Source organism: Dermacentor albipictus, chromosome 2 (genome assembly GCF_038994185.2).
Source record: "Dermacentor albipictus isolate Rhodes 1998 colony chromosome 2, USDA_Dalb.pri_finalv2, whole genome shotgun sequence".
In the NCBI taxonomy this organism is placed as follows: Eukaryota; Metazoa; Arthropoda; class Arachnida; order Ixodida; family Ixodidae; genus Dermacentor; species Dermacentor albipictus.
The window spans coordinates 58540989-58654412 of NC_091822.1; the positions used below are offsets into that span (position 1 = coordinate 58540989).

General features: G+C 44.8%; 2 protein-coding genes across 2 annotated transcripts; both read right to left on the bottom strand.

The window, feature by feature from the left end:
- Nucleotides 1-26699: 26699 nt before the first annotated feature.
- On the bottom strand, nucleotides 26700-61784 carry LOC139055419 (chymotrypsinogen A-like). Its single transcript, XM_070532877.1, has 6 exons — nucleotides 61682-61784; nucleotides 46143-46344; nucleotides 44641-44767; nucleotides 43339-43474; nucleotides 28859-28998; nucleotides 26700-26947 (listed from the first exon to the last, which is right to left on the bottom strand). Exons 1-6 carry the CDS (start codon nucleotides 61740-61742, stop codon nucleotides 26744-26746), a joined length of 870 nt encoding a protein of 289 aa, XP_070388978.1. The 5' UTR covers nucleotides 61743-61784; the 3' UTR covers nucleotides 26700-26743.
- Nucleotides 61785-73344: 11560 nt separating this feature from the next.
- On the bottom strand, nucleotides 73345-91783 carry LOC139055705 (chymotrypsin-like elastase family member 2A). Its single transcript, XM_070533240.1, has 5 exons — nucleotides 91599-91783; nucleotides 87219-87339; nucleotides 81349-81487; nucleotides 79024-79166; nucleotides 73345-73548 (listed from the first exon to the last, which is right to left on the bottom strand). Exons 1-5 carry the CDS (start codon nucleotides 91781-91783, stop codon nucleotides 73345-73347), a joined length of 792 nt encoding a protein of 263 aa, XP_070389341.1.
- Nucleotides 91784-113424: the final 21641 nt, after the last annotated feature.

Here is a 113424-nt window from a genome sequence, read left to right on the forward strand (position 1 = left end):
TCCTGAGCTTAGACGCGCCGATAGCATGAGGACGGACTCGGCGGATACGCTAGGCCTAAGCTTCGGTGGGGACCAATCTCGGAGCGGGCAGCTGGCGAAAGCTAAAATGTGCGTATTTGAGCCTCAGAACTTTTTTGAGTACAATAAGGAAGTGGAAGCGAACGAATCCCTTCAGCTTTGTTATCGGCGCGATAATATCAGTCAGCGATAGGCTTCCAACTCAGGGTCCATTCGCGCGCGTTTGAACGACTTCTGCATTTCATGTCCACACCACAACACTGCGACAACGGCGACAACTCCCAGTCATACCTTACGTGCGAACTACTGAAACGCTACGTCCTCTGCGTTTACGTGGTTTCGTTCAAGAATTTAGCTATCCGCCCAGTCAAAAGGGAAAATAAAAAAAACGAAAGTGATTTTCAGTTTCAAATGTGCATGAATAAACAGGGCAGCTCACGCACATTTATTCCAAGCTGTGACATGAAATAGGGTTTATAACCCCAAAATATAGCGTTATTTAGGACAAGAGACTAGTATCAAGCGATAAAATTGTATAAAACATTTAATATTCAGCAGCGCTCGTCCATGCGTACTGGAACCAGCGCGGCACAAACACAACCAGCGCAGTTTCCAGTGCGAACCAGCGAACTGCAGCGAGAACCAGCGCCTGTACAGCACAAACCAGTGCGCCCCAGCGTCATGGCAGTGGAACCAGCGTCTCTTCCAGTGTGACCCAGCTCTTATCCAGTGTTCTCACTGGTGTCCCAGTGAGTCCCAGCGAGTGCCAGCGTACCCAGTGCGACCCAGCGCCAAAAAGCACGCTGGTTTCACACTGGAAAACGCTGGGAGACGCTGGTTTTTGCAGTAGGGATAGTTTGGCTGCCCACCCAGTGACACATGCTCACTCACCCAAGTTGGCGATAGGTTCACCGAACAGTTGCACACGCCTAGTACAATAATGGCGCATAACGCTGCCATGGGAAGTGTGGGAAGGGGTCTGCCAAGAACCCTGCCTCAGTGGAGAACATTGTAAAGGTGGTGCTTAAAATTGCCTTGGCCAATAAAGACATTCAACTCCTAAACACTTAGAAGAAGCTTGCCAGCATAATCACATCTCTCATCGGAGGTCGTCAGACACCAGCAGCACCACTGGCAGAACCACGTTTAGAGGCTCTTGTTCCAGCCCTCGACAGCTTTCTTTGACATTCTGATTTAAGTATTCAGAAGACTTTTCGAAAGCTTCACCCAGTGTGAGGCAATGAAATTTCAGATAGCTGCGACCACGACATGCTTATACAGTTCGGCCCTTCGCAATAGGACCGCGCCTGACGTTACAGCGTTTCAATACACTCATATAATGAAAAATTCTGGCCTTCAGGCTGGAAGTTAGTGTCTCAGGTGTACACAACAACTCTCGATGCGCAGCATGAACCCGCGGTTTTTATCAGCCTGTGTACGCCTCGCATTAGGGCAATGTATTCGGAGGATGAATATATGTAGGCGCTGACTAACACTGTTATTGATAAAGGCAAAAAAAGCGACGAGGAATTGGAGTATAGACCTTTTACTGTAGATCTCAGGGTTGCAACGATGGCAGTAGCAAGCACATACAATCGACCTACACGTTCTTAAGGCATCACACTAGAGGAGGGCTTCGTCTCCTCGCGTAAGCCGTCGTTTGCGCCATCCGGAGACTTTAATGACCACCGTGCGCCCTGGTGTTCCTATCTACAAAACAGTCGTGCACATTACGTATTTATATACGTAATGTGCAAACACTTATTGACGAATCACCTACATTCGTTGACCGGAGAAAATTGTCGTCGTTCGTCCACCTTTCGATATCAGCTAGACATATGTGCCTGGCCTAGATATGCGAAGCGAATCCGTAGAGCTCAGATCATCTACTCATTTGGTTGGCGCATGAACATCGCCAGACTGCCGTCTATAGTGACATACTTGAGCAAGTCAGCGGATTGCAGAAGTGCCATCTCATGACGGTCTGTTCAAACTGGTGAGCGAGTGTCTACAACAAGGTATATGGTACGACAACGGCTGAGCATAAATAAACAAAGTCCTGATCTTGAGCTCTTGACGCTACGGGCCTGCCAGCGGCGTGCTTACTGGGGGGCGGAATGTTCTAAAAGACGAACCATCGAACCATTCTACTGGGGTGAATCAAAACGTCTTGGCCCCAAATTTTTGTCCAAATTACGGCCGTAAATTCGAAGTCAGCATATTCATTCCGAGCGGCGAAACATTCTTTGACTAACCCAGCCTTATCTACCGGTAGCTACGCGGCACAGCGCCGGTATCAGTTGTTGAAGATGGCGCTTGTGCTTCACATGTCCATGGCGTACGAGCAACGAAGAGTGATTCGTTTTCTATCGAGCACGGGACGAACGATCATCGAAATCCACACGAAAACGCAGCGCATGCATGTATAGGAAAAGCTGTCTCTCTTGGAGACGTATGATATGGTGGTGTTGTAGTTCCGCAAAAGGCCGTGAAGACTTGCATGACAACCGGACATGCATGACAGTCAGGCGAAAGAATTCTACCGCAGGGGCATTTCGACTTTAATGCTGTGATGGGACAAATGGTCCGAACCGATGTGGGCACTATGTAAGAAAATACTGTAAGGTGCGTAAAATAGAGCGCATATTTGCAATCGTCTGTATCCACCTTATTTTGGCTAATAAATATAGGCGCCGATACTTTCTGATTGGCCCTCGTATAACATTCTCTCCTCGATGAAGCAAATAATTTCGTCGCACTAACTACGAGCCCCACGTTTTATTTATTTTATTTTTTGTTTTGCAGGGTGCAAGTGGATACAAAGTGCATGGCACACAGTAAAGGTTATCCGCACTCAGGAAGTCTGTGAGCATTCAACAGCTCCATTGTGCACAGTGACCGGCCGGTCCCCGAGACTTCTGGCAGGAGCATTTGCAGGCACATTCTTCTGTCCTATGTCAAGTGGCATCACAAACGGCGACCTTTCTTCTCAGACAAGTTAGAGCGTCATAACTTCTCAGAGTACCATAACCTACCAGATTGACGACGTAGCCTTCATTCTCGAGAAGCTACGCCACGCTCTTTGCAACTTCATGCGCCGTACGGTCCCAGGTGAAGATGATATTATGCACCGAACCTTACAAGATATCGATCAGGTGTTTCATTAGTGTATAAAGGACAAATATATCGACGTGTGGGGAACTTGTCTGATCCATGTTCATTGGAAATCATTCGTTGTGATACCACTATAATGGCTCCCACCCTCTTTGAGATACCTAGGCCTGTATATACAGATGTAATTACGCGACAATTATTCGTAAGAAAAAAATTCCAGCCAATCCTGAAGCGAAGGCGGCCAACCAATAACAATGAGCACGCACAAACGTAAAGATTTGTGAATTCGGCCGCTTAAGTCTTACGGGCCAATATTATAAACTCCTTATGTCATGGAGGTGGTGAAATTCGCGATCATTCGTCTAGATGTCAGAACAGAGTAATTGCATTTCTTTTCTGGTGTGATAAGCGGCTTTCGTCGCAATCCTTCAGCCCTGAATAGCGGTGCAGACCTTGTGGGGCGGAACCGATTCAGGTGTAGGACCGATTGAATTTTCTCGAGAAAAGAAGCAGTCCACATATATGCCATTTCTTAACATACAGCAAGCTTTTCACTTGCTTCCACTTCGGACAAATATTTTCACTCTTTCGGCAGCTAGAATTTGTGGTCTTCTGCCTCAGTTTGTGCACTCACTGAAGAGCAGCATGCGACTATTGTGCTGGGAATCAAGGTTTCCCGCATGACCACGTTTTCTCTTCACTGCTTAACAGAGTTCTTGCTGGGGGTCGCAGCCTTTGTCAGCAATGCGCATTCTTGATAAAAATAGCTGTCTCTTCCGATGCGATCGCTCTGCGGATTGGAGACTCTTCAGACCTCAGTCCACACCTCGGTGTAAGCTTACATAGAGCCCAGAATATAATTTAAGGATACATTGTAGAAGTTTGCCTGTAGATTTCGCTTGCACAATTGGTTTTAATAGTATTAAACCTCAGACAATGCGCACTTCCAACCATTAATCCACTGTACCTCGTCGACACATCAATACAATGGGTGCAACAAAACCGTTCTCTGGTACTAGTTTTTGATGATCACCTTATCGTGGAGCCCCGTCGTTAAATATGTGCACGAAAAAATGGTACCTTCTAAAACATGTGGTGATCTTAACAGCTGGAGGTGCCGGCTACGACCAAACAGTAGCACTACACATGTATCATTCATCGGTACTATTTGGGTCGATTTATGCAATGACAGCCCATAATGTCTTACCAAGCTTGATGGCCCAACTCTAACGATACCATCGGTGTTGCTCCGATACAAAGAAGTAAGCCAATCATGTGATTGGCTTACATCTTGGGGCGCGATCTGTCCCATTACTTACTGAAGCATACCATTTGCTACTGAGGCTCCAACCAGATTAGGGAGCTCTACGTATTTTCGAATGACTGCATCACACGTCGGACGCCAAAGCACTTCTGATTCGGGTGGTTCCCCGCCAATCCTCTTTAATAGGGAAAATAGTGACGATGCAAATAACAATTGATGACAATGCTGAAAGTACTACTTCGGCTACACCCCCGGAATAATTAAACGAGCGTCTATTGCCTGTTTGATTTCAAATTCCTGAATTACACAAAAAGGTATAAACTATCGACTCTGGCGTTAGTGCCATTTACTCAGTCAAATTTATTCGAAATATGTTGTGAATATTTAGAAGTACCGACGATTGCATCTGGACACAACGGTGGCTAGGGCACCTCTGCAGCTTTCATCTGCGCTTGCACTGAAGTGCGACGCGTGTTTTGCATAGAGCATCCAACCTCATCAACAACTTCGGAGCTTTTGGTGACTGAAATCGCTCTGAATTACGTCCGAGAATAGATAAGCACATCGCAAATTGTCATTCTTACGTACTTCCGCGCTACCACTGTCGAATTAGAGAGAAGTGACGCTGATCGCCCAATTGTGTGTTGCATCATTTTAACCCAATAGTGTCCTACATCTGCTCCATCGTTGCCCAATGAATACCTTTGCACGTGCCTATCTTTAGAAGTGAAAATGTCGATCGGCTTGCTTACAATCGGGTCCACATCAAATGTGACTGCTCGAAAATTTTGTGTATGTTTGACGACGCACGTCTGTTGATTCCTCGATTATTCCTCAAGTGGCACCCGGACTGGCATGCAGCAAATGGATAATTTCCTCCCGGTGCTCGTGTTTTAGGCTTGCCTCATCGTGCTAGAGCACTAGTGCTTAAATTAGGAGTGGTTCTGTATTGGTGTCTGAACGCTAATGCTGAACGTGTACAGTCTGTCGAGTGCTTATTGTGGATCCTGCGAGACACTTGAGTGCCTTATATTGAAATGTCCTCCTTTCCTTGCACAGCGCACATCCTAACTCAGGGACTATAGTCCATTTGGACGGAGATGCATGGGTCTCAGTGATTGCCTCAATCCAAGCGGCAGCGCTTCTCTGCGCGACCAGTATCCATTGCGGCCTGCTTACTTTCCCTACGAGAAACTGACTTGACTTCGCCTTTGTAGAGCAGCGTTTTTTTTTGCGAGGAGCAAAACCATCTTGAGTTTTTTTTTTGTACTTTTAAAGTGGCTAATTTGTGCCACTTTACCGTGTCTGGAATGTCTGTTCTAATTTCTGCATATAGCCTCGACGATTCCGAAGATAGTGCAGCTTAAAAATGTGACAAAACTTAGGATAATGACTGCAGGTGGTGAACCGTTTTAGTTGTCCTGAATGCCACGCTGATGATAACTGGGATGATGATAAAGGTAATTATGATGAAGAATGCGCTAAGAATGGCAAATAAGAGGACAATTATGATGATAATGATTATTGCAATTAAAATTGTGACATTAGTGGTGATAAATGCTTATACCCAACTCGACCATCAAAACATTGTTTTTCATCTGTTGCAACTTTTAAAGTTAGTACAATCTAGGTGAGCTTTCTTCTTTTTTTCTGACGTCCCTACCTTCTAATTCATTTAATGCGAAAGCATTATATGCCCCATCACGGTAAAATTTCAGCGTCATCGTTGGCGGCGTGATAGAGCAATGCTACCGAAAATGGCCGAATGCGCAAGCAGTGAAGACACGTAAAAAATCCTCGGATTGAGATCAATATTATCAGGAAGCTTTCTGTAAACAAAGTAAATTATAGGCTTCGAACACCGAATTTGGTACATATCGGTCTGGGTGGGTATCGATCCCGGACCTCCTAGCTTCGAGACGAGCTCACTTCCCCAACGCCGCGGCACCTCCATGGTTCTGGCTGACCAAAGGTGTGTCTAGTGTGTGCCTCATTCAACGTCTCTTGTCAGAGCAATCGGGCTGACTAAAGGTGTGACGTCATGCATGCGGCATTGCGCACGTGACGGTGCAGCCAATAGGGAGGAGGCGGCGCTATGTCATGAGTCTATAAAACGAGTGTGGGAAATAAAAAGATTTCACCAAAGAAACTACTTAAGTGTCTCGGCTGAATTCTTTCTATTCCCTCCTTATAAATAGTGCGTGCACTTTTGCGCTTTTCTCGATGGAAGTGGCCAGTTAGCTTACTATTTCCTTTTCTGCCCATACCATACATATGCTTTCGTGGGCACTATAACGTAAAGCTATTACAAACATTTCTATGCCAATTCTGGAATCAGCCCTCCACGATTGGAAAAAAAATTTTCGGCCACCGCCATTTTGCCTGTCTCTCACGCGACGACATGAAATCCATGATATCACCTCATCTGATGTGATGTGTGCGCATTGGTTATACGTGATTAGACCGAACGAAAGAAAAATAATTATTTCTGATTCGACGCATGTTTCGCCATAATACTCCGTCATTCATTAAACGTCGTGGCGCTGCTGCCACTTCGCCTGTCTGTCACGAGACGTCACAAAACTGCGAAATCTCAACGCGTCAAAGACGCATCATTATGCCGAACAAAAGTGTTTTTTTTTTCTCAATAGACAGAGATTGCCCCGTTCCGAGAGGAATACAAGATGACTGCCTGCCGATTTCTCTGCCACTAGCTGCTCACAGCGGCCAGGGACCATGGACTTATTTGGATATATTAACATTTTTCCATGGCAGTATTGCGTTACCGAGCCCTTTCGGCGCGTATACGACGGTACTTTGCCAATAATTCTTCGCTGAGGATCCGTTCTGGCGGCATTTTTAGCGTTCCGTTACACGCTGCCGCGATTTTCAGGCAGTAAGTACGAGCTAACTAAGGGTAAGTGGACCAACCGCAGACGCCAGCACCGCCCTCCTCGTCCCGTTATCTATTGTTGATGCGCTTGCTCGGCCCCATCGATACGCTCTCCATTTGAGCGGGCTCCTCGCCTCTTCTCAGCCAATTGGATAAGAAAATCTGCTTATCGTAGGTAATGCTATTCGCTTTGAAAGCAAACAAGGTGAAGACCAGTAAACGAGGAGCGCATTTGATTGGCCTTTTCAACAACGTTTCGTGTTACCGCTCGATGCTTGTGTCGGTGGTTACGTAACTTTGACGTCAGGAGATTGGAATAAAAACAGTCTGGAACAGTTTTACGTAATATGGCCCAATTTGTGGCAGTATTGTTAAAAGCCCTTGAGATTCCACGTCGTTGACACCATTAGCCCTGAGTTATTGGCCAAAACATTTCGGGCCACGCCCTATTCGCCTGTCTGTCGAACGACGCCCAAGAGCACCGAGAACACGATCGATCCCGGACCTCCTAGCTTCGAGACGAGACGAGACGTGTGCCAAGTAAACATGCATTATTGAGCCGTAAAAAATAGATTTTTTTAATAGCCGCAAGCCTGCCCCATTCCGAAATGAATAGAAAGCAGCCCGGAAAGAGTTTTGGGGGTGGCTGCTTGGAGCCAAAGACAAGAAGACATTTCTTTGCATGTGAAAGAACGAAGTTTGAAGTAAACGATAAAACGACAACGAAAGTGCATTCTGATTGAAGCACCACGCGCACCTTCTTGCCTTATGCTTGCGTGTAATCGTTTTACATATAAGGGACATATTGCTGTTTGCTGTTTTGCTGTTTCGCGGCTTCATTTTTACATATAAGGGACATTTTGCTGTTTCATGGCTTCTCGCTGGATTGCAGCGAATACAGCATCACATCGATTGAAACAACACCTTGCTAGCCGCCATCTGAACTGATCTCGCCGTGATATAGACAAGAGCCGATCAGCTCGTTCCACGGCAGCTGCCCTCTGGCGGGCGCTGAACGCTGTAGATTAGATGAGTAATCAGTGCATGTGTTGCTGCTGCTTTAAGAATCAAAATCCTTGCGCTCATTTCGAGGTGTATTCGAACCACTTATGAATTGACATCCTGGCATTTAAAAAAATCAACAGCAGTTTTGTATGAACTAACTAGCAACAGTTCCACATGCATGAAGTCACGGCAAAAAATAGAACCGGGAACATCAATGGCATCAGAGCTGGCGCGACAATATTATGGCTCGCATGAATCGCATGAAGCTCGAGCGTACCTAATATTCAACATCATGCTATCGTACCGTCGTGCTCCCTAGGAAGTGCAACACGGTAATGAAGCGACAAACGGTAGAAGCTGCAAGCGGAATTCAGAACCTAAGCGAAGTGCATTTAACCCACATGCCGCACTGAGGACCAACTGAAGGAAAATGTAGGTATAGGCCGTGGTCAACTTGATACCTTACGCGCTTCAACATGATTGAGTGCAACGAACACCGAGATGAAAAGAGAGCGGGATAAGAAATTTCCAACGAACAGCGGCGATGCATTTCTACCCCCCCCCCCTCCCCACTCATAAGAGGCCTCGCGAGAATTAGAATCGTGTCACTGGCAATCGTCGTCAGGTATTTGAACATCTAAGCTCGTAACACTTTTTCTTCGACATGCCTTGAAGGTTTGGCTCCTACACACACGGACGCATGTCGCTTATTTCTCTCCGAAAACGTGAGTCAAAGAACGAAACACGACCAACGATGCAGAAACCTACGGCGGGTGGCTGCCTCCTTCCCGAGTACAGGAAGGTCGCTACAAGTGGCGCATCCTTTGGCGCCAGTTGTAGCCGCGTATAGCGTGTAGCCGGATCGCCACTACCGTTACTTTGCTTCTTCAGTTCGCAACCGTGGTAAAAGCAAGTCAGTGTATTAAAGAAATGACAGCGACACAACGATAAAGGTTGCTATATATGTTAACCAATACTAGTTACAATGACACGACGCCAACCGACAGTGAAGCCCGAAAGAGAAGAAGTTACCTGTTGCTTTAAAAAAAATCCGATATCATAAGAATGAGGGAGATGAAATGGTAGAAGGGACGAGCTACCCTCCGGGAGAACCGAACGCACATCTTTCTCATTACGTGCCCGATAATCTACGTTTGTGCTAGCGCATCAGCCATTCTCCCACTCTCTCATTGGTACTTAAGAGCTGAAAGAATGTTCTAGATGTGCCGCGATTACTGTCAGTGGCGGTAGCTAACAATCACAGGGCTACGTATTATTACGCGTAGCACGCTATTTCCGTATTTAATTGTGACCGTGCTACAGCGGATCTTCACTGATATTGGTTCTCGCTTGGTGAAAGGCGCGCCATTCCACCTCCGCGCCCGCTCAGACCATGTATCAGATTTCGGCTAGCCACAACTGGGCTCGCCGCCATCGTTTTCCTTCGAGTGCTGCCTAATGTTTTGAGCACTAGGTTGTCCAGTGAAAACTGAGAACCTTGACCCTTCGTTCTTCGCTTTAGCCCATTTCCAATGTGCCCACAGTATATTACATACACAAAGATACTCAAGAAAGTGCACGAGGCGACGGTTGCCACTGAAGCTCAGTGCGATATTGTCGAACGCACAGGCCGTAAAGTGCGGGTTTCACTCTCGCCCCCGGTAGCTTGTCTTTTATTCCACTTTCATGTCTTCTTTTCCTCATTGCTAAAATATTTCAATTCAAAAAACAATAAATTTCGCCTACGTTTCGCTGTCGGGGTTGTCTGCCGGCTTCATGTACCTGTAAAGTGCGAAGAATGGAGCCAAGTGATTCACCTTATTGTTCGTATTCAAATGAAATTAATGGGCGGCGCCGCACTATTTGACAATCGGATAAGAGATCCTAACCGGTAGGAACCTGATTATCGCGAGCCAGTGAGGGAGCAGAAGGTAAAAGAGAAAGAGTGACGCGAACGTGAAATTATAACTTCCGACCAGCGCAGGGCAAAATCAGAGAGCTCGAGAGCGTCTTTCCTCCTGTATCGACGCCCTAGTGACTACTACGCAGATTCATTCTAAATACCCGGCATAGAATAAAGGAAGCACATATTCCACATGCATTGTATTGCACGTATTCCTCAAGGTCAAAGGCGGTAATCAACGTCATGATTCACTCAAGTATGCCTAAAACCCCGACGCCTGCAATCCAAGCATGCCCTCTGTAACCGAGTTAAAGAAGCGGTCATTATACACAAATCAATATGCAATGTTATACTTCCATGATAACAGTCCAGAAAAACAGACGAGCAAAATTTGCAGAGCTATTCTGACAAGTTACAGATTTGGGCTATGTACACACTCTATCGTGTGCCCCAAAGCTAGAGTCAACCGATTATTGTCGACCGAACAAAAAAGTCGCATTTTCTGTGAACTCAAACAACGCTACAATCCGCAAAAGGGGGAAAATACTTCACGGTATTGCGAGAATACACAAGTTTTCTGCAGCAATCAAAACGCAAATATTTCCTCCAGGACCTTCTGAGCATTCTGCGTGATAACCCTCGAAAATTCTTTAACTCGTTATCCCTTAAACGCACTTCATGTCATAGTATTGCGTTGATCAACATGGATGGGTCTCCTGTCCCAGTGAATCAGCGTCCGGATGTCATCATCTTTTATTTGCGCTCGGTTTTCAATAGGGATCTTGCTACTAATATTCCTGCGTTGCCATGTACTCACTATTCAGCAATGCAGGCTTTTATTGTATCTACTCAAGGAATCTCCCATTTAATCGACAACTTTTTTTCCAGTGCGCCAGACCGACACGGCATAACGGCTAAACCTATAAAGGGCACTAAATCACAATCTAGCGGCTTCTTGCAATTGATTTTCACTTGATCTATTACCTCTTCCACTGCTCCGAATGATTGAAAAATTAGCAGTGTTGTATCCGTACACAATTCTGGTAGCCGTTCTAGTCCATTTAATTACCGCCCTATTTCCTTAACTCGCATACCCTGTAAATTTCTAGAGCCTATATTGTACGCCAGCACGCTGTACCTCATTTAGACAAGCACTCTTCTTTCTTTTCAATACAACATGGATTTGGACGATGCCGCTCATGTGAAACAGAACTATTCGAATTGAGTGAGCGCGGCTCTTCACAGTCTTAATGGTAGATCGACGGCTGGACCTGACGGAATAACTAACGAGATATTAAAAAATCTAGATAATGAATCAATCTCTTATCTAACTGGACACTTCAATCAATGTTGGAGAAAAGGGGTATACTCAGAAGAATGAAGGGTGGCCAATACTATCCTCATATCAAAGCCAGGCAAATAACTCACTCTAGACAACCTCCGTCCTATTTCCTTGACGTCATGTCTAGGCAAAGCGATGGAACATGCCATCCTAAATTGACTCACGAAATACGTTGAGCAGAACAACATCCTCCCATACAACTTGATCGGCTTTCGTCACGGGCTGTCAACTCAGGATGCTATGCTGCTGATCAAACATCAACTTATACAGGCCAGCCCAGCGCATACGAAAGCTCTTTTGGGATTGGATGTGGAAAAAGCTTTTGATCGTATAAAGCATACGGCAATACTTGACGTTCTCTCGGAGGTGCGTTTAGGTAAGAGACTTTTTAACATGATGTCAGGCCAGCTGAAAGGCTTGGCCTGACAGTGCCAACGTGGGAGCGGCCCGCCTTGGCTTGAGAAGTCGAGCCTCCGGACGTCATTACAATAAACGTTTTCACACGCACACAGATCTTCACCTTCACCTTGACTCGCGTTTTCAAACTAATGTTGTCTATTTTGTCTTTGCAAAGGCGTTTGATTGTGCCGCCCATCGTCGTCTTACCGCAAAACGTGCTTGCCTTAATCTTGACCCACTCGTATTGTCCTGGATTGAATGTTTTCTCACAAACGGCTCACAACAGACCGTCAGCGGTAACCTCAAATCGTGAAGTAGTCCAATCTTGTCAGGTGTACAACAGCGCTCTTTGATTGTGCCGCTTCTGTTTCTCATTTCTATAAATGAACTGCCTGACAGCATTATTTAATTAACCCGGTTATTCGCTGATGAGTGCGTCCGGTATCGGTGCATATCCTCCCATAATGACCAACTAATGCTCCAGGGAGATCTAAGCAAAAAAGTAAATTGGTGCTCTCTTGAAGGGGAAGAAGACGACGTTTTCGAACGCACATGTGCGAGCGCGTCGGCTCCCGTTTCTACAAACCTTTTGGACCAGATTTCTTGCCTCAACCCACAGGAACTGTGCATCAATCGACGCAGTTTACTGCACGGAACAGGCGGCTACGGAAATCTTACCGGTGGGTGGATTTTTCGGACTTTTCCGAGACTTTTCCACCGCACGCCACGTTGGCGCGCAGCTACGACTAACGAGCCAAACCATACGGGGCGGTCGGGCAGGCGTCGAGCCTAGGCCCAACGCGTCGTCGAGCTAGAAAATGGCCTCCAACCCCAATACCTCGGTTGTAGAAGGCATGGAAATCAATCCGGAGGAAGCGGAGTGCTCAGGCTGGATCGAGGTCGTGAGCAAGAAGAAGAAACTTGCCGAGCGGTGTGATCCTAACGCGCCCACGTCAGCGAAAGGAAGCGGTAATGGCGGCGCCCGCAATGCCGCACCGCAGAAGGTATTGAGACGGGTAGTGGAAGCTTCCAGAATCGCGAACCTTCCTAGGAATCACTTTAAGACCATTATAAGGCCTCGTGGGGGGCTGGATGTTAAGAAGACGGACCTTATTATTTTCAAGCGTGCGCTCGCCAAGGCGGCTTCCCTAACAGCGGAACAGGTGTTCGACGACACGTTGTGCACGAACCCCTTCCAGAACATTCTCGTGGTTGCCACGCCGTTCGAGGCGAACGCGCGCGCCTACGCCAAGGTTCAGCAGATTTGTATGGCAAGTGTCGTCATAGAAGTGGCGGCCTACGTGGCTGCGTCGGACGACACATGTAAAGGAGTGATCCGCGGAATCAACGTGGACATCAGTGACGCAGAACTGACGGAGATGATCGTCAACCGGAGAAACCCCGGCGCACTGGGGGTTCGAAGAATCAAGAAGACAACAACAGTGATCGTGTTGTTCGACGGACACAAGGTCCCCCTAAACGTCGTATGTGATGGTGTTCGCTACCCCTGTTCCTTGTATCGAAGACAAGTAGACGTTTGTTATGCGTGTGGAGAACTGGGCCACAGGTCCGACGTTTGCCCGAAGGGCGAAGACCAGAAAAATTGCCGCGGATGTGGCATGCTCACACCATCAGAGGGTCATCAATGTGATCCCAAGTGCGCCATCTGTGGTGGGGCACACCAAACGGCAGACCGCAAGTGCAAACAGCGCTTCCAGGTGCCATACATCGTGCGCCAAAGACGGCGGCGCCGCAGGCGCGCACAGCACGCGCAGCGGGCGGCAGGACCGCGTGGCTTCGACACAGCTAGCGGCGGAGAAGCAATGGCGGGAGAGAAACCCTTCTACTCCCCCCATCGCAACATATCGGCATCGAGAGGACGCTCCCGCTCCCGATCCAGAGGGCGATCCAGCAGATCGCGCTCTCGCTCCAGAGGGCGCGACAATAGCAGCAGACGCTCCCTTTCGAGAGGATGATCGGGTTCCAGGGTCCGAATCCAGGAACCAATGTCCTGGGCAGACAAGGCCAGGATGAGCATCTCAAGCGGCAAACAGGTAACACAGGGCATCTCGCCGGAGCATAAAAGAGAGCAATCTGAGATTTTAATGCTTAAGAAGGAAAATGCAGAGCTAAAAGAGGCACTACGAACGCTGAGGGCTGAGTTCGAGCTCTTCCGTAACTCGCGTGAACCCCGCGAAGTAGCCTTACCCATCCCAGTACAAGCAGAAGGGTCGAATAAGCGCAAAGCTATTTCCCCCCCTGCGACCACGGAAAGAGAGCCAATGCAAACTGACGAGTCCCCCGCTCAGGACCCTAAGCCAGAACCAAACATACTCGCGTCTTTGAAGGTAATTGAGGAATCGCTCACGCAGATGAGAGAGGCCTTAGCTATTCAATCTAGCACTGTCGGGCATACGGACAGTAACATCTCCCACCTAACACGTAAAGTTGGCATCCTCGAGTCTAAAATGAAGATGATAGACGCTAGCAAAATCAAAAGCATCTCCACTGGCACCACTGCAAAAGCCAAGAAAGTACAGCAGGATCCCGATAACACGAGTCCCCTGCAGGCACTGCTAGCTCAATAGAAATCAAAATGGCGGGACAAACCGGAAACCTAATTATCTGGCAGTGGAATTGCGCCAGCTTCTTAAGGCGCAAGGCTGCTCTATTGCAGCTCATCAAAGCACAAGCGATAATGCCGCACGTCCTGCTCTTGCAAGAAACACTTAGTGAGAAGGTAAATTTATCGGGCTACCGTTCGGTTAGCCAAAAAGGAGAAAATGGCAGAGGTATTGCCACATTCGTCAGGAAAGACACCTCTTTTCAGGAGCACGAAGTCAAAATTTGTAACTCGGATAAGAAATCCGGTCTCGAGGCACAGTTAATTGAAATCATCCCCCACGGAAAATTTCGACGAAACATCTTCATTCTCAACCTGTACAGCTCTCCTTCCGCTCATAAGCATAATCTCCGCTCACTACTAAATAGGGTCGCAACCGCTGCGAAATCGCAGCCGTTAATAGTCGCAGGAGATTTCAACGCTCCCCACCCGGCTTGGGGTTATATAACACGAACAAAGAAAGGGGCCAACCTAGTTGCAGCGAGTACAGACCTAAACCTGACGCTGGTCTCGGACCCACGTTTCCCCACGAGGCTGGGAAACTCGGTCGCCAGAGACACGACCCCTGATCTCAGCTTCACTAGAAATGCTGTGGCCACGTGGTCCAACTTACAGGAGAACTTGGGGAGCGACTACTACATAATAGAACTCAGGATGGAAATAATAGCAGCTCCTCCCAAAACCTATAAGTACACAGACTGGGACCTCTTTAGGAAAATAAGAGGTGAAGATGAGGCAGTATACGACACGTTCAGTGAACTGCTTGTACAGATACAAATGGATGTCGAGAAGGCCACGAAGGAAATAGTTACGGATTTTGATGCCCCAGGGATGGATGCAAGGTTAGCGCATCTCCTGGAAGCCAAGCGCTCTCTCCTCGAGAGATGGAAGACACAAAGACTCAATCGCAGGCTACGGAAAAAGATCGCGGAGCTGAATAAACTCATTGAGGAGCATTGCTCAGAACTTAATAAACAGCAATGGGGAGACGCCTGCTCGGCAGCGGATGGAAAAATGCGCAAAGGAGGCAAATGGACCCTCTTCAAACATCTCTTAGACGATGGACAATCCAAATGTAATCAGAGACTAGTGATAGACCAATTAATTATTAAGGAAAAAATGGAAGGCATCTCAGAGGCCTCCATATTTCGGAAACTAGTGAACAAATACCTTCCCATTGGCCAAAGCCCAGGTTCTCCCCTCCCTCAGTATGAGGGCGCGCCTGCCCCAGAGCTGGACGTCCCCTTCTCAGAAGCTGAGATCAGGGAAGTGCTGCACAATTTAAACGGAAGGTCTGCCCCAGGCCCCGACGGAGTTACAAACCGGCTCTTAAGAAATTTGGACGACAAAGCAATTCAAGCTTTAGTGAAGGAGATAAATGAGGTATGGGAGGAAGGCCTTGTACCGGAGAGTTGGAAGAAGGCCACAGTGGTCTTAATCCCCAAGCCAGGTAAATCACCCAGCTTGGAGAACCTCCGTCCTATCTCCCTTACTTCTTGCATTAGCAAAGTAGCGGAACATGCAGTGCATAACAGGATATCGAGACATATTGAGTGCAACGAACTATTCCCGTACAATATGGTTGGTTTCAGGCCCTTGCTTTCAACGCAGGATGTCATGCTCCTGCTCAAAACACAGATAATCGACTCTCAAAGCAAAGATGTAAAAGGCGTCCTCGCACTGGATCTATCCAAGGCATTCGATACAATTGCACATGACTATATCCTTCAGGAGATATCGGCCTTGAACTTAGGAGTTAAATTCTTCTCCTTCGTTGCATCCTTCCTCAAGAGCAGGACGGCGGCCATAAAGTTGAGGCAATCAGTCTCGGAATACTTCACACTCGGAAACAGGGGTACTCCTCAAGGGGCAGTTATCTCACCCCTTCTGTTTAATATAGCAATGCGCAAGTTGTCGGAAAGCCTTGCAGCAATTCCTTACGTAGGTCATGCATTATATGCTGACGATATTACAATCTGGTGTCCTGGAGGATCGGAGGCTACGGTCGAACAAGCTCTACAGGAGGCTCTGGATGTTACAGAGTCTTTCTTGAAAGGTACGGGACTGGCACTCTCGCCTGGAAAGTCGGAACTCCTGCTGTACAGACAGGCTAGACGAGGTGCTAGGGGACTCACCCCACTCGATCAGGTGCCAATTAGCGTTCGTACCAGAGATGGGCACACCATCCCGAGAGTAGACTCTATCAAAATACTAGGGCTTTCAATAAACTCAAAGGGATGCAACGCTAAGACTATAGCCCAACTTACCACGAAAACTGAAAACATTATTAGATTAATCATGAGAGTGTCCAACAAGAAAGGTGGCATAGGCGAGGATATACTCCTTAGGGCTCACCATGCTTTCCTCATCAGCCATGTCATTTACATAGTCGCAGCCCTCAATTGGACGAAAACAGAAATGGATAAATTAGACACGCTTATGCGCAAAAGTATCAAAAAGGTGATCGGCGTGCCAATCACGGCTAGCACAGAGAAACTCATGACATTGGGAGTACACAACACAACTTCGGAATTAATAGAACCACAAAGATCAGCACAAATTATTAGATTATCAAACTCCAAAGCAGGCAGAAGACTTCTGGATGCGGCCGGCCTCCGTCCTAGCTTCAATGAGGAAAATATCACGCAACTTGATATTCAGACAAGGAACTCCTTTATTGTAGACCCTTTTCCAAGAAATGTCCACCCCCAACACAATAAAGGTCGAAGGTTAGCGAGGGCTAGAGCTTTCTTAAAGAACATATCCGGAACGGAGACCTTTGTTGACGCGGCGCGACACGCCAGTGCCAACAAGTTCTCCGTAGCCGTAGTCAATGACAGGGGAGAACTCCTCTCGGCAGCCTCGCTGAAAACCTCCTCGGTCGATGTGGCGGAACAGGCTGCTATAGCTCTCGCATTACTTGACTCAAAACGCACTACGGTGTACACGGACTCCCGAGCAGCTGTTAGAGCATTCGCATCGGGATTGATAGCCAAAGAAGCAGCCAGGATTCTAAACGGCAAACACCCCTCTGACACTGTTCACCACATAGTCTGGTTCCCAGCTCACATGGGACCAGACGTATTACCGGGTAGCCCACGACCGTGCGCGAGGTTTCGTATGCCGCGACGGGATGGTGTCTCGGGTGAGTTCGGGAGAGCTCGTCCACAGTGATCCACTGGTTACCTTTCAGGAAATCACCTCTCATTACAGAGGGAATAGGCAGAGTTTTCCTTTCCCCCATCATAAGCTCAACAGGCCACAAGCTAGCACGCTTCGCATGCTCCAGACGGGGTCCTACCCCTCTAGGGGCTTTTTGAACAAGCTCCACCCGGACATCGATCCACTCTGCCCAGATTGCGGCACTGAATTTAGCTCACTAAACCACATGCTCTGGCAGTGCCCTGTGTTACAGGATTTTAATACAGAAGAAGACTGGACGAAGGCCATCACAGACCCGAGACAGGACGTCCAGCTCCTGGCTGTCCAGAGGGCCCGTGAACGAGCGGAGAGGCATGGCCTCTCTGTTCCGACATGGGACTAGCCAGCGGCTGGGTAGGGACCTGCAGGTCCCCGCTTAGCTCCTCAGGACCACAATAAAGTCGTTTGCTGCTGCTGCTGCTGGTGCTCTCTTTGGCTCATGTGGCCCAACGTTTCCAAATGCAAGTACATGTGTGGAACTCGGAAGCGGGAAATCATTAACCACCAGTACTCTCTTAATTCTACAGCCATCACTCAACTTGACTCTTACCGCTATGTCCGCGTTACTTTTACCTATCAGTTTACGTGGTCTGTACACATAACGCAACTAATAAACGACTGTCCCAAATTCCTCGGCCTCCTTAAAAGATCGATTTTTCGATTTCCTGTTTCCAAACGCGAGCTCGCCTATGAAATGCTCATTCGGTCTAAACTTGAGTATGCCTCAGCAATTTGGAACCCTCACCAAACTTTCCTTATTAACACGCTTGAAGCAGTGCAAAATCGCACGGCCCGTTTTGCCCCTTCGAACTACGCCTTTCATACAAGTATAAGTAGCATTAAATCATACCTCAGCATACCTAGCCTAACTCTTCGTAGGAAGATTTCCAAAGTTTCACTTTTCCACAAACTATTGTATTTCCAACACCTCAGGAACACTATTTTACTTCCAACCAACCGCAGGTCTCACCATCTGTTTATCAACCTGAGTCTATACGGTCTGTATGGTTCCTCTAAGGAGTTCAACAAACCTTCCTTACCTACTGCCATTGAATTGTGAAACGCGCTACCCGACAGTATAGTAAACGAATGCCATTCAGATAAATTTAGGCACCTATTAGGCGGCCATTTCTACTGCCCGTTTGTACTTTGCACCTTACTTTTTTTCTTGTTTTTCTCGTCCATCGCCTTCTAGCATGTATACTAAGTTTTGTTTACCGTTGTATAAAAAAAGTTAACCATTGTATAACAATGACCATAGTGTTTATTGTTGCATTTGCCCACCCCCTCTGTTTAATAGGTCCTTCAGCAACAATAAATGATGATGATGATCATGATGATGATGATGAAACTGCTTGTGGTAATGCGGATGTGGGAGGACTCACATGTCACGCTCAGCGGAGCCACTCTGGCTGGCACGAACCTTGTCATGAGCCCATTTTATCGCTCTTTTCAAGCATTTGGTGTGCTATATACTTTTCACCATCTCAGTAATATTGTAAAGGTAAGCTTCCAATATCGCATGTAAGCCTGCACAATTTCTTTCAGTAGAAGTGGAAGGAACGGGGAGAGGGCGGTCACTGACGATTTCAATATTTACTTCCTGCCCTTATTCTCGTCACGGTCTTCTTCCTCTCATGGTAAATAAAAATTAGTGCATGCCAATCACGGTAAACTATTAGTACGAGAGTGTTCCTTGTACGGTACTTGTATTACCGATACTGCAGCCGCGCGCGTGAAGTCGCCTTATAGCCGTCGCGCGTGTATCTAATCTCGTTTATAAAATTTGCCACATCCGGAAGCCTGTACTCGCAGGCCCCAGGCTTCGTTCGTCTGATTGTTGACGTGTTGGAAATGGAGCACCTGTGTCTTCGGCATACCGGTTCAGTTTGGTTCGCCTCTACTGTCGGGAACTAATTCACAAGGCGATGCGCTTCGCTATTTGTTTCACTAGTTCGACGTGGCGGCATCTGCACATCGTCACTCGCTTCACTCATTGCAGGTTATTCCCTGAACTAATCAGAATTCACTGTGCGAAGTTCGTACAGGAGATGCCATGCCGGTTCCGCACCAGCAAGAACTGACACTGCATTAGTGGATACCAGTTGGGAAAGAGCAGGGTGAATCGATTGGACCTATCATTTGTGGCGCGTCGATTGCGCTTGCGGCGTCATCGGCCGCCTTAAGGTGGTTCGAAACGCGTAAAGCTTTCTTTGGCGTATTGTTCTGTTTTCGCGGTGGTCGGCGAGGGTGGAACTTTCACCGCCAATACAAATACGCCAGTGCAAGGCTACGTGCTCACACGCAAGCCACATTTCGCCAAATATCTTTGTTCGTTGAGACGCGCTTGCTGTCGTGCGGGTACTTTGTGCGAGTGCACCCTTCTTCGACGGGGCACGACAGAGCATGTAATTGGGCTTTCAATCATAGCGGGAAGCTAGGTGGACAGGTCCGAGCTCTACCATTGGGTTGCCTACGCGTACGAATGTCAAGTTTCTAGATTTTACGTTAAGGTTAAAGATGCGCAACATATTTCGACGGGTAGTTTGAACGTTGACGAAGAAGACAACGGTTTTGGCTGGCGCTCTGCTCGTGCTGACCTTGGCCTTGACGGCAGGGCTGTGCTATCTCCCCAGTTTGTTCTACTAAATATTATCTCCTGATGATATTTTGGGTGGATGTTTTGGGTTCAGCTCACGAGTGCACGGTACTGGATTTTCGCCACGAACGTCACCTTGGTTTCGACACCATGTGCGACGGCGACCACCAATCCAATCCTGGTCCGTCGGTTGTGACTACTTCGGGTCCATGAGTCGGTGTCCTCGCCCATCCACGGGACCCAAGGACGTTCACCGGCAGCAATGTCGTGGATGTCGAAGACTATGTGGCTGGCAACGTACGAGCGTGTCAGCGACACTAATTCGTGGGATGCGATGATTATCCTCGCTATTGTCATTTTTCATTTGGGAGGCACGGTGCGTGTGTTCATTGAAACGCATGAAGAGGACGTGTGCAGTTGGGAGATTTATCAGCATATTGGCATTGCCACCCTCGAAACTTCCGAAGTGATTTCAAATTGCTCGGTGGCGTGCTCAAAATTGGTAAAATCAAGTATCGCTGCTTCGTGTCTAGATTATACGTTATAAAAGTCCTGCCAATGCCTTGCTAACTGGAGTTTTCCGCGACATCTAAGTCCTATCTAAGAGGCTGCTTTTTCCAAATCCGCTGTTGTCTGAGTCTTTAAAAGTCTACTACAGAAATACATAAAAAGGTGGGACAGCAAAACAGAAAAAGATGAAAATTTTTTGCGATTATTGCGTAGGTTTATCGTATCAAGGATGGAATAAATAAAGCTTCTGAGAAATTTGGCGCTCGGCTGGGCTTCTCTGCGAAGAATCAGTTACGCAAGATATGTCCTCTTGTTGACCGTCCAACGTCGGTATCCGAGGTCACGTGTCGCATTGAGCATGCGCGGCAGTTTCTTTGCTGTCCCATGGAGGTGGCATACCCCGCAGCGTTATTCTACGGGAAAATGTGCGATGAGTAAACCGGACGCTGGTCCAAATGTTCCCCGCAGAGAACAATACGCAGATGTCAAACATTTAACATGCTAAAAGTCGGACGCGATATAATTGCGGTGCCGCGTTTCCGGCAACCAAGGTCCACTTTCAGAATGAGAACTCTATGCTCATAATGGCACCCTTCAAAAAAGACAGGGACGTGACAGAGAGACGGGACAGCGCTGACTTTCAGCTGATGTTTATTCAAACACACAGGCACGGATATAGCGAAGCAGGTATGAAGGTTACAAAAATACGGAATATAAATCGCCCTCTACGCATGCGCACGTCATTACCATCCAGGAACGCGATTTCCTTCTCATAAAGATTAACTGACCGTGTACTGACACGGCTTGCTCCCTTTTTTTCGAATCAGCCGGGCTTCAATTATTTTACGCATGCAGCGGTCTTTGCTCCTGGCCTCCGCTGTGCATGCGCCTAACATTGGTTTTCACGTTTTGCTGGGACAATCATGGCAATGTGCAGAAAGGTTTCGGTCCTTTGCCACATTTCACTTGTGTTCTCTATGAACCGCCAACTCTAGGAACCGACAACTATATGAACCATACTATACGCAGGAGGACCCTACCTCATGTATAAACCAAACGGCTATGACCTACCACAACAGATAAGTACACTTAATCAGTCGCATGATGTCCTTATGCGACTTCTACAATTAGTCACCAGGTTTCTTTTTATCTGTGTACATGATCTCGTCAATGATAAATCATTTAGTCGCGAGTCAGCACCGACGTTGGCTTACTTTGTTCTTGGTACATTTCGCGCTGTTTGGTTTCGTAGTTGTAGCTGTCTCCCATTTCTTACTCACTAATAGGAAGCGCGTAGCATTCAGGCCTTAATGATATACAGTTCCAGCATCCAGTGTCCCTGAGAGATATGTTGTCAGTCCGCTGTTATTCCTAGTTTTGATTTACTATATCATGGACGACTTCGACTTTCAAATGAAAATATTTGCACATGACTGTGTTTTGTGCCTGGAAACCATTAGTCTTTATTTATTTATTTATTTATTTATTTATTTATTTATTTATTTATTTATTTATCATACCCTCAAGGTACGGTTGTACATTGCAGAGGGGAGGGGCAAAGTAAGTAAATACAGAGGCAAATCACAAAATAAGAAAGGAAGGCAAACAACATGGCAAAAAAACATCGTATACAAAATAATAATGGTAAAAAGAAACTTGTGAGCGTGGCAAAAATACATGGCATAACAAAATAAAGAAAGGAAAGAACATACGATATAAAAATACAAGCCAAAATGTAAAAACAATGACATAAAAGCAGTTATTATACAGAACAAGCAAACGCAACAATAATTTATAACATGAAGCTTTGAAGTGTGCTTTTAAAGTTATTGGTGTCAATAATGCTTGTAAGTAATGCGGGTAAGTTATTCCAATCTTTGCTCGTTTGGGGAAGAAATGAATATGAAAAGCCGATGGTGTTGCAGTGCGGAATGTTTACCTTTTGGCGGTGGTCTAAGCGAGATGAAATGTATGGTGGGGGTTGGACAAAGATAGAACGTAAATATGTGTTATGGTAGTAGATTTTATGGAAAAGACATATGCGAGATATTTTTCTACGGGTTGATAACAGCGGGAGGTGAAGGAGAGCTTTCATGTTAGTGACACTCGCAGTTCTTTGGTAGTTGGTGAGAATGAAACGGGCTGATCGATTCTGTATTGCCTCTAGAGACTGTATGAGGGTGTCATGACCGGGGTCCCATACTGATGACGCGTACTCTAGTTGTGGGCGAATGTAAGTTGTGTACAGTAAGAGTTTTAGTGATGATGGTGCTTGAGAAAATTTTCGACGAAAGTATCCTAGTGTGCGAGTGGCCTTAGATGTTATGTGATCAATGTGAGTTTTCCAGGATAGATTGCTGGCAATGTGAACCCCCAAGTATCGATATGACGTTACACATTCTAGTGGGATGTTATTTAGCGTATAGGTGGGGCAGATGACGTTAGTACGAGAAATCCTCATTGTCTTACACTTTCTAATGTTTAATTCCATGCGCCACGTACGACACCACTCATTTATGTTATTGAGATCCTCCTGAATTAGTAGAATATCTGAAGAATTAGTTATTTTACGATACAAGACGCAGTCATCCGCAAAAAGACAAATGTTCGAGGAAACGTGAGTGGGCAAGTCGTTAATATAAATTAGGAATAATAAAGGACCGAGCACAGACCCTTGCGGGACGCCGGAGTCAACAGGGGCTAAAGGTGAGTTAGCGTCATTAGTGGTTACAAATTGAACACGTGATGTCAGAAACGCGCGAATCCAATTAATTATGGAGGGGTCTATGTTTAGAACGCCTAATTTATGAAGAAGCAATGCATGGTTCACTTTGTCAAATGCTTTAGAGAAGTCGAGAAATATACAATCTGTTAAAAAACCAGAATCTAAATTGGCATGTAGGGTATTAGTGAAGAGGATTAGCTGAGTGTCACAAGAGAAGTTCTTACGGAATCCATGCTGCATAACTGTGAAGAAGTTGTTATTTTCAAGAAAATTAACCAGATGCGTGTATATTATATGCTCCATAACTTTGCATGGTACAGATGTAAGTGAAATAGGTCTATAGTTGAGTGGATCATGGGTTGGTCCGGTTTTGTGAATGGGGATTACTTTGCCAATTTTCCAATCGTACGGTAAGGTGCCAGAGTTGTAAGATTGTGAGTAAATGCATTCTAGTAGGATTGAACAGTATTCCGCTGTGTTTTGTAGGAATATAGTGTTAATTTTATCTACCCCACATGATGCTTTAGGTTTTAAGTTTTGTATTATGGCTTTGATAATACAAAACTGATAACCGAATTCTTAACAAATCTACGATCACTACAACTGACTGGTGAGTAAAGTTTTAAATCAAAATGAACGTAGACATGTCCGTAGTACTAAGCGTAAGAAGAAGGAATGTTTACTCTGATTTCGTATGCGCTGGGAATGGGAGCCCGCTCTGCAATGTTGCTGCTTATAAATACCATGGTATAACCACGAACTCTGGACTCTCTTCGGACACTCACATATGTAAGATTTCTGAAACTGCATTACGGAAGGTCTTCTTTCTTAAAAGATGCCTCCGACATGCCCTTGCGTCTCTTTAGCTTCTGGTTTACAAATAGTTGGTTAGACCAATGTTAGAATATGGAAACAGATTATGGTTTCCTCAACCATCAACTAATATACCAAATCTAGAATATGTGAAAAAAAATTTGTATATGAATAGTGCGGATCTACTGATTCACCTTTCGCTTTCCTAACTTTCCACCTTTCCACATTGAGGACTAGAGCAAAGCACTGCGGACTTGAGTTAATGTTTCAGCTAATGCGCTGCCACTACAAGCTCGATACATCAAGTTACATCTCTTTCGCGCTAACAAGAGAGCTACAAAACGCAAACATAAAATTACGCTGACAGAATACTACTGCAATGACGCATTTGAGCACTCCTTCTCTCCACTTGCATTGAGGAAATGGAATGAAATCGATCCCTGCATTACTAGTGCTGATTAATTGTCATAGTTTACCAAGAAAATAGATTTCATAAGAAAATGTGGTGTGGATAATTGCACGGAAATGGCAATGGCAATCACTCCTCCCGAAATCGATAGAATATTTTTTGAACTATATCGACGTTATTTACCCTCCTATTGCTGACGGCAAATGGTTATGTCAGGTACCTTACTATTGCCTATCTAATGTGTAGCATAGTACACGGTATGATTAGCATATTGACAATTTCATTTTCCCTTTCTCAAAGGCCATATTCTTTAATAGTTAGTGTGCACGTGCATGTTTTTGATGTAGTGCCTGTACATATTTATATTTGTATTTTAAATCATCTTTATCCCATTTGTGCAATGCTTGTTTCTTGTTCAATTTTTTTTGTTGACCTGTATGGTAGCACCCGTATATGCACTTTATGTTGTGTATTCATTTTCTGTCTGTATTTAACCCGCCTGCTTGACTCTTATTTAGAGAGCTGCAGTATTGTAAACAAATAAACAAAATATAAGCAGCGATTTGTAACGCAATGTTTCGTAACCAGATACTCTAGTTCCTACTACCACAGGCAAGTCTTTCGAATTTTATTTATCTCGTTGTGATCTGCCATGTCCTTATTCGGTCTTTTCTTCGTATATTAGAGTTGTACGCTTCTGTCCTTTCCTTCCGGAAGATAAAGCAGGATCATGCGCGCATGCGCGTCCCTGCGACAGCTGACAGCCATGTCTTCCCCTTTTGCCGTCTCTGTCACCGCGTCTATATATATATATATATATATATATATATATATATATATATATATACAGTGAAAGCTCGTTAATTCGAACTTCAATAATTCGGATTTATGGATAATTCGAACTGTACGATTTGGTCCGGCCAAGCTCCACAGAAGTCTATGTATTAAAAAGTCCGTTAATTCGAACGCGAGAAGGTTCCCTCACGGATAATTTGAACTACGCTCGCCTGGCACACTGCCAGAGAAACGCGCCTACTGCCTACACACAAGGCTGTATTGCCTCCGAAACGGAGAGAACGGTGTGAGAAGGCAAAATCGGAAAAAAATCTAACCGACGCGGGGTCAGCCAGAAGGCAGCGGCGGCTGCCGCCTCTCCGTTCTACGTAACCTCCGAGGCTTCTTGCCCGTTTCGAATCTCGGAGGCTTTGCAAATCTTGTACAGCTGCTAATGTTGTGCGGAGATGGCACTGCAAGCACCAAAACACAGCGAACCAAGTACGTCGCAGCTGCGCTTGCAATCAAGAACCAACGAATCGGGGCCTTCGCCACCTTCACATGTTCAGGGTCTTTGTCTCGGCAGTATTCATCGGTTGTGCACCTCTGTTTTCAGCTTAGGAGGTATCGGCCGTCGCGATTCATTGTGATGGTGTTAAGCCTCGGCTAACGTTCGTTTTGGTGGACATCGGTGGTGTGGCACAGTCGGACCCAGAGCTTCGACTTGAAGATGGCGTGTGCCCGCGGCACACGCCATCACTTTCTGACACGCCAAATTTCTGACATGCCCTACTGCTTTCAAATCGTAGTGTACTGTTGCTCTCCATCACTTTCGTTAGTTCGAACTGAAGCAGCTTCCCCTTGCGGTTCGAATTAACGAGCTTTTACTATATATATATATATATATATATATATATATATATATATATATATATATATATATATATATATATATATATATATACATCAAATGGGTATTGTGATAGAGATGCTGCACTGGGAACCTTATCACACCTATCTTTTCTTTCGTCAGGCCAGCAGTTAATACAGTAGCTTGTAATAGTGATTGTAGATTTCACTCTGCAGTAAACGCGCAAACACTTGTGGTAGTGATGATCTTGGAGTATTTATTGTGAATGTGACACGAAGTGCTAGAGTATCTTGCAAACTCTATATTTCTGCGCGTCGTTCTTGGCTGCAATGTAGGGCAAGATAAATGTGTCGACCTGGTGCGACAGTTTTGTGAACAGCAGTGGGTCATCTGGATTGGCGCACTTCACCGGGCCACCAGAAACAACTCCTTCCAAAAACCACGCACTTCCTGAATTCCACACCAGGGGGCCTCCGCTGTCACCCTGAAAGAAAAAAGAACAATCGTACCAATTTACTGGCTTGACACAGACGTTCGTTTCCAGTGGGCTCCTAGATGCTGCGGTATACGTACAAAACTGCTTTGTTGGTCGAGTTCTATGAAAGCCCATATGTTGACACAATCGTTCTCTTGCCATCATTCAGGACTGGTGGCAGCTCACGCGTCACCGCCACAATACTATACGAGACAAAAGAACGCTAGTCCCAACCGGGCAATAGCATTGGCGCCATTCACTGCCCGTCAGGTTAACCCAGTCCCTATGGTGTTGCACTGCCTAGCTCGATGTCATGGGTTTGATCCCAACATGGTGGCCGCATTAGGAGCCCAAAAACTCGTGTACCTCGCACTGGGTGCACGTTAATTAAACCCCCACAGGACAGAATTATTTCGCCTGATAACCATATCGTGGTTTTGGTTCGTAAAACCCCGGTGGAGGCTTCACCCTAATAAGCCTTTATTGAAAGACGCATGAACTCAAGCGAATCATTGTGTGCGCTCTTCATAGATTTCGATTAAGCGTATCCGTTACCAAATGACGTCCGCATCTATTTCAGTGGGCCTTCTCTCTCAACTTCAATAGTTGTCATATGCACCAAGACCCTTCAATTTACCTTCAGTACTAGCGCGAATGGCAGGCGTTGCTGGATTTCTTGTCCAAACTCGTCTATCGGCCCGTGTAGTCGGAATAAAAAATAAGTATCTACAATAGCGGGTGCACATTAACCTGATTCAACATTCATGTGACGGGAAAAAAACTGCCATTTAGCATAGTGCTGTTTTTTGCATTGAGAATGTTAGTGTTTGATAAACTCTTGTAACTCTGTAGATGTCATCACGTACCCCAGCGGTAAGCATATCTGAAATTTCCAAAGCCTTCCAAAGTCGTAATATTCAAGAGCAGGGCCTGTACGTAGAAAAAGTTCTTGGTTTACATTTGTTCGTAAGAACAAGCAAGAGCCGATTGTGACTATGGACATGGCATTAACCAAAGCATCCTGTCAATTAAAAATAGAACTGAAGAACGAAAAGCTTTTTTTTGCATTCCATTTCCACTTTTTTTTGCATTCCACTGCCAGGCAAAGGCAGAAGCAGTCCACCAATAGCAAACATCTGTTATAATACAAAAAGTTTATTATGTGAATGAAAGTTTGCAATAAGGAGTTATAACTGGTTAGATGCCTTAGTAAATGTGCTCGCTATGATCGTAGCTTTGCACCTGATCCTATGAATATATATAAATCATCACTTATTTCCTGAAAACGGTGAGGCTATGCACGAAATTTAGGTCTAGGTTTGTGTACGGGTACTCTACGCTATTTGAGGATTTCACAGCGTAGTGCATACTGGATATTAAGCTGCAGCAAATGAAAACAGGTGCTTGGAAAAACACCTGTTTCTGCCGTAACGCAACGTCAAAATAGCTTGGAAGAGCGCATGAAATATGCTCCGATGGGAAGCTGAACAGCTGGGCGACAGTGAGAAGGCTCGCAGGCGCGTTCTAGTGTTGCGGTACGGCTTCGTACAGCAAGGTGGCATCAGGCAGACAGGGCAAGCATTGAGCTACCTCCACCCACAGATATACCTTGACCCCTCCGCTGAGAAAAGTCGTGTTCGCCGCGTTTTTCGCAGCACGGCTACTAAATATACACGAGCTCGTGCATGCTAGATATTCCCCAACCATGTCCACGTGTTCGGTAAAGCGCTGGTTTACCTTGCAACAAGCTTAGTGGAAGACTTTGAACGGTTCAGAGAATCCATCAGATTTCACAAGTCCCTGCAATCCTATGCTAATATTTTGAGGGGCTTTCCGCATGCTGTTCTCGGATTTTTTTTTTGACAATTGTTTTTCTAAAATAATTTGCAAGGATGCTGTTTGTTTTTTCCGCAGGCTCACCTTGCAGGAGGACCCATAGTCGTGACCAGTACACAGGACGCTATCGGGCAGGCCAGAATCGTAGTCCTCGACGCATGTCTTGTGCGACATCGTTTTTGTGCGGAGCTGCTTTAGCTTAGGTGATAATTCCTCGCTGTCAGCTGAAATGAAAAAAAAATTAAAATGCAAATTGTGCGCTATTAGCTGTGTTAAGGGTGTATAGGGCCCTTAAGAGCCTTAATCATAATGTAATACTTTTACTGGCAGATCAAAATTACATTCTGGCACAGTGTTTTTGTCGACGGCTCCATTGGGCAATGGTTATGTCAGCGCACTTGACCACTGTACTACAAAAACATGACATACTCAAGCTACGTCGTTGTTTTATTCTCGTCCAACCGACTAAGCCAATAAGCTTGTATTGATAGTGGTATCTAAGAAACACATAACATTGAGACTTCAGGCTCCATATTGCAAAGCCCAAGAAGCACGAGTTGTCCGCAGTCAACTGTCGTGTAGAACTCGATGGTCCTGTGTTTTGGGTCGGGGCGTTATTAAGAACCACGCTGCGTTTCGAGCTATCGTTATTAAAGTCTCAAGGCAATAAGAATCGAAAAATTCTGCACAGGGCAACTTGTCAGTAAAATTGGCGTCATAGTCCTATACCGTGTGTCCCAGCTAACTTTATGTTGGCTGTTCAATTAAAAGAAAATATTTACAGAAGGCGATGCAAGACACAATTGTAAAACCTGCGTTGTTTGGTATTTAGACCTATGACATACAAACAGCCTAATTCGTGTACTTGTATCTTGCACCGCACTACTCAATTTATTTTTATTGTATCGTTCAGCTAAGTTCGCGTTGACATCCTATGTACAGGTCCTATCGGTAAGCGTCGTGTCACAGTTCCCAATGAAATGCGAATCTAATGTTAACGTCTATCGCCGTGAGCAGAGAGGACTACACATAACGAAGTTCAACCTTTATAACTTCCCGCGCACTCCTGTTTGTGCCTGATGAGGCTGATAGAAAGAAATCAGTAAAGAATGAATAATAAACAAGTGTGCGTTAGCCAGCCGAGATGTGCGAAGTCAGCATTAATTCAAACGCGAACAATTCTGGCACTACTGCAATGCGCTGATCTTTCCCAGGTACACCTCCATTTATAACAGTGGCCTTAGATTCTAGAAACTTGCACTTATCGCTGCCTACACTAAGAGTGCACGTCACACTTCCACACACACAATTATACGCAACAAGCTTTCTTATGAGTTATTTCTTGTTTGCGTTTCAATTTATGATGGTGGAACATCTTGTTAGCATACGCACCTGTGCCTTTCACTGTTCCTCACTTCGCATCAAGGTTGCCCGCCTGTTCGGTAAACGTTATGCACTTGCTCCGTCTTTCATCACAATAATAAAGAATAGAAACGAAAACTTCACCAATTTCGCTATTCTCTGTTAAGGCAAGTGCAAAGTATGATGGGAATACCTACACACCATTCACTTAGCGTGTACTGCACCTGTCATGCTGAATCCGCCCGTTTTGATTAGACCACCAAACGAGAGAGAAAACTGAAAGTTGAAAGGCAAAGAGGTGAAGCAGGAACTGTTCGGTTGGCCACTCTACACTAGCGGAAGCCCAAAGGATAACAAACAGCATTGGCTATGATATGTGTGCGGCGGTGGGGGGGTGGGGGGTAGTGTAGAGAGAGCGGGGCAGAGCACCTTCGACTGGCACAGTGCTACTGTATCCTTTTTTGGAGTTGCACAGTGCGGCCCTTTTCGTTTGAATAATTCATTTTCTCGAGATAATTTTGTACAATGATAAGCTGCAGCCTATTTCGCAATCACATCATGACCATGTCCTTTACCAGCCATCTCCAATTACTCCAGGCTTCCGCCCAGCGACACCACCTTATGCCTGCGAATTTGCTATCATTGTCACGCAGTCTAGTTCTCTGCCGTCCCCGAATACGCTTGCCATCCCTTGGCTCCAATTCTGTAACTTTAACCCTTTTGTTCCGAATGTGAGTGAATATCAGGAAAAAATTACTTCCTTTTTATGACGCTATGCTTGGTTAAATAGCTTGAATATGTCAACCAGACACTTCACAGTTCATCGGCATAATTTTGTCGAATGCTTCCAATTGAAATTACTCGTAGATGGTGGTAGCTTACGGAGCACGTAGTTGTACCCGAATGGACGGGGATAAATGGCCAGACCGGAAGTTCGTCGTCCCTGGGACGCTTAGCCCATGGTGCTTTACTTTTGCTAAAGGAGACCGCTCAAGAGCCTCTAGAGTACATGCTTTTACCTATACGCAGAAAACAGTGCCAATATTCGGCATATCATCAGTATGCCGAAAATGATTATATTTTTGTTATTTAAGTACCGTTATTTTGTTTCTGTAATTATCTTACTTTCTCGTTTTCATATACTTTCATTCGTATTTATTTCGTATGTGGTGCCAATAAAATGCAAGTTTGCAGTTTTCACATCCTTCCACTGCTCCAAAACGTTTATTGCTGCCGTCGATGGCCTGGTTCACGGACAATTGACTACAATTTAAGAAACACCACTTTGAAGGAATAAAATCGCCAAACCGATGCTTCAAGTTTCTGAAAGTACTCACTCACGCCTGACGCAAGGCGAAGTGCTTTAGGAATTTAAAGGAATGCTGCAAGTAGATGCAATATGATTCCAAAAAAGTTGATTTTCGCCCGAAAGCCGAAGCATCGATTGCGATAGCAAATTCATGGACAGCTATACGAAGGAGGGATAGTAGTTTTATCGGCCGTATAAACACACGCATACTAAATTAACAAGCATGGTGTCGCGCGCGGCCAAACATGGACTCATCCCTCTCGATCGCCGCAGACATTCACTGTAAAAACAATGGAGGGACGAAGCCTGGCAGCAGTAGCGAGTGAATCGACCTTCGTGCAGCCTCTCGCATCATCGCGAACTGAGCTGCGAAAAGACAGCGGAAAACGGACTCTTCTTTCCGCCGCAGATATCTTTCAAGATTCAGCGGCCCGGGAGGCCGCGTGCGCCCGCCCGGGCCGCCCGAAATAGAACGCACCCCTCCTCCGTACCCTACTCACGGAGCTTTGCACGCTATAGAAGGCAGCGCGCGTACGCGATATTGAGCCGCGATCACCGGCTTGCCCTCGCACGTTTTCACTTGCACATAGAACGCACGGCGAGCGGTGATGATTTTGTCACCCTGTGACTTTGTACGGAAATGCGACGTCCGCGGCCACGGCAGCAGAGCGCCTGGAGTGTCCATATAATCCCTATTGCAATAAAATGTTCGCTCGCCATCCATGCCCTGTGAAAGTGGATGGCCAGCGAAGCTGTTGAAAACCGCCACTACAACTGTTGAGGGGGTATGCTATGCTCTATTGCTCAATTCCTCCTCCGACGCTTTATTCAGCCAATGGAAAATGCGGACGTGCTTACTTCCCTTGTGCTGGAATTCCACGGTAATACGACCAGCGGTAGCAAGCCGCCGCTGGTCCTACTGCCGTTTCTTTTCCTTTTGCCGGTTCTTGTAATCACGCTGCTCCTCGGGACTCCTAAGTATGCTTTGCTTACCCATAGCGGTGTTGCAACAGCAATGAAATCAGTTGCTAGGCTGGCGCTATTGTATATGAAAAGCTTGTGAGGTCACTTCCAACTCCCCATGCTCCCATCGCGGTGGCACATTGAGCAACAGTAGTCTTTAGCGGGAAACGTGTGCGAGGAGCGCGCCGTGAATCGAATTTTTAGCAGGAGCGCCTTGTCATTACTTATGTGGCTTGAATGCATTTTTGGTGCTTGTTCTTTATTGAAACAAATGTTGTGTTTTATGATGCGTGCGTGACACCAAGGAATGTATGCTATTCTCGCTTCCATCGCTGAATGCTTTTTTTCCTGTGAGGACGACGTCGCGAGAAATCCCGACCAACTAGAAGCTAACAGCTTCGGTGTAAGAACAAGATGGCAGTAAGCCAGCGCACCTAGGTCCCTTACTATTTCACTCTAGGATTGCCGTAATTTCTCACATGACTTATAAAGAAAAAATTCGAAATATTCCTTTAAGGCGTTGCGGCAGGAGCCGAACTCCACCGCACCTTACGGGAACCGGTCCTTTGCCTCCTGTTACTCGCAGGTAAATTGAGAGAAGGTTGGTTCCTGTTGGTAGCAAGTTGTTTCCTTAAAGCAGTTTCCGTAGAAACATAATGCCACAGATAACGCAATCTTTTCCTTGCGTTATTATGTGACAAGAAGCATATGAAGTGGCTGTTTACGTTAGTACATTAAGCGTCCGGACATGCGGGTGTATATTAAGAAAGCGAGGTCTTAAGACTTGGGGTGGTTCCCAGGCATGCAAGAAACGCTGGCTACGAGCGGGCCCACGAGCAGGTGGACGATAGAGGACTCAATCACCCGTGGGATCATCAGGATGTTCTACAGCATGGCCCTAAAGAGGGACGGCGCTGCCTCGAAAAACGCTCCAGAGAAAACTTCATGGCTGCGATCCGTGATGCCGAAACCCACTCCAAATAACGCTACCCCAAAGGGCATCCACCATGGTTGCTCAGTGGCTATAGTGTTGGGCTGCTGAGCACGAGGTCGCGGGATAGAATCACGGCCACGACGGCCGCATTTCGATGGGGGCGAAATGTGAAAACGCTTGTTTACTTAGATTTAGGTGCACGTTTAAGAACCCCAGGTGGTCAAAATTTCCGGAGTCCTCCACTATGGCGTGCCTTATAATCAGAAAGTGGTTTTGGCACGTAAAACCCCATAGTTTTACCCTGAAGGGCACGATTGCTTCTAACAAAGACAATCACAGAGTAAGCTTTAAAACACAACATAATTACCTTATGGCAGTGGCGAAGGCAACGCCATCACTTAGACCACCGAAATCCCAACGCAAATGAAGAACTGCGTTCTTAAGCTAAATAGCTCTGTGTTCATACACTTAGACCGCTTAACGTCGGGATTCTTAGGTGAGCGCTGATAATGAATATCAAAATGCAATTGTTGAGGTGGCATTTTTTAGCAATACGCTACCAGTTCTATTACAAGATAACCCTAGTGAATTTTAGAGTGCTGTCCGTAGCAACACATGCAAAAAAAAATCAGTAGTGCGATCCTACCGGTGATACCGTTTATACAGAAGACTCCTACGGCGTACTGAATGACGCATTCGCCTCGTGCTTTTCACCCGCTACAACCACAATAGTTCCGGTCATTCATTGTTTTGGTTTTCATTTTATGGACTTTATTGTGGACGACCACTTGGGTATTAAAGGTTAATATAAAGCTTGAATATTTCTTACTGTGCACGATCGGATAGCATTAATTCTAAGTTTTAAAAAAAGCATAATTGTGGTCGGAGTTTTTTCGCTGTCCTTGCAGTGTTACTCATTGCCGAACCACTGGAAGGTGCCGAGGATGGTTCCACTGCATAAATCATGTAACAGTCTAGAGGCCAATATCCTTAACAAGTGTCCATCCTTGTAAGCTTCTAGAGCACGCCATCTACTGTAATCTTGTCTTGTTCCTGGAATACAGAGCCTTCCTTGCTGGCTGCCTACACGGTTTTAGGAAGTTTTTCTCGTGTGAAACACGAGCTTTTTCCCGAATGTTCAAGGCCTTGATAAGAATTTATTTGTTGACTGCATTTTTCTTAACTGCTAAAGCTATGGACACCATTTCACTTAACTTGCTCCTTGTTAATTTAAGCAGTCTCAATACTGACCATTGCGTGCTTGGCTGGATTGAATGTTTCTCATCTCACCACTCACTATGTGTGCTTGCGAATGGCTTTGATTCGCCGAGAGTTTCTGTAACCTTTGGCGTGCCGCTTCTGTTTAGGCCCACTCCTGTTTTTTTACTAACATAAAAAATTTGCCTGCTTCGATTAACTCTTTTATGCGGCTTTTCGACAATTACTGTTGTTTATATAGAGTTTTTTTTTCTAACAACAACGATGTCATTACACTTCACTGCGATCTTGATAAAATTTCCTTCCGGGGCCAAACATGCTAATAAAAGTTATCGCTTCAAAATGCAAGTTAATGAGGACAGCGGCATTCTGCTAGCCCCAGGAACTATACTAATTAACACGAATAGAAAATTATTGGATTCATATAACTATCTCGGGATTAGTTCAATACGCAACCTCACATGGAACAAGCATGTTGACTTCATATCGAAAAATACTAACCGCGCACTCAAGAAAGGCGATGACAGATGGAATCGCACACTGTGGTGTAAAGTTTGTAAACAGGGATAAGGTGCCTCAGAAAGGCTGGCCAACGTTTCGATAAGAGGACCTATCTTAGTCGAAGGTGACCTCGTCATACTCGGCATGTTAGTTTTAAAGGGTTAGTACAGTGACGCCACGTGCGGGTGTTGTCGCTGGCGGCTGGTTATGAAGGGAAAGATTTCAGAGGTAATGAGCGCTGTCGTCCGTCGTCTGTGACCTTCGTTCCCAAGAAAAGGGGCTGGATTGGGCTCTAAGTGGTGTTGTCCCGGTGTCTGGTGTGTGCGAAAAAGTGTCCGATACGCATTCGTAAGGAGAATTCTGAGATACCTTTGTGAAGCTCGAATTCATTTATTGTGTTGTTCGTGGAACGAAAGTTTAGGTCCTTGCTCTGTGCGCCTATTTCTTTTTACCTAATGTTTTTGAAATATCTACGACATTGGAGTGGTTTAGTTTTGTGGAAGTTTCCTTCACGTCTGGTACTTCTAAACTCGAGGCCCCTCTTGTCGGCGTTTGCTGGCTCTTTGGCTGGAAGGTTGTTTTTTAATTAAAGTTTGATTTTTTCCTTTGCTTTTGAACCAATTTTCTAGACTGTATTGCGTCGTAATGTTCTAAATCTCTCTTCTTATCTGGTGTCAGAGCTATGTTCTGAAGTCCGTGGCTAAAACTTTCAATTTGTTGTTCGCACTTCTCCTTGAGGATATTCAAAAGTGAAAGGGAGGCACTGTGCAATGTTGTTTGCCAGTTTGCAAGATGTTGCGGTGGCAGTGTTCCTATAGCTGGTACAGCCTTCAGTGTTAGACCCTTAGGGATAATACTTTTCTCTTTGCAGATTGTGTAGGTTTTCAGATGGGAGGTTTAGCTTGCATATTTCTTGAGTCTTCTAGCCTGTAGGAGTTCGGTGCTTCGTGGCAGTGAAGCGTTATTGATTTGCGATGTCTGTCATTTATTTGTCTTTTTGCGGGTAGATTCGTGTCGGGTGTTTTTCTGTTTGACCGGTTTATTACCACATGCCTGGCTTAATTCGAGCTCGGTTTCTGTTTGACTTTGTGCGTGTGCAGGCAGGCGTGTGGGGGTTTGTGTGAAAGCCTCGGTGGTGGGTTTTCGGTTGTCGGTTGCAGTTGTCTCTGTTTGCACTGTGGTTGAAGTCATTTTTGGTGTAGTGTGTGCCTTGTGGCTCTTTTCACATTCCGCTGTCTGTGTTCCAACTGTTCTTGAGGTGACTGTTGCACTTGTGCAGTGGCTTGTTTCACATTCCATTGTCTGTGTTCCCTGTGTTCTTGAGGTGACTGTCGCAGTTGTGTTGTTCACGGTAGCACGTAGAGTCCGTGGGGGTGGCATTTGAGGTGGATTTTAAGAGTGTTTTTCTGTACTTGTCCTTAAGAAAGGATTTGATGGGTTGGGAAGCTAGCTTTATTCCACTGCGGTTTAAGTGGAAGCCGTCCCAAGCTAGTTGATCTTGCGGTGCTTCGTGTATTCCTGCGTGGTGCTTCGTGTAAACATTCTTGTGGAAGCGTTTTAAGTAGAACATTCATCAGTTGAGCTTATTAATCTTCTCATTGTGCTTCATGAGTACATTAGCTTGGTGGATTAGTGGGCGGTGTTTGTTTCGTAGGTGGGGAGCGACAGTCGTTACGGTTATATTTGCATTTGGGCGAGCGGCTTGAACAGTTATTACGTCGTTAGTGGACTCGATCGTTTCCGCGGCGCTTTGTGTACTGAGGTGGTTTGTGCCTACATTGATAATAAAGTGTGTGGTGTCAACTAGCGTATCACAACCCAGCAGAAGAACATCTTATGTTTTCACCCCACTCAGGTGTATTATGTGTTGCGCGTGTGGGCCTGGTGGAAACTGTTCCTTCAGGTTCATCGTTATATTGCGCTCAGTTTTACACAGACGATATTAAGGAAGGACAGGACGTGGACGGACGTAACGTCCTTCCTTAATAACGTCTGTGTAAAACTGAGCGCAATATAACCATGAACGTTCACCAACTAGCCCCCTTCATTGCTTTACTAAAAAGCTCCTTCAGGTATCTGTGCTGACTGTCTCCAAGGACTGCTACATGAGCAAAGGATAACAAGGGGACTTACCCTGTTCCGTCATCGTCAGCTGGCATGAAAGTCCAAGATCAAAAAAGGGCTGACAGATGGAATTGCACACAGTGGTATAAAGTTCGTAAGCAGGGATAAGGTGCCTCAGAAAGGCTGGTCAACGTTTCAATAGGACGACCTATCTTCGTCCAAGGCGGCCTCGTCATCCTCGGCATGTTAGTTTTAAAGGTTTCACTAGGCTGTCTGCGACTCCATTTTAAATGCGTGAGCATTTATGTGTCTACCCGACGACGAAACCTGTCTGTCACGTAAGACGAATCGGTATAAAGAAATTGCCGTATAAAGGAACAGTTTTTATAAAGGCTTTGTTGAGAGATTTGGTGTTGCTGAAATAACATCTATCTCTAGAACCTCATGTGGAGTCGACTTGGTGAATTGTAGACGTCAAGAAAATTCGGATTTTGCGAAAAATGAAAGCCAAGCACGCCAAATCCCCGTTGCCTTTCAGTGGTCGTGAGATGCGCCTTCTGTTGCGATGGTCCCTCACCGACGAAAATGCCACCGACCTGTGAGGTCGCATGCACTTCACGTCGAGCAACATAGAGAGATAAGCAGTCGATGACTTGACAAGGATAAGGAGTGGTGAGGGATCATATTGGTCTAATCATGGTTGATAATGGTTCGACGACAATGGATAAGGTACTAAAGAGCGATAAGGGCTTATAATTGTCGGATCAATTCTAGTAATGCTCATAAGCGCTGATAACAATTGATAATGACAATATCAGGTTTTATAAGAGCTACTAAGGGTAGGATTTTGTTCGATAGGTGCAATAAGGACAGATAAGGGTTGATAAGAATCTAATCGAGTCAGATAACGCTGATAGGAACTGATGAGGGCTTCTAAGCTTCAGATCTAGCCCGGTAATGTTGACAACGCCTGCTAAGGGTTGCTAAGCTTTAGACTGGCCGAATCAAGTTTCATACCATTGGCATAGGGTGCCACAGGGTGGCATAGATACAAGAAAGCGGCACAATGTTTACGCATAATTAGATAACTCGCTGAGCAGTTCCTCCGTGTACTTGTTCACCTGCTCCACCTCCTCCTAAACATACACTTTATAAACCTTTAGTTCGTCCTTACTTAAGTATGCATGCGCAATCTGGGATCCTCATGACAAGTTACTGACACAGGCTCTAGAAACTATCCAAAATCGTGCCATTTGTTTTACCTTGTCTAATAATTATCGTTACCCGAGCATTTCAGCCATTCCCTCAGATCTTGTCTTGGCTTCTCGCCACAAATGCCTTAAACTGTCTTTTACATATTTCCCACATTATTCCCAGTTTGAAACAGCAGTTATTCCACCCTCCATCATACATTTCAACACGTAATAATCGCGTGTTTGAATTACGTGTTACAAAACGTAGATTATGAAGTTTTACCTGCCAAAACTACTTTCTGATTATGAGGCATGCCACAGCAGGAGACTGCGGGAATTCGCACCAGCTGGGGCTCTTTAACGTTGACGTAAATCTGCGTACACGGGCGATTTAGCATTTCGCCTCCATCGAAATGCGGCAGCTGTGGCCGGGTTTGATCTCGCGACCTCGTGCTCAGCAGCCCTATATAAGAGCCACAAACCAATGACGGCGGTTTAAAGTAGGTATTACCTCATGTCGTACTACTCTAGTCCCGCCGCAGTGACGGAAACGAAAACAGCAGCAAACTGTGAATGACAAAAGTAGCTTTTTTCTAGAGAAAACGTGTGCCCCCAAAAGCTAGTGACGTTCGAAGCACAACGATAGCGGCGAAGACAGACTGAGACCGTTGAAATTGCTGGTCGAGCGCATCGGTTTTTACACAAGAGTCATCAAATATTCCAGATAATCGCTGGTGCCCGCATGTCTTCCAGAAAGTACTACACAATTTGCGTCGCGCATGAGATCAGATTACACATGGTTCGCTGACAACAAACAGCGGATCCAACGATCGATAACATTCGTGAAACTTCCGGTAGAAGCAGGGGCGTCCTGCGCTGAGCGATAACATTGGAAAGACGCTGAAACGCGGTCACCCGAGAAAGATAAACAAGTACAAGTGTCAATATGCAGTCGAATTCATTTCCGCCACAAGCAAGTAATATTTGTAATCAGTTCCTGCCTCCACTGTAGCCATCACCGATAACATCGACTTCAAGAACGCTGTCACTGGTTTGATTGTTAATAATTTTTTCTGTTCCCTCACACCTCTCTATTATGTCCTTGGTCGTTGAGAGCTTGCAAATAAATTGAAAAACCTCGTGTGGGAATAGGAAGCCTTTCTAACATTCTGGAGAAATTACGGGCCCAAGGAATGGACGTCGTATGAGAGTACTTCTCACCACGTAATAACGTCAGAGAGACATATACCTTACAAAGCAGCTTTGAGAGGAAAACATCGAAAGTGAGCCGCACTGCGGTCCCTTTCATATATTTTATGTACTTGATATAAGAAGTATGTATAAACATACAGGTCATCTCAGCTTATTTGGACCAACATTTTGAAAAAGCCTGTGCGCTTTCAGAGCAGAAATTGCGTGGATCTTAGCGTTTATCTAAACTTGCAGTACCATATTTTTCTCGTTTTTTTTTTAGTATTTAGCCGAAATGAATCACCTTTTTGAATATAGCTTGGAATGTTCAGGCGTCAATAGGAAAGTTGTGGATCTTCAACAAATAATGGCCAACCAAGTTACATCCAACAAAATAGACTTAGCGTGGCCCTTCTAATTCGGCAAAAAACGAAAGCCCGCAGAGTTTAAAAAATGCCACGTGACAGCGCGCTCTGTGCGCCCGAATTCGCCGCGATTACAGGGCTGCCACTAGTGATTTGTAAAAATCACCTGCAGCGCCACGCCTTTCCTTCACTTACAAGAAAGGGCTTCAACCTTTTCTCGGCTCTGACATTACCGGAAGGGGCTGGAAACGGCGCTCTGAAAAAGCGCTTCGTCAGCAGCCGCTCGCGCTTGTCGCAGGAAAGTGCGCCGTCATCACCCGTTCATTCCGATATGAAGAGAAGAGCATGTTTTAAGCGTTCAAGTCGATGCGGAATAGAAAAACACACAAAACATGCATCCTTAACATGCATCTGTTAGCATGCATAAATGATGCATCCTTAACATGCATCATTCATTACAACGCCGCTTTTCTTCCAAGCTGTGCCAGCGGCTGCATGCATGTGAGCTCGACTATTTATTACTCTCGTGCCGCGCAAGCGTTTCAAATAATTTGTTTGCAGTGCCTAAAGCTGTCAAGCGAGCAGAAGGCGTCTAAACAATGTGTTGAAACAAGTCGCCCTCTGCCATAATGCAGTATAGGCACCTTTTCAGCACGTCCGATGTAGCTTTTTTGATAACGCAAGACGGTATCTCGTTGCAAGCGTCAGCAATCTCTGCCTTTAGCGCTTCTGGTGTAGTTGTGGGTTTGCGGTACACTCGGTCTTTCACATGTTCCCACAAGAAGAAGTCAAGTGGTGTTAAGTCCGGTGGACTTTGCAGGCCATGCCACTGGTCCATGCCACCCGATCCAATGGCGTTTGAAGGCATCGTCAAGCCAGAACAGCCTTGGGAGAGCGCCACGGGCGACAAGAGGAAAGCTACCAAGGTATACCGAAATTGGCAATTTGGGGGAAGACCTAGTGCGAACAAAGTTATGAGGAGTTACTTAACGCTGAGAAAAACAGGTAGCTTCAAGAAGACGCGGAACAGAAAAGGGACCATTTGCAAAAATGCTGAAGGAAACATTTTGGCCTTCATGACTGCAAAGCCTCATTCCAGCGTGCGTGACATGAGTGGTGAGGTCGGCTTTTCAATGTCTTCAGTGTCAAGAGTTCTTAGGAATGCTGAAATGTATCCGTATCCCCTCCAGCAACATCAAAATCTGCAAGAAAGAGACTTTGATTGGCAGCTTGACTTCTATAATTGGATCCTTGTGAACAGTGACGAAATACCGGATTTTGTTGACAAAGTGCTGTGGACGGACGAGGCAGGCTTCTCCAGAATTTCTCAAGTCAACATCCATAATGCGCATTACTGGAGTGACACGAGCATATGAGGGCGCATATGGTGGCACAGACCAAACACCAGTACCAATAGTCATTCAATGTGAGGTGCTGTATCTTTGACGGAAGAATAATTGGGACCATTATTTTTTACCACATGCTCACTGCTCAGCGGAACGTGAACGACATCTTTGAAGGCCGAGTCGAAGATTTTCACTATGATCTTCCTCTTTGCTTTTTAAAGCGAACTTGTTATCAGCCCAACGGCGCACCCACTCACGATAGCAAGCCTTGCCCGAGCCTGGCTTGATGATGCCTTCAAACGCGATTGGGTCGGGCGGCATTGACCAGTGGCATGGCCTGCAAGGTCACCGGACTTGACACCTCTTGACTTCTTCTTGTGGAGTCATGTGAAAGGCCGAGTGTACCGCAAACCCTCAGCTACACCAGAAGCGCTAAAGGCAGAGATTGCTGATGCGTGCAACGAGATACCCTCTGGCGTCATCAAAAAATCTACATCGGACGCGCTGAAAAGGTGCCAATACTGCATTATGGCAGAGGGCGACTTGTTTCAATACATTGTTTAGACATACATTACAGCGAATAAATCTCTACAGCCATTATCCATGAAAAGAGCAATCTGTGTCAAACTTTTGTACCACGTGGAAAAGGCACGTAAGTAATATGAAATTTCAAATTCGCTGCCGACAAGGAATGGACAGGAAGCTAAATAACAACCTTCCGTGTCAGTTTACAATTCTTCCGTTTGTGACAACCAGCGCAACTCACACGACGTTATCAAGCTTGTTGTATTGCGTGTGTACTTTTTGGGGTCTTGCTACCAAATTCAAACTCATGAGCTCTTCATTTTTCCTCCGCATGCATTCTGCTAGCGTGATAGTGCAATTGTGGCCGCAGAAACAGGAGCCGTGCTGTATTTCAACTGCCGCGCGAACCCCTTCGCGTTTATCTCGGAACAAAGGACAACGCGAATCTCCGTCGTGGGCAACACTGAAGGCGCAAAGCGAACGGTGTTTTTTACAAAGCACTGTTGAGAGCGCTGTAATCATGGTATATTGTAAACGCCGCGGACTTTCGTTTTTTCCGAATAAAAACGGCCACGCTAAGTCTATCTCGTTGGAAGTGCCTGGGTTGGGCAATGTTTGTGAAGCTCCAAAACATTCCTATTGACGCCTGAACGTTTCAAGCTATATTTAAGAAGTTAATTATCTCGGTTAATTACTCAAAAAAGACGAGCGAAGAAATGGTACTCTAAGTTTAGATAAATGCTAACCACATCCACGCGACTTCTGTTCTGAAGAACACATAGGTTTTTTCAAAATCTTTGTCCAAGTTAGCTGGGACATCCCGTGCATATATATACACACTAGAAGAAAAGGAGTTAACCGAGGGCGACGATTTTTATTATTATATCATAAGAAGCCAACAAAGACAACTTGGGGTGAATTACTGTACTTACTAACTGAAATAAAGAAATTATAAATTAATTCAATTGAAAGTGGATGAAAGAACAACTTGCCGCAGATGGGGATCGATACCACGTCCACGAATTTGCGCGTGCGATGCTCTACCGATTGAGCTACCATGGCGCCGTCTTGCCATTCACTTTCTGGGGTATTTATATGTTACTACTTGAACTAACCCTCGGAGTTTAGCCAGCGCCACCACTGAAGAACATTGGCGGCAGATGTGCAACATCCTTTCTGGTGCAGGCGTCACGAGTACGGGATCTTTTTGGGTGAAAGCAACTGGTCAATAAATCGACACCTGCTACCTGAAGGCATCAACGCTGCCGGATTCAAGATACTCTTTACGTAATGAACTAGAAGAAAGGGGGTTAAGGTAGCACGTGTGGGTTTATTGACGAGTTGCCTTCACCCAAAATGATTGCGAAATCGCGAGGCCTGCGGCAAGTTGCTTTTTCATCCACTTTCAATTCCGTTCATTTATAATTTCTTTATTTCAAGTAGTAAGCACAATTTCCCCTATGTTGGCCTTTGTGTCTTTGCTGGCTTCTTATGATATATATTATATATTGCCCGTCAACCTTCATGCCAAACTGCAACTGGAAATGAGGGATAAGATTAAAACGCAAAAAAATAATAAACCTGACGACAAACCTGTGTACCGTCCCCAACCAGTCACGTAAGTGTCTGTGTTTTCAGGAAGTTCGTGCTTTGACTTCGGCAAGCACACTGGACCGATTGATTTAGTGAAGTTGACGGCTTCTTTCAGGGTAAGGATGGCAATGTCGTTCTGAAAAATCAGAAAATCTGTTTAAGGAATGCGTATGTTTGTATGTTTCTATGCATGCATGAATGTACGTATATATATATATATATATATATATATATATATATAGGGGTTTTCTTCAAAGTTCAGCACGCAGGACCCGACGTAGGACCCAGGACCCAGCACGCAGGACCCGAAGGCTGGTCCACCAGCCGAAAACGTTAAGTAAAAGAAGACTTCCAAAAAGTTCGTCGTCTCTTTCCTGCGTATATATATATATATATATATATATATATATATATATATATATATATATATATATGGGAAATGAAGGTACCTTTCCCGGTTTTTGCATTTGTGCACACAAATGCGCAGACCCCTTTCACATCCCACAGCAGTACTGAGGAGCTTTCCGTGAAACAGTGATTGAACTCGCATTCCATTTCGGCATAAATTTCTCAAGGTCCGTTTGGTGCAAACGTTCTTGTTAATTTCATTTCGCATAAGGTTTTCACGCTTCATACAACCACTCCACTGAATGTCGACCTGTAATTCTATGTTACGGATACAGGAATACACCTTACTACCTTTACTGAACCATGCAGCTTATTTAGTTTGTCTGCACCTATAACAAAATTAAGGGACAGGGTTCGAATGCACATCCAACAAACACACCATTTGCATAGTCAAAAACTACTAGTGGCAGCAATAAAAGCGAAAAGCACTAGGGAAGCAAGTTGGAATCAACGTTTTGTTGCTATTGTGTTTATCAGACTCTTATAGCTGCAAACATCTTAAACGACGAAGAACAGGGCACCTAGCCAGCGATACCTGCCATTTGATATGGCGATGTCAATATTGCGTGAATAAGCCTCATGTCATCGTCTATAGCTCCGGTGCAAAGAAGCCTTTTCTGAGTGCAATCCCTTGCGGCTGCGCTATGATTTCGTTGAGATAATCAGTGATGCAGTCATATCTTGAGAACTTTTATCTTTTTTTCTTCAGCCTTCGCAATCTTTACACGCGCAGTTTTTCCACCTCCGTTAACTGTGTAGAGAAATTACATTAGGTCTTCGCTTTCGTATTCTGTCTCTTCTTTAGTACTTCCTAGAAAATAATACACTTTAAACACATCCCCTTTAAGAAAAACATCATGCCACTTCCTTTCCACAACAATATCCTTCACTTACCATGTGGGGTGCCTTATATCCTTTGTGAAAGCATATTTCGGCCACTGCTAGAGACTTTGTGCCAGCTTCTATGTTACTTCGGTCGTGGATGCCGAGATGGACTAGTAACATCTTAGATGTCTTTCTTCTGCAAAATACATTCATGTACACGGCAATCGATGATTCAGATCCATTGCACAAAATTTATAGCGCGCAAGAAGCACAATAAGTTGTCATTTTATTACCATAGTTCCAACACCCCGGCACTGATTGGTAGGCGCAATCCTACAACATGTGCAAGACCATCAAGCGCGGTCGTATGAAATTTTGTACGAGTGAACAATGCTATAGCCCCTGGCGTCATATTTGTCGCCAAGTGATACTAGCCAGTAATGTAATGCTACTTCGTTGACTTTTCGTTGACATGACTTGCACAACTCCATTTCTTTGTCTGAATCTCAACAGAAATATCGGCTATGCCCGTTTACTCTCTCTTCCACACCACTGCCTGTCTGTGTCTCAGCGTTACGCCTAACATTCTTTGTGCCAACGCTGCCTTTCGTTGCGCCGACTTCAACTTCGTCTGCAGCTTCTAAACCTGCAAGTTGCTGTTTCATCATGTAAGTATGGGTAGATTACTACGATTTCACATTTTTACAGAATAGCGCCAAGCTACGGGTCATTAGCTAAAGCCTGTTGTACGCACTTGCGCCCGTTTATATCAATCTGCAGGTTTGCTCCTCATGGCCTGCGCACTCGGAAACTAAATCACCTATCGGTAAACGTGCCCTTTGCGAAATTTCAGGGCCTGACTGTTAATAGCGAATTATCGTTTGCTTGCCAGGCTTTGAAAGTTATCGGTGTTCTTCACCACATTATTCATTAAAGATATTCCTACGCTGCCTTACACATTGCCTGTTGCTCTTGGATTGCACTAAGGATTCCTTGAAGCTAATGCCGGATATACCAGCACTTTGGTTGACCGCATATAATTGGAATATGCAAAATTATTTTTAAACAGCCCAATACAAGACGTTGCACGTGTTGAATTCAGCGTCTCTACACGGGCACCTGCGCACCGTGATGCCTGCGTATATTTTTCAAACTCTGAGAAACGCTTCGAGCTCGAATGTTTCAGTAATTAAGACACAATTATCACAACTTTTTTTCAGCGTTTCTCATGAGTTTTATAGCCCTCTTTATTGTACCATCGTTTCGCTTATGCAGAAAATGTATCCTCGTGATCTAGTGAGCAATGTTTCGCACTTATGACGTCCCGGTCAACAAAACAATCAAATGTACAAAAACAGAATGCATTGATGACACTTTACACTTAAATGTACATTTTCCTCGTGAAGAACACGGCCACGAATAATTCTTCAGAAATATACGAAGCATTTCATACTTCACCCCTGCTTCCAAAAGTTAGGCCTGCTGTGCCTTTCTTTCTTTGTATGTAACCGCTAGCCATATTCATGTATGAGCTATTTTTTTATTGGGGCACCTTATCGCTGAATACTTACATGAGACAGTGAGCAGCAGTCAGAACGTGTCTGTCCGAGATGAGCGCGCCAGAACATATGTGCTTGGAGAAGACTTCATTTGTAAAAATACCAGCGTGCCAAGGCCAACTTCCGGGCACAGCCTCACTTCCTCCAAAGATGCGATCATCTTCGTCCAGCAGAGGTGGTATGGGCGTCTGCCCGCAGTTTTCACCATCGGTGCCTGAGTTCGACATAGGCGATATGAAAGAATAATCATGTGGTCTCACCTTCGCTGCTTCCCACTATAGCCAACACAAGATAACCTCAATGCAGAAGCACTATGTATATTGAGTGTTACTGTTGGCATTTGTCTACATTTGCATTCATGAGCACTTATTTATTTATTTTTCTCAACGAAGTCACCTTTGCGGTTGCCGTAATATAAAATATTTAAAGTCTGTAGTGTTCACTACGTACATATAGAAAAATTACATTTATACTGGTGTTTTAACTGGCCAAAAGACGATATGAGTATGAGGCACACCGCAGTCGATAACTTCAGATTAATTTTCACCATGTGGGATTCCCTGACGTGCACTCAGTGCACGGTATATGAGCTTCTTTTTTCCATTTGACCTCCATTGAAATGTGATCGCCGCAGCCGTAATTCAATCCCGCACCCATGGGCTTAGCAGCGCAACGCCGGAGCAACTCGATTACTATGGCAGGTGCACATTCTCACGGAGTCATACCTTCGATATATGGGGCTCCTAGGGTTCCTAGAATATTGCCCAAAAATAAAGTTTTTCTTAATAATGAATCTTGGTTGAACACTCGGGACATTTAATGAGAATGAAAGCAACCAAATCCCAATGTGAAGTTTACTTGGGCGCATTTAACTCTTCAACATAACCTAAATTTAAGACAATCTGATTCGGTAATGGCATTATCCTTGTCGCGACACTGAAGGTAAACGCTTGAGCACTGGTGCTTACAATGTTGAACATCTAACAGAATTTGCTTTCTGCTACAAAGCAACTTCCAGCAACATAATTTTGCCCGAGAAGCAGCTAATGATTTTGTTTTGGGGAAATGCGGTGGTTCCTCTTGACATAAGGCTCGCAAATTGAGCTAAAATATTTCTCAACGCGGGAACAACTCTCGTCTGTAATGCTCGTAGAATCTGTGTGTGCTGTAATGTGTTGTGACGTGTCTTGCTCCTCTCTATCTCCTTCATTTTTCTTCTCCTAGAGCAAGTGGCCGTGGTCTCTCCTTATGGGATATTTTCTAGCTTCTGCCTTTTCTCTCTGTTTAATATCTTTGTATTTTTCCATGAATAATATTATTTGCAAGAAATCTGCTGTGCACCTTGAAGTACCGCATGCGGGATGAGGGCTGCGGCAGTAGGCTTCGTGTTAATGCAGTTCTCGATGTCAAAGTTCCCGCAAAGTGAATCCAACACTGCCGGACAGCTGGAGCTCATTGACGAAGTTAGCATGCTAGAGATAAAGCTGCTCAGTTTCTGCGGACTTGAGTGTAAGGTGTAAGTAGAACAACTGCAAAACGCTGAATGTCCAGCCTCATCAAGCACGTAACCTTGAAAGAACGAACGAGTACTAGATCCGTCCCGTGAGTGGGGCGGCAGAAAGGCTCATCGACGCTGCCATTGCCAACAGCGGTGCGTCGCGCCTCTCGCCGCGGGCTTGGGCCTTCGAGCTCCCTTTAAGCGTAAAGGGATTCTGTGCATGCCGAACCTCTCCATATCATGAGGACAAAAATACGTCAATTTCTATGGACTTCAGGATTCCTGCCCTCTAGCTATTGTCCTGATAACAAGTTTACATATTCACGTGGTGGAAAGGCATTACAAAGTTTCGATGCTGACAAAAGTTGTTTATAAGTCGAGTCGTTCATATTAATCCCAACTACCGCTTTCTATACTGTCATGTATGTTTCAAAATCTTCTACGCGTACCTCTTTATGTTAACTATGTAATGTGTATGTGCTCTTTCGCACTTCTCCTGGCAAGTCTACGATTTGAATCCAAACATTTTTCGTATCTATCATGAGCGGACGAATTTCTGATTGGCGCTTGAAGATTGGGTACCCTGCTGCCCGTTTTGCTACTACGTTAATGTATTGAATTGCTGCCGCGAAATTCACCTGTCTTCGCGCTGTATTTCAAGTTATTCACACATAGAGTCTTAACTTGGCCCTGTTTACTGCTTAAAACCGGCTTTACAATGTACTCAATAACTTCGGCGTATATCTCTAGAACAACTGATGTACGGAATCATCAAACTTCGCCACAACGTGCATACTAAAAGGCCAAAAAATTTATTTGCAGCAGTGACGTGGTCATTGAAGAATGAGTATAAATGATCACGCAGACAAAGCTGCGCGACCGTGATATCAAGAACACCACACCACTTCCATTCCTCTTTGCAGGACATACGCTACAATGCTGCTTCGTCCCTTGCCACTCACACTCCCGTCAGCAGGGTGGAACATGCCAAATATAATGCGCACCCTACAACACGAGCTAAGCTCTTCGCTGCAGCTCCGACATCGACGTTAGGCAAGGTTTCTGAGACGGCCGTGTTTAGAAGCGGTCTTCGCGAACGCTTACGCCACATTGATTGGAATGAAAACCATGTGCCGCTTCAAAAAGTGCACCGGGCATTTATTGTGCCATGTGTTCTCGATTTCAGTCCCAAAAAGAAACACTCTTCAACGCATTGTGACGACTAGACGATCGGCCGCTGTACATGGATATGGCTCTGGATAAACGTCCCCACTGCTTGTCGGCCGAGAAGGATGCGAAGGAACTTTTGTGTTTCTTGAGGGTGACTGGCCCGTGTGGTCGCCTCCACGCGCCGGCTCCAATTCACCGGGTCTTTCCTTTCCCTCTAATTCTAAACAATGTCCTTTCCCATACCCCAGCTCTGGGTAGCCAACCAGTCGCTTTTCTGGTAAATATACCTGCCTTCACCCATTTCCTTCCTCCTACCCCACGTACCATTATCAGTACTTCAACCAACTTCGAGCAAAAAAAAAAATATAAAGTCATTTGATAACCCGCGCAGAAGAAAGTCGTTCGCTTGTCGTGAGAATGTCGTCAAATGTCATTATCTCCATTTTCTGCAGAAGCCAACGTAATGGTTTAGTGGCAATGGGGTTCAACTGCTGAGCACAATAAGTCCGCGGACACGATTCTCGGCCTCGACAGTTGCATTCAGATTGGGACAGAATGGAAAGACACTCCTGTGTCGTGCATTGCGGGCACGGTAAAGTATGTCATTACCTTTGAAAAAGCACTTTGACTAAGTCGGGAGCCAATAGTTTGATATTTCAGAATTTGCACTACTTCACCGCAAACATTGCTGCGCGCATGTATTGTTTAACTTAAGTGGAGGTTAAAATATCTAGGACAAATATAGGAATGTTTTGTTCTAATTAGTTATTTTGCCTCCGTTCAAATTTTCACTAGAGGGCTTCCTGGCGACTGGGATTTCTGGTTTGTTAACATTGCACACGCTGCGTTTTGCCAAAGGTCTGCTTTTTTATTACATTTTGGAAATTGGAATTCTTATTTATAAATTGCACGATGAACTTGAAGTGATATTTACTGATAGCAAAACTTTAGACAAATGGGAGGTTTCCCCCTTTAGCAACTACCAGCACCAAAGGGTGGTGGCGCATCAGTGTACTGACGACCAAAAAAGGTTAAAAATGAAGGTAAGTGGTATCCCATGCTAAGTGATACCTTGCAGCATGCGAGGACTCAAGCTATGAGCCTGGTAAATGTTATGCATATCAGTTATTGCTTTCATACCTCAACGCTGATTTCAACACTTCAACTACACGTATTTCTTTCAATTCGTTTTTGACGTTCTTTTGTTTTGAGAACAATCATAATTTTTCTTCTAAAGTCCAATCTTGTGTAAAAAGTTGTGCACTCTTGATCCGGTTCAATGAACCCTAATGGTTTAAAGCGTGGAGTAAAGTTCGAGAAAGTAGCGCTTAATGGAGCAATACTTGAACAAAAAAGTCTATTTTCGGAAATGTTACTTCGAATTGTTGGGGCTTCGGGCAGCTATGCTGCGCGAACAGGGTTAGAGACCTACCGTCGGCCCAACTGGGTCATTGAACTGGGGTCAACTGAGCTATGTATCTATGTGTCCCTCTTCAAACAATAACTTTGGGATGCTGTACTGGGCATGTAGCATGTATATACCGCTCTTAAATGAGCTCTTCCGCTCGAGCTTTGAGCACTTTGTCTCTTGATCGGCGCTTCTCGCCAATAAACCTCTATGATACGAACTTTGGTCATTGTGTAACAAAGCATCCTTCTAAGTTCTCGAATGCTGGACACAATGGAACTCACGCCAAGCAGCGACATTACGGCGGTGCCGATATACAGCGCCGTAAACATACAGCGAAACTAACCTCCAGTGCGAAGCATAACAGGGCCCTAGTTTGGAATATTACGAATAATGTTCAATCTAATCAATTTTTGGCAGGACTAAGGTGCATGTTGAAATTTGATTAACTATTATTGTGAAGTATGTCCTTCTAGGGCATTTCTTTTGATTTTTTACAATATTTATGTGCACCCTATGGTATGTTGCACAAATAAATAATATGCATTTGTTAAATGAACCTGCTACTTCCATGCCAACTTGGGTCACTGGGTATGGGCCACTAGGTGTGCGCGCGTCTATTGAATGAACGTCTTTGAAGCTAACTTGAGCAACTATGTGTCACTGGGAATGTGGCGCCCTCAAAGGATGAAAAATGTCCTTTAAACTTTTTTGAAGCTGAGCGGATTCAAACCCATGCCGAAAAGGTTACTCAAACACAGCAACCCAACGCCTCAGGAGGCTGTGCCACAAATGCACTGCGTATGTGCCGCTATTGAAAGGACGCCATTCAGACCAACGCTGTAGCGAGCTGCGCCGCGAATTCACTGGGAAACTGCCGCTCTTCAATGAACCTCTCGCCATCTTGGGTCTCTGATTATGTGCCACTGGGCGTGCAACCGAGCGATGTAACAATTCTCAGCGTCGGAAGACACCGGCGTGCCACGCTTCTCCTATCGGAGACCACGCGCCGACTTTGCGACAGTTCCATTAGATAGTGCAGCATGTCCGGAAGCGCAAGGGAGAAGACCCGTGGCCACATGACGCGTTAGCGTCCGCGCGCACCGGCGCCCCATGCACTTGGGAGGTGACGCACAGGCTTCGCGGCCGTGGCGCTAGATGCCGGCGAGTGTTCTTAAGGAAGCGCGAAAGATGAGTCCCGCTGCAGTACGCGCATCATATATACCTCGTTTGAACGGTCACAATAGGTTACGTAACTATATTATTTAAGCGCTAACCCATTACCGCACCCAATCATCCTATGACTAGGTCAGTCGCAATTTTTTGAAATTAAGCTGCATGTGGTGTAGCGTTCTTTACTAAAAGCTCAAACAGAGAATCAAGAGGTAAGTACAAATATATTTGCACATTCCAAACTCATCGGTGAGGGGGAATCATGGCGGATTCACTGGAAAATTCTGGCTCCTTGAGGGACACATAGCGGGCTCTACTACGATAACCTCATTTATTTTATGCTATGGCCACAAGCATGAAATTTATTGTGGAGTTGGCGATTTGCCTTATTCTAAAACTATTCCGAAAGTATTTGTATTCAAGAATAGTGGCTATTCGACTCAGATACTGAATCGTACCTGACAATATTTCATATCTTAATGCAACGTTTTACGTTTTTATTATTCATGCCCCCTTAGTAATTTGTGAACACAGGACAAATTAGCTTGATTTTTAGTGCATCTTTAGGTAATTCAGCGTGGCCATACCTAATGCGAACCCGCTCACTATGGCCTGTCTCATCATCTTTTATAAGGGTTCAGGACGTTAAATCTTATGAATGAACTGGCTATCCTGGGGCCGTGTTCTGAAACGTTCGCCTTCCGCGATAGTCACTGCTTACCCGTGACGTCAGCAGGGACTATCAACACGCGCTGTCGAACGCTTCACATCGCATGAGAAAGCGCACCGTGCGAGTGCAGAGCGGCTCGGGTCTGTTGTTTTCAAGTGTATTGGCCCCAGGATGGTTTCTGCGCGCTGACTAAGGTAAGTTTCGGCAATTTTAGGTAAAATAAATTGAATAAGGAAGTGTGAAATGTTTTACTTTCAACGAATCAACAAATATCGCCGCGAAACAACGCGTGTGAGAGGCCAACAAAAAGGCTACTATAAACTACCACCTATCTTATCTCTGCTACACTCCACCATCAACCGAAGGCCAAAAGACGAGTTCGTTTATTCAATATATGTTGAGAGCACCCATCGTCACCATGACCTTAAAATGAGGTAGCGCAGTTTATTTTCCGGTTTTGCTAAAACCGCCAATCAGCGCGCGCCATTGGCGGAGGCGTGGCCAAGGCAATAGTTTCGCGGAAGGCGAACGTTTCAGAATAGGGCCCTGTTATAGGCGCATTTTCGTGGTCGTTGCGATGGCTGGTTTTTCCCGTAGCGGGAACCTCAGAATTCGTTACTATACTTCTATAAGAAAAAAGTCTCAATTAAGACAAGGACATGATTTTATCTATGGATCCACTCGTTGTGAGCGAAATATTAAGGCGGAAGCTTTTAATGGTACATTGTCAAGGTCACCTCCCGTTAGCAGAAACTGTCCCAGCTTTCCGGCCTCCTCATTGGTCTCTTTCGTGTCTTGACGTCACTGTCGCTACGCACAGGTGTGCGCCTCCTGAATGGTTCGTGTGCGTTATGTCACTATCGTCATGTGCGGGTGTTGGGTGGTTCGGCGCAACGCGGGATGACTCATCACACCGGTACGCGTGGTGGCCGTGTGTTCGACGGTGCGCCCTGACGTCACTGTCGTCAGGCGCTTGAGGTGGCCTCCCGATTGGGCGCTGTGTGGCCTGACGTCACTGTCGCGAGGCGCGCGTTGCGACCGTCTGCTTGGGTGTGGCGGCGGAGGTGGCAGTAGTTTACGGTTTCGTGTGGGAAGGATACCCCGTCTCGCCAAACCAGTGTCGCCCATCATGCGACGTGCGGCAGCCGCTGAATGCAAGCGGCGCTCAAGAGAGGCTGAGCGTATACGTCGCAAGCATCACGGCGGCCAGGCGCGTCCGACACCACAGAGTGCAGGGACGCGACGCACCAATGCAAGAGAGGCAATGCCTTTGAAGCGACTCGATGCATCTCGGGGTAACAAGTCAAATGAAGCTCGGAAGCGCCATGACCGCCATCTGGCCGCGGCAAGCTGGGCCAGTACAAGTCAATCGAGCGAAGTGGATGACGAGGATGGCCAACTACACCCTGCCACCGCCATGGAAGATGCGTCTCTTCCTGATCCGCAAACTGCGCTGCAACAGTTCCAGGCGGCCACTAACTACTTTAACAGACACTTCGTCCAGAACGACGTTGCAGGCATTAATTAAACAAAAAAAAATTCACATAACAGTGTACGGGTTGTGTGCCTCCATGGTGTTTCCGACGCAACAAATCGCCATTGGCAATGGTGTCAGGCTTCCGCCGTTTCACACTTTAGTCTCGAAAAAGTGTCTTCCGTTTTCGCACATGTGAGTGGCTTGACGGAAGCCGCAGGAAAAAATGTTTTGCGTGAAAGCTATTTTGCTTGGCGCCATTAGCCATCGTTATGGCAATTGGCCGACGCCGCGCTCTGCGGCATGTCCTTAAAGCAGCGAAAGTGAGAACTAATATAAACGATTCAAGTGGCAACAGGGAGAGGCAAAATAGGAAACAAGCGGAAGGAAGTTGTCGTGCTTCACCGTTGCTACAAGAGGTACACGGTATTTGGAGCATGTACAGCAACTCTATTCTTCACCACTGGGAACTACCAACTACATAAGACGATGTACAAGCAACCACACAAATTATGCTTAGGTACATCTATGTGAAGTTTGGTAAAAACACATGTTCAAACAAAGGCCTTGTCTGCATTTACAGGAAGCCTGCACAAAAAAAATATATTAGGGAGGAATAAAGGCAGCTACCAGAGTGACTATAACATGCGTCAGCTGGTGCACTTCGGAGCGCGAATATCTTGACTATTAAAGACTGAGTCTTTATATAGCCACGACATTTTACGCCTGTGATCACTATCCGCGCAAAGTGTTTCATTGAACGCTTAAAAGGAATTCACAAAATGGCTCAGAAGATATACAGAGGTTTAGTATACGGTTTCTTTTTCTATCTGTGAACATCCTAAAATATGCTATTATTTTGTTTCGACAAATAATCCAAATAAAATCCCCCCAGAATATTTGAGAGTGGGATTTATTTACGGCGCATGATGCAGCCTATTGTGCAGCCTAATTATTATCTGCACCCTTCATCAGGCAAAACCCCTGGAATTTGACAAATTAAGCACATACCCTCCTTAATGGTTATCTACGTCTAGCGAATCATTACTGAAACTACGAACGACGCAACGGTGGAGCCAAGCGTGGCGGTGATGGTGTGACGACTACTGCATGACGACCATGGGATGGCGACGCTAGCGTGAGGAGGATGGTGTCACGACGGCAGCGTCTTGGCCAAGGTAGGACATCGAAAGTATGAGAACGACTGCATAACGGCCATGAGGTGACGACGTGGTAGTGACAATATTGGTATTATGACGATGGTGTTACGACTATGGCGTTATGACAAATGGACATAGAGGGATGTCGATTAGATGGCTATAGAAAAGTGATTACAGTCGTATGATGACCACAGCGTGTATGCGAAGGCATGACGACAAAGGGATCAGCAAGGTGGAATCGCGACTACAGCGTGAACACCAAAGTATTTGCCATATTGGTAGACGACAGTGTAATCGCTACGACAAAATGAGGACGATGGAAAGACCACGATGGCATGACGTCGACTTTGTGAAGACGACGTGATTCGTCAATGACATCACCACGGTACGACGAGGGTGGCTCGAAGTCGGCGTGATGGCGATGATATGAACACGCAGTGATCGCAAGTGAATGAAAATGGCGGAAAGGTGACTATGACATGAAAACTTAGGAATGATCACAATATCCATGGAGGCGACGAGGACGGAATGACGATGATAGCATGAGAATGACAGCATCTTGATGTTGGAGCTCACGTATGCGCTCATTTCCTGGGGCCGCCTTATTTGCATTATATCCCGAGTTTGCACCATGTCCTATACTAGCCAATTGAGCCAGCTTGATTCGCACTATATTCGTTGTTTCCTTGGACTATGTCTGAAATCGACCAACCAAGCTACTCTAATTGACACGATATCCAGTGTTTACGCTATGTCCCAAAGTGACCAGTTGAGCAACTTTTTTTGCACTATATCCGCTGTTTTCATGTTTTCTGTGCGAAGCTAGCCAACCGAGTCACACGATAACCACTGTTTGCACTAGGTCCCAAATTGGCCAATCGAGCAACTTCTATTTGCACTATATCCGGTGTTTCTTTGCACTATGTCCGAAATTGGTCAATGAAGCCACTTTAGATAACACAATGTCCAGTGTTTGCACTATGTCCCAAACTAGCCAGCAACCTTAATTTGCACTGTATTCGCGGTTTTCACACTAAATGCGAAGCTAGCCAACCGAGCCACGTGCACGATATCCACTGTTTTCACTATGTCCCAAACTGGAAAATCTAGCAACCTCTATTTGTTTTATATTCGGTATTTGTTTGCAATATGCCCGAAGCTGGCCAAGCACGCCACCCTGATTCGCACTATATATCGTGTTTGTTCGCGCTATGCCCCAAGCTGGTCAATCGAGCCGCATTCAGTTGCCCTTTATCCGGTGTTTCTTTGCTCTAATACTCGGCAGCTTTTCAAACTTCATTAAATCCGGGATCGCCCTACATTTTCGGAGACAGAATTGGCGTATCCTTGCGCTAGACTTCCCGACAAGGCAAAGGAAAGCTTTGCACTTAAAGTGTTGAGACGTGCACTTCCCTCAGCACAAAAGTTGTACCTGACACGCAAACTTTCCAAGAGCAACCCGGTGTTTATCGTGTCATCATTAATTGCAGTATCGCGAATAGCTGCACCCAATAGTTCAGCTCTAATTCCAATAAATTCCCGGATAGAATCGAGAAATTCAAATAAGGTTTCGCCCCGGAGGAATACATGTTGGTTATAAAAACGTAGATGCTAGAACTTTTGGCAAGATGTCTATACATACATGGACGACAAATATCCACTTAACAATTTTATTTGGTTAACGTAATCCTGGGCCCTATAACGTAAAGCTATACCAATATGTTTTTATTCCAATCCCCTGGCGTCAAACTTGAGTAACCGCCGACGCAATCATCGGGTGGTGACCCACATGGTTGTCTGAAGAGACCAATCAAACGCTCTCCTCGTTCATAAAAGGTCATTTATGTTTGCTTTAAAACGAGTAACACTACCTGCACTCAGCTGTTTGTCTTATCTAATTGACTGACAAGAGGCGATGAAGTTCAAGTTGAAGCTGAATTTATTTTCATCTGTAGCACAAAGAGCAATACAAAAAGGTGAATTATAACTGCACGATCGTAGGTGCCGAAGTAAAAAATGTCGGGGGGAACTCCTAAACAAGAAAGAAATGGGGGTTTGTACAATTGTGGCAACAGTAGCAGGCTACATCATAAGAAGGTTGTGTTTGTCAGCAAAAACAAAAAAAGAACTGGAGGAAAAGAAGAATAAATGAAAAAAGCAGAGCTTTGAATACAAAAGTGTGGTTGTAGTGTGTGGAACATGCAACGCGGAAATGTCTTCATCGGGAAAAAAAATGAAAACAGCGTTGTAATACAAAACTAGGTGGTGGTAGCATGGGGAATAAGCAAGACCGTAAAATATTGACAGGGACCGAAAAAATAAAAAATATATAAAAGAATATTCGAAACCGTAAATTACAAATATATTTTATATCATAAGAAGCCAACAAACACTGACACCAAAGACAACATAGGGGAAGTTACTGCTGCGTGAAGGCATCAATGTTGCCGGATTCGAGACCCTCGTTATGTAATAAATGAGAGGAAAGGGGGTTAACCAAGGGGCCCGATTTTTATGAGTCATATCATAAGCTAACAAACACTGACACCTGGGACAACCTAGGGGTAACTTCGCCTATGTTGTCCATGGTGTCAGTGTTTGTTGGCTTCTTATGATATTACTAATAAAAATCGGGCCATTCGTTTAACCCCTTTTCCTCTTGTTTTTAAATATATTTTATAACATTTACATCGAACAAAAAATACTAGGAGTTCGGTAAAGCGTTAATATAACACGCCTTAGCTTTGCGCTTCAAGGCTTAAAATGCACATGATTTGATATCGGGCGGAATGTAATTACACAATGATATGCCTGAAAACGTGAAGGTAAATTTCCCATAGTTAGTTCAAATTTTAGGAGGAGCAAATTGTGACGTGCGGAAAATCTTGTGTTGTTATTGTTAGTGAGGTCAGTACGAGTTAAACTTTCAATACCTAGTTCCGTATTTATGAGGCGGAACATTATTAGCAGCAGCATATGATTGAATAACACGCGCCAGGCGACAAGGTTTAGGGAACCAAAAATGGGAGCAGAGTAAGATTGTAAAAGGTTGAAATGTCATCAATCGTACCACTTGCTTTTGTAAAGCTTCTAGTTGCTGGAGATGAGTGAAGTATTTATTACTTCATGATTAGAGGCAATATGAAAGATGAGTGTGAATATACGCGTAATACAATGACAAGAGAATACTTGCTTCAAAAAAGGAGCGCGATTTAATAATGACGTGAATGCCAAAAGAAATATTTCGAACAAGACATTGGGCATGGCGGTTGAATTTTAAGTGCTGATCTGAGATAATGCCTAGAAATTTGGTTGACACAGATCTTGTAATTAAGAAGTTGTTAAGTGATGCACCTGAGGAATCTATGAATAATATTTGAGGGTGATGAAATACCATCTATGTTTTTGATGGATTGATATATAACGTGTTTTTCAGGCATCATGCATGAACATTAGCAAGATCATTGTTTAATTTGTTTAGTAGTGTGAAGAAATTCTTGTCGGATACGAAAATGGTTGTGTCATCAGCATAGAGAAGGCAATGGGCATGCGTTAATATTTGTGGCAAATCATTATTGAACAATAAAAATAACATTGGATCAAGTATTGATCCCTGAAGGACGTCTTTATTGATAATTTTCTGTGAAGAGAAGGAACCATCGACTTGGACTATTTGTGGTCGCTCTGTTAGGTAGTACCAAATTAACTGCAAAGGCGGGCCAGTAATGCCATAAGATTCTTGTTTGTGTAGGAGGATGAGGTAGTTAATTGTATCGAACGCTTTAGTGAAATCAGTAAAGAGAGCACCGACTAATAGGCCTTCGTCTATAGCTAATTTAACTTTGTCAGTAAACCTAATAAAGGCAAGTTCTGTTGACAAATGCTCTCCAAAACCAAATTGATAAGGAGATAGTAGCTTAAATTCGGATAAATAATTAGTTAAATGCTTGTGAATAAGTTTTTCAATTACCTTGCTAAAGAAAGGCAAAATGCAAATAGGACGATAATTATTAAAACACTCATGATTAACTTTTTCTTTAAATTGGAATTACCTTACCCATTTTGAGGCTTTTGGGAAAGACACCATCTTTAAGTTATTTATTCATGACGTCGGCAAGCACCGGAGAAATTTCTTTATGCACAAGCTTAATGTTCGACAGTCGGATGAAATCAAAGCTAGGCCCAGTCGTTTTGAGTGATGTTATGATACTACAAACTTCTTGTGAAGTTGTAGGACACAAGTAAAATAAATAGGGACTACGTGGCAAACTAGGTAAAGGTGGTTAATGCTGTAGATCGACTATGGTACTAAAATGGTTGCTGAAAGCGTTAGTGGCGTCCTTAGGGTCGGTTATATTAACTGAATTGTAGCTGACACATGATATGCCAATATCAGCGGTATTAGTGTTTAAAAATTCTTTAATAACTTGCCAGCTTCTCCTGCTGTCGTTTCCATTTTGTCTATCTTGTTACCGTAGTAATTAAGCTTATGACATTTTAGGGTTGCTGCAAGAACATTTGAATAGGCTTTGAATCGTGAACGCAATGTGTTAACAAATGCCTGAGCTTTGAGTTTCTTGCGAAGGTTGTCTTTTATTACTATGGACCGCATTAAACTTGCTGATCCAACGCTTTCTTGGTGTACTGAACCAACTCGTTACGGTGAAGTTCTTCCCGCATAAGTTAGCGCACTCTGATATTTTCGCTGAAAGAGGTGCAAAAGCTTTTTCTTGACATTGCTCCTGAAACACGTCAGTCCAGTCAGTAGCACGAATTGGGTGAATGAGTTTGTTTGAATCAAAGAATGACCTAATGTTGTTTTTTTCCCCTAGAGAGGCTAAGTGTTATGGAGCCTGCGCTGAAAATATATGGCATAATGGTCTGTTATATCATAGTTTACTACACCGGCCGTGGTATTATCAGTAGGTAAGCTGAAAAGGATATGATTAGAGTACTAGAACCATCTTGTTCACACGGAGTTGGAGTATTAGCGAAGAAAATTCACAGCTAAGAAAAGTGCTAACGTACTCAGAGCATGACTGACTTCTAGATGTGATTATATTGATGTTAATGTCACCGCAAATTATAATACCCTTGTTCTCCTCAATGAACTTGTTCAGTTAATTCTCTGCACGAATTCTCTACAGAACTCTCTATAAGAAGATGAAGGTGAGCGATAGATGAACGCAATTATAAAATTACGACTAGTCGGCAACAACTTACTGCTTGTCTGAAAGTTACTTTGATCTACTTCTAACCAAACACATTCGCAGAGAGAGGTGCACAAAGTACGGTCATGACGCCGTTTATATCACAGTTTTGAATTTACTAATATGGCCGAACCACCACTACGATGTCCTTCGCAATGACAGTATTCAGAACTATAACCGGGAAGACCCTCTGCACTTGAGCACTCTCAAGTGGAGAGGGATTCGATGGGGCCGAGCCAGTGCACTGAAAATCGATAACCGCATTAAGAAGGTGTTGCCGGCGCCTGCGAGTGGTCCGCTTTCCCTTACTGAGCTTGTGGTGGCTGGTTGAAAATCGCGGTGGAATGCCACGGAAGGTTAAGAATGCCACTAAAATGGATCCTCAACAAAGAAAACATGGCAGGGTGAGGTAGTAAACGTTCTGAAAGTGCTCGAAAACGTTACACTGCCACGCAAAATGTTTTTATGTACGCAAAAAAAAAAACCCAAGCTCTCCGGCAGGTACGAGTAGCGACTGCCCGAGCGATCGGCGGCAGCCATCTTTTATTATTTCGGAACGGGGCAGCCTGCAGCTATTCAGGAGCAGATGCAGTGTTGCTCCGGATAACAATGGATTTTTAACGAGTGCACGTCACTTTGACGCAGTGAGTTTTCGTGGTTTTGTGACGTCGCGTGACAGGCAGGTGAAGTGGGTGCAGCCCGAACACTTTTGACCAATAGCCGAGGGCTAATGGCGAAAAGGCGTCGAATCAGAAATAGCTCTCCTTTTCTTTTCTTTGGTCAAGTCATGCATAGCCAGGGTGGACTCGTCATATCAAACGGGGAGCTGTCGTGGTTTTCGTCACGTGGCGTGACAGGCAGGCGAAGTGGCGGTGGTCCAAAAAAAGTTTTGACCATTCGCGAAGGGCTGACTCCACAATTGCAAGAGAAAAGTTTGCAATAGCTTTACGTTATAGCGCCTCCCCTCGGGTATAATGCATTCTAACCACTGGCACCACCACAAGAGCTTTGATGCATACTGTCCCTCATGTAGGCTAACATAAAAAAATACAGCCAATTCCTATTGCTCATGTTATTTTGCGTAAATGGGAAATTAACCGTTGACGCAATGTTGATTTCCGGTTTTGGGAATGATGAAAAGTGCAGAAAAGTTCTCATGAGTGAATAAACTACATTAAACAGCGGTGCGCACTCTTATAGACATGAAGATATCAAAGCAGTTTTGATATTTTTAATGGCACTGTTTCTTCCCACTGACCCCCGCCGCGTTGACTCGTCTCATATAGCACTCAATGCTCAACGCTGTACCGGCCCACCGTGGCAAAACGTAAAACCATCGTGCATCTAAAATATTGGCATCCCACGCTGAACACTACATAGTGGAAATTGCACCACACTCATATATCACGACTCCCGTTAAAGCCAAATGTGCCACTGTGGGATGTTAAATTAAGATCCAATCAACATAACTGATAACTAGGCAATTCTCATTAAGGACAATTTTAATGACTTGCGTCTGCGTCATTCTGAGGAAAAGAACCGATCTCAAATATCAATACAATCGACTTCTTTATACATGTACGATTTATCTCCTTTTTCTACGATTGTGTAGCGTCATTCAGATCTTGCCATTGCCAAAACGCCGCTTAGGGGCGATACTAACATACAAATACCAGCTTTCGTAATCATTCTGCCAACACCATGCCATCCACGAACCGACTTAGTGATGTGAATATTTAAACAAGCAAGAGAGAGAGAGAGAATGAGAGAGAGAGAACAATAACTCACCGACTTCGTAGGCAAAGCCACACCGTGCAATCAAAGTCAACAGTGCCCACAATAGTCTCATGGCGTCTGAACCGTCAAAACTGCGCGGCAGACTGCTTCTGAACTGGTGGCTGCGAGTCGTTAAAGACGGTTTTATGGCCAACGTCTCGGCCTTGCTATCTCTCGATAAGAAGCAGCATAGGTGAGGTGGGACGTCAGAGCTTTGAGATACCTGGCCAGCTGTGAGCGCAACTTCCAGTCAACCAGGTGGTTTGTTCCCACAGTGCGCCACGGAGAGCTCTTCAGCCATTGAGCTCGCATCGTGATGTTATCGGGCATAGGCCGCAGTCGAAAAGACAGTACACAAGAGTAATTTTCCCATCCTTCGAACAATTTTAATATCGAATGGTTGGCTCCCTTTATTTATCTACGAAATGCACAAAGTTTGGTGATTTTTTTAAGGCACGGAAGTATGTATTACATTATAATTGTCATCAAGCGCCAACTTCCGACGCGAACGACAGTTTTGCTTGGTGTAGGTGACGTTCGCCGTTCGTGCTTTTAAGGGAAAACAGACTGAAATGGTTAAGCTAAGTATAATCGATAGATTTTTCCTATATGAGGCTATCATTTTTTTCTATGTGTCAATATACGACTTCGTCACGCAAAAAATTGCAGTCAAAGGTCCCGCAGCTACTCCTCAATTTCAACCACCAGCGCTATAATGGACGAATTGATGTTTTCACTACGTGACCCCCTGTCTGCCACTGTGAATCAGCCAGTTCTGAACGATGAGCATAACGAGAACAAGGTAAACGTGGGAGCCAACGTTTCCACACGTGGACTTGTCTTTTCAAAGGCGACGTATGCTTTACTCGGCACGGTATATATAGGTATGGTTCTTCAAAAGCCTAAAGGGGAGACGCGGTAAGGTGGGTAGGACAGGCAACGACTGAACGTGTGTTAACGGCGAGGTTGCTACCGGCGAGGCTTGAAAAGGTTGTAATAAGGTGAACTCACTGCAAAATGCTACAGCTGTGTGAAGTTTATTTATTTATTTATTTATTCATATATTTATTCGCGCACCTCAGCTGATCGAGAAGCAATATTGCGTGAGAGGAGGAGCGTTAAACAAAAACAAACAAGTAGATCAGGTGTAGCTGCGTGAATAGATGCAATATGAAGTTGAATTACCTCCGCCGTGGTGGGTCAGTGGCTATGGCGCTCTGCCGCTAAGCACAAGGACACGGGTTTGATTCAAAGCTGCATTGTGATGGGGCGGAATGCGAGACCTCTTGTGCACCACTCTTTCGGTGCCTGTTAACGAAATGAAATATACAGTCGAAATCCATCAAGGGCCCTACACTATATGGCGTCTCCCATAACACCTCAGTTGCTTTGGGATGTTATGATAGACCTGTCAAGTGTGAGAAACGTTCAAGTGGGCGTTCCCATGTCGACATAATTGCCCTCTTTCCCGGAAAAGCGTCACGGCTTTATGGCCTGAGCCGACACAAAGGGAAGGACGAAGAGGAGAACACCCGATAGACAGAGGCTCGTCAACTACAGAACCTAAAGAAGGCATTGATACTTCCACAAAGTCCCCATGTTTTCCAAGAAGATATCGACGACCAAAAGACCACGACGGCTTATTTAAGGACGTCCTGGCTCCCGTGTTATGGAGAACCGCTCGAGACTCGGGTAGAGTCAAAACCACGTACCAATGAAGTGAATACATTCCTTTCTACTTTTTTTCATCACGATGCCCGCCTTTGTCGTCATTTCCTGATTCTTGCGGTGAAGACCCAGCTCACCCGGTCGAGATCGTATCTATGTTAAGCTACATGCTTTACTTCAATGGCGCATGATAACTTTAAGACTTTGTTATATTTGCAAGGTAATCTTCACCGCACATGTAAATCCTGCCACTCACGCCGTCACGTCCGTGGGGCTACGCGCCGTAATGTTGCCGCCTTACGAGCGCGATTGAAGCACGAGGCACTCCACTAAGGACACATATTTTTTGTCGCACACATCGCTCACTCTTTTATGGCAGAGGCGTAGTTTTAGTAAGCAGGGGACTGCAACCAGAGTCAGGTTTGGATCACTCCCTGGGTGTGTGCGCACGCCTGCTCTCGTGGATAGGCGAGTAAATCAGTGACATTGTGAGCGAACGACCGACTGGGGGCACACAGCCTATAGTACGGGAAGCCACCATGAAATTGCAGTGGGCGACAGAGGCTGGAGTTGCCACAGTGCCTTGCAATAATTTCTATGTCCAACGTTACTCCTCCACTATCGAAACTGCGCGCCACGCACGCAGATCCCAAGAAACGGTTTTCATCCAGCACATGAAAAGTGCTGAATCGTAACTTTTTAGAGCGCAGCTCTTTGGCGTCCGTTCCTGGGTTTCGCGTCGTCGTCGGCGTTGTCGTCGGCCTCGTAACCAGCTCCGCCCCCCTTTCATCCCCCCAGCGCTAGCAGCGACCGACTGATACCGCTGGATACCGCTGACGCCGCTAGAGAGTCAAGATAACGTGACTGCATAGAACACCGTCGCCGCCATGCAGAAAGAGGAGGAAAGGGTCCCCCCACTCCTCTTGTGTGGCGGATAGGGTGCTCTTCAGTTGCCGACGCGCCGGTTATTTCACGTAGGCCCCGGCACGTCGACGAATACGTGACCACCTTCCCACGGCTAGACCTGGTTCTTAGCGCTGCGGAAGCGAGGGTATCATATTGTTTGTGTCGGCATCGGCGGCGTTGTCCCTGAAACCAACTCCGCAGCTGGGGTTGACTCACTATCGGCGTCAGCGGCATCAGTCAGTCGCTGCTATCTCTTCCCTCCTCCCTTTATCGTGTTGTCCGCTTGCTGCGCGCGCTTCTGCCCCCATCGTTTGCCGCTGGGTGTACACGCCGCCCCCCTCCCCCCTCTTCCTGCGAGTCTCCGGTTGTCAAAGCGCCGGCTCGAACTTAATTCCTTTCTTCGCTCCTCCTCCAATGCAACCCCTGTGCGGTGGCAATCAGAGAGCCAGATCGGTGGCGGCGGATCTGTATATGTGCACCGCCCGAGCCGAAATTGCCGCTGCCGTTCGCCCTGTGCGGTGGCAATCAGAGAGCCAGATCGGTGGCGGCGGATCTGTATATGTGCACCGCCCGAGCCGAAATTGCCGCTGCCGTTCGCCACTGCGAAATTATCTGCCAGTTCTTTCTGAGCCATGAGCGAGACGACCGATGGAAGTCCTCCGTCTGCTGCTGCTGCTGCTGCTACTAAACGAGCTGCCAGAGCAGAGGCCCAGCGCCGTCGCCGTCAGAATCCAGAGGTGCGTGCCGCCGAAGCAGAAGCTTACCGTCGCCGCCGTCGAGATGATCCAGGAGTACGCGTCGCCGAAGCAGAGGCTAAGCGCGGCCGCCGAGAAGACCCTGCCGTTCGCGCCGCCGAAGCGGAGGCTCATCGCCGCCGTCGAGAGCAACCAGCAGTAAGCGAGGCTGAAGCAGAAGCTCATCGCCGCCGCCGAGAAGACCCTGCAGTTCGCGCCGCCGAAGCGGAGGCTCATCGCCGCCGTCGAGAGCAACCAGCAGTAAGCGAGGCTGAAGCAGAAGCTCATCGCCGCCGCCGAGAAGACCCTGCCGTTCGCACCGCCGAAGCGGAGGCTCATCGCAGCCGTCGAGAGCAACCAGCGGTAAGCGAGGCTGAAGCAGAAGCTCATCGCCGTCGCAGAGAAGACTACCGTTCGCGCGGCCGAGGCCGAGGCCAAAAGCAAACAAAGGCTCGCATTTGCTGCGCTCAAATTTCGCATTAGGAAGTAACGTAATCGTCGGTAATTTTTTTTCGTCCGCCTAACTAATTTTCAGCGCTCTAACCGCGGCAGACATCGCCTGCCTCACCCAAGAAACCCCTATTTTATCCCATCTGTCGGATCACCGCGCTCTTTACCAAGCACTAATTCGAACCTTCGACAAGAAACACGCGCCTTAATTTCCCAGTGTGTCTGTTCGCAGTATGTCTCCCATGGACATTTGCCTATAGACATCTATAGACATTTGCCTATAGACATTTTATACACTTCAGTCTACAAAATTAGAACTACATATACAGTTCTACTTTTGTAGACTGAAGTCTATGAAATGTCTATAGAGAAATGTCTATAGATAGTCTATAGACATTTGTCTATATACATTCTATAGACTTCAGTCTACAAAAACAGAATTTTATAATCCTATACTTTTTCTATGACATTCTGCAGACATTTGTCAACAAACGTGAATTTTCATTAATCTATAGAAAGTCTGCAGACACAGGCATATTATCGACAAGTCTAAAAAGTGTGTATAAGCTATAAGTGTATAGCTATCTGCTATCTACAAGTTAGTTTGCATTTTGTTTACATGTGGTAGCAAAAGAATGTTAGTTATTTATGCATGTGCCCCTGTTGCTTTTTATCTGCGCTTATGCATTAACGTTAGTAGATTAATAATGCTACTGAACCAGCTGCGCTTTCACATATTGCATAAACAGAAAGAAGTGAGTGCTGAATCATGCAGTACAAAAGGAAAACAAATGCTCCGGCAATGAACGAACTCTTTTTATTGCTCGATATAATTCATGAATTTCTTAAAATACATGTCTTATGGTAATATTGAAAGAGACTAAATATTTACACTACTTGCCCTTGGCAAGCATGGTCGCCTGGCTGGCGTTGACCTTTGTGTCATTAGTCCCGAAGGTGCTGCGGGTGTATGCTACAGGATTATGCTTCAAATAAGTAGATGCAGCAATATGAGGCAAAAATAACAAGTGCGTATTCTTTGTACGTTCATTAGGCAGCTTAATATATTTGCTCAAACCATCTAAGTCAAGACCTAATGCAGTTTAACTATGACTAATGGCTGCTTGTCAATACAAATCAGTACCTTTATATAATGTTTTATTTTATGGTATGGTAAACAATTAAACATTCGCAATGGTTGCTCGTGTCAGCAACATTATGTTCCCTTTTATGACAAGTTCATATATGATGCAATAATGTTCTTGTTCCAAATGATCCCTATATTTATTGCTCAAACGTTACCCAGTTGGACTATCTGTACATTTTTTGCTGGTAGTTAAACATGCCCGTGCAGAGGGAAATGTTCAGAAGACAAGACTGGAGTGGTTACATTATCATGCCAATGATTCTAATTTATTTTGCCTAATGCACATGTAACTGTCTCTCATACACCTAAATTAATGAGTCATTGGCCATAAATTCAACAGAAGGGAGATGGATTGATTGTATCGATATGGCCACTTAGTTTCTTACAGGTAATAAGGCCACTTGGGCACGCTAACAGGTTTCCAAGTTAGGTATACCACATGAGCACTCGAAATACTACGCGAGCACTTTGTGTCACTGCACGACAGATATGCTCATCCTAGGAAACAGAACTGATACTATAGTTCGAATGAATTCTATCACAGTAAATTATTGAAGGTGCTTTCAAAGATGAAAATTTTTGCTAGGGTTTCGAGGTTCAGGACTTTGAGATAAAGCAAAAAAAAATCAGAAATTGAGTAACAAATGCCAAATCAGTATGATTGATTTTAGTTTTTTTTTTCAATAAATAGGACCAATTTCTCTCAACTTTGTATGAGGTGAAAGGTTTTAAAAATATATTTAACGAAGAGATTCCCTAGAAACTTTGTATGACATATAACAAGACAGCATACCTATGTGGCCATTTTAAATTCCCGATCTTTTTCCAAGCCTTCCCTGGCTGTTTTCCTGAAAATGTTCTGGCAATCTATGACGCCCGCAGCTTAAGTGCAATAAAAAAGTATGGTAGTTTATAGCTTGTCAAGTACTGCCAGTCCATAATACTTCGATAAAACGAATAACACGTCAGTCACTTGGCATGCAGTATTAGATTAAACTAACTTGAATCCCTTGTTTAATAAAGCTGACCAGAGCTTGGGTAAGTCTTTTCATTTCCGACTCGCAGTGCAAGGCATGCTTTAAAAGGTAACCTCAACTTACCAAAGTGTTAAATGCATACGGCGACAGGTTAATTGAATTGAGTGGCACAAAAATCTGGAATATTTTACACCTAGAAGATAAAATCGTGCGTAATTTCAAGCAATGTAGCAAATTCTTTTTTCTTTATAACCAGAATCTCTAACTTACTTGAATTCATTATGTACGAGTAGTTTCAGAATGTTTCTTGTCTGAATATCTCATGACGTGTTCCGGAATACTGTGCTTTTAAAAACTGCGACTGACCTGCCTTTTGTAATTTGTCACTGAACTGCAAACTAGCCTTCCCTGGCTGTCGGTCCAGATATCAGTATAATCATGATTATGTGAAGAAAAATAAAGCACTTGCACTTGCAAAAAAAAAAGTTCGTAATTGATGGCCACACGAGTACAGCACGGAAGACAAGGACACAGAGACACACACGTAAAGCAAATGAAACAATGCGAGGGAAAACTAGTCAATGAGGTATATTTAGGATTCAATTGTAGTTCTATATATAATTTGCTCTCATCAATTACGTCTCTAGTTAGCTTTGTTTACCTCTGACCAAAGACTACATGGCAATATGAATCAGTATCATTATGATGTTTCATTGTATTACAGTATAATAAGCAGTTAAACAACCGTAATGGTCATCGGTGCCAGCAATTAACGTACGTTTCGTTTCAAGACAGGTTCATGTGACACACAGTGTACTTATAAAAATAAAAGAAATGCGAGAATCCCAAACGATTCCTATACTAGAAATTGTAGAAATAAAGATACCCGGCTAAACCATGCACATTTTTCAGGTGTTAATGCAATATGCCCCTGCCGAACGAACATGCTCAGAATAGTGACTGCAGTTTTGAACAATCACGTTAAGAATTGCAATTTATTTCCGCTTGGAACAGTCTGCAACGCATTTTTTCTGACTTCGAGATGAATACATTTGTCACACTTTCTGTAGAATACACATGAATGGGGGCGCATTGATTAAGTTACTTATAAACTAAAACATGTTACGATCTCTTAGGTGTGTTGATAAGGGTAGAACAAGTGCAATCTCCACTAAATCATTTGATTAATCTCTGCGGTATCTACTAAGAAAAGGCCCCCAGGTGGATAATCTGGCTATTTCTTCTTTTGTACAGCGCATATAGTATACAGTTGTCCAAGACGACGGCACTAAATGCAACAGTAATGAAAACCGGAACACTTATTACGCACGAGAAGGGCTTCATAACTTGCACTATACTGACACAATGTTAATCTGCGCCAGCAGCTGCCTAGTGATTAGCAACACGTAAACTGCACAACGCCGAAGCATCGAAAGGCGTGTAATGCTTTTCATAAAGCCCGAAAGATAACTTCTACTGCTAAACTGTTTTTAAAAGAGAAAAAAAGAATCTTCCAACAACCATCATGCGCAAGGCCTTCAGTTTGAAACGTGCAAAGGTGCTTCCCGGAGTGACTAATTTATTGTTCTCTAATTTTTAGGGCTGAGTTGCGAAGCTGTGACGGACTGAGACTATCGCAGGTTTCACGCTCCAAAAGCGTTTGTGGTTGGACATATATTTTGATTGGGTGAATCTACATTTTTCCGCTTGCGGTAACTTTTGTTACCGCAAGGTAACAGATGTTACCGCAGCTGTTACCGGTAACTGATTTATTGCTTGCGGTAACTTCCCAAAATTATTTGTATTGGTTGCCAGGAACATTAAAATTACTGCTACTTTTAGGCTATATGAAAACGGCAGCGCGCAAACTGCTGATGCATGCCCCTCAAACACGGCCTTTCATCCGAGTACGCTAGCAGTTATTCAACTATACATGGCTGTTTGAAAATTCTTCATGCTAACACAATTTCGAGATATACACGTAAAGCGTGTCACGAGAATTTCACAACACATGCGGCGTAGCATTCATCGCGGCCGAATCGAGCGCCACGATATGAGATCTACCACATTGGCTGCCCAACACACACAATCCGCTTAGTGGCAGCTCAGTATCAAGTTAAAACAAGGTGTAATTCCTTTTTGCAGACGTAAACTATAACGCTAAAATCAACAAGCCCGAGTAATCGCTCGCCACCCGCCGTGGTTGCTCAGTGGCTATGGTGTTGGGCTGCTGAGCACGAGGTCGCGGGATCGAATCCCGGCCACGGCGGCCGCATTTCGATGGGGGCGAAATGCGAAAACACCCGTGTGCTTAGATTTAGGTGCACGTTAAAGAACCCCAGGTGGTCAAAATTTCCGGAGTCCCCCACTACGGCGTGCCTCATAATCAGAAAGTGGTTTTGGCACGTAAAACCCCAAATATTATTATTATTATTAATCGCTCGCCGTAAAACATTCCGTATAGTAGAAGCGAGAACAAGAGCGCGTTATCAAATTACATCGACAAACCGACACTATACCTGAGTCGCCTGCGCTACATGCAGCCGCTTCGCGCTACGAAATGCGCTCACATAATCATGACCTATTGACGCAAAACGTGTTTGCTAAAGCTTACCGTTCAGTGTAGTTGACGTGTGATGCCACAAAGAAGACACGCATACACAGACACCAACGTTCAGGCAGACAACGCACACCGCTAAAAGCGTTTACGTGCCTTTAGCACTCGTGGAGAATTCAAATTGACGCTGACAGATGGCGCACCGCCGCGCATGCGCAAGAGCTCCGCGCGCCAGGGCACGAGTGCACCGAGGATTCTGAGCGACTTTTTCTTTTCTTTTTGTCTCTTTCTCTTAGTTTTCATCCTTTTTTTTTTCATGGACAAAGGAAATGCGCTGGCAGGTTGTATTAGAAACGCCGTCGACTATCGTATGAGACTGGAACGCGCGCATGGATGAACGCGCTGTTTGTAAAAGCCGCTACAGGGCCCTTCAGGCGCTTGCATTATTGCCAGCGACGACGACTAATACAGCCCATTTGTAGCATATCTTCCAGCGTACCACCAAATGTGATGCCCGCACGTATGTTAGCCTTAATTTTCCGATCAAATGCTAGGACAAAACAATCAGTACGGCAACGAGGTGCTCATATGCGTGGCCGCGCAGGCATACCACCTGCGAAATACATGGTTAGCTCAGGCAATTTGGCACATAATTTAAGGTAATGAGATATTTTGATGAGCTTATAGTGCAGGATATCAGTCAACAAAAAACCGCCCGATGTTAGTGATGCAGCCGAGATAAGAAGTCAATATGAAAAGTATCTGAGAATTGGACGACACACAACGCGCACACTACATGCGCGACATTGGTTCTTCGCACACTCACAAAGTCCGCGTTGTCAGCTACAAACATTACGAGTTTCTGTGCTGTTAGCTTGACGCCTGTTTGGAATCCGCTTGTAGCTAAAGTTGGAGTTCATAACATCTATAATCGCAATTGGATCGGCATTTTGCTTTCTTTATTCTACTACCGCAAAAGTCATGCAATGACAACTGTATGACGACTGCGTAGATCATATCATGTGGTGAACAAATGCGGAGGTATACACTATGGGTATGCTCAAGTCTACAAATAGGCTCTCTAGCAATCTCAGTAGTATACAACTTCAGTGGTTTATATCAAACGCAGCTCCGTATTATCCACCGGTACCTGCGCTTGGTTACAGGGTACACCGGTTAGGCCCAGGTTAACTATTTTTGTCTATTGTCACTCTATTGATGCTATGTAAACCTGAAGCAATAAGAATTTTACAGTATCGGCTGTTTCATACTTCATCTCACGTTTATGGCCTTCATCTTCCTACTTTATCTCACACCCTATGGCCTTCACCGGTGGTGATACAGGAAACCGTGGAAAATAATTCGAGTTGCAAAGAAGTATACGGGGTGTTACACTTAACTTGAGGCACACTTTAACATGTGCAAATGCTACGTAGCTGGAGAGAACCAAGGTAGCGTTGTTTTCCCATCACTTGGAGATACTCAGATTATTTTTTTTGCATTCCCCTAAATATATAATTAGTCCTAATTAATTTCTCAAATATATTATTTAGATGAATGTTCTCAATTATAAAATTCAAGAGCAACATTAGAAACTCCCGATACAGCTTTCTGTTGCTCAACACGTGCTCCATAGAAGTGTTTTTCCGAGCGTGAAGAAGCCCGCGATCACATGCAATGTGACTCGAGCAGCCGGTCACGTAGCAACACACGCATATATGCGTGTATATTTATTTATTTATTTATTTATTTATTTATTTATGTGTGTGTGTGTGTGTGTGTGTGTGCGCACGCTTGTGCGTGTGTGTGTGGGTGGGTGGCTGGGTGGATCTGTGTGTGTGTACGTGAACGTGTACATCTGCGTGTTTGTGAAGAACTACGTAGAGTAGGACTAGACAAAAAGATATATACACCTTATCGACTCTCGTCTATAGACTGTCTAACGACGAAGAATGAACAACAATAACTAGAGACTGTATCGACTTTTGTCTATAGGTAGTCTCTAAAGGGAAGTAGACAAAAAAGGAACAAAAGCCTTTTCTACTTTTTCTATAGGCCATCTATAGACTGCAAATAGACAATATGAAATAGAAATCTTATCGACTTTCGTCTATAGAAAATCTATAGACAAACAATAGACAAAGATAAATAGCGACTGTATCGACTTTCGTCTATAGGTGTATGTGGTGGGATATAGAAAAAACGAAACAAACACCATATGGACTTTTTTTACAGACCATCTAAAGGCTGCGAATAGACAAAAAGAAATAGAAATTTTATCGATTTTCGTCTATAGCAAGTCCACAGACAAATAGTATACAAAAATGAATAGAGCCTGTATCGAGTTTCGTCTATAGATAGTCTATAAAGAGGAAGTAGACAAAAAAGAAACAAACACCTTATCAACTTTTTCTGTAGACCGTATATAGACTGTGAACAGACAAAAAGAAGTAGAGATCTTATCGACTTTCGTCTATAGAAAGTCTATACATAAATAATCGAGAAAAATAAAGAGCCTGTATCGACTTTGTCTATAAATAGACAAAATAGGGGATGTAGACAAAAAAGAAACAAACACTTTATCGTATTTTTCTATAGACCGTATATAGACTGCAAATAGACAAAAAGAAATAGAAACATTATCGACTTTCGTCTATAGAAAGTCTAGAGACAAACAATAGACAAAAATAAATAGAGACTGTATCGACTTTCGTTTATAGGTGTCTGTTGTGGGAAAGTAAAGAAAAATGAAACAAACACCACATCGACTTTTTTTCTATAGAGCGTCTATAGACTGCGTACAGACAAAAAGAAATAGAAAATTTATCGACTTTCACCCATAGACAGTATATAGACTTTCTATAGACAGTCTAAAGTCAATTTTGTCAGGGTTACGAACTTTCATCTGATTTTGTTTTACTCCTCGTATATCTTGCAGGAAATCCTCCCGAAACGAAAAAAGAGACATATAAAAGATTGCTGTCGAGCGCGGGTATACCAGATTGTATGCAGCACTACAAACGACACTTGTGAATTTCTCCTTTTCTTTTCTTCGGGGGATGGGAGGAGCTGTACCTTTATGGGAGCAAAACACAACATATGCACTTCCATCGTGTAACAAAAATTTTAATTTAGGTAGGTGAGCAAATGAAATTTGGCACATGGGGGATGACCAGTTCTGCGTTTGTCCACACAGCAAGTAACACGAAGTCTACGCACACTTGAAGCGCGCTGTTTCACGTGAGCATGCACACTTGCACTTTCCGATTGAACGTTCTGGCACGCAGATACGGGTATATGAAGCTGTCCACGTAGCTGGAGACCCGCGTGAAGACCATGGGCAGCGTTACGTCGCCGCATTTCAGCGGGCCGCCGGAAAGCACTCCCTGAACATACCAGTGACCTTCGATATTCTGCATCGCTGGAGCACCGCTGTCTCCCTGCACGGGGAAAAACATGCAATTTTTTCGCATTGATTTGCTAGTGATGCTCATGTCTCATTCAACAGTCTGTAGTGCCGCTAAATATTTTATGGCATGAGCTCAGTAATCTACAGTGACTGCTCAATGAAACCAAACGCACAGGGCTCAAACCGCTGCACATGCTCTGGCGTGTCTGTAGCGGTGTTTGCATGAGTGCAACATGTGGCATTTGGCGTTCATGTAAGCGGTCGTTATGTGCAAGGAAGGCAAATAGCGTTAATGCACCAGGGGAGTAGTTGGAGAACGAGTAAACTGCCTGACGCGGTACATGTAAACGCTAACGTATCATGTCGAGGGAAATTCAGGTGGCGGCCGGCGTCCGCTCTCCTCCACTCACGAGCAAAACGCGCTCGCCGAAGCAGGCTCAAGCTTGTTTGAGAATTCAGTGGGACGAGTCACGTGTATACGTTACCTTGATGCGCTAAGACATGCGTTACGTTTCTGTCGCATTCGTGTAGACGCAGCTCCTTCGAAGAGAAAAATCATGAGTCATTCCACTCTATGACGGTAGACGACCAGCGAAGCTGCGTATCACAGGACAGAGGTGACACATGATTTTGAACAAAGGTACGAACCCATTCTTGATCGGTGTCATCGTGACAAAAGGTACGCACACACACTTAATTTTATACATCCGCGTTTGTTCGTGTTATACATTCGTTATATATAATGATGGCTTCGTTCCGCGATATACTGAGGCAAAGAATGAGACCGAAATAACCGCACCGGCTGGCACTGAGCCAGTGCCATCAGCGTCTTCACAGACGGAGTGACAATATGGGAACGCTGGCATGATGAGCGGTAATGGAGCTAGCTGTGGAAGACGGCGACGGCGAACGCGCGAGCAGTGGCACGAGCCATTGCTTACGATGATAGTTTTTGGAGCTACAGATTTGTTGACGCACACCAAAAATGCATGTAACGCTAACCATAAGCAATTTCACTGTAAGATGGTCGACCTGTTGTTATATCCACACTGCTTCAGAAGCTTCACAGAGGGACAGAATTGGGCTCCACATCTCACCCACGAGAGTTCTAAACGCCGTAGAGCGCATCTTTCACTAAAGTCAGAATAATGCCCATGGTGGCCGTGTTTATTCGTGGATATTTTATTATACCTGTTGTTCTTTAATTGGGTGGTGGCACGTGCCGTAAAGCATGTTCACTTCTTTTAGTCTTTTTTGGTGTATCGTTATGATCATAGGCTAAGCTGAAACGTTCACAAAGTCATTTCCCTTCAGAGCATGCTCACCCTTTTGTTGGTGGCCCATTTTTCTAGCCATATTTTTATACTCGTTGTCGTAAATACATTTATGTTTTATCGATACTATCCATGAAGCAGAAGACGTCTTGCATTTCCGTCTACAATGTCTTTCCGCGAACACTCAAAATATTTTTCAGATTGACTAGGGCAGATAGCACAATTCTAGTCCATCAGCTGGTCTACTTCGTCGTTTTATGCATTGAAGCACAAAATAAACTGGAACACCAATGGACTTATCCGCAAAGTTCTGGAAATAATACATCGAAACTGGTGTGATCTTGAGAATTCGTTCCAAATAGATCCACCTTGCGAACTCTCCAGCTAGAGTTTGCACATTGAAATATATGCTATCACTTAGTTAAAAACATAATTATTGAATTATTGTAAATTTGTCGGTTATGCACTTGAATTTTGGATGCTAGTTATGTTCGCTTCTTGGAGTAGATTACCTCATGGACTAAAATTAGGCTATCTGTCACAGGCAATCTAAAGAAATATTCATTTTGGAAGTTTTCGCGGAAACACAGGGTATATGCTCATTTATTTTGATGAATACTCAGTTCTTTCTGCACTGTTCTCACTCTTTATGTACCAAGCGTCTTTATGTCAGATGTTTTCCTTTTTAAACTCATTCCTTTTAGACACTCTCATATGGCTTCGAAAAGTATGGCTGTCCGCTTTGAATTATCACAAATATTCTCTATTTTGGTTTACGCTCTGATGTTCTATAGAGTTCTACGGCTGGCTGCCTCTTCATAGCTGCTTCCCCACCACTTTTCAAAAATGATGCACACCTTGTAGTTGTGGGGTCCTGCTCCAGAAGACAAGCACTGCGAAAGGTATCACTGGTAATATTACGATTGTCCAAACTAAAAAGTCACAAGGGTGAAGGAATTTCGTGAAGTAACTCCGAATCAGCGACGATAAGTTGGAGCGGATGCTCGGCATACTCTCAGTTTCAGAATTGTGCGCGGACATATAAGCAGGTTTAGCACGACCTTCACAAGGTATAGTTTTTCTTAACTGAGGGGCGACATGACTGTCATTTCCCTAAGACAGTGTTGCTCCCCTACCACAATTTGAGAGATGAGCTCAAAATCCAATGGAAGCTCCTCCCAGAAACTGTTCGTGCACAAAAACATAGGCCCGGAGGGATGGCGATAATGAGAGGCGTTCGCTTCGGCCGCAATGTCACATAAATGAGCGAACGTGATTGGCTTGACACGTCCACAGAAATTCTTTTTCTGTTGTACAGCAATTTATTTGAAAGTGAATTATTAGACTCGTAATCACTACGGACAAGTTTAGGCAATTACAAAGATTACCGGCAGAGCTATTATTGCTTACGAGTATAGAACCGCCTGCGCAAAGGTCTATGCCACATGGCAACTGTGCGCTTAGGCGACGACCGCATTTGTGGTAACAGATGTAGTTCGAGTGTAAAAGAAGTATAATTTTGCTCATTCAATTCCGACCACATTTATTGCGGTGCTCTTTTGGGCCGACACGGATAACTCAGTGAGGTGCATTTTGCTTTGTTAAATGTGATGGAATCCTGGCCGGGTCATAAAGTAAGCTATGGCAGCCAGCTCCACGGAGCACTTCCTTGCGAATTATTGCAAACTGAGCATTCAAACCGAGTGCACGGCAGGAGTCAGGACAGGTTAATCGCACTAAATCTCCTGAGTTACCTTCCTTCCTCCTGTTTTGCTGGCTGGCAAAATGAATTAGAACTCTCTGAAATATCATACACAAATGCCCCGCACAAAAAAAGGAAAACAAAACGCAAGTTACCAAAAACTGCAGCTCTCTTCTTTTTGTTATGCTTGCCTCGATAATTTTTTTTATCCTTTGTAATGCAATTCACAAGCATTTCTGACTCTTTTCATGATCCTGACAGTCAAGGAAGCGCACTCTCATGCACGGGGTGAATGACAGTTCCCAGGCCTTAAGTAGCCGCACACAATCTTTCCAGTGACGGCTGTTAGGTGCTTTTCTCCTACAATAACATGGCAATGCCGACGGTGATAACTTTTGAAAATTGCTGTTCAAAAGGAATACCGGACATTGCAGTCTCCTGGATTTGAACGTGGGAAATGTCGAAACAGCTCAATGAGCTAGTGCAACGCTGTGGCCCCAGCGTACTAAGTGCGTAACATATGCGCCAGCTAGTCGCTGTTGATTTATACGTTGAATACTCAAGTTTACTGCAGAAGTTAAAGGCTGATTATTTCTGACGTCAGTCACACGGGACACAGATTTGTGGGCAACGGATGCTGCACGTGCATATGCGCATCATTGTGAAGTGCAGAATAACAGAGTAAACCACACTAGAGTCCTGTAAATGGTACGGCCATGCTCAGAAGTGCAAACTAGAAAACTGCCAAGCAGCTGTCTGTGAGTTTCAAGCATTCAGCTACCTATAAGCGGAAACTTTTCTTCACATCATGACAATATCGCGCAGGCAGTTCATAGCCGCCAAGCCATAAACCTTAATAACCGATGATCCTACCTAGCAAGGCTCGGGCCGCTGCAGAAGCGCATTAGAAAGTCAAAGGTGCCAATGCAGAGAGGAAACATAGTGCGTTGCATGCAGAAGAGCGCAAACTGGTCGCCGGCCGCAGGTCGCCATCATCGCAGGGAAAACAGTAGAATTAATGCACGTGAGCACCAGGCACAATGAACTCGACGTCAAGACCACGCCGAGAATGGGCGTTCCCTCAATTATCGTGGCGACTGTGGAGTGACTTCTTCGCAACACTTCAGTTATGTTGTCTTAATTTGAATAGCATCATTTGGAAACTTCACACATATTTCTGTACGTTTCTCCGTGTCTAACATTTCTCCCGCCAACTTGGGCTACTACTATGCCACTAGATATGTACCCGAATAGACGGCATGGGAGACCGGGTATATGCAACTCGTCATGTGACACACACTGTGTGACAATTCTTGGCCATTTCTCCAGAATGGGCATCTTCCACTGGGTAGACACACAAGAAAAGCAAAACAATGGGCACAAAGAAAAGACATCAGGAACAAAAAAATGTAGGTACACTACAGAAAAGCCAAAAAGTCGCCATCAAACGTAGGCGAGTGTGGAGAAATAAGTGATGGGAACAGAGTAGGGCATGAGCATGCTCTAAGCTAGGAGATTTGAGCTGTAGAGGAGTCAGGAAGATATCTACAGAAAGGAAGATGTTTACACAGAAATGAAGAATTTGACAACACGGTGTCATCACATTACTTTTATGCTAATCGCATTAACGGCGGCATTCATCGTGAGATGGGTTCTGCCAAAATCGTTTCTTCGTTATTTCATCGAATATTACCGAATTTGTACTGTTGCCTATTTCTTTTGAATATTGTACGTATCGTATACTGTATGCTGGGCTTACACATTTAAAATAAAGTTAGGAAGTAGAACGTGCCAAAATGCAACCTTTCCGTTACCAATAAACAATATCAGCTAAGAGCTCTTGTAACAAGGCATCGAGTCTATGTCCCTATGTACTTTGACACCATGCTTGGAAGATAGTAATTATAAAGTGTCTGTAAAACGGCAGTAACGTTGTAAGGTCCCTTGCTCCTCACTGACGATTGCAATCCCGCAGTATTTGTCATTTATTGCGAAAGCATCCATTGTCACCTCGCACAGGAATCTAGTTCATGGTCATTCTTTTTACGTACTTTCGTACGTGTTAGCATATTGCACGACTTTCTTCAGGCGCGATAACCTGGCCTTCTGCAAAGCAATATTAGCGTAGAAATATTCTTAATCTGTCTCATCATGCGTCGCAGGCACAGAAAACAAAGAGGACATTGCTACTATTTCGGAAATGGACTGCACTCAGCGACCGCTTAGTGGTGATGGGCGCCCGAATGTGGGCACAGCTACTGCTCTATTTAATTAGTTCTTCCTTCTTCCTTTCTGTCGATGTATAAATATTAAGAATTTTTTAGATATATTCAGTCTCCTTTGTGACTTCAGTTTCCCTCCCCCTCTCTCTCATATGCGATGTGGGAGTAAATCGACGCAATATATTAAGGAACTTATCCAGTAGCAAATGATAGATGTTCAGCATCAAATACTAAAAAGATGCGCCCGCCTGCCTGATATAATCAACAGGGTAAGCAGTACTAGGGATCATACGGTGAAATGGGTATACCTCACAAAGTGAGCCATAGATGTGCGATGCGCAGAGTACGTTTTCCGGTAGGCTGATGTCAAAGTATTTGGAACAGTGGTGCTCGTTCATTAGGATCATCTTCAGTTCCTGCAGCATTCTTCTCGTTCGATGTTTTTCCTTCACTGGAACAGCAATTTAAGAAGACATCCATTAAAAATATTTCAGTAGAACAAAAAAAAAATGGTTCCCTATCACTATATCGGTAAGTTAGATCAGATTCTGGGGTATTACGTGCTGAAACTACGATCTTGTTATGGGGCACCCAGGTAGGGGGATCACCATCGTCAGCCTATTTTTATGTCCACCGCAGTACGAAAGCCTCTCCTTGCGATCTTCAATGAGCCCTGCCTTGCGTAAGATGGTTCCAACTTGCGTCTTCAAGTTGGAACCAAATAATCCAACTTAGTTTTCTGCCGTCCTCGATCGCTCTTCCCTTCCCTTGGCAGCTATTCTGTAACTATAATGGTCCACTGGTTGCCTAACAAACGCATAATACGGCATGCCCAGCTCCATTTTTGCAACAAAGCTCTTAGCCTGAAGTTGGTCGGCATACTTTTTCTTTGTACCTGCGTCCGTCAGCAACAATATGGCTCAATCCAGGCGCCAGTGCAGGGCCAAGAACAGTGGCTCATACCCCCATAAGGCATAGGCTTCAAGCACAAATCCAAGCGAAGCACAAACAGCGCATACATTATTTCCAATCACGCGTACAACACACAGAGCAGCATACGTTTCAAGAATAAACAACCACAAAACAAAAATCCGAGTGACACAATTGATGGTAAGGCACTCTTGATAACAATGTTAAGCACATAGCGCTCCCCACATACGTTTTCTCGTAAATATTACGGTCGCGCAAGCTGCCGCGCCGACGGCAGTGCCGACATCTCTAGCCTTTGGCCTATAAAGGAACCAGCATAGCAACATGATTTCAATGTTGTTGCAGCAGCGCTATAAGCGGGCGCGTTCTGTGAAATTACCGATACTCCCAATGCTAAGAATACTCTAAATTAAAATTACTACTACCCCCTCAGCTGTTGTAGTGGTGATTTTCCAAAGTTTAGCTGGATATTCACTATCGTAGGGCCGCGATGGCGAGCCCGTTTTTATTCTCCTAATGTCAACTACAATATCAGCTATCCCCGTTTGCTCTCTGATCTACGTCGCTCTCTTCCTGTCTCGTTACGTTACGTCTAACCTTGCTCATTTCATCGCTCTTCACGCGCTCCTTAACTTGTCCTCGAGTTTTTTTTTTATCAGACTCCAAATTTCTGCCCCGTGTGGTAGCGCAGGTACAATGCGCTGATTATACGCATTTTTAATGATAATGGCACGCTTCTGTTCAGGATCTGACAATGTCTGCCGTATGCGCTCCAACACCTTTTATTCCTCTGTAAATTTTCTTCACATGATCAGCGTCCCCTGCGAGTAATTGACCTAGATAAAAGTACTCCTTTACAGACTCTAGTGGCTGACTTGCGGTCCGGAATTCCTGTTCCCTTAACAGGCTATTAAACATAATATTAGTGTTTTCTATATCACTCTTCAACTCCTGTTTAACACTTTCTCGGTTAAGCTCCGCATTCATTTGTTGCAATTCATTTCCAGTGTTGCTCGTCCCCGTAGAGGGGTATTCTAGACAAATTGTTACCACCTCGGGCTCCTTAACGTGCGCACAATGCACGGTGCGCAAGTGTTCGTGCGATTCGCCACTGTCGGGTTGCGGCCACCGCAGCGAGGATCGACCGCGTGATATCTGCCTTAGCAGCACAACGCCACAGCCACTTAGCTACACCGGCGGAGAAAAAATACCTCTTTAAATTTCAGGCAGTGTCATTACAAAAATGACAGATTTATCGACTTGTTAAACGAGTCATATCGCTTCTTACATTAAACTGGACAAAGGTAGACATTCGTTTTATCGGCACTCTTTTGAATGCCGTAAGATGGTTGTTTAAGCCCTTCCTCTGTTTCCATTCTTGACGGTAATTTTTTTTATTTTCTGCTCGAGTAGTTTCAGAGTTATTCCTCCCCGTTCGCGATGAATGCTGCAACAATTTAGCTTTTTTTATTATTAGTGAAAAAAGTGAGCACATTTCTTGCTGCATACACATATTAAAACGCATTTCATTGATTTCGAGGTGCACAGAAGCTTCTTGAACTGCGTCCTTATGGCTCTCCCCCTACCTGTGTCCCCCTGTGGAAAAATTAGCGTTTCGCGCAAATTAAAATACCCATGTAATATCACGCCGAGTCGAGTCGCGATTCTCTTGCTGAAGATAAGTAGGTCAAGGGGCCACTCACCCTTTCTGACCGTCCAGCCAGTGGCATACGCTTCCGTCTCAGTTGGAGAATGTTCCTTCCTTTCAGGCAGGCACGCCGGTCTGATAGTACTTGTGAAGTTGACGGGCTCAGCGAGCTTTATGATCGCGATGTCATTGTCCTGTAATTGCAGCGACATAGCAAAACTGTTAACATATATAATCTGGAAGGTACTGAACACAGCAAAAGCTGTGGTTCGGATGTGAAAGACTACCGTGTGAGCTCTAAGGTAATCTGCCAAGGTAGTTACGCTAAAGGTGGTAAAAGAACGAAAGAACGAAGAAAAGAATAAATATGTTAAAGCGACAGCGCCTGCTCATTGCCTTCGTTTTGTTTTTTTTCGTTCGAGGAAACCGTTCCCTTCCTTTCCGTAACTAAATATGGTGCACGCAAACGAGAGTGTCCTACTTTGGAAAGTTTCGATGGCAGTATTCTGCGCTGCACATATCAACAAGAAATTACGTCCCACGGCGCATGTCGTTCTTGGCCGCATGTTCGCAAGTAGCAACAGCCTAATTGCTTGCAATAATTGTGCGACCCCTGCTGCGGGCCCTATCACCGTATGCAACAGAGGCACCAGGAACGTTCAGATATCGCACACGCGGAGAAGCGCTAAAGCCCACCAATGAGCAAGAAATCAGAGCAGCCGGCAAAAGTGGTCTGCTACTGTACGGCATCCTACTGCCTTGCGCATTTTCTTGGCAGGCAATAACAATTTTGAACGTCTACACAGGTTATCAGACGCGTGTCATACCATGCCTGCCTTCCCTTATGTCAAGCTGCCGTTTTCACTTGCGGTTTCTTTAGCGCAGCGACCAAATTTTTGAGAAAAAGCCAGCTGTTCAGTGCTCGTTTCATGCGAGCAAGTTAATGTTTATGACGCAGTGATTCGGCCTTGGCAAAAAGTGTAATGAAGAGACTTGAACACGTATGCCTTCTTAAGGTCGCTAAATTGGCGATACCCGCCGTGGTTGCTCAGTGGCTATGGTGTTGGGCTGCTGAGCACGAGGTCGTGGGATCGAATCCCGGCCACGGCGGCCGCATTTCGATGGGGGCGAAATGCGAAAACACCCATGTACTTAGATTTAGGTGCACGTTAAGGAACCCCAGGTGGTCGAAATTTCTGGAGTCCTTCACTACGGCGTGCCTCATAATCAGAAAGTGGTTTTGGCACGTAAACCGCAATAATTTTTTATAATTGGCGATACTCAAAATACCGAGGAACGCTGGCGCCAAATTATACTCGTAGGTACAATATTTACTTAGGAGGCAGGCGTGCGACCACCGACAACAATCTTTTATTGATTTAAGAAACTCCCTTCAAAGTAAATATTCACATCATAGATGTTGTCAGAGCATTTACAAAAATACAGCACTTCGTGAAAAAACCGCTTGTTACTTCATCGGCCATAGGAATCTTGCCAGGTTCTATCGGGCCAGAACCTGCGTGTGGGAGCTACGTTTACCGTCACTAAATAATTAAATAATAGTTAATTTACAGATTCATCGATCGTGAGATAGCAATATTCGCACCGACGACAACAAATATGTCGCAGGCCTGTTGGAAAAACAGCATGGGGGTGATGATCGAACTAGGCAAGCCTGCCTAAAGCAGTTTCCTAATGTTCTTCTGGACCGAGCACGAGCACCTTGCAGCCTTTCTCGCCATTAACAAGCAGTTGTTTATCAAGAAATCTTTAACAGCGCATGCCTCCCATAACTCAAGTCCGTTTAAATGCCTTAGAGGCGGCCATCTGAATAACTGCGCGCCAGAATAATTACACCGAGGGCTGGACACAAAAATGTCGCGCGGCCAACAAACTCAAATGTAGCATTAATCTCACACGACATAATAAGTTAAATTGGCACCCCAAGGACACAAATGTGGTATACGCAAAAAAATGCCCAGAAAATAGAAGAAAAAGAAGCGACCAGACATCTCGCCGTTTATTTGTTATTTTTCTGCCGTTCATAGGAAAGAGCAATTAACGCATAAACGTGGCGTTATCAGAGTCCCGGGTAATTTCTCGGGCATTTTTAATCGCCTGGGGGAAGTTATTTCGCAAGATACATGACATATAGCGTTGAGTGAGACCAAAGGAGACTTCATTGGCGTGTAAAGCTGCTTCCCCGCAGCTCGTCAATATTTTATTCAAGTCGTGCAGCCTAGGTCAGTGCAAGCAGTATAGTTTGCCGCAATCACATGTTACAGGCGCAGAATATCACTACCCACTAAGAAGTCTGATCAACTCCAGATAGTACAAGAGCATGCACTGCACTTAAAACTGAAGTGTGCCTGCCGAAAAAGAATTTCACCGGCCTTCCGAAGGGTGACACCTCAGCAATGGGGGCCCTTATTCGTTGTTCTCTTTCTTTTTTGTAGTCACTCCCCCCCCCTCAGTTCTAAGTTGTGCTCTTATTACATATTATAATAAAAATGAATGCTACCCCCCTGCAGGTACACTAATTGTACAATATTGCCCTTGTGTCCAAACAATCACTGTCTTTATGCGATTGCAATATTTAGAACGAAGCTCTGTTTGCCTACAGTCCTGAGTTCCGCATGGCTACGGCCATTGGTGTGCCTTTATTTTTTCCCGAATAGCGCAGTAGTTGCGTGGTGTCGAGTTTGACTAGGTTGTTTTATAGGAGTGTTCATGCGTTTGTGGCGGCGTCACGTCCTTTCCCACTATAACTATACCTATAAGTGCAAAATGAGACGCGTACGATAAGGAACAAGCAATCACAGGCGAGAAGGAACACCGCAAAACAAAGTCGCAGTTTCACCCGAAAGGCGATTAGCTCTACTAAGTAAGGATAGCAGTTTCATCGGCCGCATGAACTTGTAAACATGGGCGTCCTAACTAGATTAACAAGCGTCATGTCACGCGCGCGCACAAGCAAATATGAACACATCTCACTCGATGGCCGCGGAAGCTCGCTGTTAAAACGCTGGAGTGAGGAAGCGCAGCAGCAGCAGCGAGCGAATTAACCATCGTGCTGTGTCTCGCATAAGCGCGACCTAAGGCGCGAAAACACACTGCGCGGCGGACTGCGACGCCGTCGCAGACGGCTTTCAAGGTACAGCGGTCCGGGCGGGCGCGTGCGGCCGCCCGGGTTGCCCGCAAGAGAACGCGATCCTCCTCCTTATCCTCCCCCAAAAGGCTAGCGCGTGACGGAAGACAGCGCGCTTCCTCCCGACTTTCCTCCGTTGGGTGCGCGAGATAGATCCGCGATCACCGGCTCACCCTCGCACGCTTTCACTCGCATGCAGCACACGGCACGCGGCGACGATTTTAGCGGCCTTAGTCTTTACACGGAATCTAACGGCGACGGCGATGGCAGAATTGCGCCTTGAGTGTAGACATTATTGCTCTCATAATTATAATCCTACGCACACTGCGTAGACTAAGAAACAGGCGAGCATACAAGATAACACTGCCACATTATGCAGTGTTCGCAGCGATTGCTACTGGTGCAGCGTCATATCGGTGGCAGCCAGCGACATAACTAGTGGTGTGCAGCGCAACCCGGACGAAAGACACGATACGAGCGCCTTTTCTTCCGGGTTGCGCTGCCCACCCATAGGAACATGTTCAATCACAAACTCGTCCAGCTTGCCGTGTTAATTCAGCGATGTACCGCTAAAATTAACCATCACTTTCAGGACTTTTTTGTCTTGGACACAGGGCCTTTCATCGGCCTCCTAGTGCTCTACCAAGCCTCGGACTGTAAGTGAACGGCCTTTGTGGCCCCCATACAGCAAACAATGTCAGGTGCATGCGAAATATCTCTCACCAATTGCACATCTTTCCCGACAATTGAAATGCAGAAAGGGCACAGAAGCAAAGTGAGAAAAAGGAAAGCGACATCGAAGAACTCACGAATAAGAATAATTCAGAGTGGTTCCTTGATCTATCTCAATTAGACCCAAGCCGTGGGTTAATGATTACTGCTATACACGAGTTCATTAAAGTTTCAGGAAGGTTACGCTGCTAGGGTACCGACTCTGAGACACTTTGCATAATTTTCATTTTTATCCTAAATTTAGGTATAGGCCCTCTAGAAATTTTTATTAGCATTTAGTTACCTAATGCCTTGTTTTGAATGTTTGCCTCATCCACCTTTTTGGTGTTTTGTTAGATGGACTTTTCAATCAAACCGATGTGGCCAATTCCCTCCCCCCCCCCCATGTGGGTACCCGTCACGTTTTCAGGCAACACCAACAAGTAAGAGTGGTTACGTGCCAATATATCCCAAGGATCTACATCAACAGCTTCTGCTATGGGGGCTTCTCTCTGAACTTATGGGGATGGATAAATAATTTTGCTGGGCAACCACTACGGCAAATTTGATTAGGTCTGTTGGGTCTAAAAGAAAACGCCAAAATGTATTGACTTTTTGATAGGAAATTGTTGATTGAGGCCGTCAACTGTTTATAACTATTGTTAAAAATAAAAAGTTTTTCAGAAAACGAAACGATAAAACTCACAATTCTTCATGTCAGCCATGACTAAGGACACCACCATTTTGTCAATTGCATTACATCTAAGGCCACAGAATCAATATAGTCTAGATGACTCTCAAATAAATTAGTATTACGTGAGCAGAACCTTTGCGCGCCCCATGTAAACCATTTAATAAATTACCGCAAGACATGCTGTTTTTAATGCAGAGCTACAAATTGGCTAACTTTGTTTTTCTACTTTCGATGCTACCAGTTTCTAAAAACTAGTTTAAGAATTCTTATTTCGTTCCCATCAGCAACTAGAATTCAACTTTACCTCTCGAATGTAATTTTTTTTTTAATCGGCCCCGTGCTTACGTCAGAACAGCATTTCTGCGTTTTGCATTGAATAGGCGGTATCAGTGTTGGGTCCGAGTTAAATCTATCACTTAAAGTAGCTCTAGAGCAATAAACTGTGCACTGAAAGAAATAAGTCTTTAAAGTGAAAGTGCCTGGGACTAGGGTTCCGTGTATTTTTGTTCTCTGCCACCGAAAACACAGTGCAGCCTCTCTTGGCCCGTGCTCCAATAACGTACATGGCCAGTGTAGTAGAAGGACGGCACTTGAAGTGTGCGTGCGCCGGAATCGGTGCTTTCGTCGGTGTGCAGGGTCGAAAAGCACGAGTGTGCTTGTGATTGCCGCGCGGGTCCCGCGTGATCGGCCCGGTCGACTGGGCCAGCAAGCTGAGCGGAGAGGGATATTCTAATGCTATTCGATTCTATTCTAGATATTCTATTCTATTCTATATTCTATTTTATTGTAAAGACGGAGCACATTTGCCTACGCAGTACAATTCACATTATTGCGAGCCACGACCGGTCAAGATGTGGATTCTTGGAAAAAGCAGGGACGCCGCAACACGCTAATTATTACAGGTTCTTCACATTAAAGAACAAAATTTACGATGTATTAGCGATACATCAGTTTTGCTCTTGCGTGCAGAAATAGGGTTTTTTGGTAGCCGGCTTTCATTAGGATGTAACGCGATTGAAGCCGTTCGGTAAGTTTCGCATTTGCTTGCATATATATATATTAGATATTGACGCAAAATAGCATGAACAGCCGAAAGTTGGCGCTCCGCTTCCGTGCTTCCTCGTTCCCGTTAAGCGAGTATACTTTCTTTATGGTTAACTGTGCATTAGAAACTGACTAGGCCAGCAACATGTTCTTCTGAATTGTCACTGCTCCGTTGTGGCACTTGTTTTCCTAGTTTTCTCGACATCAGTCTTCATTTTAATTTAATCTAGACAGGATTTAAAACAATATTGTTGTCTTATTTATGTCAATTAGTAAAAGGCCTTTCAACAATTTAGCACTCGCGCACGTGCATGTGCGGCAGACTTACATAGCCGGTGTAGTTTTGGTGAACGCACAGCTCTTTTACAGGCACGGCGATTTCTCCCTTGTCTAACAGGTTTCTCCGCCATGATCCGAGGTGAACGCGCACAGCATCGATAGTTGCTTCACTGCAAAGAAAGCAGAGAAAACCCCGAGATAAGGCAAGCTTCTGGATCTTTATTTTAATACGTATGATGGTTTTGGAGAGCACAGTTGTAATTATATTGGCAACTCCAGAACCCGCTACTTGAGCTGGCAACATTAAATAAATAAAGATGGCTAAGACATCCAGCTTCACGGCGGCTCTTTCGCATATAGCTGTAGTCAAGTTTTGCTTTTTTGGCATAGAATCGAGGTGTTTTGTGGAAGCCCAAAGATCCCTTGCTGCCGATCCGGTTGTATTGAAGCGGTCTGAATGATTTGAGCGACCAAATCGCGGAAATAGTTGCGCTGTGCGTGCAATCGTCCGGCCCGCCCAGTGAGCGTCAGAATTACAAAAAAGTAAGTGTCTGTGCATTGCGTGCCTTCGAAAGGTACAATTACTCGTTCGCGGTGTTGCTACACGGCTATAGCTGGGTACGACGCTTGGCTGTTTTCGACATTCACAGACAACTCCACACTGCGACTCGTGTTGCAATGGGACGCACATAGCATCTGTCGTGCTTTCAGAAGCTATATATGTATATTCTACACTGATATAACGACGCTAAACATTGTAAAATTATCAGAACAGTGTGTCTTCGTATAAAACCAAATGAGAGTTCCGTTTGTGAGGCGGGGTGTACCTACTGTTTATACGTAGCTGATATGTATAATACGGTCGTCTGCGTCCGAGGACAGGCACTTGTTCGTGTTCGCAGTACGCAGTGCTTAAGGCAGGCCTCGGGCTCTGGAGCACAGCAGGTACCTGTCGCCCATAGGAATTCTCAAATCCCGGTAAAACGGGAGAAGTGAACAACAATCAATTTGACTAAGCTGAGTATCTTCCAACAGTTTTCCAACTCTTAGTTTTCTTTTCGGTAAAGTCACTATTAGTAGTGTAAATGCATCATTTGCAAATGATTTGAACAAGTCCTAATGGAAGTGAGTTGTGCGCGCAGTGCTGGAAAGCGAACTAGCGACGCAGTGCGCAGGTCTAACGCTGCAAAGCTGCGACGAGTGCTGGGGCGTTATAACGTAAAGCTACCAAACTTTTCTATTCCAATTCTGCAATCAGCTCTCAACAATTGGTCAAAAACTTTTCTGAACCACCCCTACTCACCTGTCTGCCACGCGACGTCATGAAAACCGCGACAGCTCCTCATCTGATATCACGGGTACACACTGATTATGCATGATTTGACCGAACAAAAGAAAAATGGTTATTTCTGATTCGATGCCTTTTTGTCATTAGTCCTCGGCTATTGGTCAAAAGTTTTGGGCTGCACCCACTTTACCTGCCTGCCACGCGACGTCACAAAACGGCAAAAATTCACGCGTCAAAGTGACGTGTAGGCATTAAGGATGCATTAATATGCCGAACAAAAGTGAATTTTCCTCTGAATAGCCGCAAGCTGCCCCGTTCCGAAAGGAATAAAGGATGCCTGCTGCCCATCGCTCAGGCACTGGCTACTTGCACATGCCGGAGGGCATGGCTTCATTTGCGTATAATAGAACTTTTTCATGGCCGTGTAATGTTTTCGAGCGCTTTCGGCACGTTTACGACCTCGTTCTGCCAATTCTTCTTTGCTGAGGATCCGTTGAAGCATAATTATTAAGCTTCCGTTGCATGCCGCCGTGATTTTCGACCAACCACCTCAAGCTAAGTAAAGGAAAGCGCACCAATCGCAGACGCTTGCACCACCGTCTTCATTAGATTATTGATTTTCAGTGCAGTGACTCGGCCCCATAGAATCCCTCTCCACTTGAGCGTGCTCCTCGCTTCGCGTCAGCCAAATACATAAGACAAGCTGCTCAGAGTAGGCAACGTTGTTCGGTTTTCAAGCAAACTAATATGACCTCCTATGAACGAGGAGAGCGTTTGATTGGTGTGGTCAGACAACCCTTCGGGTTAACCCGATGGTTGCGTCGGCGGTTACGCAGATTTGACATCAGGAGATTGGAATAAAAACATATTGGAATAGTTTTACCTTATAGGGCCCCTCTTTGCGGTTGCTTCAAAATTTTCTGCGAGCACATAAAGTGGCAACTGACTGCGTTGAATAATAAAGTAGCACCTTCTGCTTTTACTTCGCTCAACTAAAGCATTCTATGAAACGTATATGTGTCATAATCAGCTTCAGACGTTCCGAGGCAGTTAACATTCCTTTTACCATGCCTGCACAGAAAAGTACATGAGCGAGAATATTCCTACTTGTTAAAGCTTTACTAACAGCAATGCTGAACCAGGAAACTATAAAGGAACAAGAGTAAATGAAGCTTATGCCTGCATCGCTATAGCTTATGAAAGGGCCTGGCTGAACAAAGTACACTACGCGATATGTTACACCAGCAAGCTATTTAAAATTACTGGAAACAGAGCAATGGTCTACTCGTCGAGAACAAAGAGGTTGACCTGGGTGAAATGTTCCGATAACCGGTATGCTATCAGTCACCTTTACCCAATCGTACTTTCTTAGCCACGTCGTTCTCCGATGCGGGTGGTCTGCATTTTTCCAGAAACGATGAAATCACATATTGCTAGCTTTCCACCGAGATGACACGCGTAACAGTACGCAACAAAAGCCCTTCGGCACACGTCATTCTTCATGTTCGGGCTTTTGCGCGCCCACATTGCGACGATTTGAGAACTGCGAGGCATTCAGCGCATGCCGTGGTAGGACACTCTCTTTCACTCCAAATATGTATCTGGATCGGCTGTTTCTCAGCGGGGCCGCTAGGTGGTGAGCGATCAGTTGGAGTCGCCAATAGCATTGAAAACTTCATTAAGAAGAGCTCCTTCTCCGAGAGTGTCTGATCCTCGATTTACTTTGGACAAATTAATTCACAGGAGTGACTTTAACTACCATTTGACACTTTTTTACCGATATGAGCTTGTTAAGAAAAGGTGACGAAAATGTCTGGGTGCGTTTTCGTGTGCACTCTACGTTACGCGCATATAACGCATCTGTAAACAGTTCGGTGAGCGATCACTAACCAATGACTGTGTCGGGTTTGCCGAGTACGATCACGGCAGCCATCGGGCAACATTGTTAAATTTTGTTTAATTACATTTTTTAATTCTGTATCTTCACACAATGTTTCCCACCTGCTATGATCTTGTGTACAAGATCGCAGTATTCATAAATAAATAAAAAATTGGAGGACGCTTAAGCTTCGCCTTCAAGAGTGGAACGCGACAGCGTTCCCGTCGACCCGCCAAGGGGTGTAAGACAATGCGCTACGGCGCAGCGGCACTTACGAGGCGCCCCGCATCGGACACGGTGAGCGTCGAGCAACGCAGTGTTCGGCGCGGCAACGAAATGTGCGCCTCAACAAACGGCCTAAACCAAAGAACTCGGTGTCTCGGAGGAGGAAACGATCTACGCCAGCCGAACGTCGTGATCGGCACGGGCAGAGAGATAGATAGTAATCTAAAGAAAGGAACGGCGCTTGAGTCTGCAACCCGTGTGGGAGAACGGCGAAGCGTCGTCAGGGGAGAGGGAGTCGGGGCATGCGACGCGCCTGGCACCGGTCCGCGCACAGCCGTGGCGCGCCACCTGTCGGGGCAGCGCCGTACATTGAGAGGAGGGGGTCTTCTGTGTTTGCCGCAAGATGGCTCTGCGTGTGCGGTAAGCACAGAAGAAATCTTGCGGAAACGTACTGCGCTACTCATGTAAATGCGACTTCCGTAAGTTACATGCTCGTAATTACCGATATACACCGCAGTATAACTTTCTACGGCACGTTTCTAAGGCAACACCGCATTCACTAGAAGCGCTTTTGTACTTCTTTCAAGCATCGAACTCGTGGCTGAGTGGTAGCCTCTCCGTCTCACACTCCGGAGACCCTGGTTCGATTCCCACACAGCCTATCTTCGAAGTTGCTTTTTATTTATGAAGTGCCTGCAGTGATTTATCGCTCATGGTCAACGCCGCAAACGCCGACACCGACGCCGACGACACCGGCTTTTCTGCGACACGAGCTCCTTAACGCTATCGCGTTAAAATAAATAATAGCGGACATTGCATTGAAAGCGACGTTATCTGGCAAATGACTTCTTGCCGATGCAGAATTCTCTCCGCGAAAATGCTCCCGATGGCGGCGACAACAGTTGGGGCTGCGAACCTATATTTTGGAACAAATATCCCAGGTAGTTTAAACGTTTCCTCAGTGGCATCTCGACGTGCAGGTGTAAGGCACAAGTGAAACTAGGCAGCAATGTGAAGTACAGAAAAGGGCAACTTACTCCACGCAGTGCGCCGCCGTGAGGATGTGCTGGTCTGTGATGAGCGCGCCTCCGCAGAACTGTTCGGGCCGGAACCTGGAACTGGTGTGGATGGCCACATTCCAAGGCCACCGTACGGGAGTGACTTCTTTAGAAGTGGAGACGCCGGCATAGTGCCTTGTTGTCACAGAGGCAGTTCCACACATTGGATCTGTCGGGTATTAGAGCATCGAAAAGCCAATGCTTTATTATTAGCAACGTAGCTACATCTGCTCAATGCCAACCTTTTGTAAACGACGCATCACAGAGATCCCTCATCACGCTTTTACGTCGCTGTGCCATAGCGTATTCCCGAGCGTTAGTTTTCCAAACCTCGTGGCAGCCTCTGCCACCTCTCCCGTAGCGCGGGAGCGCTTCTGTTGATGGTGAATGCGCCATCAGTATTCTCTACGGGCACTCGTCGCAGCAAGCTCAATTTTGGTCATGCTAAAATTTCCCACGGAACATTGGTGCCAAGTCGAAGTCATGGATAAAAAAACGTGCAACATGTAGCGGCGGAAAGCACAATCCCCCCTTCCCGTCCTCCCCCCTCTTTTATTGTCATGTGGATCTAACAGCGACAGGGGGCCCTATTTCAGTCGGTAGAAAGATTGCATGCATTTCGCTCGGATTTACAGCGCCGGACCCCGCTGCTTAAGATTGACGATTTAATCCGGAACGGTGCTTCGGCGGAAGTGAGCGCCATGTTGCTTCTGCTTAAGGTCGCCTGGTGGCCTGTCCACAGACACCTGCTCCTTTAAGTAAAAAAGCAGCCTTCTAAAACAACGACATCGCTATCCCTAAATATATGTATACGCAAACCTCAATGTTTCAGCAATGCAACCAGGGCGGCTTCAGAGTTCGAGACGACTGTTAAACTCACAGGCAAAAAAAAAGCAGTGGCCAGAAAAGCGGCCGAAAAATCAAGGTTCGCTCATTGGGTTCATTTATAATTAAGAAAGATAATAAAACGGAATGACTGCGCCCATAGAAAAGCGGTGCAACTGGCCCAGATAAGTGGAAACGATTTTAGCTGCTGTCGTTTTCTCCGAAAATTTTTATAAGAATGATCACTACAACCACATGGGAACTGTTGAAGCCAGTATGACACATGATTCAATATAATTGAGGAACTAGGTATGTTTTTCTTTCTTACGCCTCTAGAGAGTGAAAAAAAGGTGAAGGAAAGACTGAGAGGTTATCTCCGGTTCGCTACTTTGTATTGTGGTAAAGGAGGCGGTTCATGTGAGAAACAGAACACAACAAGGGAAAAAAACTCACAAACACACACATGCCAGACAGAACTGTTCCTGTAGGCGCTTCCACGCAGTCTACGAAGGGGTTAGTGTTACACAGGTTCAACGTCCCACTAGCGCATTCTACGTCACGCAGTGTAGTTACAATATTTCGCAAAATCCGATGTTTTTAAAGAACACAGCCGTGCCTTCATAGCTGCTCGCACGGACATTCATGCAGGCCACTTTCTAAGAATGTTGTTTTCCGTTTGTGGGCGCTTGTCCAGTTGGTCTAGCGTGGCTAAGAGGGCTGGTCTTTGCGAGTTGAAACGGGGGCACTCACAAAGCAGGTGCTGTTTCGCTACACCCATAGAAGCCACAAAGTGGGCTGTTGGCCATTTCGATAAGAAAGGAGTACGCATTTGAAAATGCTTCTCCAAGACTTAGACGGACTAGAAGGGGGCAGTAACGCTCCTGAGAGCTATGACAATCGTTGCCGCTATAGAGGCACACTTCGGAAGACCGACGCACGTCCTTAGAGCTTGAGCTTGTAAGTCCCCGGAGTACACGCAGGTTTGTTTTGAAAACTGTTGCCTAGCATATGGAGACTCTATCTTGTGAAACCGAGATACAAGGCATTATAAAGCTGGCAGTATTGACCACACCGATGTGCGCCATGGAACTCAAGCGAGAAATTTCAGGAGGCACGTTATTGTCCGTAACATTCTCTTTAGGCATGAAACTTGCGGGTTCCATGTTAGGTCTCGATCAGTAATTACCCTTAAGAAGCGGTTTTTCTTTGCGCTTGCGATTGCTTGGCCATTGGCACTTAAAGAGTAAGTCCTCATTGCCTTCCGCGAGAACATAACAAGGCTAATTTCTCTGAAGACAGCTCTAAATTCTGTTTTCGTCAGTACAAGGATATTTAAGACGCTTTAGTAGCCTTGCTCGTCCCTGCAGTCGTGTTGTTGGCCTCGAGCTCCCCCACTGGAAAAGCTGGCGCCACCGTCGGCATGACGTCCTAGGAGGGATCACGTGGACATAGCGGCCGCGTCGGCTGCTTCGGGCGCGCCGAAGCGAGCTGAAAACGAGTTTAAATGCCCTCGAACGCTGCGCACCTCATTTAGTGGCGAAATTTCCCCGCTTCGAGTGTCTCCTTCACAACGCTTTAAAGCACTACAATAGGTAGTGGCTGCCTTTGAAGGCGCGCAACATGGTCGGCTACTGCTCGGTGCCGCAGGGCCGGACGCAAGTAACGGAGGCCGGTGTCAGCCTTATTCACACGTAGCCGCAGGACAACACGCTGCGTGAAGCTTGGCTCGCGAAACATAAAACCGGCAAACAGTCATCGGCTACAACTCGGGTATGCAGCAAGTACAGACGCGAGGAAGATTTCTGCTACGGCGCCCGGTCTGCGATGTTCTGAAAACGCGCACTGAGACGCTCGCCCGAGTCCGCTGCCCGACTAATGTCATGACGGTTTTGTCTATGAATTGTCGATGCTATAGATACTGGCAAGTTCAGTGGAGTGGAAAGGCAGCGGTTAGAAGCACGTTTAAAAAAAGCATGGCATATGGTCATGTTTGTGTTATGAATTAATGCGCTGGATTACAAAAAAGGAGCAGCGGGAAATTGCACGCTGAGAACACCGATAAACATACAGTGCGACGCAACTCGAGGAATAATATTGAAAGGTCAAAGAATTTAGAAGAAAGAAAGATTGAATCGTCGTGATGGCACATTACAGTCCCCGTAGGCGTCGAAGTCTCTACAATGAAATTATTTTTGAACAGCACTGATAGCGTCCACGCAACAATGGTTGCTTGTATACTGTCAAATGCTCATGTTCTGCGGCCTAAAGCTCATGGCACGGTGAGAAAACGCGCGTGCGGAGAAATCGAAACAGTGCGTTGACAACAATGCAGACGCGCAGTTGGTCGCTGCGAATCTGCGCGATCGCTGCATTGAGGCTTCGTTCTATTACGCTCCATTTAGTTATACAAACACTATAAGAACCTATTTTACATAGTTTGCTCTCGGCGTTTACCTACCTTTCACGAAAGAAGCCGGTTCGGGAGACTCCATCGCGGCAACCGCGCGCAGTGGCGTTCACTGTACGTATTCGGTAAAGAGATAGCGTCTGTAAACGATTGTGTGCTTTCAGTTTGCCCAAGATTATTATTTAGACAATAAGAAACTTCTCTCGTTTCGAAAGTACTTACAAAAATGTCCGGGAGAGCTCGCGCGTGGTGTTTTCAGTGACCGCTGACAGCAAAACCTATGAGGAGCGTGCCACGTGATCCCTCATACTACGCCAGCGAGGCGCTTCCGATAGATGGCGACTCCGTAACTCCTCGCCGCCAATAGCAGACGTACAGATGCAGATGCCATCAGCTTAGATTGGTACTTGAACTGTGTTGGCCAAGCATCGGACAAGGCCAACGAGCACTAGGTTGAATAGTGTCCGGCTCAACTGCGGTACTCCACGACATGTTTGGGGGTGAGTCGTGGCACCATCCTCGGTCATCACGAAAAAATGTTTCTCGCTCAAATATCTGTATAGCCAGTGAAACGTACGGCCACCGATTGCGACTTAAATCGGAGCTTCTATAATGGCCTAATGAACTACATTATCGTAGGCACCTTTTATGTCAAGAAACAATGCCGCAGTGAGCCTTTTAAGATATTTTTATAATAAATAAACATGACCCAGTTAATGTCAATAACTGCAATATAAAACTTTTTTCCGAGCATATAAAAAAATGCGAATACACGCAAGGCGCCTCGAGCGGCTAGTGGCGTGGCAACCTTGCGTGTATTTTCGCTGTTCTTTCAGGATTGCAGAAACACTGTTATGTAGCACGTACTGAGCAACAGAAAGCTGTACCCGGATTTTTGCATGTTGCTTTACAATTTTGTCATTGTCACTTTTAGTCTAATTAAAATAATTCGGAAGCTCTATAATTAATTCCGAATAACCATATAATTAGGCGGAATGACAATATAAGTTATCTCCGATCGACGGAAAATAAGATTACCTTGGTTCTGTGCAGACACGTAGCATTTGCATATTTCTAAGGTTTGGCCCAAGTTGAATGAAATACCCTGTATACCTGTAGATCATCTTAAACCTTCAACATCAAGAAGTAATAAATCACTCCCTTTGTTCATTTGTAAGGCGGCCTATGGTATTCTACATTGTCCAAAGCTTCTTATTCATGTGCAATTTTCTGTGCCACAAAAGCATGCCAGGCAACATTCCACATTTTCTGCCAGGCCTTGCTGCCCAATGCCTGTACGTGAAAAAAAAATATGCATCTATTAAGTATCACGCCTGTTTGGCCAGATTTTAGAGTTCATTTCCTATGTATATTGTATTTGTAGAAGATCATGTGCTATGATTAACTTACTTTTTCTCCACCTCCGCGTTTTCTATCGACCTAGTCGTTCTTGAATCTCACATTGTTTTGTCTCACATTTGTCTTCTGTGTACACTTTGTCTGGAGCATAACTTTTTAAGTGCACCAGCGCGAAGTCTCCATAGTTGTTCCTGGTCACTATAGTAAACATTTGTTTCAGTTATTATTATTTTAATTATTATTACGTTTATTAGTATAGTATAGTATTATCATTATTATTATTTATTTTTATTATTATTATTATTATACCTCTTATATTTTCGCATCACAATACAACGTCTTCCAAAGTGACCACCACTTCATTGGCGTTCAACAAAAATGTGGTGGCGTACTGATTGCTGATGACAGTTCACTGAGATTTGTTAGGCGCAATGACGTAGAAAGTGTACATGAGTCGATTTGGCCTGAAGTCAGCCTAGCGCGCTATGGAAATATTGATATTCGGACCTTTCTATGTAACGTGGAGTATTTCTCCTGTCTTGTTTGATGACGACTTCACTTGCGTTGGAAGTGCCTTATCTTCGCATAGCAAGCACAGGGTTATCCTTGGCTATTTTAATACACCTGGAATTGATTTGAACACGCTCATATATTGTCAAAACAATGATTACATAGAGAAAGAATGCAGCCTTTTGTTGAACTTTCCTTAATTTGGTTAATTTCAGCAACGTAACTCGGTCGCCACTTCCTGTGGCAACGTTTCAGACATTTGCCTCTCGAATGGTCCCAGTTATACATGTCTCTCCGTCTGACATTCGCCCTTGTGAATTCCGATAAATTTCCTCTGTCATGCACTAAAAATAACTGCCTATACGTCCCCCCTAAGGCACTGATTCCCCAGTGGCATTAATGAGTTCTCTCGGTTTGCCCTAAAGCACTATGATTATGTTTATTTATATGATTTCTTGTACACCACCGACTGGCAACTGGTCACAGGCAAAACCAACGTGGATGTCTAAGTAAGTCAATTAATGAAGCTTGTTTTCAGCATTATGCACAAATAAATCCACAGTAAAGTCCTAAACGCTCTGAATAACCCCCCTCTCCCCCCCCCCCCCGCTTTTTATCTGAGCTTATAAATGTCACAAAATGTAAAGATCGCACGCAGCGTAAATTCACAAGTCCTGTGCCTAATGAGTGGCGAGAAGAATTCAATTTTTTGTCACATCTCTCCAAACGCGTCGATCAGCCGACTAATACTCATATGTTGCATTCTTTCAAAAGCGCACCTCCGTCTAGCCGGTGGAATTTTGGAAGTACATCTATTAGCGCTCAAATAAACGTGGAGATCGAGTGTTTTCGCCTGCTTGACTGTAGAGGTGCAGAAGTCCAAGCAGTCCCGGAAGCTGCCCATTGCTCATCTTTGTATAATGTTTCAGGTTTCAACGCTGGTGTCAGTCAGCAGCACGAGATGGTTCCTGCATCTAGTGATATGTTGTTTGATGAATAGCTCATCAGAGAATGTCTTAAGAGCTTGAAGCTTTCCCTATCCAGCTGCCCTAAATGGCATCGCCTCCACAATTCCAAAAACTTACGGAAGTAAATTTGTCCCAGTACTGACATCTATATCTGAGAAGCCTTTGACTACTTCCACCTTCCCTCACACGTTCAAAACTGCTCTTGTATTTCCTCTTTTAGTCTAGCTGTAAAGCCGATGTTTCAAATTACCATCTGATTTTTATTCTCTATGCCTCGTTTACGGTTTTTGAGCTTGCTCTTTACAGCATATTGTCTTCTACTGTGAAGAACTAACTCATTACGAATCAGCATAGATTTTTCACTGGCCGCTCCACTGTCCCAAATCTCCCATGTTTCATGACGCAGATATCCGCACCGGTACATCACAGGGCGTTGACCTGAGCAAATATTTTGATGTAGTCTACCACTGAGTGCTTCTGATCAAGCTTACGCACTGTGGTGTTGACTCGTCAGTTGTCAAGCTCTTGCGTAGTTACCTTTCTGATAGATCAGGTTATGTCAGCGTCAATGGCTCAAAGTGTTCTTTTTACATGCCAGCTAGCGTCGTCCCTCAAGGGTCAGTATTAGGACCACTACTTTTTAAAATTTTAATCAATGATGTTCATTCCGTTATTCGGAACTCTTCTTTCCTTCTATATACCGATGACATCAACATTTTAAAGAAAATTCGCACTGTTCCTGACTTTCGCACCTGGCAGTCGGACGTACTTTTCTTGTCTAAATGGTGCAATGACAATTATTTCTTCTCTAATGCACCTAAGGCCAAAGTCATAACTTTCACACGCAAAACAGCAAGCATTTCTTTTTCTTATTCTTTAGATCCTGTACGGTTGTGCAAGGGATGTCAGATCAGTGATTGTGGTGTATTTTTTTATGCAACCCTACACTTTTCTTCTCACACTAAACGCGTTGCTATGTTGGGAATGCGCTCTTGTTGCTCTGTGTGCAAAGTATTGAGGGAACTCAAATCTACTACACAGTTCAGCAAGTTGTACACAACTATCTCTCTTCCTCAACTTTAATATGCATCGGTCGTCTTGAAGGGCTTTACCAGATCCAACAGTGACATTTTGGATAGGGTCCCAGAAATGTTTCTAAGCATTTATCATCACCCTTTTGCAAACACTTACAAATAACCTTGTTATAACGCTGTTGAATTATTGTCATTGCCCTTACTTCGGTTCTGACATAATCACGCTGACTTTCTGTTTTCATCATGGTATAAACCCCGAATTCTCCTGTTCTATAATGTTTAGCATTCCGCGCAAGATTACCAGAGAACATGGACCTTTCCATGCTCCTGCCTGTCTTCACCACATTCAACCGCCCATAGAATACACAGACTTCATAGCGCTTATTTTTCTTATTTTTATATTTTTCTTAACTCAGTACCATTAATATTTGCCTAGCTTTGCGTTGTTGTATCAGAGTTTCCCATATTGTTCAACTGCCCTTTTCCACCCTTTTCCTTGGTACACTCGTCTTGCGCTTCGTTGTGTGTACAACATTCTTTTCAAGATTTTTCTTTTTATTCATAGGTTATTAATTACATTCCCCTGCCATCTTTTAATGCGTGTGTACACCAGCATTGAGACCTCATGGCTGTTCCTGGGCACGGTAAAAAAATAATTCATTTATTGACCATTTCCTTAACTCTGGCGGCAAACATTGCATACGAGGCATACATTGCGATGGCAATACGAAGCGCGACATCAACGTTTCGCTTGGCGATATACGTAAGCTAGCATCATTATCTTGAAAATGCTGGCTGGCGTTGGGACGGTTGATGTTTATGAACAAGGTAATTGGTTTACGAAAGGCACAGAGGATGGCAAGCGCATACTCATACCTAATAAACACCTAAAAAGTCGAAATTTCCTCATTCGTCTTCTAGAGAACTAAGAACGCCTATAAAGTTCACCACATGTGCTCACATATAAGTTAGTCAAACCGGTACAGATAAGTGGAAATTTGAGCATTGTCGTTCTCTTTGCCCGTTTTAATATAGCAATGATCACTACAACCTTTAGCCGGTACTAGTCAGCCACAAGGTTAAAAGTGTGATTCTTTCTTGCATTGCTCATTTGAAAGCACTAAGATAGCGACGCAAAAACGAAGAGTCAGGCCATCTTCTTTCTGTCTTTTTTTTTTTTGAAGACAAGATTTTCATTGGAGACTTCGGATCGATTTGAGGTTCATGGGGTGTTGGTTTCTGGCTGGCACTTTCTGCTTACTCTCATCAAAATAAGGTGATTTGAGGCCTTCTAATGCACATAGGACAACAAGAAAGGCGTATAAATGATGCTTCGACAAATAAGACGCACAATATTAGCGTGGAGCTACGTACGGAGAAGTAGCATTTCATGATTAGCTCGAGAAGGCAAAAAGAAAAACACGCAAATGCGCTCGTTTCACGTGGCTCGTCTAAAAGCGGAACCAAACGTGAAGTTTTACTCAACGCAAGATATGGACCGACTCCGGAGATAGTACAGTAAAAAAAGAAATGTAAAAAAATTACCAATAAATAAATGGCTCTATGTAAGTGTAAAATGGTACAAAACATGCTAAGGAGTCGTAGCTGTAGCTAGGGCAGCCCGACGTGAGTAGACGTCAGCAAAAGGAACAAAATGTCTTCTTTCTGGAGCAGCATTTCTTCCCTTCCTAATAAGAAACTTCAAAGCACATGGAACACCAAACCGCATGGTACACTAATGCGATCCGGAAGTGTCTGTCTTTCTTCGATGTCAACCGTTGTTTACTCACCTTTCTTCACTGTGGCAGCTGGATTTTTTTTTTCCGCAGGCACTTTTTATCACGTTTCAAAAAAAAAGCTATTGCTTAATAGGCTTGAAGTAAATGAATGTCTGTATTAGACGCTTCCTTCGAATCCTTGCATCTAGTTCATCGAGAGTTTTTCCCTCATATATATAATTTCTGTAGTTGAGCATCATTCTTCAATATTATGGCAGTTCGTATCAAAATAAATATTTTTTACTTATTTTACAAGGTCACCAACAATGTATTATACGTTTTTCTTGCAGCTCCCTATAGTGGGCCAGTAAATGTTTCAATCATCTTCCGAAGTCAACAGAGACAGTGCGTAGATATCCGCTTGGTATTTTTTTGTTGGCTTTCTTTATTTTGAACAGCGCAAAAGAGTTTTTTCACCACGTAGAAGCAAGCGTGCTGACACCTTGTGGTAGTTAAGTGGTTATGGCTCTGGAATGCTAAGCTCGATGTCTACGGTTCGCTCCCGGCTGCAGCAACCGCATTTTGATGGGGGCGAAATGCAAAAACGCTCATGTAGGTAGATTTATGTGCACACCTTAAAGAATGCCCGATGTTTGGAAAGAAACCGAACTTACCCCACGATAGTGTCCCGCATAATGTGATGGTGGTTTCGGCACGCAAAAGAGAAACTTTTCGTGAAATGAAGCAAGCTTGTCCCCAAAACGTTTCGTCTTGCCCTAGTTCCGTGTACTACGCACACCACCAAAGGAATTTCCACCCCAGGAAAGCCGAGCGCAGTTAGTCGGTTGAGGAATAAAACGGAAAAAAAAAGAAAGAAATAATGAAGGAGGGATAGAGTGAAACAGGACGTAAGGGAGAAGGAGTAGAAAAGCGCAGCCGCTGAAGGCGCGACGGGCTCCTGGCTATTATCGCTTAATCAGTGTCGGGGAAGCCCGTTCGATCGAGTGGAGGAGCGTTGCAGGCGCGACGTAGGGCTGCATTCCAAAACGAGCCAAGTTCAGTGCGGAGCCTTAAGTGGCCTATTAACTTCTCCGTGTCAAGCGGTATTTCCTAGAACGGCTATTAGGTCAGCAGCTGCTCGGTGTCTGCCACGCGTTTCGGCAATAAGCAAAACCGGCGCATTGTAAGCAATGCCTACTGGCATAATGTTGCACAGCGTTCACTCATATCTATCGCGTGCCTGTTGATTTTCGCTCAACGACGCAAAGGCGCGTCTTAATTGATGACTTGGTTCACTCGTATTAATCGAGTGCCTGTTGGCACTCGATCGAATTGTCTCAAGTGAAGATTGTACGGCTGATATGCACATAGGAAGAAAGGACCACACTGCAAGTGCAGACCAATAGACGCTCGTAACTGCGCGGACCATGTGAAAGCTTATGATTTGGGTGGATTCAGTAGGACATGTCGTACAGGTCACGGACACGGAGACTATTCATCTTGTCGGTCCCGGTGATGTTGACGTCAGGGTTTGGTGTGGGACAGCAACCAACCCCGTTCCGAAGTTTTCTAATGGGATTCATGATATCTTCTCTTGCTTTGTTGTTACTTTATTCGTACGTAATATATACTCAAATATACCCAAGGATGTCTTTAATCACGCAGCTTACTGTTGTCTTTGTATGACAAGTACCTGTGCTATAGTTTCCATGAGAATGTATATTTCCGGCAAACCAGTTCTGCGGAATCTCGCAAGGAAGTATCATGAAAGGGAATAATTACCTGTCATGGTTGTTAAGTGGCGGTGGTGTTGGGCTACTAATCATACGGTCCCGGGATCGAATCCCGGCCACGGCGGCCGCATTTTGATGGGGGTGAAATGCGAAAACATCCGTCTAATTAGATTACACACATTAGGGGCACGTTAAAGAACCCCAGCTTGACCAAATTTATGCAGTCCCCCACTACATCGTGCCTCATATTCAGAAAGTGGTTTTGGCACGTAAAACCCCGTTATAACTTAAAGCGAGTAATTGTCGTCCCGCCGAGCGTAGCACGACGCTCAAGAGGAAACGCATACGGGTTCCTCAGAAGGAACGCTTCGCAGTTCCTGCAACAGGACAAAGTTAGCTGCCTCAAATGCTAAGCGTTCTTTCTGAGAAACTTGTATGAAATTGTTTTGCAGCTTCGCGCTTTATTTGGGTGAATGTCAATATTTTCCCTGTCATGTATATTTCCGCCTGTAAACAATAAAAATGACAGCGGTGAACAACAGGCGGCTGAAGACAGGGAAATGGTCTATATAGCTGCAGAGAGACGCATATCTTGTGCTAATTCTCTTGGCGTTCGACGAACACTGGTGTTGCTCTCGAAAACTGAGCGCGACCTACGTAATCTTCCGCAGCGATTATATACAGAAACTGCATAACAATGAGAAGGGAAAGAACAAATAAAGGCAGAATCAGTGCTCACAAATAATTTGAAGCATAAAAATTTAGATAAGGATAAGTTGTTTGTGCTTAGGTGATCAATACTATGGCCATTTCGCCCATAATCTTCGTCATCCTCATATATATTTATTCAGACATGCCCATGGACGTTTGCTACACTTGTGGCATTATAAAGCCCATGATTCCAGAGATGTGTGCTTGCATGTTTATTGTTGATTGGAGGTTTTTGTATTATGGTGCATGATATAATGGTGGTGGTATCAATGTGTTTATTGGTTTCTAAGCATTTCTTTCTTTATCACAATGATTACATTTACCTATTGTTTGATAGCATGTGTACATGCGTTCAAACGGACATGTTGGAATCTGTGTGTAGTGAGGCTTTCGTGAAGTGGTTACTTAAATGCTTTAAAACTAATTGCCATGCGTGCGATTGCCGTCGTTTTTTACCTATGAAACGTTTAAACAAATTCAGTGTTTGTGTTTATACACCGTACGGGTCGCAGCTTTATTGCGACGGAATGTTTAAGGTATTGGCGCTAGAACTTCACAAGTTTTCCTGAAATGCATATCGCAGTTTATTAGAGGGCACGCAGTGAGACGGCCTCGAAGTGTTGTCACGCGGACGAAGGTGATGCTTCTTTACGGAAATAGGGGAGGATAGATGTATGATAAAACAAGCATTAAGCGAAACTGGGCCATTAGGAACTGGGCCATTAAGAGCTCAGCTCTTAATGGCATGTTGCTGCGGCGGCGGCCGCGTAACCGAGCGAACAAGCACAGTAGCGAAAGATGAAAGGACGAATGCGCAGCGGCAGATGAAAAATGCGAGCCGTGAATGGCAGAGACCAATGAGGGCGGCGCCTTCATCAGTATTCTTACGGTAAACTATCTTCTGACCACTCGAAACTGACTACCCGATGCGTACTTGTATCTGACCTCAGCAATTTTGCTCGTTTCGAACTGTCTTCCGCTCGCGCAAGCTCTCGCTCACGCTTGTTCGGTTTACTAGCTCTGATCTCGTTCGCGCTTGTTTCGATTGTCATGGTATGCGATTGTTTTGTAATCTGATTGTATGCGGCACGAGTTGTGTAGTACTTTCTGGAAGCCAAGCGCCACCATCGATTACACTGGAACCTGGAACACTGGAACCTTGGAACCCTGGAACATTGGAACCTTCGAAGACTCATGTATAAAAACCGACGCGCTTGTCGCGAAGGTCAGATTTTCGACAATTGCCGACTCTGCTGTAGGTTTCTCGCACATTCATGGCCTAAGTATTTCGCGAGTTGAAAAGACGTATAGAGCTGCACTGAAATTTTTCCTAAAGTAGTATCGTATTAGTCGGTGAATTTTTTTTCTCCTTCCATTCCTACTGCATGGCCCAATGGAAACTCGCGCGCACAGCCACAATTTCGTGGCAACGTGGCCTCGCGCGCTCGTGCTACACGACGGGAAGCGCGTGCCTATTCGTCGACACAGTAGCAGCAGCCACGGTCAGGAAAGACTGCCAGGGTTCACAAAGAAAACTTTGCTCCGAAAATGACCCTGCAAGATGTTCTGATTGAACAGATCCGTTGCTTTTGTTTTCAAACATCATAACATATGTGCGTAAGCCAATGCTGGAAGAGTATTAACTTGTGGAAAATAGTTCGGAGGATGTTCCATTTATAAGGTGTTCGTGCTTGTTTGCAAATTGTTCGTGAACGCAGTTTCTAAGTGCAACCGGAGCAGGCATAAGTGTAGTAAGCGTTACTGCAAGTGATGTTGATCAAATCGAAAGAGCAGATTCCTGCGTGCGCCATGCGTTCACTGCATGCTTATGTAATCGATAATGTAGGACGATAGAAAAGTTCTACAAAATAATTTCTGGGGCATTGGCCAGTCACGATATGGCTATGAGGCCCGCCGTAGCTTGGCAATCCCGGTTAATTTTGACCACCTGGGCCACTTTAACGTTCACCCAATGCACGGTACAACAGCTAAGCTCCGCTCGCTGGCGACCGCATTTCGATGGAAGTCAAATGCAAAAATGCTCGTGTGCTGAGATTTATTTGCGTGGTAACGAATTTCAGATGATCAAAATCAATCTCAGTCCTCTATTACGGCATGCCTCATGATGAGATCATGGTTCTGACGCATAAAACCTCAGAGTATCATCCTATGATTGAGAACATTATTTGGTCACGCAAAAAGGTAAGCATGCATATCAACCAATTGCGCCTTACCCGCGGAAAGAGTAGCAAATAACTTGACACTGAGCAAAGAAATATGCTTTCTGACAAGGCAGATCAAGCTTTCCTTTCACTCCGAAACTCAGCAAAAACACATAATGCACCCGTGTCGAGTACATCCGGAACCACAGTGGTAGAATAGAAACGGTACACGAACGTGCACCCCGAGGACACTTCTGCATGTCTTTAGTTTCTGAACAATTCGCCAGGTGGAAATGCGTTGTTTCAGGGGCTTAGAGAAGCGGTTCACGGGTTTTCGCTGCTACGCGAAAGGACCGAAAGCTTTTTACAGTTCGCGATTACTTATATATATAGTTGTACGTAGACGATTTCTGCCGGTCTTGCACGCGAAATTAGCTTTGTCAGGCCGCATGACGCTCTGGAATGTTGCAAATGGCAGAAGGCGATAGACACCACAGACAACCCAGTAGCACATAGCACTTTCTTATACGGTCAAGCCCGATCACAATCGAATCCTCGATTGCGATTGACTACCTTCTGCAGCTTTCGTAAAGCAGCCAATCGCGATCGAAAAATTTGACGCCGACCTTGCTTGATTGCTATGAAAAGGGCGCGGTGTGACTGCGGAATGCGACAATTCGCCGATAGTTTTCGAACGGCGCGCCTTTATTTTTTCAGAAGCGTCAAACTTTGTGCACTTGAGCGTAGAGTGGATGAAAAAGAAATGTTTAGTCTACACGTCATTGTGGCTAGCGTTCAGGTTATGGGCATACTTGAGCTACGTTATGCAAGGGCTTCTTGTAAACGGCTTGGTTTTGCACTGCCAGGACTTTGTTTTGTAATTGTTGAGCCAGGGCTAAATGCATTGAATGCTACCTTTCTACACAAAATAAACGGAACCTCTAGGCTCTTTCGATTGTAGTCGCCATAGTATCAACGAAACGCCGGTGACGGCGAGCGACGTGAGTATAGGCACCATTATCTAAACGGCGGCGCCTATACACACCCAGAGGGGGGGCCTTAAGACTGGCGGCTGGCCGCTCCCAGCGAGTATGATATAACACTCCTGGACCAATGTTTTCAGCCAGCTCCTCTAACTCTGCTACTTGAGACGAAATGAAACGACGTGTAATGTGCGCGAAGCGTCGTCATGCGTGATGGTCAATTTAGCCGTAGAACAATGTCCTTCAATGGTGGGATTGCCTGCAAACTGCTAAGGCAGCAAAAGAGACCTGCTGAAGAAAAACAAGACTACCGACTATTTTTTCATTGATCTGTGTCTTTTTCCGTTGTATTTATTTCTCTTATTCTTCGCAAGGTTCAAGAGCCTTAAACTGTGACTTGATTGCTAAGAGCTTCTATGCTATTATTACAGCCATAAAATTTCCCACGTGGCTAAAACGTGACCTTCCAAGCAATCATTAGTGAATCATAGTGAGTTGATCAAACCTAACTGCTTGGCTACGTGTAAATTTGAAGTTACAAATTGTGTTTGAAGTTTGAATCTAGTGTGATAATTTAACGACGATGTTGAAATGGACAGAATGCGGAGGTTATTTCAGGGACGCAGTGTAGGGGCCTGCTCTTGTAAATGCACAAACTGCCCGCTTCATGCGCAAGAAACTACGGCTTGAGGAGGAATAAAGGTTTTCAAGCGGGATGCACATATTCACAAATACATTTTGACAGAAGTAATGCGACAACTTAATTCTAGCTCTTGTAACACACTCTAAATGGACACAAGCCACGCCAAAGCATAAATTAAGCCAGCTCTTTGGTACTCTCTGTTTCTTAACACCACGACTTGAATTCTTTACGCGCACGCTCCAGTTGCTGTCTTGAGCTTGGCAGCCCACTTCACACCAAACGCGAAAATGTTGTTAGATAAGTTGTGTAAATTAGGAAAAGATAATGTTACACCAAATTCGTAGAAATAAATATATAAACAAATAAATAAATAAATAATAAATAAATACATAAATAAATAAATAAATAAATAAATAAATAAATAAATAAATAAATAAAAGCCTTGGTTTCATGGCGTCGGTTGCTAAGCTCGTTGTAAGCTTGGAAGGGGCTGAAAACCTAGAACATCCCATTATTCGCTTACTTCGCCTCATTAAAAAAACACGAGACGTTTAATTAAGCATGTCAGCGCATATACACTGAATCCATCGTTCTCGGCAACCACGAAACCGTTACACTCAACGAGGTAGGCGAATGGAACTATGCATTGCCATCTTCATCGTGAAACACTGCGCGGAAATATATCCGCAGTCACGAACAGACGAATCATATTTAGAGCGCTGAGAGTAAATAAAAAAAGAAAGAAATGTGAACTTAAATTACCAACCACTTCACTCAATCTACGCACACTTCCATGCAGTACCTAAAACCAGACTACGGGCTCATCACCGTGGAAGAGAGAGAGGAGCTTCGGACCATTCCTCCAACAACGTATACCTTTAGAAATAGCTGCCCGCTCATAACGGCCGACGTTGACCGTTAAGAGCTCTGCCGTTCAATCTAACAACAGCGCGGAACCGCTCTTTGCTTACCGTTACTGGTGTAAGCCACTGCCGTGAAGACGGCCATGATAAAGTTCAAGCCGGCTTCCATCACGCCCGACTAGATATGACTGCATGTTCCTCGGCAGAATGGGCCACTTATGTTATTTCTCATGCCCGCCAGCGAAACTCCTCTCGCCACCCGTGCGCCACGCCGGCGACGACCTTGAGAAACGGGCCTCTGCGATGGCTCAAGTATTGCAGCACGTGGTTGCTAGCACCCTCTCATTTTTTTTCTCTGTATCAACTGCTTCGCCCCTCCCGACAATCAGAACTGGCCGCTCAGTGGCTTGTAATGAGGAGTCAGTGAGCTCTATCCGATAGTCTTCAATTCATATTTTTAACGCTTATATATATTAGCTCCCGGGGCGAAATGGTCGGGGTACCGAATAACCAATTCCTGTGGCACAGCGACGCCAGCAGCATTGCCACCTGCATTCAGCGCCAATGCAAAATTAGCGATGCCGGGTGCAATGATCGTATTTCCTCGTTTCTTTCTTAGCTGGTGGGAGCGCAATCGGCACTGGTGTTTACCTTGGTCAACGACAAATTGCTGTAGTCGAGCGACATCGCCTTCGAGTTTGGTTTGTTTGTTCTGTCTGGGTCATGCGAGGAATGTTTATGCTCGCGTCTGTCGACGTTCTCTACCCATGAATCACCAGCTGATGTAGGCTGGGCTCCCGGCCTACCACGAACCATGGTTCCACTGCCCGTATGCTATGGTATTGTACGCGCCCTTGCTCTTCTTTCGAATGCGGCGTTTTGCAGGTTTCGCGGCAACGACGTGAGCAACCCAGCTCCTTCCGTTAAACACTAGTACAAGTGCAGACATGCAAAGACGTCATAAGTGCAACTATGCGCTTGAGCCCCTGGCCGCCAACGCTTTCAAATTCCTTGCTAGTTCCTTATGTAAGGAAGCCGTAAGCTGCAGCCATTGTTCACCGACCGTCAGGAGTGGAGTGTGTTGCATTTTTTTCACGCCCAGCTGCAGCTTCAGTGATCGAGCAAGAAATAATGCGACTGCGTCAGTGTTAATAGCCGTCATTCCTCGGTATAAGTCACCGTGCACACGCAAAGAACTACGATTTCAACAATTTAGCCATTCTCATAAAACGTATTGGTGTCAGCAGTTATGGAATAGTGGCCTGAATACGATCATTACTGAGCAATACTTCACTCGACCGAACCGCTAGTTGCTGAGCAATGTGGTGAAAGGAATTGAATAATGAAAAGAAGCCATATGAAAATTCGTTTCAGGAGTTTCCTTCGGTCACAGGCTAACTCCATTACACACTACGGACCTTTCAAATACGCGTAGCATGTTTAAACAAAAATAAGCACTTTACTTGCGCAACAAGACAGCGCTCTCTGCGGTGCGCATGGTCTGAATTTATTTCGCTCCTGCGGCTTAGGTACGCTGCTCGCAGGCTCGTTATGTGGCAAGTTTCATACGCGTAGCGTTTCGAGTACGCGAAAGGGTAGCATCGTAAAACATGGCCATGCCAGCAGCGGCAGCTGGAACATGAATTGTAGTCGCGGCTAAGCTTCGCTGGTCATCAACAATAGCTTTCATTTTTTTCTCGACGTACCTGAATCACCAGTCCTGGACGCCAGGTCTATTTCGGCATATCTTATTTCGCTAATTTTGGCGTCCTTACATCAGAAGAAATGGGTCGCCCTATAAAAACGACGCGTTCTTTAGAAATGGATTGTCTTAGCGTTGAAGGCCAGACACTGCGATGCACTTTTACTTCTTTATGGTTTAATCCTCCTGTGCAAAACTATGCCTTCGAGAAATGCTTTTACAGCAGTATATCTGAATTTCTACCCTTGCGCGCACGCCTACAAATTTGAATCGTTGTACCTTGGTTCTCCATCAGATTATAAATTGCTTGTGCTTTTTTATAAAAAAAGGTTAGGTAGCAGTCAGCATTAGTACTGTTGTGTGCTTATTTTTTGTCAACCTCCAATCGCGGTGCGCCAATACACTTTCTCTACCTTCAAGCTACTTCCGCTATTAGCTCCCGTGCACTGCTTACAGTTAGCATACATAAGGCCCAGTACGCTGCTCTAAATTATAACCAGTGTCCGTATTGGCAGAAAGAAGTACCCAAGCAAAAGCTCTCGTCAAGTGGAAGTGCCAGTCAATCGTGCCGTCAGATATACATTGTGAAGCTGTGAGCAGTGCTTTATAGATCCAAACTTTGCTGGAGATTGAATACGCAGCCCATGTGCGCGGTGTTGTATAGGGGTTTCTCTGGCGCATTTATTTCAGTAACCGCGCAGATGACCTGCTAAAGGAATAACGCGCTGTGGAGCAGCAAGTACTTAAGAAAACTGAATACGGAATCAGGAAAGTTGCGTTCGCGAGAATTGCTTCTCATTAGATGGCCTCACTCGCTCTTCTGTTCGCTTTCACGATCCGTTGCAACTACTCCTTAAAAATTGCTCTATGCCGTATGAAATTCCTAGTGAGTATTAGCGCTGGTCATCATTCTTCGCTTTTCGCAGTTCTTTCTAGAAAGGCATTGCCCTCTTTATCCCTGTATTGTTCCTTCGCTCTCATTGGCAATTTGTCAAGGTCCTGAATATCGCTGAAAAGCGCGGCTCGTCGTCTGGTCGTCACGGGGAAAGCTGCAATCGCACGAAGAAACAGATAACGAAGCCACAGTAGTAACAGGGGAAGTCTCTTGTTACGTTGAATGGAAATGCACAAATTATTTACATCGGTACATGTATAAATTATCGACAGAGATGGCAAACCATATTTTTGTCTACTTTCATTCCCCTTCACTCATTGCTTCTATGTTTTCATTAAGCATAACAAGTAACTTCTCCCGTCATTTCTCCAGCTTCGTTGTCTGTTACCTCAATGGTTGTGACTAACATAAAATACAGCTCCTATGACATTCTTATTCTTCTTATTCGTTGCATGGCGAGGACATCGAATTTGCAGTATTGATGATATGAAGTAGCGCATGAGGCTTTATTGGCCAGCTACTTGCGGCTAAGATCATGGAATACCTGACGCTTGGGTTAAATAGACGTTCCAGGTCGGGCGCCTTAGCTGTTAGCGACGTTGGCTAACATTCGAAGACCTAATGTTGCACACACTAAAATACGCACTCAGGTCGGCCGTAGGATGGCCGACGCTCCAGTGAAGCCATGCATGCGTAATGTGGAGGTGTAGGTTGGACTTTCACCTGTTGCATTTTGTATTTTTGTGCTCCTTTGTTTCCGCTTACCTAGGTAATTATACGTTTCAATTGAACATAAAGTTTGAGTACGCCTGTATTTCCTTCTTCATGGTCTGTTTCTTCGAATTGTTGTGACTAAGAAAAAATTGAGGAGTCCGGTACGTCTTATTCTTCTCGCCGACTGGCAAAGTTGGGCCTCATTGGCCCGTAGAGGATTGGAGTGGCGTAATTGGCTTACTTAGAACGCTGCAGATAACGTTTTATCCGAATTTTGTTATATACGTATTTATTTCCGCCATAAAAAAATCTGCGTCGCACTTATTTCAAACTGACTGTGTCGCATTCGCATTTTTTTTCTTTTTGCGGCAATAGCATGCGGTTAGGATGAAGCTACTGTGGAGTGTTCTCGCCGATATCTTTTGTTTGTTTGTTTGTTTTCTGCAGTATTGGTAATCTGTGCGCTCGCCGGCGAACGCATTCCGGCTAATAGCCGAAAAATATGTTACCCGTTATGGAATAATTATTGGACGGATTGATTACAAGTTAAAAACATGGGCGAAAAGTGCAATTTGACGCTTGCTTTTCCAGATTGCTGCGTAAATAAATGACGATGCCGCTTCTAGACGAAACAGATTTTTTGGAAGTCATGCGCAACGTGCCCTGCTGGAAAAGTTGGCAAACTAACAATGCCTCTTTTTATGTTTTCAATAAAGCGTAAGCGTGGCATATCCGCCTTCTGCAACAGATGATTTTGGTTTCACACTCTGAAGGATATGTAGATCTGACGTGTGCAGCTTGCAAGCGAAGCTGGGGGCTAAAGTTTCTAACGAAGCGGTCACGTGTGCTTGGGTTATGGCGCACATATGCCTACTTCATTTTTTTTTTCCAGAGGTAATGTAGGGAAGAATTAGGCTCGCTTAACGTAGGGAGAAACCTTTGTATCGGAATCCCATGTGGCCTGCGCAAACTATGGGCTCCTGGAATATAGTGCTGTACCATGAAGTGTACAAAATTCATTGAAACGATAAAGGACTCGTACAATAGGGCTCTTTGAAAAATAAAATATAACCTGCACCATTTTATATCCAAAGAGATATGTTGCTTTTTAAGACGCAGGAAGTGTTGCCAGTACGGCACTTAACGCAATACAAGTAATATATGCAATATGTTTTATTTTTTACAGGGCTTCATATACGTAGATTTGAACCTGACCCGCTTTGTTTTAAATGCATCAGCGAAAAATTAGTGCACCAACAGAATCAACTTCGTGCAAGGTCAAGTTTTTATGTCGTCCCTACTCTGGTTACTGGTACAGATGAGTTAAAGTACTCAAGATTCTGCTGCATTATATAATATCTAATCAGGTTAAAAATGTCCTTGACGCGCCTTGCTTTATGTCTTTCTCGTGAATTTTCTCGTATTAGTGGGATGAATGGTTACACAATAAATAAACGGTCACTTCCAAGAGCCGAATGACTAAGCCGGGAAATTCAACTTAAGGAGTATAGCTGTTGTTAAACGTGCTGCAAAAAAAAAGAAGAAAAAGTGACCTTCTTTCACAGTACACTCACGTAGCAGGAAGAGGCGTGGGCAAGCCTACCACGGAACACCTGGGGGGAATCCCGAACGGCTTGACAATTTTCTGACGCACCTCCGAGTCATGAACATTTATGGCAGCCCGTCCCAAGCAGAGTGAACTTGAGTCCGTATGAGTATGTCCTGTTACCTTTCATTTCGGTGGATACAAAACGTTCTTCGTGTGTGCTTGCGCGTGCGTGAGTGCGTGCGTGTGTTTGTGTTATTGAGTTATCTTTCTTGTGAGGCTACACAACATTGCCTAGACAGATTCATCTTTATGCGCGATTTCGAGAAAGGTAAGCCATGAGACAATTCAATTACGCATTGAGAAGATAAATTAGCATCTGTAAAACCTGTAACAAACTGAATTCTCTAAAAGGCCGCAAATGTAAACAAATAAGTAGACGAGGCGTCGCAGGCGTCGTACATGACCCACTTTCTTTTCCTTGGGGACTTTTTATAATTTCACACATATTTAAGAAAATGTATAGCAGTCTTCTTCATTTCAAAGGTAGTTGAGATTGTTCTACAAAAACCAGAATGACCTGGCACAGTAGATTCTCATTATGATCACGCATCTTTGCCTCCTTAGGACACTCTTTACAGAAATGTTACCATCCTAACTCTATACGACAAGGTGTGCTGTCTTTTATCAGGAATTGCAATCGAAATGTTTTTCCCTTACCTGAAGTTGGTTTATTGCTGAGAAGCCTCTGTATTTTGGTAATGGGTTGAAACAGGGATAAAACTGAAGGATATAATCACATTCTAATCCAGTCATTAATACTGATTGGTTTGTTACGAACGCGAAAAAGACAGTATATTAATTTTGATAAGAAATGCTGGCAAATGCTGGCCGCAGTATCTACAACTACATGAGCAAAATAACCATCTCATTATGTTTCCGATTGTAAAAACTGTTTTTCTTCGCATAAACTCACAGTAGAAGCTGCAACTTCATGTGACTGCTGACATGTTGACGCGGTGGTCGAAACTG

Coding starts and splice junctions, on each gene's coding strand:
- LOC139055419 (XM_070532877.1), bottom strand. CDS start 61,742: ATGAGACTATTGTGGGCACTGTTGACTTTGATTGCACGGTGTGGCTTT. Junction 43,475..44,640: donor GATATAAGGCACCCCACATG/GTAAGTGAAGGA, acceptor CTGATTTTTCAG/AACGACATTGCCATCCTTAC. Junction 26,948..28,858: donor ACTATGGGTCCTCCTGCAAG/GTGAGCCTGCGG, acceptor TTTTTCTTTCAG/GGTGACAGCGGAGGCCCCCT.
- LOC139055705 (XM_070533240.1), bottom strand. CDS start 91,783: ATGTGTGGAACTGCCTCTGTGACAACAAGGCACTATGCCGGCGTCTCC. Junction 87,340..91,598: donor ACGGCGGCGCACTGCGTGGA/GTAAGTTGCCCT, acceptor CTTTCTTTGCAG/TGAAGCAACTATCGATGCTG. Junction 79,167..81,348: donor TGGCTGGACGGTCAGAAAGG/GTGAGTGGCCCC, acceptor TTGCTGTTCCAG/TGAAGGAAAAACATCGAACG.